The 144,179-nt window shown below is 28.6% G+C and overlaps 1 protein-coding gene across 6 annotated transcripts; it reads left to right on the forward strand.

The window, feature by feature from the left end:
• The first annotated feature begins 6,237 nt into the window (after positions 1-6,237).
• Positions 6,238-76,547, forward strand: LOC147816182 (cofilin/actin-depolymerizing factor homolog). Of its 6 annotated transcripts, none has more exons than XM_087158337.1 (9): positions 6,238-6,481; positions 8,407-8,509; positions 10,461-10,559; positions 40,894-41,026; positions 43,426-43,528; positions 45,480-45,578; positions 64,814-64,930; positions 71,457-71,695; positions 75,606-76,547. In XM_087158337.1, exons 8-9 carry the CDS (start codon positions 71,649-71,651, stop codon positions 75,763-75,765), a joined length of 207 nt encoding a protein of 68 aa, XP_087014463.1. In that variant the 5' UTR covers positions 6,238-6,481; positions 8,407-8,509; positions 10,461-10,559; positions 40,894-41,026; positions 43,426-43,528; positions 45,480-45,578; positions 64,814-64,930; positions 71,457-71,648; the 3' UTR covers positions 75,766-76,547. The 6 variants fall into 6 exon arrangements, with proteins under 6 accessions (XP_087014463.1, XP_087014466.1, XP_087014462.1 ...); XM_087158340.1 differs by having other exon boundaries at positions 71,475-71,695; XM_087158336.1 differs by lacking the exon at positions 40,894-41,026.
• Positions 76,548-144,179: the final 67,632 nt, after the last annotated feature.

Raw genomic sequence — 144,179 nt, forward strand, 5'->3', positions numbered from 1 at the left:
GCTATGTAGTAGCACGAACGTCGTATAAGCGTGGTCCAACGGCTAAGACCATGCGCAAGTGACTTACGATTGGAGCGTGGGGGACCGGGTTCGAACCTCGGCTGTGGTCAATTTTTCTTTTTTTTTTCTTTCTGTTTATTTTGCATTATATTATTTATTTAACGTGTTTATCGGTGTTTTAAATGATTCTATATATAAAAAATATTTTTTTCTGTTCGGGAAAATTCAAATAATGCTTAAAAACTGGAAAAATCCCGGAAAAGTAGTTAGTTTAAATTATATTATTTTTCTAAACTTGTTTTACGAAATTTTCACGACAGTTTAGCATAGCAAAGGTGCTCTATGTATAAAACTAATTGTCTTTCTTTGCTGAAGAACGCACAATGGATTAAAAAATTAAATAAAATAAATTGGCGGGAAAAAGGCTCAAATTTCAAGACCGCCTAACTCCCTTGAATATTAAGCTATAATTTTCAAACTCAGACAAAAAATAGGCCTCTATGAACCAAACCACCCTACTTAAGTAAATATTTATAGATAGATTAGGGAGGTCGCAGCCACCCCTCATGTCTTTTGTTTAACTAACGGGGAGAGGGTAATTAAAGCAAAGTTGTAGCACGAACGTCGTATAAGCGTGGTCCAACGGCTAAGACCATGCGCTAGTGACTTACGATTGGAGCGTGGGGGACCGGGTTCGAACCTCGGCTGTGGTCAATTTTTAAATTTTTTTTTATTTGTTTATTTTGCATTATATTATTTATTTAACGTGTTTATCGATGTTTTAAGGGATTCTATATCTAAAAAATATTTTTTTCTGTTCGGGAAAATTCAAATAATGCTTCAAAACTGGAAAAAATCCGGAAAAGTAGTTTGTTGAAATTATACTGTTTTTCTAAACTTGTTTTACGATATTTTCACGACAGTTTAGCATAGCAAAGGTGTTCTATGTATAAAACCAATTGTCTTTCTTTGCAGAAGAACGCACAATGGATTAAAAAATTAAATAAAATAAATTGGCGGGAAAAAGGCTCAAATTTCAAGACCACCTAACTCCCTTGAATATTAAGCTATAATTTTCAAACTCGGAATGGAAGTAGGCCTCTATGAACCAAACCACCCTACTTAAGTAAATATTTATAGATAGATTAGGGAGGTCGCAGTCATCCCTCATGTCTTTTGTTTAACTAACGGGGAGAGGGTAATTAAAGCTATGTAGTAGCGCGAACGTTGTATAAGCGTTGTCCTACAGCTAAGACCATGCTCTAGTGACTTACGATTGGAGCGTGGGGGACCGGTTTCGAATCTCGGCTGTGGTCAATTTTTAAATTTTTTTTTCTTTTGTTTATTTTGCATTATATTATTTATTTAACGTGTTTATCGATGTTTTAAGGGATTCTATATATAAAAAATATTTTTTTCTGTTCGGGAAAATTCAAATAATGCTTAAAAACTGGAAAAAATCCGGAAAAGTAGATTGTTTAAATTATATTATTTTTCTAAACTTGTTTTACGATATTTTCACGACAGTTTAGCATAGCAAAGGTGTTCTATGTATAAAACCAATTGTCCTTCTTTGCAGAAGAGCGCACAATGGATTAAAAAATTAAATAAAATAAATTGGCGGGAAAAAGGCTCAAATTTCAAGACCGCCTAACTCCCTTGAATATTAAGCTATAATTTTCAAACTCAGACAAAAAGTAGGCCTCTATGAACCAAACCACCCTACTTAAGTAAATATTTATAGATAGATTAGGGAGGTCGCAGTCACCCCTCATGTCTTTTGTTTAACTAACGGGGAGAGGGTAATTAAAGCAAAGTTGTAGCACGAACGTCGTATAAGCGTGGTCCATCGGCTAAGACCATGCGCAAGTGACTTACGATTGGAGCGTGGGGGACCGGGTTCGAACCTCGGCTGTGGTCAATTTTTAAATTTTTTTTTATTTGTTTATTTTGCAATATATTATTTATTTAACGTGTTTATCGATGTTTTAAGGGATTCTATATCTAAAAAATATTTTTTTTCTGTTCGGGAAAATTCAAATAATGCTTCAAAACTGGAAAAAATCCGGAAAAGTAGTTTGTTGAAATTATACTGTTTTTCTAAACTTGTTTTACGATATTTTCACGACAGTTTAGCATAGCAAATGTGTTCTATGTATAAAACCAATTGTCTTTCTTTGCAGAAGAACGCACAATGGATTAAAAAATTAAATAAAATAAATTGGCGGGAAAAAGGCTCAAATTTCAAGACCACCTAACTCCCTTGAATATTAAGCTATAATTTTCAAACTCGGAATGGAAGTAGGCCTCTATGAACCAAACCACCCTACTTAAGTAAATATTTATAGATAGATTAGGGAGGTCGCAGTCATCCCTCATGTCTTTTGTTTAACTAACGGGGAGAGGGTAATTAAAGCTATGTAGTAGCGCGAACGTTGTATAAGCGTTGTCCTACAGCTAAGACCATGCTCTAGTGACTTACTATTGGAGCGTGGGGGACCGGTTTCGAATCTCGGCTGTGGTCAATTTTTAAATTTTTTTTTCTTTTGTTTATTTTGCATTATATTATTTATTTAACGTGTTTATCGATGTTTTAAGGGATTCTATATATAAAAAATATTTTTTTCTGTTCGGGAAAATTCAAATAATGCTTAAAAACTGGAAAAAATCCGGAAAAGTAGTTTGTTTAAATTATATTATTTTTCTAAACTTGTTTTACGATATTTTCACGGCAGTTTAGCATAGCAAAGGTGTTCTATGTATAAAACCAATTGTCCTTCTTTGCAGAAGAGCGCACAATGGATTAAAAAATTAAATAAAATAAATTGGCGGGAAAAAGGCTCAAATTTCAAGACCGCCTAATTCCCTTGAATATTAAGCTATAATTTTCAAACTCAGACAAAAAGTAGGCCTCTATGAACCAAACCACCCTACTTAAGTAAATATTTATAGATAGATTAGGGAGGTCGCAGTCACCCCTCATGTCTTTTGTTTAACTAACGGGGAGAGGGTAATTAAAGCAATGTTGTAGCACGAACGTCGTATAACCGTGGTCCAACGGCTAAGACCATGCGCTAGTGACTTACGATTGGAGCGTGGGGGACCGGGTTCGAACCTCGGCTGTGGTCAATTTTTAATTTTTTTTTATTTGTTTATTTTGCATTATATTATTTATTTAACGTGTTTATCGATGTTTTAAGGGATTCTATATATAAAAAATATTTTTTTCTGTTCGGGAAAATTCAAATAATGCTTAAAAACTGGAAAAAATCCGGAAAAGTAGATTGTTTAAATTATATTATTTTTCTAAACTTGTTTTACGATATTTTCACGACAGTTTAGCATAGCAAAGGTGTTCTATGTATAAAACCAATTGTCCTTCTTTGCAGAAGAGCGCACAATGGATTAAAAAATTAAATAAAATAAATTGGCGGGAAAAAGGCTCAAATTTCAAGACCGCCTAACTCCCTTGAATATTAAGCTATAATTTTCAAACTCAGACAAAAAGTAGGCCTCTATGAACCAAACCACCCTACATAAGTAAATATTTATAGATAGATTAGGGAGGTCGCAGTCACCCCTCATGTCTTTTGTTTAACTAACGGGGAGAGGGTAATTAAAGCAAAGTTGTAGCACGAACGTCGTATAAGCGTGGTCCATCGGCTAAGACCATGCGCAAGTGACTTACGATTGGAGCGTGGGGGACCGGGTTCGAACCTCGGCTGTGGTCAATTTTTAAATTTTTTTTTATTTGTTTATTTTGCATTATATTATTTATTTAACGTGTTTATCGATGTTTTAAGGGATTCTATATCTAAAAAATATTTTTTTTCTGTTCGGGAAAATTCAAATAATGCTTCAAAACTGGAAAAAATCCGGAAAAGTAGTTTGTTGAAATTATACTGTTTTTCTAAACTTGTTTTACGATATTTTCACGACAGTTTAGCATAGCAAATGTGTTCTATGTATAAAACCAATTGTCTTTCTTTGCAGAAGAACGCACAATGGATTAAAAAATTAAATAAAATAAATTGCCGGGAAAAAGGCTCAAATTTCAAGACCACCTAACTCCCTTGAATATTAAGCTATAATTTTCAAACTCGGAATGGAAGTAGGCCTCTATGAACCAAACCACCCTACTTAAGTAAATATTTATAGATAGATTAGGGAGGTCGCAGTCATCCCTCATGTCTTTTGTTTAACTAACGGGGAGAGGGTAATTAAAGCTATGTAGTAGCGCGAACGTTGTATAAGCGTGGTCCAACGGCTAAGACCATGCGCTAGTGACTTATGATTGGAGCGTGGGGAGCGGGTTCGAACCTCGGCTGTGGTCAATTTTTAAATTTTTTTCTTCTTTTGTTTATTTTGCATTATGTTATTTATTTAACGTGTTTATCGATGTTTTAAGGGTTTCTATAAATAAAAAATATTTTTTTCTGTTCGGTAAAATTCAAATAATGCTTAAAAACTGCAAAAAACCCGGAAAAGTAGTTTGTTTAAATTATATTATTTTTCTAAACTCGTTTTACGATATTTTCACGACAGTTTAGCATAGCAAAGGTGTTCTATGTATAAAACCAATTGTCTTTCTTTGCAGAAGAACGCACAATGGATTAAAAAATTAAATAAAATAAATTGGTGGGAAAAAGGCTCAAATTTCAAGACCGCCTAACTCCCTTGAATATTAAGCTATAATTTTCAAACTCGGAATGGAAGTAGGCCTCTATGAACCAAACCACCCTACTTAAGTAAATATTTATAGATAGATTAGGGAGGTCGCAGTCACCCCTCATGTCTTTTGTTTAACTAACGGGGAGAGGGTAATTAAAGCTCCTCAGTAGCACGAACGTCGTATAAGCGTGGTCCAACGGCTACGACCATGCGCTAGTGACTTACGATTGGAGCGTGGGGGACCGGGTTCGAACCTCGGCTGTCGTAAATTTTAAAAATTTTTTTCTTCTTTTGTTTATTTTGCATTATATTATTTATTTAACGTGTTTATCGATGTTTTAAGGGATTCTATGTATAAAAAATATTTTTTTCTGTTTGGGAAAATTCAAATAATGCTTAAAAACTGGAAAAAACCCGGAAAAGTAATTTGTTTAAAATATATTATTTTTCTAAACTTGTTTTACGATATTTTCACGACAGTTTAGCATAGCAAAAGTTTTCTATGTATAAAACCAATTGTCTTTCTTTGCAGAAGAACGCACAATGGATTAAAAAATTAAATAAAATAAATTGGCGGGAAAAAGGCTCAAATTTCAAGACCGCCTAACTCCCTTGAATATTAAGCTATAATTTTCAACTCGGAATGGAAGTAGGCCTCTAAGAACCAAATCACCCTACTTAAGTAAATATTTATAGATAGATTAGGGAGGTCGCAGTCACCCCTCATGTCTTTTGTTTAACTAACGGGGAGAGGGTAATTAATGCTATGCAGTAGCACGAACGTCGTATAAGCGTGGTCCAACGGCTAAGACCAGGCGCTAGTGACTTACGATTGGAGCGTGGGGGACCGGGTTCGAGCCTCGGCTGTGGTCAATTTTTAAATTTTTTTTTCTTTTGTTTATTTTGCATTATATCATTTGTTTAACGTGTTTATCGATGTTTTAAGGGATTCTATATATAAAAAATATTTTTTTCTGTTCGGGAATATTCAAATAATGCTTAAAAACTGGAAAAAACCCGGAAAAGTAGTTTGTTTAAATTATATTATTCTTCTAAACTTGTTTTACGATATTTTCACGACAGTTTAGCATAGCAAATGTGTTCTATGTATAAAACCAATTGTCTTTCTTTGCAGAAGAACGTACAATGGATTAAAAAATTATTTAAAACGTAATAATTTACGTCATTTTCTTTAATCTTTAGGTCAGCGAAATCTCCCTACTATATTCCAAACCACCTTATTTCGATAGGGCTGTCAAAAAGCACGCGAACCTATGATCCCAACCAGTGTCATGGAAACATCTAACCCCCTCTCCAAAAGGTCCAAACTGTGATGGCAAGTCTGAAAAACTTTTAAATACATATTTTCGCTGCCTCTTTTAGTACTTTTCTATACCCAAGTGTTTTGTTTTAGCCTTTCCCGCTAAAAGATTTCATTTACCAGGTTACGCTTCAAATCTCTGTCTCCCATTCGCGAATTTTTCCTAAACAGTGAGAATGTCCCTTGACGTTAAACAACGGGTGAGCCAGTTGCTTTAGGTCAGGCTGATCATGTAATTTAAAATTAAAGAACTCATGTAACAGAAATAGAAGGTCAGAAACGTCTTAATCAAAACAAATAGTATACAAATTTGGCAAAAAATTTAATTTTTTGTTTTTTCAATAAGCTTCGAGAATTGAGATTAAAATGTTCTATTTTTAAAAGACTAAGAAGAATAGACCTCATTTAAGAACTCCTTAGACTGCACCAAAACTATTGCTGATCAGTTATGAGATTTATCTATTTATATCATGATAACATCATATGCAGGTTTGAGTTTTTGTATTTTGAAATAAAAACAGTTAATTTTAGAAGTAAATCATCTTTATAAATAAAACAACAAAAACAATTAAATTACTAAAATCAACTCTTAAATATATAACATTTATGTATAGTTTTTATGTTTTGTAAATGTATTTGATTTTAACGAATCTTTCTCAAGGTCAAAGGAAAGGAAAAAGACCCTTAATACTTTTTATATTTTCTTTTTAATATAGGATGCAAGGGAAGACAATATTTGTTCAATATATGTCAACAAATAGTTCACAGCCAGTAGTACACAAATATTTATTTCAAAATTTTTAAGAAATTTATTTATAATTTTTAAAATAAATGTTTATTTTACTTTATCTATTTACCTATATTTTTCTTATTTCAAAATTTTTTTTTTGAGTGTTTAAATTAGTATATTTTTATAAAAAATACTCAGAACTTTGAAAATTTTTTTAAAAGTTTTTAAATATTTTTCATAAAACTTTTTTTCAACTTTTTAGTACTTATTAGTTATTTCTTAGTGTGATCTATAATGTCATTTCATTTTTAATATATAACTGTGTTTGTTTCAGTTTTTTTCCCTTTTAATATTATGAAATGAAAAAAAGGTATTGTAGCTTTTTTTTATTATATGTATTTGACGCAATTTTTCGCAACTTTAATTTGTCTCATATGACAGGGAAAACTGTTCTTTTCTGATAAATTAGATATAGAATTTTTCTTAAATTTATTTTTCTATTTCGATCCTTATGAAACATACACTTAATTGTAAAACTTATACTTAACATTTTAATTTTATTTATTTACTTTTAGTTTTTCTTTTCTTGATATTTATAATGCATATCATTATTATTAAAAAGATTTTATTTTTCATATATTATGCACACACAAAGCCACCAGAACATCATAGTGGCCCCACTCTCTTTCTTTTTGTTATCCAGCACAAAACTTGTTGAGAATAACCAAGAAAACCTTTCAGGGGCCTCAAACTAAATAGCACATTTAAATTCAGTGCCACATAATGTAATTGATATTAAGATTTTACGCTACACACAGTGCCATGTCCTTATTAGTGTGTGAAAAATTAATCATTAGATCTGAAGTTATTCAGTTTTTTATTTGTTTTTTGTAAATGTTTTTCTTATTTGCAATTGCCTAAAAAACTGCATTATATTTTCTGAGACTACTAGCTTTCAGGAATTAGGTATTAAGTCTTTTTTTTTTCTTATCTAAGTGCATTAATGTGTGGATACATGCACACATTTTATACAACTCCCAACACTGTTTCTTCTAGATTAGCAATTTTGTAGTATGAGTGATGAATAAAAATGTCATGATGAATAAAAGCGAAAGAAATCACAATTATTTGCTAAAAATTATAGTTTGTATTTTAAAAAGTAAAATAAAAATCACCTAAAATTTCCTAGAGTTAAAAAATTTATTGTAAGACATCCCACAAAGTCAAATTGTTTTTTTTTTACTTTAAAGTTCATTAATATTTTTAATCATTAAATTGTTTCATTAATAACTGTTTTAATAATATGCCAATTTGTTCTAAGTTAAAACTTGCCAGCCATTTTTCAATAATAAAAAAAATTAATTTTAAAGTGTGTCATCAATAATTTCTACAGGAATTTGTAACTAACTTCCTAGAAAATTTTTACGAATATCTTTACGAAATCTTATGTTCCAATTTTGTTTTATAGTATTTGTGGCAATGATACTTTTTTATGCTAATATGCTTGATTTGATACTATATCAATATTCTCAAACCAATTAATATTGCACCTTAGTATGTGAAAATCTGTTCACCAGATTACACAATTATTCACAGTCTTCTTTTTGTGCATTCTCCATAGTCTTTATGCTAATATATTCTTTTACTGAATTGTTATTAAATTGTTAGTATGAATTTTTTACAGACTTATTCTGAAGCTTTGTGTGATTTTTGGAAAACTTTGTTTAAGCTAAATGAAAGAAGAAAAGAAAACAACATAATTGTTCATTCTAATCCAGTTATCAAAGGTATTAATTCCCTTATTATTTTAAATATTATAACGGGAGAGTAGGGGGGAAACTGGGTACCTTGATTGTGTCAAAATTAATTTTGTTTTTCAGTGGGCAAACTCTGAATTACACGTCACTTGTCAAATAGATGCACCTATCATATTGTTGGTGATTAATTCAATGCATCTGTATAGATAAACTTGTTTTTCTGTATCAACTTTAATGTTCTTTTGTTTTTAAATCTAGCGTTATTACAATTATTTTTAGTACAGCTTAATAAACGTAATTACTAACGATTCATAACAAACAATAAGGTTCATTAGTATCACTCTTCAGTAGAACCTTTACTCTTGGGGGTTAGACAGGGTAACACCCAATCTTTCCCTAGGCTGAGACCATGAAAGCTAGAAAACATTGAAGGAAGAAAATAACTGCATTCAAGATTGAACAAAAGTTTCATGGAACAAAGTTTATTGCTTCTATTTTCATATTTTGTGTAGTTTTTGAAGACAGCAGAATTGTAGTTTATGCTTTGATATAAAAAATTCTCTGCAATTTTCTTTTAAAAAAATGCTATAGTTTTCGTAATGAATTTTGGTCAGACCCCTAGATGTTTTGTCCCCCTCCCTTGAGTACAGTCTTGACTACATCACATGTAAATTGCCTGCATAATTTCAGTAAATTTCCTTATAAAATGGAAATGTCTGCTACTTTTTCATTGAAATTCTAGCTTTTCTAAATTTCCCATAGAGTTAGCATTTATTCCTGGTCTTATTAATGGGGTGATTTGACTTTTTCTAGAAAAAAATAATTTATAACAAAAGTTATATATGTGTGACTTTTCATGACTGTTGTCTTGTACAAAACTAAACAAGGGATATCTGACAGCTTCTATGTTGAGCAGATCAACTCCAACACCCTTTAAATCTTAGCTAAACGATCTTTCCCCACTTTTCCTTACATCTGAGAATGAAAGACTATGATGTTGAACTAAATTTATGTATTATCTTTTTAATTATCCTTTTTTTTAATAAACTTTTATAATTTAATAATATATCACTGCCATGTATATTTTTTCCATAAAATTTTAATTCTCTATTTTGGTTGTGTTTTGTGGATAAATTTACAAATTAAGTCATTGAAATGTAACATCACAAAATTACTTATGTATGATCTTTTGTGATGACTACTTGTTGTCATTCTATAATCTGGTCACTATAAAGCAAAGATGGCAAACCTACGACACTCGTGGCACTAGGTTTTCAGATGTAATGGTGGTACACAACAAGTATACTATAAATTACTTTATTTGCTTACATTTACTGCAAAACGTTTTTAAAAAATCTCTAAGACTGACAACAAAGGTAGATTCAGAAACGAGCATTATTGTGTGCATAAGTTAATATGCATTTATTTTATGATCTTTTGTCTATTTTAACTAGAATTCTTAAAATTTATATCTGAATGTGCTTTAAAAAATCACAAGTTCTCTGAGTTGTTACAGGAAATAGAATCTCAATAGGACAAACTTTTTACGTTGTATACAGTTTCTTCTCAAATTTGAGGAACTTTTAGATGAAATTTGATTTTTCATACCAAAAAAAGAATTTACTTAATTTATGGGTTCAATTTAACTGTGTGATTTCATGTTTTTTTTACATTTGCAGCACTATCAACAGATTTAAATTAGAAATTGAGAAGAAAAGTTTAAACTGAAAATATGTTGTTTGAGATCCCTGAAGTGCAAACTTGATATATATTCCTGAAAAGAATAGCGAGTTTCGCTGATTTATCTTCTAAAGGCAGAAAAATATTTTTAAGAGCTGTTTGGATATTACAAAATTCTGATGAAATATTATCAAAGCTATTTTCTATTTTCTCTATTTTGTAAATTTTAGAAAACATAACAGTTTTGCTTTAAGATCTCCCTTTGCTAAAATGAATGATCATAAAATGTCACTTTTTTTAGTGGTTTGATATTTCGGAAAGGAAACTGACAGAATAGTCTTGGTAAAGCATTAGAAGAACTTGAGAATGCAGATTTGAGGAATTGAACACAAAAAATAGGGTAATTTAATCCTTAGAAAATTGAACATTTTCATACTTGTTTTTAATGTGATATTATATATTTATTTATAATGTAATATAAATGCATTTTGAAATGTAATAAGTGCATTAAGTTCTTAAATTGAATTGAACAAAATTTTTTTAGAAACTGGAAGAAAATAAAGGCAGATTAAAATAATATTTTCAGTTGTATTGATGAGTAGTATATGGGGGGGGGGGGGGGGGCTACAGGACACTTTGCCCCTTCCTCATATACTACTATTAATTTCCTATTTTTATATTAAGAAAACTTAAAATATACCTATATTTTGCATTTTTATATGAAATATTAAACAAAATCAGCATATTTAAAAATTCTTATTTTTTATATTAATAATTTTTATTTTATTAATAATCCTGTATTTTATATGACTTTAGTAATCAAAATTCTTATTTTTATAGTAATAATCCCTCATTTTTTTATGACTTTAGTAATAATCCCTTATTAATAAAATTTAAAATATCGTTTTTTATTTTACATGCAAATCATAATCGTAATATTTATTTTTACCTTTAAAATCAAAAATATATTTTCCACTATTAATTTTTCTTATAGCTTTATCAGATAATTCCCCTTGACATTTCGAGAGATAAAAATCTTTCTCATCATTGTCTACTTCTAATCTAGCTACAATAGAGTCACCGTATTTTGTATTTATTTTTCTCAGCGATATTAAATTATATTTACCTATCTCGAGTTCATTTAATTTGTATGTTTCAGGAAATCGTTTGAGGTCATTGAATTCTTCCATTTATTTAGAAACATTTTTTGCAATATAATTTCTGTAATACATACACTTGTATGACGAACATCCAGGTCCTAAAATTTTAGTACATTTAGGTACATCAATGTCAATAGATGGTATATTCAATTCATCTAATATCTCTTTTTCTAAAATACCTCCTTTATAAGCAAATGTACCACCATATAGTTGATATAGGTTATTTATATAATTTTTTACGTCTTGATGATTTATCCATAAACTATTCTTATTTCTATTAAATCTTAATCCGTGTACTTCTGAAGTGCATTTACGTACAATCTTCAATTCTTGATCATTCAATTCACAATTGGGTGTAAATACGCCAATATATTCACCGATTGGTAAATTTAAATGAACCCATCCTATCTCTCTTACAATCTTACGATTGGGAAAAATAAATCCCTGAATGTTTAGGATGACTGTAATCTTATCCATTTATTAAGAAACATTTTTTAAAAGCCAAAAGGCACAGTATCATAATTATCTAAAAGTCTACGTTTATCGTATCCAAAGGTATAACATTTATTTGTTTTAATACTTGAAATATTTCTATTTTTTTCGATTTTAAACTGATTGATTTCTACATCTAAACAATCTGTTTCACCTGTTATTATTTTAGTCCTATTATCAAAGTCTAATATGGTTTCACTCTGATAAGACATTTTAAATTCTTTTACTTTTCCATGTACAGATTTATCATTTAACTTATACCCATAATCTTTAAAGGCTCCAGCTATCCAAGATGTAATATATTTATCATTTCCCAATTCATCAGTCCATTCTCCTAACATGCATCCCGTTTCAATTTTATTGGTACCGTCGTCTATATATACTACACTATCTGTATCATAATAAAGTACTTTATCTCCTAATATATCTAACATTTCATATAATCTAATTCTGACAGAACTAATTGTAAAAGCAGCTATATATACATTAGTATTGAAGTTATTTTTTTCAAATTTATCTTTCATTTTATAACTCATTTCCACACAATCGTTGTTTAAAAAATTCATATTCAAATCCTTAATAGTATCATTTAGAATAATTCTATAAAAATCTTCAATTTCCATCACATATTCAGTTTGCTTCATATTATTTCTTTGGCCAAACTTAACCCATAAAGAATTTAAACATATTTTAGCTATGAATCTCAAACCTGGATTTTCTTCAATTTTATCTAATTTAATATTTAATTTTTCCTTAACTACTTTTCTATACTCTTCTTCATTTTTGAAATTATTTTTCCACTTATCACAAGTTTCTAATTTTATTTTTAAAAACATCTTGACATATTTTCTAAATAGTTTATTCGATTTATTTTTGAAATTCCACACTTCATAAATATTCAATATTTTATATCCTTTTTTAACAGCTAATCTGATCTCATCGGTAGCCCAAGTTCCAATAATGCATCAATCACAATCATCGTGTTTACATTCCGAATTTCTTATTTCATGACACATTTCGCATTTCTTCTTTTCTAAAGTTGTTTTGAAATGATTGCATTTTATTGTTTCAGAGCAAATTCTGCATAGTGAAAATATTAATTTTTCTGCTGTATAAGGTAATACTGGATGATATAATTTTCTGGGTGGAAGTATTTTACATTTTATCAATCCATACCAATTTTCATTGTATTTTTTAGGATTAAATACTTTGATAGGATGACCTTTTGGATAGTTATCAAAATAATTTTCAGTAGGATATAAAGAACATACGTCAATATATCTGCCTTTTTCATTACTTTTCATTTCATATTTTAATTTGGTAGGTTCACATCTTCCACCATAAAAAGCATCTCTAGGATTTAAAGGTTCTATAAAATCTCTCTTCCATTCCTTTTTCATGTATTGTTTCATATCCTTATTATTATCAAAATCACACTCCCAGATATTTACCAATTCATAACCTGCTTTAATTATTTTTTATTGATCTTCTTAGTTTGTTTATATAAATCTTCCATAAGCATTTGATTAACAGTGTTTACTTGTGTTCTAGTGGAACATTTGTTACATCCATGCCAGAAACATCCATTAAATTGAAATACTGTATTTTTATAAAATCCATCTACCTTATAATATTTTTCACCTAATTGGAATTTTTTCTCTCCTCCATTCAAAGCATGACGTATATTAATATTTTCCTTTTTTGATATGTAATCTAACCAAGCTATTGATTTTTTACTGTACTGATCTTTTTGAATGACATTTTCATCAATAGCTATTGTATTTTCTTTCAAGAATTTATCTCTGTAAATGGCCATACATAGACCAGCTAAAGTTACATATTTAAACGGATCTACATTCACAGCTTCTAAGAATAATCTTCTTAATTCTAAACAACCTTTTCTTAAAATATCTATATCAGATCTGCAGTATTTTATAAATTCCTTTTGGAAATCAAAGGTTTCATGTTTAATGGAATCATACCATTTATCAAATTTTTTCCTGTCTTCATCAATCATATAATTATATCCATAGTAATATTTATCTGGATATTTACCAATATAATTTTGATTCTTTTGTTTGTTGAATAAATGAGGAAAATAACCCTTGGCCAGTTCGTTTAAATTGAATGTTTTTGGAAATTTCTTGAGTGCACACATTGTAAAATTAATAGAATCAATAAACCTTATATTATACTCATCAGCTTTCATATATGCTAACTTATTTCCTTGATAAATTGTGGATATTTTTATATGTTTTTTAAAACAATACTTAGCTAAAAATTGAAAATCAAATCCTTTTCCATAATGAGCTATAACTGTATATCCAATTCGTTCCTCTCTAAATAACCATTCACAAAAATCGTTTTCATTTTTAAATTCTGTTTCGTTTCCATGAAAATCATGACATATAACTAGATTCACTTCATGAATTCCTGTATCTTGCTTGGTTTCAACATAAAAAAATAAGTATTTTTCTGTATAATCCGATTTACATAGCGTACACCATTGTTTTTTAATACATTTATTTTTTGCACAATTATCTTTACATACACCTCCTTTACTTTTTTCATGAAACACTCATGACCTTTAGTGACCCACTCCCAACAATTATTATAACGATATTCACCACATATATGTTTACCAGGGTCTCTTTCAAATCTTTTAATATTTCTTTTACATTTTAAACATTTCCATAAAACTTTACAAACACTAGGTTTCTTTGGAAATTCTTTTTTATGATTATCAAAACAATCTTCTCCTTTAAATTTACGGTTACATTTTTTACAAAATATTTCCTCTCCTTCACAATCAGATTCTTTAACAAAACACCTATCACATTTTAAAGGGCATTTATGTTGATCTGAACGTTTATAGCCCACTTTACAATAATTACAATACTTATTCTTACCTAAAAATCCTGTCATTGATGTAATGACATTGAAATGATTTCTATTCTTATATATAAAAAAAATACATGTTGATTTATAATCACCATTATATATAATTTCATTACCATTTTCTCTGCAAACTATATTGATCTGAATGTCTAGAAAATTTTCAAATATTTTAACTTCTTCTAAACTGCACACTTCTAAAGGAATTTTGCATATATCATGTAATTTTATAGCTAATGTTTTTTGTAAAACACACCCTTTTTTAATATAAATTATATCATTGCTTGATAATTTTTCAGTACATAATTTATCACTTAACAGTTCAGGATTTTGGATAGCTAAAACTGTTACAATTGATCTAGCCAAACATATATTATCATAATTTTTTATTTGACAAATGCTTTTCTTTTTTGCTGGATCTGTTTCAGAACACATTTTTAAAGCCTTGTGTCTACCACTGTGAGGTAATTCGATGACATTAAAATCAAATATACACTCTGTTATATCAAGTTCTTTATATTCAATTTGGTTGAATAATTTATCAATGTATTCATTAAAAGCAGTTTTAGTTGACATCATTTTATCATGAAAAGGTACATTTAATTTGGGATTATGTATAATTACATCTACTTTTCCTATAATATTTCCAATAGCCCTTTTAAATATATTTCTTAAAATATTATAGTATTGTTCAGGTAAAATTTTAGATCCTACCACTCTATATTGTTTTCTATAAACTTCATATTTTTTAATATATTGACCTCTGAATTCAATAATTTTATAATCTGGTTTAAAGAAATTGTTAAGATTTACCTCTACTTTTACCTTATCTTTTATTTTTTGAGGCCTATACAAAGCATTTAAATTAGTTTCAGTTAAAATATTTTTTTCTGCTTTCGGTATAAATTTACCATCTTTATATTTTAAATTATAAGAATCAAAAACTTTTTTTAATTCATTTCTTTGCTTAGGATATTTATTAAATAGTTTAAGTTTTGCTTTCCATATAATAAGAAGCATCTAATCCTAAATAATCTGATAAAACAGATTTATAATTTCCTGTACTTTTGATATATGAAACTGTTGATTCAATGATATTTGATTTTAATCTCTTATCAGTCAGGACAGGAATTTTAAGTTTAGTTATCAATTCTCTTAGTTTTTTAATACTGAAAGTTGAGAGTACATTACTCAAGTGTTTGAACTCCTTTGCCATGTTACTCATTTATAAGGAAGAAAATTTATAAATACTTATTATCCAATTCTTTCATACGTTTTATATGAAAATTACTTTTAAAATGCCGTTCTTTATGTGAATAAGTATAATTTTCTCCACATTTGCATTCATAATATGTATATTTTCTTTTGAGATCACAATTTATACATCTTTTAAATAAATATTTTTTAAATTTGTAAAATTCGTCAGCTGATTTCAAAGTCTTACAATCACAACAAAATTTCTCTTCCATTTATTAGAAAACGTTTTTTTAAATATTTTCTGCAGTTAAATCTCATAGTCTTTAAGAAACGAATTCCAAATTTCATCATAAATGTTTTGATTTTTAGGACTACGTAACTTAATATTGTTAGAAATATTATAATATTCACATGTCTTTTTCATAAAAGATTTATAATTTAAACTCTTTTTAAAATACATATAATCTAAAAATTTTAAAAACATTTCATCTGCTTCAACTGTAAAAACCAAGTTCAATTTTCTTTTTAACTTTTAAAAAAAACTAATTCTAGATGTGTATCTCTGTTTTAAAAAAATATCAAAATCATTTGAATCATAATAATATTTTTCTTCTTCCTTATCAAATGTAATTTTTAAATTTGAAAGGCTATTCCTTTTAATCTGATTAAATATTTCTCAATAATGACTTTCCATTTATTTACATAATAATAATTAAAACATTTTGAAACTTATCAGAGTGATGAAAATCGAAGAAACTTTTTTCATGCCACTTTGCGGTAAAAATTGACCGCTTCGTGGGATTCTGACCGGAGAGTGGTGTGATTTTTTTATCTGATAATAATCTTCTTTATAAGCCACGTTGCTGAAAACATCTTTAGTTACGAAAAAAAAATGGCAGGTCAAAGTTATGCCTCCAATGTCCATGCTCCTTCATCGTCAGAATTTATAAAAATTATGCAGGATATTCTTACTGAAACTACTGGTTCTTCTTTAAAAGATATTTGTTAGGAGAAAGATAAATTTTATTATTTGGTGATTTTAAAAATACTGGATAGAGTATTTAAATAAACAAAAACTGGTAAAATTTTATATTAATAATTGAAAAAATAACATATGAAATTAGAGATTATAAATGGATATAGATAATAAGATTAATTTATAAAAATGTTTTGTAATAAAATGACTTCTTTAAAAGATATTTGTTATGAGCAAATTAAAGATAGTTATTATTATGGATTGTTTGGAGATTTTAAATTGATAATAGATAAAAATACTGGATATTTCAATGCTTCTAAGCTATGTAAATCAGGAGGTAAAAGATTTAAAAAGTGGTTAGAAAATAAAGAATCTAAAGAGTTAATTTTATATTTAGCTAAAATCCTAGAAGGCCCGAATTCGGGCCCTCTAGAAAATTCATTATTTTATGAAATTAAAGGTAGAAATGCAACTGAATTAAAATATAATGGGACTTATGTTTCTAAGGATTTAATTACAAATATAGCTTGTTGGATTTCACCTGAATTTTCTAAAAAAGTAAACGATGTTGTAATTAATTATTATGCTAATGAATTTAATGAAAAATATAAAAATGATAATGATAAACTTCAAAAGAAATTAGATATAATAAAAATTAAAATGAATGACTTAAAAATAAAAATGAAAAATATAAAGAAGACGTAGCACCTAAAACATCTCAACCTAGAAAATTAAACATGTTTACAATAATAGAAAATAATAAAAATGATTCTGATTATCATTATTATGTTATTAGATGTCAAAGAGGTTTATATAATAAAACTATACGAGATTTAAAATTTAGATATCCTAATTTAAAAATAGCTCATGAAATTCAATATAATCCGAATGCTATTAATTTATTTAACAGAGTAAAAGAAAATATTTCTTATATAGAAACTAAATTTAATCATTTAAAATTAAAAGATTATGATATGGAGAGATTTAAAAATGATATAAACAAATTAATTCCGAAATTAGATTAGACGATCAACTTAGTTCTTCCAACTTAGACTATATCACTTTTATTTATCCAACTATTTGACTAACACTTTATTACCTTTCTTTCTTATTATTTTTTCAATTTTAAATATTTCTTCAGTATATTTAACCAATTCTTTTTCATAATAAGTTCCTTTTATTTCTTTTCCATTTAAATCTTTCCCTCTGTAAGTTATAGGATCTGTTTTCAAAGCTACAGATATTATAAAAATTTCTTCTGTAAATGTAGGGTGATAAGCTCTCGATAACCTCTCTTCCATTTTTAGAAGTTACTTCATGAGCATCTTTAGTATTTGTAAAATTTTTACATTTTAGACAATATATAGCTCCCATACCGAATGTTCTTTTAGCTTTGATAATAGATTTAACAATTCCTCTTTCTATTCTTTCACAAATGGTAGGATTTGGAATTGCATCTAACTCATTTATCATATTTGTATCACATACTTCATTTCTGGTTTTTGTATCTTTGTTTTTAAATAACAAACATCGTGTCTGTATGCAGCTTCATCTACTTTATTTATAGGTTTTGACCATTCTTTATATGTTAAATCATCATTCAATCTCTTTTTTCCTCGTAGTAATTGGGTTCCAGGACCTGTAAAACTATGACCTGGTAAATGCATTTCAAAGGGTAAATTGTTAATAGCTTTATTAATTACACCCTTTCCTGTTTTACACTTGCAACTCTTTTTATTACACATTTATTTAGATGTAAATATTATTTGTTGACATACTTGTAACCACTTAATTGAGACTTCTTTATACATCTTTCTATAGGAAAATATTGTAAATTTTGAATATATTCAACTTCCCTCATATATACTTCTTGTTCAGTCACATTGTTTGATTTCAACAAATTTAATAGTTGTTTATAGAACTTAAAGGCTTGTTTATATTCACTTTTTTTAGCTGAAATTTTCAAAGATCTATCTATTATTTCAAGTACACCAGCTGTTAAACTCAAGGCTGATAAGGGTAGAAAAACGAAACTTATTAAGCCAGAAGCACTAAATAAGAACTTTCCTACTGATAACGATAAACTCAATTCATTCATCAATTGATAAGATTTCCTGTATATATAAATTCTTTTTTCAAGATATTCTTCCATTTATATAGGATGAAAGGTTTCATCTCGATATCTCATTTCAGGATTCACTAAATCCAACATTAAAAATCATATGGTTTTACGTTGTACTTTCTATACATTTTATTAAATTCTTCTTTAGTTAATCGACCATCTATTTCTCTTATTATTTGTCGAATTTCTTTTTGTTTCATCTCAAAAGGTATAAAGTAGTCACTATTACTTCTTATTGTTATAGGTATTTTATAATAATACTGACTTAAATAAATAATAGAAGCATTTTTCTTTCTTCCTCAAATAAAAAATTCTTCAATAGAATGTTGATCTTTTTCACAGATACAATCATCAAATACAACTAAATTCATATAGGAAGGATCCAAGTCATCAACAGTAATAAAATCCTCTAGTTTGAAAGAAAACAAAACTTGATCTTTTTTAAATTTCTTATATTCTTTCAAAACTTCTTTTTTATTCTTTAAGCCTTTACATTTTTGAATATTTTCTAATTCTACATCGTCAAATTGAGTATATTTTTCTTGTAATTTTACGTATTTAGATTCACATATATCTTTTGCACACACGTAAAGTCTGTCAAAGTGTAAATAGTCATATATTAAATTAACTAATAAATTTGATTTTCCGCACTTCGAGGGACCATTTATAATTAATCTAAAAGTATGAATAGGTAGTAAAGGATGTTGATTTGGATCTTGAAATTCATTAGGTTCATTATAATCTCTTATTATAATTTTAGGATACATTTATTTCCTATAAAATTTTACTGCGAGTAGAAAATAATCTACTGCGAGTAAAAACTATTATTAAAATAAAAATTTCTTTAATATATTATTTTTTTAAATAATTTATTCTTTTAATGGTTCATATAGCGATACTCGTGTATTATGACAAATTTCAGCAAGAAGTATACAAACTATCCTTTCTTTGTTTGAATTATAAAATTCTTCTGGTAGTATATTGTTTTTATTTTTTATTAAGAGACAGAAATCTATTTTAGAAACAAATTCTATTACAAAATCTTTATCAATATCTTGATATTGTATAATATAATCCCAATTTACATAATCTTGAAATCTTCTTATAAGGTTCATTGATAATTTTTGATATCTAGATGCAACATTCATATTTAAACTTTCATAATACTTTTCTATAAATTTTAAATCCAATCATTGGAATCTTGATATTTCATACCAAGTCACTTTATCTAAATGTCTCTCAATAAAACAGATAGATAAGGTTTGATATCTACATATTTTTTCCCAATCTACATCAGAGGCATGTTTTTCAATAAAAGGTTCATTGAGTTTTTGATATTGAGAAATAATATACCAATCATCTGGTTGTGCATGCTGTTCTATTAACCTTTCAGACAATTCAGAATATTGAAACACATATTCCCATTTTAAATAATCTGCTAAACTTATAATTACATCTTCTGAAAGTTTCTTTCTATAAAAGTCATCCCAATTTATTTCATTTGCCATTTATTAAGAAGAAAATTTTATCTTTTCAATGTGTAAATAAGGCTTTAATTTACAGCCTCCTCCTGTTAGCACTGATAATGTCAAAACTTCATTTAACTTTCCATACGCAAACATAGTTATTGCATCTTCATTAACATTTATCTCTTTATCAAGAAGTACTTCTTTCACTTTTTCTAAACGTATTTTAGGCTTTTCCCCTACTTTATCACAGGCTAAAAAAATTTTAATTTTCATATACATGTTTTGTGATAATTTTAAGTTTGAATCTAAAAGTTTTGAAGTAGTTCTGTGAATTCAAAAGTCTTGTAACCCACACCTGTAAACTGAACAAGTCTATCTGTGGTTGCGCAAAAAGTTTTATTATCAACGTAATATTTATTAGCAACGTCGGTATAATTTGTGGGCCATTTTACACTCGATATTCTTTGGTTGTGAGCATAATAACTTCTATTCATTTTATCCCACAGTATACAATAATAATCAAGATGTTTTTTGGTAACAGCATCGCCTTCTTTTTCAGGTTCTTTTACATTTGATATGATTTTATTTTTAGCATCAAAATTATTTTCATTGTGTATTAAACTTTTGTCTTTTAATTCATCAACATATTTTTTAGTTGAAGCATCATTGCCCTCTAGAGGAATTGCTATATTTCTAATACATTTATGTTTAGCATTAAAATAACCGTTATTACGAATCAAACACTTATTTTTTAAATCATCTACATATTTTTTAGTTGAAGAATCATTATCTTCTTGAGGATGTAAAACATTTTTTATAAGTTTACTTTCCATATCATAATTACCATCATTCGTTAATTTAAATCCTACACCTGGTGGTCCTAAAGGTCCTTTTATTTCATCATCGTAAAGTGGATAATAAGCAGCCATTTATTGTGATTCAGTTTTCAGAGTTTTAATAATTTTTATATCTTGAGTTGACATATTCAAGGAGCATTTGTTTCTTTCTTTCAAAATAAAGTAAAAAACATAATTTTTAGTAGTATTATTTCTCAATCTCCAATTGAATTCAATCATTAAATTACTTAAGTTGGTATAATTTTCATGGTTTGTCAAGTTAAAACGAATTATAGGATACTTACTGAAATTTGAATAGTTTATCATACAACCTGTTTCAGAATTTATATTATTCATTCCTGATTCTAAAAGAGCATAATATAATCGATTATAATCATTTTTATTAAAGTCCATCATATAACTTACTGTGGGAACTTTAATGTTATTAATCATTAACCAACGTTCTATCATATCCAAGTGATCAAACATCATGTTATTTTGATTCATGTTTTCATTTCTTTCATCATATTCAGGAATGACATATAAACTCAAAACTTCATCAGATGTAGCCGGAATAGAATGAGACCCACTGGTATTTTTATAAAATACATTTGATTTGATAATGTTATAATGATCCCAATTTATTTCTATAGGAGTATTTGATAATTTTAATTCATTGAATGTTACAGATGCTGAATTTTTAAATCTAACATAAGGTAACCAAAGTGATAAATCTTCAACAAAGACCTTAAAATCTGGATTTTGAATATCTGTATACAGCATGTTTTTACTTTCATTTCTTTGAATTTCTATTTTAACTTGGAAACCTGTCATTACTTTTTTATATTCGTTAAGGAAATCAAATATATATTTTAAAGGAATCCATATTTTTACGGTTTGACTATTTTTAGTAAATTTGCATCTTTTTGAAAATCCTTCATTAAAACTTTCATTTAGTTTAAGGTTTTGAAAAAAATCTGTTATTTTGGTAGTGTCTACCAGAGTTCCATTGTATTTCAAATCCTTTCTATCTGCAGAATCAGCTGTATCTACATAAAAGAACATGTTGGTAGCTTCTGATGTTGAGTAATCAGGGGTGAAGTGTATCATCCCTAATACTTGATTCATAATGGCTTTATAATTTATAGTGGATTGAACTTCAGTATTTCCTATAGTCAACGTGTTTGAATTTACGAGACCTTCTCCATTCACTAGGGTAACATTTTCATTACTTATTGCACCCCCATCTCCTTTTACAATTTTTAATTCTTGTTGCAGATATCCTGCAGAATATAAAATATTAACATTTGTATCATTGATAAGGAAATTAAATGTAGCATTTTCATGAAGATTATTTCTATCTCTATTTTCACTTTTTATTTCCCTATATTCAAAACTTTCAACGTCGTTATTATAATAATAACTAGTGTCTTTCAAATCGTAAATTTTATCCATTTATTTAGGAATAAAAATTTTCAATCCAGCACCAAGTTTCTTATTTTTGGAAAATATTTCATTAAATTTTTCTCTCACAAATTCTTTAGATTTTTCTTCTACAACTGGACTTATAAAGTCTGAAAAGAAGCCTCTTCCTTGTATTTTTTTACTCTTTCTGTACAATCTATGTTTATTAATTTATTTAGCAATAAATTTGTACTGTACTTCTTGTTTATTTAAATCAATTAGTTCACCTCTATGATTTGTAATTCTCATTCTAATTCGATTTATAGAATCAGATTTAACGGGAAAAAATATCAGTTTATCAAAATCTTTAAAATATAAACTTCCAGGTGGATTTGAAGATGTGAAAGAATAAATGACTTGAGATTGAAACTGATTTATATAAGCACCATCCACTATATCACAGTGAATATAAATATTATCATTACCATTAGCTATATCAGCAATAAATTTACCTTCTTGCTCTTCCTCTTCATATATTTTAGGTTCGAATCCTAAAATTTTGTACAATTCAGTTTTAGTTAAATCAATTTTATAATTCTTTTTAAGTTTAATACTAAATCTTTGTCTTTCTTCGATTATTCCAAATAATATAGGTGGATCATTTCCAAAGAATTTGACCATATATCGATTCAAACCTCTTATATTGTAATGACCATTTGGAATAATAAAATCTTCCCATTTGGCTCCGTCAAAGTATGAAAATTTATTGTTTTTCTCCGTAATATTATTCCATGAAATATACATTGAAAAAGACTTAAGAGCTATCTCTGTAAAATGAAAAGGTCTCGAATACTCAATGGTGAAATCTTCAGATTTATTTACGTTTTTTGAATCTAAAATAATATACTTCATTTATAAAGAACAATTTTTTCATTATAATCACTAGGCTCTTGTGTAAATGAATATAAGACATCGATAGGAGATTTATTTTTATTTCTTTCAGTTATATATTTCATGCAGTAAAAACCACATTTTACAGAACTGGGGCTTTGTAAGACATTATTGTTATAACGTATTTCTTTTTTTGAAGTATTTAAATAATTTTGTATATTTTTAGGAAGAAAATCATTTTTTATTTTTATAGTGTTATATTCATATTCTCCAAAAGGATCAAAGTATTCTATAAAAGAGTATTTAGGATCGTTATAATAACAAACCCAATGAGTGCCAGGACCTGTAGAAATATCTAAAATACCGTTTTCAAATTTTTTAATTTGTTTTGGTAATAAATCTGAAGTAAACACACCTCTGAAACCTTTTTCACCTTTCATGTTATTTTCAATCATTTCGTTGAATATTCCCAGAGTTGATAGACTCCCTTTCCACAAGGTTTTTTTTTTTTTTTACCTGATCCAGAAATTTTGTCCAACACTTTCTTAGTACCCCAACCAGCTGCTTCTAATGCTAAAGTAGAAAGTAAAGGCACGAAAAATGGTTAAAACACTCCAATCTTTTTCAGTTGAGTCTTTGATATTTTAATTCTTTTACTTTTATCAATTTGGTTAATTAGCGTAACTGTTAAATGTAAATCAAAGTTGGGTGTTTTACTTTTATCTATTTGTAAACTAACTTCTTCACCACTTTTATAAGCTGATTTCAATTTAGAAATCTGACTTTCGCTCAAGTATACTTTTTTTACAATCATTTATTTACTAAGAAATTTCTTATAGTATTCCTTTACCTGATCGTTTGTCATAGTTCCCTCTCTTAATAGTGAATCCAACAAATCAACAGTTTTATTATAAAATTTTTTACTTTTAGAACCTTTACAAATTTTATCTGTCAAATCAGCTAAAATTTTCAATTTATCTTCTAAACCTTTTCCTGTGTAATATCTACCTTTTTAATAGCTGATAAAGCATCTATATATATTTTCATCATACTCATCTTATTATCAGCAATGTCAATCTTTTTTTGATATTCAACTTTCTTTTCTTTAGTTGCAAAATTTTTTTTTTTACTTTCATTTCCTTTCTCTCTTTTAAATTTATCTCTGTATTCTTTTGCCCTATAAATAACTTCATCAGTTTTATTCCACATTATTGAAGGTAATTCAAATTCTAATTCTTCTAGAACAGTTTTATCCACATCTCTGTCTATATCTATTTTTAAAAACATACTTCTTGCATTATTCAGTATAATCTTCCTCTGACTGATTCTCTATCTGTGGTAAAGTTTTATTGAAGTCATTCATAGTTAAAGATAAATCATCGACAGCATTTTTTATACCTATCAAATGTTGTTGTCTAGATGTTTTTAGTTTTTCCATTTGATGAAGTACAGGTTCGTGAAATTCTGCCAATGATTTCTGTATTCCTATATCTACTTCTAATTTCATTTCATTATTTTTTCGAATTTCTGCTTGTAATTTAACCAACTTTATATCATTTTTCAATTGCTCTACCAACTTTTTATTTCTCTCTTCCCGCCTAACTCCCTTGAATATTAAGCTATAATTTTCAAACTCGGAATGGAAGTTGGCCTTTATGAACCAAACCACCCTACTTAAGTAAATATTTGTAGATAGATTAGGGAGGTCGCAGTCACCCCTCATGTCTATTGTTTAACTAACGGGGAGAGGGTAATTAAAGCTATGTAGTAGCACGAACGTCGTATAAGCGTTTTCCAACGGCTAAGACCATGCGCTAGTGACTTACGATTGGAGCGTGGGGGACCGGGTTCGAACCTCGGCTGTGGTCAATTTTTAATTTTTTTTCCTTTTGTTTATTTTGCATTATATTATTTATTTAACGTTTTTATCGATGTTCTAAGGGATTCTATATATAAAAAATATTTTTTTCTCTTCGGGAAAATTCAAATAATGCTTAAAAACTGGAAAAATTCCGGAAAAGTAGTCTGTTTAAATTATATTATTTTTCTAAACTTGTTTTACGATATTTTCACGACAGTTTAGCATAGCAAAGGTGTTCTATTTATAAAACCAATTGTCCTTCTTTGCAGAAGAACGCACAATGGATTAAAAAATTAAATAAAATAAATTGGCGGGAAAAAGGCTCAAATTTCAAGACCGCCTAACTCCCTTGAATATTAAGCTATAATTTTCAAACTCGGAATGGAAGTAGGCCTCTATGAACCAAACCATCCTACTTAAGTAAATAATTTTAGATAGATTAGGGAGGTCGCAGTCACCCCTCATGTCTTTTGTTTAACTAACGGGGAGAGGGTAATTAAAGCTATGTAGTAGCACGAACGTCGTCGTATAAGCGTGGTCCAACGGCTAAGACCATGCGCTAGTGACTTACGATTGGAGCGTGGGGGACCGGGTTCGAACCTCGGCTGTGGTCAATTTTTAATTTTTTTTTCTTTTGTTTATTTTGCATTATATTATTTATTTAACGTGTTTATCGGTGTTTTAAGGGATTCTATATATAAAAAATATTTTTTTCTGTTCGGGAAAATTCAAATAATGCTTAAAAACTGGAAAAATCCCGGAAAAGTAGTTTGTTTAAATTATATTATTTTTCTAAACTTGTTTTACGAAATTTTCATGACAGTTTAGCATAGCAAAGGTGTTCTATGTATAAAACTAATTGTCTTTCTTTGCTGAAGAACGTACAATGGATTAAAAAATTAAATAAAATAAATTGGCGTGAAAAAGGCTCAAATTTCAAGATCGCCTAACTCCCTTGAATATTAAGCTATAATTTTCAAACTCGGAATGGAAGTAGGCCTCAAAGAACCAAACAACCCTACTTAAGTAAATATTTATAGATAGATTAGGGAGGTCGCAGTCACCCCTCATGTCTTTTGTTTAACTAACGGGGAGAGGGTAATTAAAGCTATGTAGTAGCACGAATTTCGTATAAGCGTGGTCCAACGGCTAAGTCCATGCGCTAGTGACTTACGATTGGAGCGCGGGGGACCGGGTTCGAACTTCGGCTGTGGCCAATTTTTAAATTTTTTTTCTTTTGTTTATTTTGCATTATATTATTTATTTAACGTGTTTATCGATGTTTTAAGGGATTCTATATATAAAAAATATTTTTTTCTGTTCGGTAAAATTCAAATAATGCTTAAAAACTGGAAAAAAACCCGGAAAAGTAGTTTGTTTAAATTATATTATTCTTCTAAACTTGTTTTACGATGTTTTCAGGACAGTTTAGCATAGCAAAGGTGTTCTATGTATAAAACCAATTGTCTTTCTTTGCAGAAGAACGCACAATGGATTAAAAAATTAAATAAAATAAATTGGCGGGAAAAAGGTTCAAATTTCAAGAACGCCTAACTCCCTTGAATATTAAGCTATAATTTTCAAACTCGGAATGGAAGTAGGCCTCTATGAACCAAACCACCCTACTCAAGTAAATATTTATAGATAGATCAGGGAGGTCGCAGTCACCCCTCATGTCTTTTGTTTAACTAACGGGGAGAGGGTAATTAAAGCTATGTAGTAGCACGAACGTCGTATAAGCGTGGTCCAACGGCTAAGACCATGAGCTAGTGACTTACGATTGGAGCACGGGGGACCGGGTTCGAACCTCGGCTGTGGTCAATTTTTAATTTTTTTTCTTTTGTTTTATTTGCATTATATTATTTATTTAACGTGTTTATCGATGTTTTAAGGGATTCTATATATAAAAAATATTTTTTTCTGTTCGGTAAAATTCAAATAATGCTTAAAAACTGGAAAAAAACCCGGAAAAGTAGTTTGTTTAAATTATATTATTCTTCTAAACTTGTTTTACGATGTTTTCACGACAGTTTAGCATAGCAAAGGTGTTCTATGTATAAAACCAATTGTCTTTCTTTGCAGAAGAACGCACAATGGATTAAAAAATTAAATAAAATAAATTGGCGGGAAAAAGGTTCAAATTTCAAGACCGCCTAACTCCCTTGAATATTAAGCTATAATTTTCAAACTCGGAATGGAAGAAGGCCTCTATGAACCAAACCACCCTACTCAAGTAAATATTTATAGATAGATCAGGGAGGTCGCAGTCACCCCTCATGTCTTTTGTTTAACTAACGGGGAGAGGGTAATTAAAGCTATGTAGTAGCACGAACGTCGTATAAGCGTGGTCCAACGGCTAAGACCATGCGCTAGTGACTTACGATTGGAGCACGGGGGACCGGGTTCGAACCTCGGCTGTTGTCAATTTTTAATTTCTTTTTCTTTTGTTTAATTTGCATTATATTATTTATTTAACGTGTTTATCGATGTTTTAAGGGATTCTATATACAAAAAATATTTTTTTCTGTTCGGTAAAATTCAAATAATGCTTAAAAACTGGAAAAAAACCCGGAAAAGTAGTTTGTTTAAATTATATTATTCTTCTAAACTTGTTTTACGATGTTTTCACGACAGTTTAGCATAGCAAAGGTGTTCTATGTATAAAACCAATTGTCTTTCTTAACAGAAGAACGCACAATGGATTAAAAAATTAAATAAAATAAATTGGCGGGAAAAAGGTTCAAATTTCATGACCGCCTAACTCCCTTGAATATTAAGCTATAATTTTCAAACTCGGAATGGAAGTAGGCCTCTATGAACCAAACCACCCTACTCAAGTAAATATTTATAGATAGATCAGGGAGGTCGCAGTCACCCCTCATGTCTTTTGTTTAACTAACGGGGAGAGGGTAATTAAAGCTATGTAGTAGCACGAACGTCGTATAAGCGTGGTCCAACGGCTAAGACCATGCGCTAGTGACTTACGATTGGAGCACGGGGGACCGGGTTCGAACCTCGGCTGTGGTCAATTTTTAATTTTTTTTTCTTTTGTTTATTTTGCATTATATTATTTATTTAACGTTTTTATCGATGTTCTAAGGGATTCTATATATAAAAAATATTTTTTTCTCTTCGGGAAAATTCAAATAATGCTTAAAAACTGGAAAAATTCCGGAAAAGTAGTTTGTTTAAATTATATTATTTTTCTAAACTTGTTTTACGATATTTTCACGACAGTTTAGCATAGCAAAGGTGTTCTATGTATAAAACCAATTGTCCTTCTCTGCAGAAGAACGCACAATGGATTAAAAAATTAAATAAAATAAATTGGCGGGAAAAAGGCTCAAATTTCAAGACCGCCTAACTCCCTTGAATATTAAGCTATAATTTTCAAACTCGGAATGGAAGTAGGCCTCTATGAACCAAACCATCCCACTTAAGTAAATAATTTTAGATAGATTAGGGAGGTCGCAGTCACCCCTCATGTCTTTTGTTTAACTAACGGGGAGAGGGTAATTAAAGCTATGTAGTAGCACGAACGTCGTATAAGCGTGGTCCAACGGCTAAGACCATGCGCAAGTGACTTACGATTGGAGCGTGGGGGACCGGGTTCGAACCTCGGCTGTGGTCAATTTTTCTTTTTTTTTTCTTTTGTTTATTTTGCATTATATTATTTATTTAACGTGTTTATCGGTGTTTTAAATGATTCTATATATAAAAAATATTTTTTTCTGTTCGGGAAAATTCAAATAATGCTTAAAAACTGGAAAAATCCCGGAAAAGTAGTTAGTTTAAATTATATTATTTTTCTAAACTTGTTTTACGAAATTTTCACGACAGTTTAGCATAGCAAAGGTGCTCTATGTATAAAACTAATTGTCTTTCTTTGCTGAAGAACGCACAATGGATTAAAAAATTAAATAAAATAAATTGGCGGGAAAAAGGCTCAAATTTCAAGACCGCCTAACTCCCTTGAATATTAAGCTATAATTTTCAAACTCAGACAAAAAATAGGCCTCTATGAACCAAACCACCCTACTTAAGTAAATATTTATAGATAGATTAGGGAGGTCGCAGCCACCCCTCATGTCTTTTGTTTAACTAACGGGGAGAGGGTAATTAAAGCAAAGTTGTAGCACGAACGTCGTATAAGCGTGGTCCAACGGCTAAGACCATGCGCTAGTGACTTACGATTGGAGCGTGGGGGACCGGGTTCGAACCTCGGCTGTGGTCAATTTTTAAATTTTTTTTTATTTGTTTATTTTGCATTATATTATTTATTTAACGTGTTTATCGATGTTTTAAGGGATTCTATATCTAAAAAATATTTTTTTCTGTTCGGGAAAATTCAAATAATGCTTCAAAACTGGAAAAAATCCGGAAAAGTAGTTTGTTGAAATTATACTGTTTTTCTAAACTTGTTTTACGATATTTTCACGACAGTTTAGCATAGCAAAGGTGTTCTATGTATAAAACCAATTGTCTTTCTTTGCAGAAGAACGCACAATGGATTAAAAAATTAAATAAAATAAATTGGCGGGAAAAAGGCTCAAATTTCAAGACCACCTAACTCCCTTGAATATTAAGCTATAATTTTCAAACTCGGAATGGAAGTAGGCCTCTATGAACCAAACCACCCTACTCAAGTAAATAATTTTAGATAGATTAGGGAGGTCGCAGTCACCCCTCATGTCTTTTGTTTAACTAACGGGGAGAGGGTAATTAAAGCTATGTAGTAGCACGAACGTCGTCGTATAAGCGTGGTCCAACGGCTAAGACCATGCGCTAGTGACTTACGATTGGAGCGTGGGGGACCGGGTTCGAACCTCGGCTGTGGTCAATTTTTAATTTTTTTTTCTTTTGTTTATTTTGCATTATATTATTTATTTAACGTGTTTATCGGTGTTTTAAGGGATTCTATATATAAAAAATATTTTTTTCTGTTCGGGAAAATTCAAATAATGCTTAAAAACTGGAAAAATCCCGGAAAAGTAGTTTGTTTAAATTATATTATTTTTCTAAACTTGTTTTACGAAATTTTCATGACAGTTTAGCATAGCAAAGGTGTTCTATGTATAAAACTAATTGTCTTTCTTTGCTGAAGAACGTACAATGGATTAAAAAATTAAATAAAATAAATTGGCGTGAAAAAGGCTCAAATTTCAAGATCGCCTAACTCCCTTGAATATTAAGCTATAATTTTCAAACTCGGAATGGAAGTAGGCCTCAAAGAACCAAACAACCCTACTTAAGTAAATATTTATAGATAGATTAGGGAGGTCGCAGTCACCCCTCATGTCTTTTGTTTAACTAACGGGGAGAGGGTAATTAAAGCTATGTAGTAGCACGAATTTCGTATAAGCGTGGTCCAACGGCTAAGTCCATGCGCTAGTGACTTACGATTGGAGCGCGGGGGACCGGGTTCGAACTTCGGCTGTGGCCAATTTTTAAATTTTTTTTCTTTTGTTTATTTTGCATTATATTATTTATTTAACGTGTTTATCGATGTTTTAAGGGATTCTATATATAAAAAATATTTTTTTCTGTTCGGTAAAATTCAAATAATGCTTAAAAACTGGAAAAAAACCCGGAAAAGTAGTTTGTTTAAATTATATTATTCTTCTAAACTTGTTTTACGATGTTTTCAGGACAGTTTAGCATAGCAAAGGTGTTCTATGTATAAAACCAATTGTCTTTCTTTGCAGAAGAACGCACAATGGATTAAAAAATTAAATAAAATAAATTGGCGGGAAAAAGGTTCAAATTTCAAGAACGCCTAACTCCCTTGAATATTAAGCTATAATTTTCAAACTCGGAATGGAAGTAGGCCTCTATGAACCAAACCACCCTACTCAAGTAAATATTTATAGATAGATCAGGGAGGTCGCAGTCACCCCTCATGTCTTTTGTTTAACTAACGGGGAGAGGGTAATTAAAGCTATGTAGTAGCACGAACGTCGTATAAGCGTGGTCCAACGGCTAAGACCATGAGCTAGTGACTTACGATTGGAGCACGGGGGACCGGGTTCGAACCTCGGCTGTGGTCAATTTTTAATTTTTTTTCTTTTGTTTTATTTGCATTATATTATTTATTTAACGTGTTTATCGATGTTTTAAGGGATTCTATATATAAAAAATATTTTTTTCTGTTCGGTAAAATTCAAATAATGCTTAAAAACTGGAAAAAAACCCGGAAAAGTAGTTTGTTTAAATTATATTATTCTTCTAAACTTGTTTTACGATGTTTTCACGACAGTTTAGCATAGCAAAGGTGTTCTATGTATAAAACCAATTGTCTTTCTTTGCAGAAGAACGCACAATGGATTAAAAAATTAAATAAAATAAATTGGCGGGAAAAAGGTTCAAATTTCAAGACCGCCTAACTCCCTTGAATATTAAGCTATAATTTTCAAACTCGGAATGGAAGAAGGCCTCTATGAACCAAACCACCCTACTCAAGTAAATATTTATAGATAGATCAGGGAGGTCGCAGTCACCCCTCATGTCTTTTGTTTAACTAACGGGGAGAGGGTAATTAAAGCTATGTAGTAGCACGAACGTCGTATAAGCGTGGTCCAACGGCTAAGACCATGCGCTAGTGACTTACGATTGGAGCACGGGGGACCGGGTTCGAACCTCGGCTGTTGTCAATTTTTAATTTCTTTTTCTTTTGTTTAATTTGCATTATATTATTTATTTAACGTGTTTATCGATGTTTTAAGGGATTCTATATACAAAAAATATTTTTTTCTGTTCGGTAAAATTCAAATAATGCTTAAAAACTGGAAAAAAACCCGGAAAAGTAGTTTGTTTAAATTATATTATTCTTCTAAACTTGTTTTACGATGTTTTCACGACAGTTTAGCATAGCAAAGGTGTTCTATGTATAAAACCAATTGTCTTTCTTAACAGAAGAACGCACAATGGATTAAAAAATTAAATAAAATAAATTGGCGGGAAAAAGGTTCAAATTTCATGACCGCCTAACTCCCTTGAATATTAAGCTATAATTTTCAAACTCGGAATGGAAGTAGGCCTCTATGAACCAAACCACCCTACTCAAGTAAATATTTATAGATAGATCAGGGAGGTCGCAGTCACCCCTCATGTCTTTTGTTTAACTAACGGGGAGAGGGTAATTAAAGCTATGTAGTAGCACGAACGTCGTATAAGCGTGGTCCAACGGCTAAGACCATGCGCTAGTGACTTACGATTGGAGCACGGGGGACCGGGTTCGAACCTCGGCTGTGGTCAATTTTTAATTTTTTTTTCTTTTGTTTATTTTGCATTATATTATTTATTTAACGTTTTTATCGATGTTCTAAGGGATTCTATATATAAAAAATATTTTTTTCTCTTCGGGAAAATTCAAATAATGCTTAAAAACTGGAAAAATTCCGGAAAAGTAGTTTGTTTAAATTATATTATTTTTCTAAACTTGTTTTACGATATTTTCACGACAGTTTAGCATAGCAAAGGTGTTCTATGTATAAAACCAATTGTCCTTCTCTGCAGAAGAACGCACAATGGATTAAAAAATTAAATAAAATAAATTGGCGGGAAAAAGGCTCAAATTTCAAGACCGCCTAACTCCCTTGAATATTAAGCTATAATTTTCAAACTCGGAATGGAAGTAGGCCTCTATGAACCAAACCATCCCACTTAAGTAAATAATTTTAGATAGATTAGGGAGGTCGCAGTCACCCCTCATGTCTTTTGTTTAACTAACGGGGAGAGGGTAATTAAAGCTATGTAGTAGCACGAACGTCGTATAAGCGTGGTCCAACGGCTAAGACCATGCGCAAGTGACTTACGATTGGAGCGTGGGGGACCGGGTTCGAACCTCGGCTGTGGTCAATTTTTCTTTTTTTTTTCTTTTGTTTATTTTGCATTATATTATTTATTTAACGTGTTTATCGGTGTTTTAAATGATTCTATATATAAAAAATATTTTTTTCTGTTCGGGAAAATTCAAATAATGCTTAAAAACTGGAAAAATCCCGGAAAAGTAGTTAGTTTAAATTATATTATTTTTCTAAACTTGTTTTACGAAATTTTCACGACAGTTTAGCATAGCAAAGGTGCTCTATGTATAAAACTAATTGTCTTTCTTTGCTGAAGAACGCACAATGGATTAAAAAATTAAATAAAATAAATTGGCGGGAAAAAGGCTCAAATTTCAAGACCGCCTAACTCCCTTGAATATTAAGCTATAATTTTCAAACTCAGACAAAAAATAGGCCTCTATGAACCAAACCACCCTACTTAAGTAAATATTTATAGATAGATTAGGGAGGTCGCAGCCACCCCTCATGTCTTTTGTTTAACTAACGGGGAGAGGGTAATTAAAGCAAAGTTGTAGCACGAACGTCGTATAAGCGTGGTCCAACGGCTAAGACCATGCGCTAGTGACTTACGATTGGAGCGTGGGGGACCGGGTTCGAACCTCGGCTGTGGTCAATTTTTAAATTTTTTTTTATTTGTTTATTTTGCATTATATTATTTATTTAACGTGTTTATCGATGTTTTAAGGGATTCTATATCTAAAAAATATTTTTTTCTGTTCGGGAAAATTCAAATAATGCTTCAAAACTGGAAAAAATCCGGAAAAGTAGTTTGTTGAAATTATACTGTTTTTCTAAACTTGTTTTACGATATTTTCACGACAGTTTAGCATAGCAAAGGTGTTCTATGTATAAAACCAATTGTCTTTCTTTGCAGAAGAACGCACAATGGATTAAAAAATTAAATAAAATAAATTGGCGGGAAAAAGGCTCAAATTTCAAGACCACCTAACTCCCTTGAATATTAAGCTATAATTTTCAAACTCGGAATGGAAGTAGGCCTCTATGAACCAAACCACCCTACTCAAGTAAATATTTATAGATAGATCAGGGAGGTCGCAGTCACCCCTCATGTCTTTTGTTTAACTAACGGGGAGAGGGTAATTAAAGCTATGTAGTAGCACGAACGTCGTATAAGCGTGGTCCAACGGCTAAGACCATGAGCTAGTGACTTACGATTGGAGCACGGGGGACCGGGTTCGAACCTCGGCTGTGGTCAATTTTTAATTTTTTTTCTTTTGTTTTATTTGCATTATATTATTTATTTAACTTGTTTATCGATGTTTTAAGGGATTCTATATATAAAAAATATTTTTTTCTGTTCGGTAAAATTCAAATAATGCTTAAAAACTGGAAAAAAACCCGGAAAAGTAGTTTGTTTAAATTATATTATTCTTCTAAACTTGTTTTACGATGTTTTCACGACAGTTTAGCATAGCAAAGGTGTTCTATGTATAAAACCAATTGTCTTTCTTAACAGAAGAACGCACAATGGATTAAAAAATTAAATAAAATAAATTGGCGGGAAAAAGGTTCAAATTTCATGACCGCCTAACTCCCTTGAATATTAAGCTATAATTTTCAAACTCGGAATGGAAGTAGGCCTCTATGAACCAAACCACCCTACTCAAGTAAATATTTATAGATAGATCAGGGAGGTCGCAGTCACCCCTCATGTCTTTTGTTTAACTAACGGGGAGAGGGTAATTAAAGCTATGTAGTAGCACGAACGTCGTATAAGCGTGGTCCAACGGCTAAGACCATGCGCTAATGACTTACGATTGGAGCACGGGGGACCAGGTTCGAACCTCGGCTGTGGTCAATTTTTAATTTTTTTTTCTTTTGTTTATTTTGCATTATATTATTTATTTAACGTTTTTATCGATGTTCTAAGGGATTCTATATATAAAAAATATTTTTTTCTCTTCGGGAAAATTCAAATAATGCTTAAAAACTGGAAAAATTCCGGAAAAGTAGTTTGTTTAAATTATATTATTTTTCTAAACTTGTTTTACGATATTTTCACGACAGTTTAGCATAGCAAAGGTGTTCTATGTATAAAACCAATTGTCCTTCTCTGCAGAAGAACGCACAATGGATTAAAAAATTAAATAAAATAAATTGGCGGGAAAAAGGCTCAAATTTCAAGACCGCCTAACTCCCTTGAATATTAAGCTATAATTTTCAAACTCGGAATGGAAGTAGGCCTCTATGAACCAAACCATCCCACTTAAGTAAATAATTTTAGATAGATTAGGGAGGTCGCAGTCACCCCTCATGTCTTTTGTTTAACTAACGGGGAGAGGGTAATTAAAGCTATGTAGTAGCACGAACGTCGTATAAGCGTGGTCCAACGGCTAAGACCATGCGCAAGTGACTTACGATTGGAGCGTGGGGGACCGGGTTCGAACCTCGGCTGTGGTCAATTTTTCTTTTTTTTTTCTTTCTGTTTATTTTGCATTATATTATTTATTTAACGTGTTTATCGGTGTTTTAAATGATTCTATATATAAAAAATATTTTTTTCTGTTCGGGAAAATTCAAATAATGCTTAAAAACTGGAAAAATCCCGGAAAAGTAGTTAGTTTAAATTATATTATTTTTCTAAACTTGTTTTACGAAATTTTCACGACAGTTTAGCATAGCAAAGGTGCTCTATGTATAAAACTAATTGTCTTTCTTTGCTGAAGAACGCACAATGGATTAAAAAATTAAATAAAATAAATTGGCGGGAAAAAGGCTCAAATTTCAAGACCGCCTAACTCCCTTGAATATTAAGCTATAATTTTCAAACTCAGACAAAAAATAGGCCTCTATGAACCAAACCACCCTACTTAAGTAAATATTTATAGATAGATTAGGGAGGTCGCAGCCACCCCTCATGTCTTTTGTTTAACTAACGGGGAGAGGGTAATTAAAGCAAAGTTGTAGCACGAACGTCGTATAAGCGTGGTCCAACGGCTAAGACCATGCGCTAGTGACTTACGATTGGAGCGTGGGGGACCGGGTTCGAACCTCGGCTGTGGTCAATTTTTAAATTTTTTTTTATTTGTTTATTTTGCATTATATTATTTATTTAACGTGTTTATCGATGTTTTAAGGGATTCTATATCTAAAAAATATTTTTTTCTGTTCGGGAAAATTCAAATAATGCTTCAAAACTGGAAAAAATCCGGAAAAGTAGTTTGTTGAAATTATACTGTTTTTCTAAACTTGTTTTACGATATTTTCACGACAGTTTAGCATAGCAAAGGTGTTCTATGTATAAAACCAATTGTCTTTCTTTGCAGAAGAACGCACAATGGATTAAAAAATTAAATAAAATAAATTGGCGGGAAAAAGGCTCAAATTTCAAGACCACCTAACTCCCTTGAATATTAAGCTATAATTTTCAAACTCGGAATGGAAGTAGGCCTCTATGAACCAAACCACCCTACTTAAGTAAATATTTATAGATAGATTAGGGAGGTCGCAGTCATCCCTCATGTCTTTTGTTTAACTAACGGGGAGAGGGTAATTAAAGCTATGTAGTAGCGCGAACGTTGTATAAGCGTTGTCCTACAGCTAAGACCATGCTCTAGTGACTTACGATTGGAGCGTGGGGGACCGGTTTCGAATCTCGGCTGTGGTCAATTTTTAAATTTTTTTTTCTTTTGTTTATTTTGCATTATATTATTTATTTAACGTGTTTATCGATGTTTTAAGGGATTCTATATATAAAAAATATTTTTTTCTGTTCGGGAAAATTCAAATAATGCTTAAAAACTGGAAAAAATCCGGAAAAGTAGATTGTTTAAATTATATTATTTTTCTAAACTTGTTTTACGATATTTTCACGACAGTTTAGCATAGCAAAGGTGTTCTATGTATAAAACCAATTGTCCTTCTTTGCAGAAGAGCGCACAATGGATTAAAAAATTAAATAAAATAAATTGGCGGGAAAAAGGCTCAAATTTCAAGACCGCCTAACTCCCTTGAATATTAAGCTATAATTTTCAAACTCAGACAAAAAGTAGGCCTCTATGAACCAAACCACCCTACTTAAGTAAATATTTATAGATAGATTAGGGAGGTCGCAGTCACCCCTCATGTCTTTTGTTTAACTAACGGGGAGAGGGTAATTAAAGCAAAGTTGTAGCACGAACGTCGTATAAGCGTGGTCCATCGGCTAAGACCATGCGCAAGTGACTTACGATTGGAGCGTGGGGGACCGGGTTCGAACCTCGGCTGTGGTCAATTTTTAAATTTTTTTTTATTTGTTTATTTTGCAATATATTATTTATTTAACGTGTTTATCGATGTTTTAAGGGATTCTATATCTAAAAAATATTTTTTTTCTGTTCGGGAAAATTCAAATAATGCTTCAAAACTGGAAAAAATCCGGAAAAGTAGTTTGTTGAAATTATACTGTTTTTCTAAACTTGTTTTACGATATTTTCACGACAGTTTAGCATAGCAAATGTGTTCTATGTATAAAACCAATTGTCTTTCTTTGCAGAAGAACGCACAATGGATTAAAAAATTAAATAAAATAAATTGGCGGGAAAAAGGCTCAAATTTCAAGACCACCTAACTCCCTTGAATATTAAGCTATAATTTTCAAACTCGGAATGGAAGTAGGCCTCTATGAACCAAACCACCCTACTTAAGTAAATATTTATAGATAGATTAGGGAGGTCGCAGTCATCCCTCATGTCTTTTGTTTAACTAACGGGGAGAGGGTAATTAAAGCTATGTAGTAGCGCGAACGTTGTATAAGCGTTGTCCTACAGCTAAGACCATGCTCTAGTGACTTACTATTGGAGCGTGGGGGACCGGTTTCGAATCTCGGCTGTGGTCAATTTTTAAATTTTTTTTTCTTTTGTTTATTTTGCATTATATTATTTATTTAACGTGTTTATCGATGTTTTAAGGGATTCTATATATAAAAAATATTTTTTTCTGTTCGGGAAAATTCAAATAATGCTTAAAAACTGGAAAAAATCCGGAAAAGTAGATTGTTTAAATTATATTATTTTTCTAAACTTGTTTTACGATATTTTCACGACAGTTTAGCATAGCAAAGGTGTTCTATGTATAAAACCAATTGTCCTTCTTTGCAGAAGAGCGCACAATGGATTAAAAAATTAAATAAAATAAATTGGCTTGAAAAAGGCTCAAATTTCAAGACCGCCTAACTCCCTTGAATATTAAGCTATAATTTTCAAACTCAGACAAAAAGTAGGCCTCTATGAACCAAACCACCCTACATAAGTAAATATTTATAGATAGATTAGGGAGGTCGCAGTCACCCCTCATGTCTTTTGTTTAACTAACGGGGAGAGGGTAATTAAAGCAAAGTTGTAGCACGAACGTCGTATAAGCGTGGTCCATCGGCTAAGACCATGCGCAAGTGACTTACGATTGGAGCGTGGGGGACCGGGTTCGAACCTCGGCTGTGGTCAATTTTTAAATTTTTTTTTATTTGTTTATTTTGCATTATATTATTTATTTAACGTGTTTATCGATGTTTTAAGGGATTCTATATCTAAAAAATATTTTTTTTCTGTTCGGGAAAATTCAAATAATGCTTCAAAACTGGAAAAAATCCGGAAAAGTAGTTTGTTGAAATTATACTGTTTTTCTAAACTTGTTTTACGATATTTTCACGACAGTTTAGCATAGCAAATGTGTTCTATGTATAAAACCAATTGTCTTTCTTTGCAGAAGAACGCACAATGGATTAAAAAATTAAATAAAATAAATTGCCGGGAAAAAGGCTCAAATTTCAAGACCACCTAACTCCCTTGAATATTAAGCTATAATTTTCAAACTCGGAATGGAAGTAGGCCTCTATGAACCAAACCACCCTACTTAAGTAAATATTTATAGATAGATTAGGGAGGTCGCAGTCATCCCTCATGTCTTTTGTTTAACTAACGGGGAGAGGGTAATTAAAGCTATGTAGTAGCGCGAACGTTGTATAAGCGTGGTCCAACGGCTAAGACCATGCGCTAGTGACTTATGATTGGAGCGTGGGGAGCGGGTTCGAACCTCGGCTGTGGTCAATTTTTAAATTTTTTTCTTCTTTTGTTTATTTTGCATTATGTTATTTATTTAACGTGTTTATCGATGTTTTAAGGGTTTCTATAAATAAAAAATATTTTTTTCTGTTCGGTAAAATTCAAATAATGCTTAAAAACTGCAAAAAACCCGGAAAAGTAGTTTGTTTAAATTATATTATTTTTCTAAACTCGTTTTACGATATTTTCACGACAGTTTAGCATAGCAAAGGTGTTCTATGTATAAAACCAATTGTCTTTCTTTGCAGAAGAACGCACAATGGATTAAAAAATTAAATAAAATAAATTGGTGGGAAAAAGGCTCAAATTTCAAGACCGCCTAACTCCCTTGAATATTAAGCTATAATTTTCAAACTCGGAATGGAAGTAGGCCTCTATGAACCAAACCACCCTACTTAAGTAAATATTTATAGATAGATTAGGGAGGTCGCAGTCACCCCTCATGTCTTTTGTTTAACTAACGGGGAGAGGGTAATTAAAGCTCCTCAGTAGCACGAACGTCGTATAAGCGTGGTCCAACGGCTACGACCATGCGCTAGTGACTTACGATTGGAGCGTGGGGGACCGGGTTCGAACCTCGGCTGTCGTAAATTTTAAAAATTTTTTTCTTCTTTTGTTTATTTTGCATTATATTATTTATTTAACGTGTTTATCGATGTTTTAAGGGATTCTATGTATAAAAAATATTTTTTTCTGTTTGGGAAAATTCAAATAATGCTTAAAAACTGGAAAAAACCCGGAAAAGTAATTTGTTTAAAATATATTATTTTTCTAAACTTGTTTTACGATATTTTCACGACAGTTTAGCATAGCAAAAGTTTTCTATGTATAAAACCAATTGTCTTTCTTTGCAGAAGAACGCACAATGGATTAAAAAATTAAATAAAATAAATTGGCGGGAAAAAGGCTCAAATTTCAAGACCACCTAACTCCCTTGAATATTAAGCTATAATTTTCAACTCGGAATGGAAGTAGGCCTCTAAGAACCAAATCACCCTACTTAAGTAAATATTTATAGATAGATTAGGGAGGTCGCAGTCACCCCTCATGTCTTTTGTTTAACTAACGGGGAGAGGGTAATTAATGCTATGCAGTAGCACGAACGTCGTATAAGCGTGGTCCAACGGCTAAGACCAGGCGCTAGTGACTTACGATTGGAGCGTGGGGGACCGGGTTCGAGCCTCGGCTGTGGTCAATTTTTAAATTTTTTTTTCTTTTGTTTATTTTGCATTATATCATTTGTTTAACGTGTTTATCGATGTTTTAAGGGATTCTATATATAAAAAATATTTTTTTCTGTTCGGGAATATTCAAATAATGCTTAAAAACTGGAAAAAACCCGGAAAAGTAGTTTGTTTAAATTATATTATTCTTCTAAACTTGTTTTACGATATTTTCACGACAGTTTAGCATAGCAAATGTGTTCTATGTATAAAACCAATTGTCTTTCTTTGCAGAAGAACGTACAATGGATTAAAAAATTATTTAAAACGTAATAATTTACGTCATTTTCTTTAATCTTTAGGTCAGCGAAATCTCCCTACTATATTCCAAACCACCTTATTTCGATAGGGCTGTCAAAAAGCACGCGAACCTATGATCCCAACCAGTGTCATGGAAACATCTAACCCCCTCTCCAAAAGGTCCAAACTGTGATGGCAAGTCTGAAAAACTTTTAAATACATATTTTCGCTGCCTCTTTTAGTACTTTTCTATACCCAAGTGTTTTGTTTTAGCCTTTCCCGCTAAAAGATTTCATTTACCAGGTTACGCTTCAAATCTCTGTCTCCCATTCGCGAATTTTTCCTAAACAGTGAGAATGTCCCTTGAGGTTAAACAACGGGTGAGCCAGTTGCTTTAGGTCAGGCTGATCATGTAATTTAAAATTAAAGAACTCATGTAACAGAAATAGAAGGTCAGAAACGTCTTAATCAAAACAAATAGTATACAAATTTGGCAAAAAATTTAATTTTTTGTTTTTTCAATAAGCTTCGAGAATTGAGATTAAAATGTTCTATTTTTAAAAGACTAAGAAGAATAGACCTCATTTAAGAACTCCTTAGACTGCACCAAAACTATTGCTGATCAGTTATGAGATTTATCTATTTATATCATGATAACATCATATGCAGGTTTGAGTTTTTGTATTTTGAAATAAAAACAGTTAATTTTAGAAGTAAATCATCTTTATAAATAAAACAACAAAAACAATTAAATTACTAAAATCAACTCTTAAATATATAACATTTATGTATAGTTTTTATGTTTTGTAAATGTATTTGATTTTAACGAATCTTTCTCAAGGTCAAAGGAAAGGAAAAAGACCCTTAATACTTTTTATATTTTCTTTTTAATATAGGATGCAAGGGAAGACAATATTTGTTCAATATATGTCAACAAATAGTTCACAGCCAGTAGTACACAAATATTTATTTCAAAATTTTTAAGAAATTTATTTATAATTTTTAAAATAAATGTTTATTTTACTTTATCTATTTACCTATATTTTTCTTATTTCAAAATTTTTTTTTTGAGTGTTTAAATTAGTATATTTTTATAAAAAATACTCAGAACTTTGAAAATTTTTTTAAAAGTTTTTAAATATTTTTCATAAAACTTTTTTTCAACTTTTTAGTACTTATTAGTTATTTCTTAGTGTGATCTATAATGTCATTTCATTTTTAATATATAACTGTGTTTGTTTCAGTTTTTTTCCCTTTTAATATTATGAAATGAAAAAAAGGTATTGTAGCTTTTTTTTATTATATGTATTTGACGCAATTTTTCGCAACTTTAATTTGTCTCATATGACAGGGAAAACTGTTCTTTTCTGATAAATTAGATATAGAATTTTTCTTAAATTTATTTTTCTATTTCGATCCTTATGAAACATACACTTAATTGTAAAACTTATACTTAACATTTTAATTTTATTTATTTACTTTTAGTTTTTCTTTTCTTGATATTTATAATGCATATCATTATTATTAAAAAGATTTTATTTTTCATATATTATGCACACACAAAGCCACCAGAACATCATAGTGGCCCCACTCTCTTTCTTTTTGTTATCCAGCACAAAACTTGTTGAGAATAACCAAGAAAACCTTTCAGGGGCCTCAAACTAAATAGCACATTTAAATTCAGTGCCACATAATGTAATTGATATTAAGATTTTACGCTACACACAGTGCCATGTCCTTATTAGTGTGTGAAAAATTAATCATTAGATCTGAAGTTATTCAGTTTTTTATTTGTTTTTTGTAAATGTTTTTCTTATTTGCAATTGCCTAAAAAACTGCATTATATTTTCTGAGACTACTAGCTTTCAGGAATTAGGTATTAAGTCTTTTTTTTTTCTTATCTAAGTGCATTAATGTGTGGATACATGCACACATTTTATACAACTCCCAACACTGTTTCTTCTAGATTAGCAATTTTGTAGTATGAGTGATGAATAAAAATGTCATGATGAATAAAAGCGAAAGAAATCACAATTATTTGCTAAAAATTATAGTTTGTATTTTAAAAAGTAAAATAAAAATCACCTAAAATTTCCTAGAGTTAAAAAATTTATTGTAAGACATCCCACAAAGTCAAATTGTTTTTTTTTTACTTTAAAGTTCATTAATATTTTTAATCATTAAATTGTTTCATTAATAACTGTTTTAATAATATGCCAATTTGTTCTAAGTTAAAACTTGCCAGCCATTTTTCAATAATAAAAAAAATTAATTTTAAAGTGTGTCATCAATAATTTCTACAGGAATTTGTAACTAACTTCCTAGAAAATTTTTACGAATATCTTTACGAAATCTTATGTTCCAATTTTGTTTTATAGTATTTGTGGCAATGATACTTTTTTATGCTAATATGCTTGATTTGATACTATATCAATATTCTCAAACCAATTAATATTGCACCTTAGTATGTGAAAATCTGTTCACCAGATTACACAATTATTCACAGTCTTCTTTTTGTGCATTCTCCATAGTCTTTATGCTAATATATTCTTTTACTGAATTGTTATTAAATTGTTAGTATGAATTTTTTACAGACTTATTCTGAAGCTTTGTGTGATTTTTGGAAAACTTTGTTTAAGCTAAATGAAAGAAGAAAAGAAAACAACATAATTGTTCATTCTAATCCAGTTATCAAAGGTATTAATTCCCTTATTATTTTAAATATTATAACGGGAGAGTAGGGGGGAAACTGGGTACCTTGATTGTGTCAAAATTAATTTTGTTTTTCAGTGGGCAAACTCTGAATTACACGTCACTTGTCAAATAGATGCACCTATCATATTGTTGGTGATTAATTCAATGCATCTGTATAGATAAACTTGTTTTTCTGTATCAACTTTAATGTTCTTTTGTTTTTAAATCTAGCGTTATTACAATTATTTTTAGTACAGCTTAATAAACGTAATTACTAACGATTCATAACAAACAATAAGGTTCATTAGTATCACTCTTCAGTAGAACCTTTACTCTTGGGGGTTAGACAGGGTAACACCCAATCTTTCCCTAGGCTGAGACCATGAAAGCTAGAAAACATTGAAGGAAGAAAATAACTGCATTCAAGATTGAACAAAAGTTTCATGGAACAAAGTTTATTGCTTCTATTTTCATATTTTGTGTAGTTTTTGAAGACAGCAGAATTGTAGTTTATGCTTTGATATAAAAAATTCTCTGCAATTTTCTTTTAAAAAAATGCTATAGTTTTCGTAATGAATTTTGGTCAGACCCCTAGATGTTTTGTCCCCCTCCCTTGAGTACAGTCTTGACTACATCACATGTAAATTGCCTGCATAATTTCAGTAAATTTCCTTATAAAATGGAAATGTCTGCTACTTTTTCATTGAAATTCTAGCTTTTCTAAATTTCCCATAGAGTTAGCATTTATTCCTGGTCTTATTAATGGGGTGATTTGACTTTTTCTAGAAAAAAATAATTTATAACAAAAGTTATATATGTGTGACTTTTCATGACTGTTGTCTTGTACAAAACTAAACAAGGGATATCTGACAGCTTCTATGTTGAGCAGATCAACTCCAACACCCTTTAAATCTTAGCTAAACGATCTTTCCCCACTTTTCCTTACATCTGAGAATGAAAGACTATGATGTTGAACTAAATTTATGTATTATCTTTTTAATTATCCTTTTTTTTAATAAACTTTTATAATTTAATAATATATCACTGCCATGTATATTTTTTCCATAAAATTTTAATTCTCTATTTTGGTTGTGTTTTGTGGATAAATTTACAAATTAAGTCATTGAAATGTAACATCACAAAATTACTTATGTATGATCTTTTGTGATGACTACTTGTTGTCATTCTATAATCTGGTCACTATAAAGCAAAGATGGCAAACCTACGACACTCGTGGCACTAGGTTTTCAGATGTAATGGTGGTACACAACAAGTATACTATAAATTACTTTATTTGCTTACATTTACTGCAAAACGTTTTTAAAAAATCTCTAAGACTGACAACAAAGGTAGATTCAGAAACGAGCATTATTGTGTGCATAAGTTAATATGCATTTATTTTATGATCTTTTGTCTATTTTAACTAGAATTCTTAAAATTTATATCTGAATGTGCTTTAAAAAATCACAAGTTCTCTGAGTTGTTACAGGAAATAGAATCTCAATAGGACAAACTTTTTACGTTGTATACAGTTTCTTCTCAAATTTGAGGAACTTTTAGATGAAATTTGATTTTTCATACCAAAAAAAGAATTTACTTAATTTATGGGTTCAATTTAACTGTGTGATTTCATGTTTTTTTTACATTTGCAGCACTATCAACAGATTTAAATTAGAAATTGAGAAGAAAAGTTTAAACTGAAAATATGTTGTTTGAGATCCCTGAAGTGCAAACTTGATATATATTCCTGAAAAGAATAGCGAGTTTCGCTGATTTATCTTCTAAAGGCAGAAAAATATTTTTAAGAGCTGTTTGGATATTACAAAATTCTGATGAAATATTATCAAAGCTATTTTCTATTTTCTCTATTTTGTAAATTTTAGAAAACATAACAGTTTTGCTTTAAGATCTCCCTTTGCTAAAATGAATGATCATAAAATGTCACTTTTTTTAGTGGTTTGATATTTCGGAAAGGAAACTGACAGAATAGTCTTGGTAAAGCATTAGAAGAACTTGAGAATGCAGATTTGAGGAATTGAACACAAAAAATAGGGTAATTTAATCCTTAGAAAATTGAACATTTTCATACTTGTTTTTAATGTGATATTATATATTTATTTATAATGTAATATAAATGCATTTTGAAATGTAATAAGTGCATTAAGTTCTTAAATTGAATTGAACAAAATTTTTTTAGAAACTGGAAGAAAATAAAGGCAGATTAAAATAATATTTTCAGTTGTATTGATGAGTAGTATATGGGGGGGGGGGCTACAGGACACTTTGCCCCTTCCTCATATACTACTATTAATTTCCTATTTTTATATTAAGAAAACTTAAAATATACCTATATTTTGCATTTTTATATGAAATATTAAACAAAATCAGCATATTTAAAAATTCTTATTTTTTATATTAATAATTTTTATTTTATTAATAATCCTGTATTTTATATGACTTTAGTAATCAAAATTCTTATTTTTATAGTAATAATCCCTCATTTTTTTATGACTTTAGTAATAATCCCTTATTAATAAAATTTAAAATATCGTTTTTTATTTTACATGCAAATCATAATCGTAATATTTATTTTTACCTTTAAAATCAAAAATATATTTTCCACTATTAATTTTTCTTATAGCTTTATCAGATAATTCCCCTTGACATTTCGAGAGATAAAAATCTTTCTCATCATTGTCTACTTCTAATCTAGCTACAATAGAGTCACCGTATTTTGTATTTATTTTTCTCAGCGATATTAAATTATATTTACCTATCTCGAGTTCATTTAATTTGTATGTTTCAGGAAATCGTTTGAGGTCATTGAATTCTTCCATTTATTTAGAAACATTTTTTGCAATATAATTTCTGTAATACATACACTTGTATGACGAACATCCAGGTCCTAAAATTTTAGTACATTTAGGTACATCAATGTCAATAGATGGTATATTCAATTCATCTAATATCTCTTTTTCTAAAATACCTCCTTTATAAGCAAATGTACCACCATATAGTTGATATAGGTTATTTATATAATTTTTTACGTCTTGATGATTTATCCATAAACTATTCTTATTTCTATTAAATCTTAATCCGTGTACTTCTGAAGTGCATTTACGTACAATCTTCAATTCTTGATCATTCAATTCACAATTGGGTGTAAATACGCCAATATATTCACCGATTGGTAAATTTAAATGAACCCATCCTATCTCTCTTACAATCTTACGATTGGGAAAAATAAATCCCTGAATGTTTAGGATGACTGTAATCTTATCCATTTATTAAGAAACATTTTTTAAAAGCCAAAAGGCACAGTATCATAATTATCTAAAAGTCTACGTTTATCGTATCCAAAGGTATAACATTTATTTGTTTTAATACTTGAAATATTTCTATTTTTTTCGATTTTAAACTGATTGATTTCTACATCTAAACAATCTGTTTCACCTGTTATTATTTTAGTCCTATTATCAAAGTCTAATATGGTTTCACTCTGATAAGACATTTTAAATTCTTTTACTTTTCCATGTACAGATTTATCATTTAACTTATACCCATAATCTTTAAAGGCTCCAGCTATCCAAGATGTAATATATTTATCATTTCCCAATTCATCAGTCCATTCTCCTAACATGCATCCCGTTTCAATTTTATTGGTACCGTCGTCTATATATACTACACTATCTGTATCATAATAAAGTACTTTATCTCCTAATATATCTAACATTTCATATAATCTAATTCTGACAGAACTAATTGTAAAAGCAGCTATATATACATTAGTATTGAAGTTATTTTTTTCAAATTTATCTTTCATTTTATAACTCATTTCCACACAATCGTTGTTTAAAAAATTCATATTCAAATCCTTAATAGTATCATTTAGAATAATTCTATAAAAATCTTCAATTTCCATCACATATTCAGTTTGCTTCATATTATTTCTTTGGCCAAACTTAACCCATAAAGAATTTAAACATATTTTAGCTATGAATCTCAAACCTGGATTTTCTTCAATTTTATCTAATTTAATATTTAATTTTTCCTTAACTACTTTTCTATACTCTTCTTCATTTTTGAAATTATTTTTCCACTTATCACAAGTTTCTAATTTTATTTTTAAAAACATCTTGACATATTTTCTAAATAGTTTATTCGATTTATTTTTGAAATTCCACACTTCATAAATATTCAATATTTTATATCCTTTTTTAACAGCTAATCTGATCTCATCGGTAGCCCAAGTTCCAATAATGCATCAATCACAATCATCGTGTTTACATTCCGAATTTCTTATTTCATGACACATTTCGCATTTCTTCTTTTCTAAAGTTGTTTTGAAATGATTGCATTTTATTGTTTCAGAGCAAATTCTGCATAGTGAAAATATTAATTTTTCTGCTGTATAAGGTAATACTGGATGATATAATTTTCTGGGTGGAAGTATTTTACATTTTATCAATCCATACCAATTTTCATTGTATTTTTTAGGATTAAATACTTTGATAGGATGACCTTTTGGATAGTTATCAAAATAATTTTCAGTAGGATATAAAGAACATACGTCAATATATCTGCCTTTTTCATTACTTTTCATTTCATATTTTAATTTGGTAGGTTCACATCTTCCACCATAAAAAGCATCTCTAGGATTTAAAGGTTCTATAAAATCTCTCTTCCATTCCTTTTTCATGTATTGTTTCATATCCTTATTATTATCAAAATCACACTCCCAGATATTTACCAATTCATAACCTGCTTTAATTATTTTTTATTGATCTTCTTAGTTTGTTTATATAAATCTTCCATAAGCATTTGATTAACAGTGTTTACTTGTGTTCTAGTGGAACATTTGTTACATCCATGCCAGAAACATCCATTAAATTGAAATACTGTATTTTTATAAAATCCATCTACCTTATAATATTTTTCACCTAATTGGAATTTTTTCTCTCCTCCATTCAAAGCATGACGTATATTAATATTTTCCTTTTTTGATATGTAATCTAACCAAGCTATTGATTTTTTACTGTACTGATCTTTTTGAATGACATTTTCATCAATAGCTATTGTATTTTCTTTCAAGAATTTATCTCTGTAAATGGCCATACATAGACCAGCTAAAGTTACATATTTAAACGGATCTACATTCACAGCTTCTAAGAATAATCTTCTTAATTCTAAACAACCTTTTCTTAAAATATCTATATCAGATCTGCAGTATTTTATAAATTCCTTTTGGAAATCAAAGGTTTCATGTTTAATGGAATCATACCATTTATCAAATTTTTTCCTGTCTTCATCAATCATATAATTATATCCATAGTAATATTTATCTGGATATTTACCAATATAATTTTGATTCTTTTGTTTGTTGAATAAATGAGGAAAATAACCCTTGGCCAGTTCGTTTAAATTGAATGTTTTTGGAAATTTCTTGAGTGCACACATTGTAAAATTAATAGAATCAATAAACCTTATATTATACTCATCAGCTTTCATATATGCTAACTTATTTCCTTGATAAATTGTGAATATCTTTATATGTTTTTTAAAACAATACTTAGCTAAAAATTGAAAATCAAATCCTTTTCCATAATGAGCTATAACTGTATATCCAATTCGTTCCTCTCTAAATAACCATTCACAAAAATCGTTTTCATTTTTAAATTCTGTTTCGTTTCCATGAAAATCATGACATATAACTAGATTCACTTCCTGTATCTTGCTTGGTTTCAACATAAAAAAATAAGTATTTTTCTGTATAATCCGATTTACATAGCGTACACCATTGTTTTTTAATACATTTATTTTTTGCACAATTATCTTTACATACACCTCCTTTACTTTTTTCATGAAACACTCATGACCTTTAGTGACCCACTCCCAACAATTATTATAACGATATTCACCACATATATGTTTACCAGGGTCTCTTTCAAATCTTTTAATATTTCTTTTACATTTTAAACATTTCCATAAAACTTTACAAACACTAGGTTTCTTTGGAAATTCTTTTTTATGATTATCAAAACAATCTTCTCCTTTAAATTTACGGTTACATTTTTTACAAAATATTTCCTCTCCTTCACAATCAGATTCTTTAACAAAACACCTATCACATTTTAAAGGGCATTTATGTTGATCTGAACGTTTATAGCCCACTTTACAATAATTACAATACTTATTCTTACCTAAAAATCCTGTCATTGATGTAATGACATTGAAATGATTTCTATTCTTATATATATAAAAAAATACATGTTGATTTATAATCACCATTATATATAATTTCATTACCATTTTCTCTGCAAACTATATTGATCTGAATGTCTAGAAAATTTTCAAATATTTTAACTTCTTCTAAACTGCACACTTCTAAAGGAATTTTGCATATATCATGTAATTTTATAGCTAATGTTTTTTGTAAAATACACCCTTTTTTAATATAAATTATATCATTGCTTGATAATTTTTCAGTACATAATTTATCACTTAACAGTTCAGGATTTTGGATAGCTAAAACTGTTACAATTGATCTAGCCAAACATATATTATCATAATTTTTTATTTGACAAATGCTTTTCTTTTTTGCTGGATCTGTTTCAGAACACATTTTTAAAGCCTTGTGTCTACCACTGTGAGGTAATTCGATGACATTAAAATCAAATATACACTCTGTTATATCAAGTTCTTTATATTCAATTTGGTTGAATAATTTATCAATGTATTCATTAAAAGCAGTTTTAGTTGACATCATTTTATCATGAAAAGGTACATTTAATTTGGGATTATGTATAATTACATCTACTTTTCCTATAATATTTCCAATAGCCCTTTTAAATATATTTCTTAAAATATTATAGTATTGTTCAGGTAAAATTTTAGATCCTACCACTCTATATTGTTTTCTATAAACTTCATATTTTTTAATATATTGACCTCTGAATTCAATAATTTTATAATCTGGTTTAAAGAAATTGTTAAGATTTACCTCTACTTTTACCTTATCTTTTATTTTTTGAGGCCTATACAAAGCATTTAAATTAGTTTCAGTTAAAATATTTTTTTCTGCTTTCGGTATAAATTTACCATCTTTATATTTTAAATTATAAGAATCAAAAACTTTTTTTAATTCATTTCTTTGCTTAGGATATTTATTAAATAGTTTAAGTTTTGCTTTCCATATAATAAGAAGCATCTAATCCTAAATAATCTGATAAAACAGATTTATAATTTCCTGTACTTTTGATATATGAAACTGTTGATTTAATGATATTTGATTTTAATCTCTTATCAGTCAGGACAGGAATTTTAAGTTTAGTTATCAATTCTCTTAGTTTTTTAATACTGAAAGTTGAGAGTACATTACTCAAGTGTTTGAACTCCTTTGCCATGTTACTCATTTATAAGGAAGAAAATTTATAAATACTTATTATCCAATTCTTTCATACGTTTTATATGAAAATTACTTTTAAAATGCCGTTCTTTATGTGAATAAGTATAATTTTCTCCACATTTGCATTCATAATATGTATATTTTCTTTTGAGATCACAATTTATACATCTTTTAAATAAATATTTTTTAAATTTGTAAAATTCGTCAGCTGATTTCAAAGTCTTACAATCACAACAAAATTTCTCTTCCATTTATTAGAAAACGTTTTTTTAAATATTTTCTGCAGTTAAATCTCATAGTCTTTAAGAAACGAATTCCAAATTTCATCATAAATGTTTTGATTTTTAGGACTACGTAACTTAATATTGTTAGAAATATTATAATATTCACATGTCTTTTTCATAAAATATTTATAATTTAAACTCTTTTTAAAATACATATAATCTAAAAATTTTAAAAACATTTCATCTGCTTCAACTGTAAAAACCAAGTTCAATTTTCTTTTTAACTTTTAAAAAAAACTAATTCTGGATGTGTATCTCTGTTTTAAAAAAATATCAAAATCATTTGAATCATAATAATATTTTTCTTCTTCCTTATCAAATGTAATTTTTAAATTTGAAAGGCTATTCCTTTTAATCTGATTAAATATTTCTCAATAATGACTTTCCATTTATTTACATAATAATAATTAAAACATTTTGAAACTTATCAGAGTGATGAAAATCGAAGAAACTTTTTTCATGCCACTTTGCGGTAAAAATTGACCGCTTCGTGGGATTCTGACCGGAGAGTGGTGTGATTTTTTTATCTGATAATAATCTTCTTTATAAGCCACGTTGCTGAAAACATCTTTAGTTACGAAAAAAAAATGGCAGGTCAAAGTTATGCCTCCAATGTCCATGCTCCTTCATCGTCAGAATTTATAAAAATTATGCAGGATATTCTTACTGAAACTACTGGTTCTTCTTTAAAAGATATTTGTTAGGAGAAAGATAAATTTTATTATTTGGTGATTTTAAAAATACTGGATAGAGTATTTAAATAAACAAAAACTGGTAAAATTTTATATTAATAATTGAAAAAATAACATATGAAATTAGAGATTATAAATGGATATAGATAATAAGATTAATTTATAAAAATGTTTTGTAATAAAATGACTTCTTTAAAAGATATTTGTTATGAGCAAATTAAAGATAGTTATTATTATGGATTGTTTGGAGATTTTAAATTGATAATAGATAAAAATACTGGATATTTCAATGCTTCTAAGCTATGTAAATCAGGAGGTAAAAGATTTAAAAAGTGGTTAGAAAATAAAGAATCTAAAGAGTTAATTTTATATTTAGCTAAAATCCTAGAAGGCCCGAATTCGGGCCCTCTAGAAAATTCATTATTTTATGAAATTAAAGGTGGAAATGCAACTGAATTAAAATATAATGGGACTTATGTTTCTAAGGATTTAATTACAAATATAGCTTGTTGGATTTCACCTGAATTTTCTAAAAAAGTAAACGATGTTGTAATTAATTATTATGCTAATGAATTTAATGAAAAATATAAAAATGATAATGATAAACTTCAAAAGAAATTAGATATAATAAAAATTAAAATGAATGACTTAAAAATAAAAATGAAAAATATAAAGAAGACGTAGCACGTAAAACATCTCAACCTAGAAAATTAAACATGTTTACAATAATAGAAAATAATAAAAATGATTCTGATTATCATTATTATGTTATTAGATGTCAAAGAGGTTTATATAATAAAACTATACGAGATTTAAAATTTAGATATCCTAATTTAAAAATAGCTCATGAAATTCAATATAATCCGAATGCTATTAATTTATTTAACAGAGTAAAAGAAAATATTTCTTATATAGAAACTAAATTTAATCATTTAAAATTAAAAGATTATGATATGGAGAGATTTAAAAATGATATAAACAAATTAATTCCGAAATTAGATTAGACGATCAACTTAGTTCTTCCAACTTAGACTATATCACTTTTATTTATCCAACTATTTGACTAACTCTTTATTACCTTTCTTTCTTATTATTTTTTCAATTTTAAATATTTCTTCAGTATATTTAACCAATTCTTTTTCATAATAAGTTCCTTTTATTTCTTTTCCATTTAAATCTTTCCCTCTGTAAGTTATAGGATCTGTTTTCAAAGCTACAGATATTATAAAAATTTCTTCTGTAAATGTAGGGTGATAAGCTCTCGATAACCTCTCTTCCATTTTTAGAAGTTACTTCATGAGCATCTTTAGTATTTGTAAAATTTTTACATTTTAGACAATATATAGCTCCCATACCGAATGTTCTTTTAGCTTTGATAATAGATTTAACAATTCCTCTTTCTATTCTTTCACAAATGGTAGGATTTGGAATTGCATCTAACTCATTTATCATATTTGTATCACATACTTCATTTCTAGTTTTTGTATCTTTGTTTTTAAATAACAAACATCGTGTCTGTATGCAGCTTCATCTACTTTATTTATAGGTTTTGACCATTCTTTATATGTTAAATCATCATTCAATCTCTTTTTTCCTCGTAGTAATTGGGTTCCAGGACCTGTAAAACTATGACCTGGTAAATGCATTTCAAAGGGTAAATTGTTAATAGCTTTATTAATTACACCCTTTCCTGTTTTACACTTGCAACTCTTTTTATTACACATTTATTTAGATGTAAATATTATTTGTTGACATACTTGTAACCACTTAATTGAGACTTCTTTATACATCTTTCTATAGGAAAATATTGTAAATTTTGAATATATTCAACTTCCCTCATATATACTTCTTGTTCAGTCACATTGTTTGATTTCAACAAATTTAATAGTTGTTTATAGAACTTAAAGGCTTGTTTATATTCACTTTTTTTAGCTGAAATTTTCAAAGATCTATCTATTATTTCAAGTACACCAGCTGTTAAACTCAAGGCTGATAAGGGTAGAAAAACGAAACTTATTAAGCCAGAAGCACTAAATAAGAACTTTCCTACTGATAACGATAAACTCAATTCATTCATCAATTGATAAGATTTCCTGTATATATAAATTCTTTTTTCAAGATATTCTTCCATTTATATAGGATGAAAGGTTTCATCTCGATATCTCATTTCAGGATTCACTAAATCCAACATTAAAAATCATATGGTTTTACGTTGTACTTTCTATACATTTTATTAAATTCTTCTTTAGTTAATCGACCATCTATTTCTCTTATTATTTGTCGAATTTCTTTTTGTTTCATCTCAAAAGGTATAAAGTAGTCACTATTACTTCTTATTGTTATAGGTATTTTATAATAATACTGACTTAAATAAATAATAGAAGCATTTTTCTTTCTTCCTCAAATAAAAAATTCTTCAATAGAATGTTGATCTTTTTCACAGATACAATCATCAAATACAACTAAATTCATATAGGAAGGATCCAAGTCATCAACAGTAATAAAATCCTCTAGTTTGAAAGAAAACAAAACTTGATCTTTTTTAAATTTCTTATATTCTTTCAAAACTTCTTTTTTATTCTTTAAGCCTTTACATTTTTGAATATTTTCTAATTCTACATCGTCAAATTGAGTATATTTTTCTTGTAATTTTACGTATTTAGATTCACATATATCTTTTGCACACACGTAAAGTCTGTCAAAGTGTAAATAGTCATATATTAAATTAACTAATAAATTTGATTTTCCGCACTTCGAGGGACCATTTATAATTAATCTAAAAGTATGAATAGGTAGTAAAGGATGTTGATTTGGATCTTGAAATTCATTAGGTTCATTATAATCTCTTATTATAATTTTAGGATACATTTATTTCCTATAAAATTTTACTGCGAGTAGAAAATAATCTACTGCGAGTAAAAACTATTATTAAAATAAAAATTTCTTTAATATATTATTTTTTTAAATAATTTATTCTTTTAATGGTTCATATAGCGATACTCGTGTATTATGACAAATTTCAGCAAGAAGTATACAAACTATCCTTTCTTTGTTTGAATTATAAAATTCTTCTGGTAGTATATTGTTTTTATTTTTTATTAAGAGACAGAAATCTATTTTAGAAACAAATTCTATTACAAAATCTTTATCAATATCTTGATATTGTATAATATAATCCCAATTTACATAATCTTGAAATCTTCTTATAAGGTTCATTGATAATTTTTGATATCTAGATGCAACATTCATATTTAAACTTTCATAATACTTTTCTATAAATTTTAAATCCAATCATTGGAATCTTGATATTTCATACCAAGTCACTTTATCTAAATGTCTCTCAATAAAACAGATAGATAAGGTTTGATATCTACATATTTTTTCCCAATCTACATCAGAGGCATGTTTTTCAATAAAAGGTTCATTGAGTTTTTGATATTGAGAAGTAATATACCAATCATCTGGTTGTGCATGCTGTTCTATTAACCTTTCAGACAATTCAGAATATTGAAACACATATTCCCATTTTAAATAATCTGCTAAACTTATAATTACATCTTCTGAAAGTTTCTTTCTATAAAAGTCATCCCAATTTATTTCATTTGCCATTTATTAAGAAGAAAATTTTATCTTTTCAATGTGTAAATAAGGCTTTAATTTACAGCCTCCTCCTGTTAGCACTGATAATGTCAAAACTTCATTTAACTTTCCATACGCAAACATAGTTATTGCATCTTCATTAACATTTATCTCTTTATCAAGAAGTACTTCTTTCACTTTTTCTAAACGTATTTTAGGCTTTTCCCCTACTTTATCACAGGCTAAAAAAATTTTAATTTTCATATACATGTTTTGTGATAATTTTAAGTTTGAATCTAAAAGTTTTGAAGTAGTTCTGTGAATTCAAAAGTCTTGTAACCCACACCTGTAAACTGAACAAGTCTATCTGTGGTTGCGCAAAAAGTTTTATTATCAACGTAATATTTATTAGCAACGTCGGTATAATTTGTGGGCCATTTTACACTCGATATTCTTTGGTTGTGAGCATAATAACTTCTATTCATTTTATCCCACAGTATACAATAATAATCAAGATGTTTTTTGGTAACAGCATCGCCTTCTTTTTCAGGTTCTTTTACATTTGATATGATTTTATTTTTAGCATCAAAATTATTTTCATTGTGTATTAAACTTTTGTCTTTTAATTCATCAACATATTTTTTAGTTGAAGCATCATTGCCCTCTAGAGGAATTGCTATATTTCTAATACATTTATGTTTAGCATTAAAATAACCGTTATTACGAATCAAACACTTATTTTTTAAATCATTTACATATTTTTTAGTTGAAGAATCATTATCTTCTTGAGGATGTAAAACATTTTTTATAAGTTTACTTTCCATATCATAATTACCATCATTCGTTAATTTAAATCCTACACCTGGTGGTCCTAAAGGTCCTTTTATTTCATCATCGTAAAGTGGATAATAAGCAGCCATTTATTGTGATTCAGTTTTCAGAGTTTTAATAATTTTTATATCTTGAGTTGACATATTCAAGGAGCATTTGTTTCTTTCTTTCAAAATAAAGTAAAAAACATAATTTTTAGTAGTATTATTTCTCAATCTCCAATTGAATTCAATCATTAAATTACTTAAGTTGGTATAATTTTCATGGTTTGTCAAGTTAAAACGAATTATAGGATACTTACTGAAATTTGAATAGTTTATCATACAACCTGTTTCAGAATTTATATTATTCATTCCTGATTCTAAAAGAGCATAATATAATCGATTATAATCATTTTTATTAAAGTCCATCATATAACTTACTGTGGGAACTTTAATGTTATTAATCATTAACCAACGTTCTATCATATCCAAGTGATCAAACATCATGTTATTTTGATTCATGTTTTCATTTCTTTCATCATATTCAGGAATGACATATAAACTCAAAACTTCATCAGATGTAGCCGGAATAGAATGAGACCCACTGGTATTTTTATAAAATACATTTGATTTGATAATGTTATAATGATCCCAATTTATTTCTATAGGAGTATTTGATAATTTTAATTCATTGAATGTTACAGATGCTGAATTTTTAAATCTAACATAAGGTAACCAAAGTGATAAATCTTCAACAAAGACCTTAAAATCTGGATTTTGAATATCTGTATACAGCATGTTTTTACTTTCATTTCTTTGAATTTCTATTTTAACTTGGAAACCTGTCATTACTTTTTTATATTCGTTAAGGAAATCAAATATATATTTTAAAGGAATCCATATTTTTACGGTTTGACTATTTTTAGTAAATTTGCATCTTTTTGAAAATCCTTCATTAAAACTTTCATTTAGTTTAAGGTTTTGAAAAAAATCTGTTATTTTGGTAGTGTCTACCAGAGTTCCATTGTATTTCAAATCCTTTCTATCTGCAGAATCAGCTGTATCTACATAAAAGAACATGTTGGTAGCTTCTGATGTTGAGTAATCAGGGGTGAAGTGTATCATCCCTAATACTTGATTCATAATGGCTTTATAATTTATAGTGGATTGAACTTCAGTATTTCCTATAGTCAACGTGTTTGAATTTACGAGACCTCCTCCATTCACTAGGGTAACATTTTCATTACTTATTGCACCCCCATCTCCTTTTACAATTTTTAATTCCTGTTGCAGATATCCTGCAGAATATAAAATATTAGCATTTGTATCATTGATAAAAAAATTATATGTAGCATTTTCATGAAGATTATTTCTATCTCTATTTTCACTTTTTATTTCCCTATATTCAAAACTTTCAACGTCGTTATTATAATAATAACTAGTGTCTTTCAAATCGTAAATTTTATCCATTTATTTAGGAATAAAAATTTTCAATCCAGCACCAAGTTTCTTATTTTTGGAAAATATTTCATTAAATTTTTCTCTCACAAATTCTTTAGATTTTTCTTCTACAACTGGACTTATAAAGTCTGAAAAGAAGCCTCTTCCTTGTATTTTTTTACTCTTTCTGTACAATCTATGTTTATTAATTTATTTAGCAATAAATTTGTACTGTACTTCTTGTTTATTTAAATCAATTAGTTCACCTCTATGATTTGTAATTCTCATTCTAATTCGATTTATAGAATCAGATTTAACGGGAAAAAATATCAGTTTATCAAAATCTTTAAAATATAAACTTCCAGGTGGATTTGAAGATGTGAAAGAATAAATGACTTGAGATTGAAACTGATTTATATAAGCACCATCCACTATATCACAGTGAATATAAATATTATCATTACCATTAGCTATATCAGCAATAAATTTACCTTCTTGCTCTTCCTCTTCATATATTTTAGGTTCGAATCCTAAAATTTTGTACAATTCAGTTTTAGTTAAATCAATTTTATAATTCTTTTTAAGTTTAATACTAAATCTTTGTCTTTCTTCGATTATTCCAAATAATATAGGTGGATCATTTCCAAAGAATTTGACCATATATCGATTCAAACCTCTTATATTGTAATGACCATTTGGAATAATAAAATCTTCCCATTTGGCTCCGTCAAAGTATGAAAATTTATTGTTTTTCTCCGTAATATTATTCCATGAAATATACATTGAAAAAGACTTAAGAGCTATCTCTGTAAAATGAAAAGGTCTCGAATACTCAATGGTGAAATCTTCAGATTTATTTACGTTTTTTGAATCTAAAATAATATACTTCATTTATAAAGAACAATTTTTTCATTATAATCACTAGGCTCTTGTGTAAATGAATATAAGACATCGATAGGAGATTTATTTTTATTTCTTTCAGTTATATATTTCATGCAGTAAAAACCACATTTTACAGAACTGGGGCTTTGTAAGACATTATTGTTATAACGTATTTCTTTTTTTGAAGTATTTAAATAATTTTGTATATTTTTAGGAAGAAAATCATTTTTTATTTTTATAGTGTTATATTCATATTCTCCAAAAGGATCAAAGTATTCTATAAAAGAGTATTTAGGATCGTTATAATAACAAACCCAATGAGTGCCAGGACCTGTAGAAATATCTAAAATACCGTTTTCAAATTTTTTAATTTGTTTTGGTAATAAATCTGAAGTAAACACACCTCTGAAACCTTTTTCACTTTTCATGTTATTTTCAATCATTTCGTTGAATATTCCCAGAGTTGATAGACTCCCTTTCCACAAGGTTTTTTTTTTTTTTTACCTGATCCAGAAATTTTGTCCAACACTTTCTTAGTACCCCAACCAGCTGCTTCTAATGCTAAAGTAGAAAGTAAAGGCACGAAAAATGGTTAAAACACTCCAATCTTTTTCAGTTGAGTCTTTGATATTTTAATTCTTTTACTTTTATCAATTTGGTTAATTAGCGTAACTGTTAAATGTAAATCAAAGTTGGGTGTTTTACTTTTATCTATTTGTAAACTAACTTCTTCACCACTTTTATAAGCTGATTTCAATTTAGAAATCTGACTTTCGCTCAAGTATACTTTTTTTACAATCATTTATTTACTAAGAAATTTCTTATAGTATTCCTTTACCTGATCGTTTGTCATAGTTCCCTCTCTTAATAGTGAATCCAACAAATCAACAGTTTTATTATAAAATTTTTTACTTTTAGAACCTTTACAAATTTTATCTGTCAAATCAGCTAAAATTTTCAATTTATCTTCTAAACCTTTTCCTGTGTAATATCTACCTTTTTAATAGCTGATAAAGCATCTATATATATTTTCATCATACTCATCTTATTATCAGCAATGTCAATCTTTTTTTGATATTCAACTTTCTTTTCTTTAGTTGCAAAATTTTTTTTTTTACTTTCATTTCCTTTCTCTCTTTTAAATTTATCTCTGTATTCTTTTGCCCTATAAATAACTTCATCAGTTTTATTCCACATTATTGAAGGTAATTCAAATTCTAATTCTTCTAGAACAGTTTTATCCACATCTCTGTCTATATCTATTTTTAAAAACATACTTCTTGCATTATTCAGTATAATCTTCCTCTGACTGATTCTCTATCTGTGGTAAAGTTTTATTGAAGTCATTCATAGTTAAAGATAAATCATCGACAGCATTTTTTATACCTATCAAATGTTGTTGTCTAGATGTTTTTAGTTTTTCCATTTGATGAAGTACAGGTTCGTGAAATTCTGCCAATGATTTCTGTATTCCTATATCTACTTCTAATTTCATTTCATTATTTTTTCGAATTTCTGCTTGTAATTTAACCAACTTTATATCATTTTTCAATTGCTCTACCAACTTTTTATTTCTCTCTTCTTCGACTTTATCCATTTATAGGTAGTAAAAATAACTGTAAGGCTTTTTTGCCTAAAAAAGGTATTCTAAAAATGTTTCTTAATAAATGGATAAGATTACAGTGATCCTAAACATTCAGGGATTTATTTTTCCCAATCGTAAGATTGTAAGAGAGATAAGATGGGTTCATTTAAATTTACCAATCGGTGAATATATTGGCGTATTTACACCTAATTGAAATTTTGATTAAAGGATTCAAAATAAAGAAGTTCTATAATTGCAGAAACTCTTTATTATTATTTAATAACAAATGTGTAGTATATTGCACATTTGCAACATCATGAGTATGCTAAACATATTCTGTGGAATCCAATTTGCATGAAAACTATGGAAGCAGCTCTTATTCTTTGTGAGGTAAAACCCACATTTAAAATTCCTAATTGAGACCCGAAGACCATATATTGGACACTAGATGAACATTTTCAAATTCAAAAGGATTGATTCAAACAGGATACATAATGAACAAAACAATTGTTTAATTTACATTCAAATGCATATCATAGGTATTGAAATCAGTGTTATAAATTTACAACTGCATAAAATGAAGGGTTGAAAACTTTAAAATGCTTTCAAATATAATTGAAATAAGCTATGTTAGGCCAGAAACTGTAATTGCCTTATAACTAATAGATAATAAGTTGAGTGTCTGCTGATAGGGACAGCTTTTTGTTCTATCTTACATCAAATACGCTGCAATTTATTGTTAACTAACTGATGATCAGTCAAGATCAGGACATACTTCCTTTATATTCTATTGAAAGTAGAATTTCTTAAAATTTTTGAATTATCATTGATAAAAGTAATGTTAATCTAGAGGGTCTGATTCAGTTGCCATTTCAGCATTCTTGCTCTTAATTCAGACAATGAAAAAATTATTTGAAAATGTTATGAAATTGTAGGTTTGATGAAAAAATCCTTCCATCTCAATTGTTGAAGTGATTGATTGACTTTGACAAGAAAAACTGTTAGAAATTAGATATAATAAATATAAATTCAGTGATGATGAGTATGAAAACATTTGGTAAAAACAAAAAACCCTTTCTTATGTTCAAGTGAGTAGTATATTGATATTTCCATGAAACTATTTATTTTTAGAGAATAATTAAAAGTCAACCACTAAAGGGTTTTCTTAAGGGTACTTGACTTTACATGTTTCAAAAGGATAAACAGAAATTATTGTATTTCTCTTGAAGGTGACGTTGACGAGAACAAGTAAATGAGACATAAATACAATAAGCAGAATTTTATTTAACAACTGCAACTACTTGGAATCTCCCTCTATATTAACCACAAGTAAAGAAAGTATAGTTGTGAAAGAAGTTTTTTTTATAAAAAGAAATCCAAAAATCCTGTCTAAAAGTATATGAAAAATATCCATTTAGATTTTTAATATACATATAATTTTTTATGTAGTAGATAAGCACATTTTGGCAATCTCTGATAATAAATCCACAACTTTCTCAATAAATTGTTTAAAAATTATTCTTACGTTAAAAATATTTTCTTGCATACAAATCTTTTGAAATTGTAATCTTGTTCCCAAACTGTTGAGCTGTAATGTATCTTAATTTTAAGTGAACTGATTGTTCATATTTTAGTGTTTTATCTATAAAGTGCTTACAAAATTCAATTTTTAAGCTCTATTAATTTACTATTTGTATATGAGCCCTGCTAATGTGTCTGGAATATATTTATGCTTTGAAATTAAATCGAGTGTATACCTGGTACCTCTTACTTTCATAAAACTAATATAGTCATATTTGCTTTTTGTAGTAATGATCTTGATGACTTTTTTCTTTTAATCACAATCTTGTTATTTCAAAGGTTCAATATATCACAGATTTTAGATCATAACTGTTATTATAGTTTATTTCAACTGTGTGATGCAATTAATTTTATGATACATCATACATTCATAACTGCAGTTGTATAAATGTATAAGAAGGGTGCAAAAAAGTAATACAAAGTAAATTTGTAGCAACTTTTTGCAACAAACTTTTTTTAGCTAACTTTTTTCAAGCCTTTTGTGTAGTGCTAATTATGCTCTTCTTTTATGTGTACAAATCAACTGTTCTTTGAATGATATTTCAGTCCTCACATACTTGGTGGATCAACTATGTGATTTTTTTCCTCTCTATTTTTTTACATATAATGGACTAATTACTATGCATTCTCCATAATGCTATCTTACCTCTTAGTATAAACTAATTTTTGTCTCTTCAGTAATTTTTTTACTGATACTGAATGATTTTAAAATGAAAAAAATAATAATACGGTTTTTTTATTCCTTCTAATTAAAAGAAATCTTAATTTAGAAAAATATGTAAAATACTTCTAATACACTTTTCCACAATAAGAAACATATATGAGCCATGCAAGCACATTAATTCCTATTGCCATTCTTTCTTTTGGCTTTGAAAGAATTAACAGGTTACTTCAAACTATTTAGTCAATTGCAGTCTGTGCGTTGTATCCTTTTGCTAAGTTACAAACTCACAAATAGATTTTCTATCTACAGAAGAAAAACTCAAAAGTATATTTTAAGTGTTTTATTTTGCTAATTTTGTGTTGTGATTATTTTTATTTTGTGAATTTTTAATTATTTTAAAATTTGTTTGCTGGTTTTAGAAAAAAAACATTTCACACTATTGAAATGGTGTAATTATTAGTTGTTGTATATTATTGAATCGAGATTATATATTATTCATTTCTAAGAATATGTAAAAATAAACATTCATTATGTAACAAATGAAAGTGCTGTCAGAAACTTAAAGACTCATATCAATAAGAATATCTATGCCTTATCAATTCAAAGAAATAAGAAATATTGGTTATTTGTACTTTTTCTTAACTTTGTCATTTGAGTAGTTGAATGATTGTTCTGGTAACTGAATCTTTTTAAATTATTTTAAATACAAAAGGAAAATTTAAGACTACTGTTTTTTATATATTTTTTTTTCTAGTGTATATCATTGAGCAATATTTTAAAAAGGTATTAAATTTGTCAAAATGTATATTCCAACATTGTATTAATTTTTCTAGGCAAAAATTCCTTTAAATGTTTTATTTTTGTAAATTCAATCAAATTAGATTATAGATTTGTGCAAATAATTTTTTTACAACTCATTCAAGTTCTTTGCTAGATTTAATTGTTAGTCAACAATACTATTCACTAAGCTGGCAATATTTAAATATATATTTTTTTTAAATATATATTTTTTTAATTAAAATTACTGTTGTTTAAGTATATTGTACATAGATTGTACAATGTTGTTTTTAGTTAATTTTTTTAAAGAAATTCTTTAATACTGTATTTGAAAGAAAAATCGTGTAATTCTTTGCTTAGGTGATGATAGTTCAATATTATGATTTTTACATTACATTTATCTTTTTGCATCTAGTTTAAAAACTTGTTTAAACAACTACAACCAGCCATTACTGACAGTACGGTTTATTTTATTTACGCTTTGAAATTTACAATATGAGTTAAATATTATAAAATAGTAACCTGAAGAAATACAATAATTTATATACATATTGAAATCAAAAGTTTTTATTTTAATTAATGTTACGAAATTTATCCTTAAAATATGAACTAAATAAAACCTTCTCTAAACTAAATATAACCTAATATAACTAATATAACCTAATATTACCTAATATAACTAAATATAACCTAAATATAACTATAAACTAAATATAACCTAAAAAAAACCTTCACACCATAGTTACCTCTCAAACTAATTCCGAAACAATGATTTACATGATATATAAAACTATAGTATGCTGGTATGATGAGCTTGCTAGGTGAGGCATTGTTTCAGACCTTGCCAGAAGTTCGAGAATGTAAAGTAAGTAAACTTATTTATTTGATTCTTGTACATTTCCATTGTTTTGCAATAATTTGTTTATAATCAATCTTTGAACCAAGTGGAATATTTTTTCTAACTTGTTTCTAAAATTATTTAACAAGAATTAACTTACAAGCTGGAATTGCTGACATGCGTTTTGAATACTTTTATTTTTCCTTTAGATTCTAAAGTGGTTAGTAATTTGATATTTCTTAATTTGAAATATATTCTATGTATTCTTCCTAATTTTTTTTTTTTTTAAATATAATATTTTAATTAATAAAGAACAGTAATTTTTTATATAAGTAATTTTCACAAGATTTTTAAAATAAGAACATTACAGAATCGAACTCAAATAATGTTTTTAGATTTGCTATTCCTTTTTTCTCTTCACTAAGAATGTTCTTTTTATATTGACAACACTTCAATATTTGAAGAAGAAAAAAATTTCAGCTATACAGCTGTAAAGTTTTACATTTATCTAAATTTCTTAATCTCTATGTTTACAGTAAATGTTAGTTAAATTCTAAATAACTGGTAGGTTTTTAGACTCTTATAAAAAAAAAAAGAAAAAAAAAAAAAACATTTGAAATTTTTTTTTTTTTTTTTTTTTTTTTATATGTGTTAAATACATTTTAGAGAGGGATGTGAACATTGCAAATAATAAAATTTTTTAATTGTGTTACATTTGTGTTACTTATCATAATATTAATTACTTGTAGGACTCATCTTCACTGTGTTTCTTCTTGCAATAATTCAACTGCTGGAAAACCTTGATCAACTTGAGTAATCATGAAACAACCTGGGAGAGAATGAAAAATGCTTTGAATACCTCTGCAGTAAGTTCTAAATAATATGAAATTTGTAAATTTCTGTATCACATATGCACTTTAGAAAACAATTGTTCCACAGATAACCTAGATGATGTACAGATTAACTTGAGTAACTTCCTTTTTAAGTACACTTCAATAATTTTCTTTTCAAAATTCATTCAATTACTTTTGCAAAATTGTACTGTATTATTACATACAAAAGCTTCATATACCATTTACTTGTTGCTGAACTTTATTCAGTTCCCCTTACTATCATGCTCAATATTCACTATAATCTGGTACAAAACAATTTTTCAATTGATTATATAGAATTAATTGATCATTAAAGCACACTATTTTGTGCTAGTTTACTTATGCAAATGTTTTAATATTTTACAAATTAATTTGGGTTCTTCCTTAACATTTTATTGAACATTATCTGAATCTAAAAGTCATTCTCAGTCAATTAGGAATTCACCTCATAATTAACTTAATGTTAATATTTTTTATATTAAAATTATAGATTAAATTATACAAATCAATGTCTAGCAATGTAGAAACTTTTAAAACAAGAATTTAGTTACAGTTTTAAATTGCCATTTCTTTGGAAAATGTAATTACTGTTTCCTCACATAAATACTTTAGATACATTAAAAGAATACATTAAGAAAGTAATTACCATAAATCATAAATACATTAAGAAAGTAACTACCTTTTTTCTTATAAATAAATAATATTTTAAAATAACATAGAAAATATTTTAATTGATATTTCATTGAAAAGTAGTTATTTAATTTTTGTATATTTTATGCCTATACAACCAGTAAACCTTTAATAACTTATTATTTATGTTAAAAGGAAATTGATGATGTGTGTCATTTTTAAGTGTTTTGTGTATTATGCACGAGTTTGCTGATCCGCACTGTGTTGGCCACTCAATTCTGTGGTTAATCGACAGTTTACTCTACAGTTAACAAGCATCAACAAGTAACTAAAATTGAAATTGCTAGCTTTTGCTTTGTGTATAAAGTTTTTTTCCTTTTTTTAAAGGAGCCGAATATCTTTTTATTATGTATATAATAATAAAATATTAATAATTAAAATTTTCTAAATTCTTTTGGTGCAAAAGGAAAGAAAAAGAATATGTTAAGCAAACTTCAAATAAAAATTATGAAAACAAAAATAAATTAAGTTTTGAGAAAATATGTTTTTTTTTCAGCTCATAATTTTTTTTAACAAATTTTGTTTTAAATCAAAACTATCTGTGAGACACAAAACAAAGTGTATTCATAAGTTATTTAAACATGTTTAGATAAATTATTTTAACTTGTTCTTTTTATTTTAAAATTTTGTATTATATTTACTGACTATATTCTTATTGTTAAACTATATCATTCTTATTTTAATGTTGTTTGAAATCTAACAAAATAGAAACAACACATGTAATTACATTATTAAATTAAAACATATTAAACACATTAAAAGTTTTTTAAATAATTAAAAAATTACAATCCCTTATTCAGTAATAATTTCCCTCTTAAGTATATTTTAGGTTGGCACAGTAATTAAAAAACAATAGTTTTTCCTATTAGCTGTAAAGCAATTTTTTTTAAAATTAAACTCTTGATATAGTGTATAAAAATAAGTTATTATAGTTTGTACAAATAAATTTTTTTTTTACTCACTTGCAATTTACTGAAAGAAAGCTGGAGGGACAGGAATTACTCTCAATAAAGTAACACATAGAGTTTTTATGATCAAGTGAAACTTATATACCATAAAAGAAATGATACTGCAATTAAACTTTAATATTCTTTAGTGAGAAATGTTATTTGTAACCTAAGACAGGGTACATAGCATTTTTAAAAAGTGCTTAAAGGTGCTTATTTTTGATTTACAGTTTTTAAATGCCCTTAAAAGTGCTTTTTTTATTCGCGGTTTGTAAAAGGTGCTTAATGTTCTTTCTTTTAAAGAAAGATTTTTTCTTTGCCCTATCGATTGTTGTTATAAATTACAAAAAATGCATGATTTTCACAATTTTCTCTGCAATATTTATCAGAAACTAATTATTTTTTCATGATTATATAAAGTTTTAAATTTTTTTATTAATTGTATTGATTTTTTGTTTATAAATTAAGAACTTTAAAAATAGAATTTTTTTATTTTATTACTGCACAAATCATAATTATGATCTTTTCTTAGAAAGTGATTAGAGATATTTTTTGAGTGCTTGAAAAGTACTTAAAAGGTGCTTATTTTTTGTTGAAAAATCTGGCTATGCACGTTTTATCTACTACGTTTAAATAAATGTGTTTATAAAGGCCAAATTACGGGGAAACTTTAAATCTTAGTTTAAGTATTATAAATATCGAATTATTTTTTATTCTACTGCCTTGAAATCATTTTGACTATTTATTTATTCACTGTGATTGTAATTATTGATAAGCTTACTAGTGCTTAAATCTTTATTTAAAAAATTTTAATTAAAGCTAAGGAATTAAAATATTATTTGTCTCCTAAAATCTTAAGTAATATTCTCTCAATGCTTGAAAAATAGACAAAGTAGAATCTTAATTTCAAACTCTGCTTAATTTCTTTTAACATAGTACAATTTTGATATCCTAAATTTCTTAGCAGTACAAGAAAAATAATTAAAATGCTTTAATGTTAAATTTAATATAGTAACTAAGTAATGCCTTGAATATCAAAATAACTTTCTTTTCTTATTATCCATCCTACAAAATGTATATCATACGTATATAAAAAAGTTTTGATTCATGAAAACCATTTATTCAATTAAAATTTGCATCATCACATTCTTGTAAGCTTTTGTTTAATAGTCTTATATAGTTTGCTTTAGAAAAACATGAGATTGGAACTTAAATTTATGAAAATGTTGAATCAATTTTTTTTAACTATGCCCTTTAGGTTGCCCCCTCCCTAATGTTCTGCTCAGGTTTCAGCCACTATTAAAATAATTACTTCTTTTTACTTTTGTATTAAAATAACTACTTCTATTAACTACCACTAAAATAATTACTTCTATTTACTTGAATACATTTTATAAAAAATAGAATATTCTAATGTTTCGATATTTAACAATAAATCATTTTATTAAAAAATGAGCAAATTTTAAGTTAGTGAATTTGTATGATTTAAAATAAGTTCCTCTCAAAAATATTGTTTGCATATATGCATTATATAATGCTTAAAAATTAAATGTTTTATTTTTATCTGATAAAAACTTGGATTATTCTAATATTTTCATTATACAGTTGTTCATATTTGATCTCAAACGTTTAAAAATTGTCCTATGTTCCATTAATAAAGTGTGTTGAAATATAAAAGCTACTGCTGTGTACTTTCTGTTTTTAAATAATTTGGAATATAGAAATAGTGTATTTTATTATTCTTTTTTGAAAAACTTTAATTCATTTAAGTAGAGCAAATTATATGTTTTTTAGTTTACTGTGTGTCTTTTTTAAAATTAGTCTGGCATATGTCTGCTGTTCCAGAAAATCTCCGTATTTTTTCTTTCATTTGTCCTTGGCCCACTACAAAGCCTCTATTGTATCACATATTCTGTTTTTCTATGTTTAAATTTATTTTTTCTCGGGTGCAGTCTATTATTTTCAAGTCAAGATAACCGTTCATATTATTATACATAAAATATTAAGAAAATGTTCCAATATAAAATTATAATAGCTGTGTATTTTACTCTTAAAATAAGCTTATTTTGCCAAAAAGAATGACCTTTAAAAGAAACGAATGTGGTGCAATAATTGGGATTTGTGAGCAGGACCACCAAGTTTTCTTTTCTTTTTTTTTCTCTTAAAGTTTGTTTGAACATTGACTAATCCTACATTTTTATTCGAAAAACTTTTTGTTACACTCCTAAATTTAAATATCCGTATTCAAGCACTAACTTAATTGGATAGTTTTTATTCCGTAATGATTTATGTCAAATATTATAAAACCTTTTAAATGACTGGTTATTTTTATTTTTTCATGTATGTTACATATGTTTAATTGAAGTGTATCAAAATCTGGGGAGTTACTATATAAAGCAATAACTTAATACAGTATATATACGTGGTGCTCAGTAAAGTTCAAGTGCCTGTGCACTCTTTTAACTTTTGTTTTCAAACAGCTGCAGCTTTTTAAAGGTATCTGCAGCTGTTATAGTGTCTATGTATTGTAAAATAGCTATGTACTACATGATTATATTACTTAAAATGCTAACTGGAGATTTGTGTTCCTATTTTGACAGTGGTACGAGATATGAGAAAAAGTAATGATGATGATGATAATAATTTTGAAAAATTTGTGCATTTGAATGAACACAAAAGAAAAGCTCTTTGAGTACTTAAAATGATCACAGTACTGTAAAGATTGCTAAAAAAAATATAGTAAAAACCAAACATCAAAAAAAGATATTATTATAAAGAAATATTATCTTAATAAGTCATAAAAAGTTGCATAATATGTAAGCTGAAAGGTGTGGAGGGAACTTAAACATTATCTAGCAAATTAAGAATGGCTTAATAATTTTTTTATGCCAAATCGAATTGAATTAAAACCTAAATGAATAGGATAAACAATTTAGTAGTTATAAGGGTTATCATGCATAAAAGGTTTAAATATTAGTTAAACCTATTTGCACATAAAAACCCTTATAACTTCCACACTATGAAGCATTCAGAATTCAACAGGGTATTCGATAGCAATGCCTGATGTATATTAATGAATTTTTTTATTTAAATAGTAATTTAAAAGTTTTTACAGGTAAAACTTCCAGTTTTGTATTCTTGGCTCTTTTTTTTTAAATCACATTCAGAATAAAGCAATGTGCAGAATATAATATCTCACATGTTTAAATAGCAATTTTGAACTCACAAATAGGTAAAATTGTAATTTTTATTCTAAATTTTAAAATCTATATTTTGGGTATTTTCTTTTTTGATTTTCAAAACCACTTCTCTAGACTGCTATGCGTTAAAAAGTGTGAATCAAAACTTTAAGCCTTTAAAATTCTTGTCTTCTGCTGAACACATTTTGGACTGTTTGGGTTTCTTTTGAAAATTTTTTTTTCTTTTTTTATTTATTTCATCATTGACTTTTTGAATATCTTCAAATTTTGGTCTAACTCTAGCAACTTGGTTTGGATTTAGAACAACTATTTTAATTATTTATTTTCTTTTGATCATGTTCAATTTAGAGTAAATGTAATATACCAGACAATACCTCACTTGCTCAGGCAGCAATGCCAGATGCTTAAATATTTATAAGTCTAAATTTGCATTGTTTTTTCATTATATCACATCAACTTCTAAACTTTTAGTTCTATTGATTGGGATTCGATTTCTTTTCTTCGATTTAACATGAATGGATTTATCAGAAACAATACCTCCTTTGTCTAGATAGCAAAATTTAAGTTTTGCACTACTCTGACTTCTTCTGTAAATTTAAGATAGTGGCAAAGCTAACTTAAAATATCTGCATTTTGCTTTAAAATACGACTTTTGTAACATTGAACTGGTTTCCTCTAAATGTTTCCATGTTCTTCTATTTTGAAAGAATGTTCCTAGATCCCTAGTTTTGTGATTAAACGAGTAAATATTATGTAAGTACTCATTTTTCCAAACATAAAAGTTATTTTAAATTTCATTAGCTATGGTCTGATTCTGATAATTAATATCATTAGAAAAAGAAATTCTCTCTATATATAAATGAATGTCTGTGTAATACTCTTAGTAATTTCAACTAAAATTATTTAAAATTGCAATTCGAATCAAGTTGTAGTGTAGTAGTCAAACATGCTTGCTAACTCTTATAATATTATGCACCCGCCAAATCTCTTGTTTTTTAACGAAGACTCCTGTATTTTACGACTATCTCCTGTTTACCTGTGTATTCTCAAATTTTTCTGTACTTGTTGCTGAAATCTTTAAAACAAAATCCGTAAAATATCTGCTGATGGCAAAAATACTCAACTGATAGTGTTATTGCCAGTTACTGCAATATGTTTAGTGTTAATAGTTTAAGTACTCCTCAAGGTCAGGGCTAACCTTGGGACGTTTTCGTGATTTTCCTCTCTATGTTACGCAAATGCGGGTAAGTTCCATAAAAAAGTCCGCCTTGAAGGCAAATTTCTCCCAATACTTGATTGATCCAGAAGTTCCCTTGTACTCTGGATTGGGTTCAAAACTACAAGTCTACGGAGTGCAACATTAGTAGCCTTAAACCCAAAATTGGGTCATCTGTTTAACAACGATTTAAAAATAGTTTAAGCCATTATAAATAATAATTTTAAAAAATCTTCTTTAGATTTATAAACATAGTTTTTACTTCCCTAAATGTAAGTGCTTATATTGTTTCCAATTTTGAATTTCTCTTTTTGACTTGCATGTTGTTTCAAAACTTTACTTGTAGCCTAAAATATATCGCTAGTAAAGTCTCCATTATTTTATTTCTCCAATGTTGGCTGGTATGATATTAACTATGAGTGCCTGTCTTTGTTGTATTCTGCTTATTTACTTAGCTTTTTCTTCAGTCTTCCCCTTTTCAACAGACTGATTGGTTCTGAGAGCAAAGAAATTTCAGAAAAATATTCTTTTCTGAAGAGTGAAAATGAAAACAAGGACATAAGATGTTTGAAAGGACTGCATGAGAATAATAGTGAGATTCAAGACGTAAGAAATCCTGGGTTTGCATCCAGCATAATAGAAATAATTCTAGCAAAGGAATGTCTATTGAAAAATCAACTGTTATCATTCAGCAAGCTTGGAGACAGTAAGTTGTCTAAGTGATAAAAACTCTATATAATTTCCTTCAGAGATACATTTTTTTTAAAAATTAAATTACAAAATGTACCTTATTCTTATATTTTTTCAATTATGCCTATTATTTTTCAAAATATACCTGATTCTTTTTCAATTACTTTGACACTTGACTACCTTTTATAGTGGTATCTTTTTCAGTATTTTACATTTTTGAAATGCTCAATTAATTATACATAGCTGCCAACTCTACTGGATTTTGCCAGTTTCTCCTGGTCTACAGGTTTAATAAAAATTCTCCAGGTTTTTGTATATTTTAGAAAATTCCCTAAAATATAGTAAGTTTCCTTAAAAAAAATCCCTATTGAAATAGATTTTTTGTATAGATAATTACTTGAATATTTAAATAAATATTACTAATAAATAAAGAAGTGAACCTCATTTATAGAAATCGGTTCAAAACTTTTTTTGTTCTAAAATGTTCAATTTATTTTCATTCAAATCTCTCTTCTTAAACTAATTAAAAAAATCTTTTAACTATCTTTGATGAATTAAATACCTATTATTATTCGAAATTATGAGTAAACATAATACATAACATTTCAGGTATGTTTAATGTCAATCATAACTGGAAAATGTTGCAGTTTATCTATTTTGATAACTATAAAAATCCATAAAATTCCCTATGTGTAAAATATTTAGTTCATTGTGCAACAATTATCATGAAATGTATATTATTTCGTAAAAATTTCTATCCATGTTGGCAGCTATGATTTATATATAAGTTACAAATGATTTCAAAATTGGTAGAATAGTTCTTAAGAAAACTATTTAGCTGATAGCTCTTAAATTTTGTATTTCGGCATTTAATATAAAACAGTTTAAAATTATGTAAAAATCTCTATGCCTTACAACTTAAACTTTTTTCAACTTTAAATAAAATAATAATTAAAATATTATTTTATTTAAATAATAAATTTTATTTAATTAAAATATATTAGCATATAAGCGTATTATTTTATTTAATTAAAATAATAGATTTATAACCAAAAACTAAGAAAGTAAAATTTTTCAGCAATGAAAAATATTTCATATTTTTAACCTGTTATAGTACTTTATATGTTATGATAGTTACAGTACGCTTACATTCTAGTCTATGCAGCTCAGCACCAATCGAAGAAGTGGTTTCGAATTTGGGTCTTATTCTGACAACGCTAAAAAATTGGAGTACAAAGGAACTCATAAATTTTTTTTTTTTATTCTATGCTTCATTAAAAAAACCTAAAATGTTAATGAAAATTGATTTTACATCTAATAAGATTGAAGAGTTTTATTTTTACAAAATTATACTTATACTTTCAATGAATAAATAAATTAACAAATCTCAATTTTAGAGATTTTTATTTATAATTTTATATTCTTCCACAAAATCTAAGTTTTGATCGTAATTGTCAAAACAATTCAAGAACATGAAATGCCAAAATTATTCAAGAACATGATCGATCACTTGTAATTTTATATGTATGTTTATTAATAAATATTTCCTATTCATAATAGCGAATAATTATCCTTACACCAAAATTTTGGATTTTTGACATGACTTTTAAAACTCTTTGAAATCATCAATTGCCAAACTTATAAAACCTGAGTTTCTTCCAAATTGTTTTTTTCTTCTGGAGTTTTTACCACTGTCCGTCCATGGTTATAACTGTGACCCTCTGGTTAAGATGAACAATACCCTGTTCTTTAAAATTTAGTCTCTTAAATTTATAAGAAATCGAATCAATTTTTCATTTTGTCTGATGCCAGTGTTATCTGATGCCAATGTTAAATTTTTATAATTTTTAATTATAAAATTTTTTAAATGTCTTAATGTTTGTAGAATCAGTTACCAGATTGGATGAGATTTTTTAATTTTGAAGTGAGACTAAACTTAAATATTTTATCGAATATTTTATTTTTGCCTGTTGTGAAGAAAATTTATAAGTGTCTTAAACCTTAAAAAAATATGTTAATAAATTGTACTGAATTATAAGCCATCTATTTGCATCTTGTCTCTGTCTAGATACTGAATTTTTTTTAATTTAAATTGCTGTTTCTAAGGAATTTTCTAACCTATTTAAATTTTTATCTAATTTGGAACATTTTTCTAATCTAATTAAAGTAACACTAAAAATATACATGCATCATATTTCAATATATCTGAAACAGTTATTTACATATTCAATTAAATGTGATTTACACATGTTTATGAACAACTTACCCATGAAAATTATATTGATTTAATAAATGCATGAAGTTTATTTTTTTAGTTAAATATATTGATTTTAAAAAGTTGAGAAATTTGATTTGAGACTCAATCGAGACTTGAGAATTTAAGTTTGAGACTGTCAAAAATAACCTTTGATCTCCAAAAATTACAAATTTGGCATCCCTGTAACTAAATGTTGTGTAGGGCAAGGAACTTTAACCTTTCAGAGAAGGTCAAATTGGGCAACAATCTATATTATATAAAACGCTAATACGTACGTATGTATCAATAAAACCGATGATATTTCTTTTCTCGCGCTGGCAACAGTTTTCATTTTTAATTGATTGGATTCGGCACGCAAAAGCACGTAGTGAGCATCATATGGCTGATCTATATCATATAAAACGCTAATACGTTTTAATTGATAGGCTTCGGCGCGCAAGAGCACGTAGTGAGCATATCATATGTCTAATCGGGTGAATTCTCACAAAATTATCTTCATCGAAGCCGATGCTTTACATCTGGCGTTCAGTACTATTTCATATTGTTTTACAACACATGGTTTTAGCCCTCTGGTGGGAAAGACTTTAAAACAAAACTTACAAAATTTACTTTTCTCAATAACTGAAATTTAGAATAGTGTGATTAAGAAAAATATGTGAACTGTTTGCAATTTCAAATTAATATTGAAATGCACAGGTTTAGAATTTTCTACAGTGAAAAGTTTTCGGAACTTCAGTGTTCAAAAAAGTATACAAAAGCTAGACGTTAAGAACGTATCCAATGCGCGAGCAAAGTGAGAATCGGATGGCGAAGTAATTCGAAATGAACTGCGAAAGCAGTTCCGGGGGTTGGCGAGCGCCAGCGAGCAGGGGGCGAAGCCTCCTAGTTTAAAATATCTTGCTAATGAAAACCAGGGATCTGTAAACCCTTCCTGGGGGAATAAAAGAGAAAGAAAGACTGTTCGAAACGAACTAAGTTTCCCTAAGTTGAAATTCCAAATGTAGTATTCTAAGAAAATATTTCTACTTATGCAAACATCCTGTGCACATTCTTATTGATATTAAATGATAATTTTTTTTTTTTTTTGTAAATGAATAGTTGATCAATTTATATTTATTCATAAAATTAATTAATAGAATATTATGCAAATAAAAATTAATTTCTGGCAATTTTTTAAATAAAATATTATAAATTTAAGAATTATTTAAGTTTACTAATGCGTAACACATGAAAAGTGATGCATGACTAAGTTGTGTTTAAAATTTGTCAATTGAAATTTTTCAAAATGTGAGTGATTTTGTTTCCACTATTCGTCCGAAATGAATATTCTGCGTAGAGCAGTATAGGCTAAATACCAAATAATTATGTTGCATATCTAATTTAGTGGCAGCAATTGTTGAGCATAATCTTGTATCTATTTACAATTTAAAAAAACTTCTTGAAAAGGTTTATCTTCCTTGAAAGTAAGGGGCCCTCAAATCACAAGGGGTCTCATTCAGCCCCTAGTATGTAACATGTGCATTCTACTTGAAATTCATCCAGCTTTAGTTAAGGTGAAAAGATCAGTATCTCTGTAATTTTTCTGCTCTAGTCATTGTCTTGTTATAAAATTAAAAAATTTATTACTTTGCCTAATATTTTTTACTAAATTCTGACAATTTTGTTTTAGGTGTCCTGAAAGTGCCAAGGTCAAACAAAAGATGTTATGCTCTAGTAGTTACGATGCTTTGAAGGAAGCTCTAGTTGGTGTATACAAATATGTCCAAGCTTGTGACTTTGAAGAGGCCAGTCAAGAAGCAATTGAGGATCATTTCAGAAAAGGTAAATAGGACACTTGCTTGTGTATCAGCGATCTTTATGGTACCGGAGGAGCAACTTATGAAGTGTCTTCTCGGCACTTTAAAACGATCCCTCTTCCATTGCTTCTGTTTATTTTTTTCAAAAAAAGATGCCAGACTGGGATGGTCAGTGTAAACATCTTAAAATTACAGAAATATCTGGGAAGTGCTTGTAGAGCATCTTTATATTTGCTTTTTATGCTGATTAATATTTACATGTGAAACATGTAGAGAAGTTCCTTTTTTTATATACCTATATATCATTTTCTTAATTGTAATTGGCAGTCATAAGGAAATCGCATGATTCTACAACTGTTTTGAAAAGGAAAAATTATTTAAATGTTTGTATCGCTCAACATGAGATTTTTTTTTTAAAATTCTACGATTGAAAGGGATTAGTCAATCTGTTATTTCACTTGGTACTTTTGATGTGCAAGCACTTCCAGTGTCTCTTAAATAATATATGTCATATCGTTTACTTGTGTTTTTCATATGACTGTATTTGTATGTAAGCACCAAAAAACAAAATAAAATAATTTGATTTTTTTTTCAATGAAATTATGTGATCATAAATTGTGAAATTATATATCTGTAAGCATCTATCTGATAACTTTTCTCTTATACTACAATATCTTTATAAATTGTAACGAACCTAACCAAATTAATCTTGACTTTTTTTTCATTCCATCTGAAAATTTTGTAATTTCTTGCTAGAATGACTAGATTCTTTCATAATTTTGTTGAAAGTAAAATAAAAATTTTTTTCATTAACATTTCTGCCTCTTTAACTTGGTTTTTTATTTTGTTGGAAAGTTCATTTGCATTTATTGACTAGAATGCTAGATGTAAGTTGTAGTTTAAGTTATTCATGTTCTTTAGTAAAATTAAAACACTTGAAATTCACTAAAAGTTGAATTAAATTAGAAAAGGACTATTAAAATCTTGTTTAAAAATTAACCTGATTTTTATAGTTATTTGATAGAAGTTTTTAAACAAAAAACTAACACTTGTTTTAGCAACTAAATTTTTCTTCTAACATTTTTGGAAATACAGTGGACTGCTGATTAGATTTTTTATGAAATCAGAAATTTTTAATTTTGAAAATCAACTAGACTGCTTAACTTAACTTGAAGTAATTATTATCTGAATTATTGCATTTATTTGTCAAAGTGGTCAAATTTATTTCCTTTTTTAAAAACTAAAAATAGTTATAGCATATTAATCTTCTATAATCTGTTCCTCAATTTAGGTAAATCAATTTTCAAAATACAATACAAACTTTTTTTTGTAACAAAAAGTTATCTTTAAGACTTCTGAAAAAGGTAAGATTTTTGTAGCACATAAAAATTAAAAAGAAAAAATTGTTTTTTTCTCTTATACTCGCAAAACTAACAAAATTGGAAAATGATATTTCATTGAAATAAAAGTGGGTACACTTTAACCAGATACTTCCTTCCTCCACTACATATGTTTACCTTTGTAATGCTAAATTTGTTAATACTTATTTACAGACGAAAATTAATTGCATGCAGAGTTGTTGGTAAAGCTATTTTTAATGCAAACTGATGGCACAGCAGGGAATTTTTATCTATCTATTTGTAAATGGATTTATGTTAACTGTTCAACTTAATTCCTGACATTGTCCTGTTGCCTCTTTTTTTTTCTTAATTCCAATGTGACCACTCTGAATGAATACATTTTCATTGCTTGAATGACTAATGAAAACTACAAAACAGTGCTTTGTAGAATTAGTGTCAAACTTTTTGCATTTGAGTAAATTAGGCTCCGCCCAGGCCCATGTTGCTTCGGAACCCCATGATTGCTTCATAATTTGTTTCTTCAAGCAGACTCTTTCATCAAGAATAAAAATATTTATGTATTAATTCATAATTGGTTCCTCAGATTTATTTTTTGATTCTATGTTGGGTAATAAAAAAAAGCCCTATTTAAACTACAGCATTAGTACTCTGATAAAGTTTCTGGTACATACTACAAATGTTTGCGCCCTTGGTCACCCGGCTCCATTATCATTAACTTGTTTGTATTTAATTCCGTCACACAATCTGAGATGTGCTCATGCTGCCTTTTTTTTTAAATTTATTTATTTTTATTTTTTTATTCACGAACAAAATGATTCCTCGTGCACCACTGAAAAAGTACAACACGAGGCTTACAGACGTAAGTATGGTAGCAAACAATGTAGGATATTTAAACAGAAATACATAAAGGCTAAAAGAATACTAAAAGGGCATGTAAAATTTAGAAAAGAAAAATAATAATAAAAATAAAAACATTTACAAAAAGGATGAGAAAAATTGAAATAGTACACAAAACGAAGTGATTTATAAATTTGCATGAAAAACTGAATTTGCAGAAAAGTTTAAAGATGGTTCCCACAAAAGTGCGAAGAGGGGGGAGGAAATTTAATATTGAGCGACTTTAAGGCAATTATTAAGTTTTTTTCTATTTTTCTCAAAATGTGAACATTTTACAATGAAATGCTTGATGTTTTGTGTTCCTCCAATATTGCAATCACACAAATCACTGGAACTTAAGACGAATCTTCTCAAATATGCCTTGAAGTTGCCGTGTCCAGTGAGAAATTGCGTCACATGAAAGTTGCAATTCCTGCTGCCTTGAGGTTAGTTGTGCACATACTTATGAAGGATCAAGTTTATGTACTCCTGATGCCTATTACTGTCGCTGTGACGGCCTTCGATAAAAACAAGCTTTAGAATCTATGGAGTGTGATTTATGGTAAAGGCAATTTAAAACGAAAGTATTTATTTAGAAATAAATATAAAAAAGACATTCTGATTTTCAGACAGTTAGGACAACTGATATTTATGCGCATTAGATTCAAATTATTTAAAAAATTGTCAAATACAAATAAAAATTTTAACACAAGACACTAAATGTTGCTTTTGGATTATGTAACTAAAAATGTAAATTTTTTTTTAAAAATAAAAAGCATTACTAGAGAATAAAAAATTATAATGTTTAATAAATTCTTATTTAGATAATTAAATTCAATAATATTTAGGTCCCATGGAATAGAATCGATTTTATTGTTTAATTTCATTCGAAGCCCTTGATTTGAAGTTTCCAAGGATTTCTTCTAAATTTGACTGAAGGAACAATCGGTATTTTACGATATCACTGAATATTTACATTTTTGGCCGGGTATGTACGGGTAAAAAATGCATGTCATTCTTACGTCGGGCGATTTAATTTTCGAGCCGTGCTCATAACAGTATTTTGCAAACACAATTTTAGTTTTACGGTTTCATATGTAAGGTGTGTACTACATTAATAAATATAAATTTTAAAAGACTAAAAATAAGCTACCCTAGGGGAAAAAATGTTGAATAAACATAACCCTTATCACTATAAAAAAGAAAAAAAAAATGTTTGAAATTGAAATTATAGGAACACTAAAACATTTTTCACTCCATTCTTTAATTTAATTCTAACATTTGGATTGATAAGGAATAGTTTAGATTGAATTATGAATGTTCATACCCTTTTAATTCTCCCTTAAGTATAAATGATAGTATGGCAATGAATTTCTCTCATAAAAGCATTAACTTTAAAAGAGTTTAATATGAAAAAATTATTTTTTTTGGCGATATTTATTATATTCAGAGCTGATTATGCTCCGGAAAAAATCCGGTTTTTTCTCTAACAGTGATTCGGAAACTTCCGGAAATCGAAGGTTCAAACGTTTCAAAAAGTCATTGATCACAGAAGTTTCCGGAAATCAAATTTTCAAAGGTGGAACTTTAAAAACAGTTTGTTTTATTTGTTTGTAAGGGAAAGCCAGATACTTTATAAGCTTATATTCATGACTAATAAAAATTTTTTTTATCAGTAAATAGTTATTATAATCATAAACTCAAGAAAGAAAGACATATTTGTAAATTTTAATTACTTCTCCAGGTCATCATAGGTATGTGTAAATGGTATAGGTATGTGTCAAATTTTAAATATATTTTAAGTAAACTAAGAAATATTGAGAAAAAGGAAAAAAACCTTGTTTAAATTTCTTTCTAATTTTTCAATTTAAACTTCTTTTTTTTTAACTCAAGAAATTTTCCGGAATTTTGATTTGGGCTCACAATCACCCCTGTTAAAAAGGGAAGGATTTTATTTCTTTCTTATCATCTGCAGAGTTATTCGTTCTGTAATTATTATTTATTCTCTGTTTAGTTTTGATTTAACTTCTGAATTCAAAACATCTATTAACTAATATTTTATCCAGATAAAATTAGTAAGTATACTGTTAAAAATGGCTGATTAAAAAGAGTAACTATAAATTTGTAAAATAAGATTATGTTTTATTACTAGACATTAATGTAGTTAATGCAACTTAAATAAATTATTTTTCTGTAATCTTAAAATAAAAATATTTCACCTTCAGAGACATGCAATTCCTTTAAAAAACAAAAGGAGCAAATTTCTAAAGGGACTTTTTTTTCTTCTAAGGAGTGTTAAAATTCAAATTTTAAATTAAACAAATGATCTTGTTTTGAAAAACCTAACTTTACATTCCAGAAAAAGGGTGCATTACCTAAGTATGAGTAATCCCTTTTTATCTTTTTAAAAAAACAGAACAAAATTTGCTCTTTAGAACAGCTGCTTTCACCAACAGCCACGAGTTTACATGGAACAAAGATACCCAAAAAGCTTCTTGAAGCAGACGATTATTAAGTCAATAATTTAAAATATCTTTCGCTTTTTATAAGTGACCTTTTATCTTTGATGAATCCAAACTAAGTACTGATGGCAAATTAAGTAAAAACAAAAAAAAAAATGAATATATAAATAATAATAATTGAGAGAAGATTTGAATAGAAATTATGTAATGGGATAGCGGATGTAATAATCTTAAAGTTTTGTTGAGTTATTAAAATATACGAGGAGCACCCAGAAAATAAGTTTCCCTAATTTATAAAAAAAAAAAAGAACTCACAGTGTCAGGAACATATTTATTGGCAACAAATACAGCAATGTTTCAGCTGTTTTTCAACATAGCCACCACCAGAATTGAGACACTTATCGTATCGTGGGATCAACTTTTGTATCCCTCTGTCGCCTGTGAATGGAGCCAGCGTGTGACAGACGTCTTCAGTTCTTGGTCGTTGTCAAAACGCTCACTGGAGGACAGGAATTTCTTGATGTGCAAGAAAACGTTAAAATTGCTGGGAGCAAAATCAGGGCAGTAGGGTGGATGATCAAGCAACTCCCAGCCAAATTCCGTCAAAACAGCTGCTGTGCGTCGTGCCGTATGTGGACAAGCATTGTCATGGAGGAGCGCAACACCTGCAGTAAGCATTCCACGACTCTTGTTTTGAATGGCACGTCAGCAAATGGCAAATGTATACCGAGCAGTGGCACTTAATCTTAGAAAAACATCAGTGTACGGTATACCGGGCAAATGTATATCGGACAGTGGCACTTAACCTTAAGTGGCTCGGTATACCCTACACTGATGTTTTTTTAAGGTTAAGTGCCACTGCCCGGTATACCCTACACTGATGTTTTTTTAAGGTCAAGTGCCATTGCCCGGTATATATTTGCCCGATACTTGGTGTATACCGGGCAGTGGCACTTAACCTTAAAAAAACATCAGTGTAGGGTATACCGGGAAAATGTAAATGTATGGCCCGATACTCCAAACACTGATGTTTCTTCTGATCTTTCGTCAGTAAGTATTAAAATATCGAATAAATGCAATTATATCCACGAATAAATTCATATAAAATCGAATGTAATAAATATTTCGGACATTCACCAAAGCGACTATGTGATTGTTGACATTCACCGGTGAAAGTCAGACATAAGGGTATTTAGCAAATATTTGTATTTGCGCAAAATATTGAGGGGGCACATGCCCCTCCCCACTCGCTACGCCTATGCTAATAATTTTGGAACTAATTGTTAAATGTTATTTTTCTTTTATTCCATCGTATTTCTTGTACATCCTAATTTAAAGTTTCTTAGTCTTAAAGTTTTTGAAACAAAATATAACGCTAAGTTGAACACCTAAAACAACAGCGGTGACACTTAATGATTTATCAATCTAGAGAGATAAAAATAAAGTTTAAAACTGGAAATGAGGAAAGCATTCTAAAAAAGGAAAGTATTTTCGCTCTGAAATCATTGCCTCATATATTTGTGAAATAAAACTAATCAAATCACTACTATTATCTAATTGCATTCCTAGCAATGTTTAGTAAGTTATATAGAGTGCAAGCTAGGTTTATATCTATAATGAAGAAGAAGTACCATTTTTTTTAAATTCAAAAAGTCAATTAAATTAATCCTCTCGCTTAACAATTCAACTTGCTGATGAGGGGGGATTAGAAAATTGTAACCTTTTAAGTAGACGAATTCAATAAATAAAAAAATAATTTTTTTCAAATCGGGAGCCAATTATGCCGCCAATTGGCGAGCTCATACGGTTCATATAATTATTTGAATTTGACATAAGCGTTTTAATGACGCAACAAGCTATTTCATTATTTCAACTTTTCTTCAGGTTTAAGTCAAGAAAACAATTAAATCGGTTGTCTTTATTAAAGATAAGATTCGTTAACTTTTTATTATTCCCTTTTGTTTAGGTTTTAATGTTTTGTTTAAGTGACTTAGATTTTAAATTCTTTCGAATTCGTCACTTTATAAATCTAGGCACAACTACGCAGTGTTAAAGGTTTAGCATTCTTCGTAAGACGAGGTAAATTAACTGATTTTAAATATTGTTTGATTTGTTTTTAAAGCTAAAAATCAATTTATTCAGATTGGGTTTTTATATCGTTAACATTTACCGCATTTATTTAACTTTAAATTAAATTGAATTTGTTTACAAATTTTGAATTTTCAAATATTGTTTGAACTGATCCTAAATTATAAATAAAGAAAAAGTGCAAAAATTTCTGTAAGAAATGTGCATATACCTGCAATTAATAGTTCGGAAAGTAATTTTTATTTGTCATTTCACAAATGCCATTGTTTGAAAGTTCTGGTAGTGTTTGTATAATTTACTTTTTAGGTAAATTGAAGTTTTTCAAAAATATTTTTTTCGCATTTTTGAGTTAACTTTGAAATATGTAGCTTAGAAAAAAGTAAAAATCGCATTTTCTTCTATTCTTGAAATTCTATTTCTTTTTGGTCATTTTTCTGCAAATACAATATATTTTTTGTCGTATTAAACCACATTTTGTAAACAAAAGTAAATATTCGAAATTTTCAAATAAAATGTGTTAATTCAATTTTTGCATTGATTTTAATCAAAATGAACAAAAAACTTTAAATGTAGTTTTTAAAAATAGTTTCCGTCAGATAATTAATTTATGTTTCCTTTACAGTATTTTTGTTTCTTTCACATTTCTTATTTTAGTATCGATTAAAAAAATTCTTTTTTTTCATATTTGGGAGAAAAAATCTTTAATTATTTTACTGTACTTGGATAAAAACTTCTGACTTTATGACAGACATGTAAAACTCAGTGTGTCAAATTGAAAGTTTTAAATGTTACAATAGGCTGAATTTCCAAAATAAATAAAATGGAATAAAGCCAAAAATAATATTTTTTTTCTTTCTAAATGTTTGGGCTGTTGGTAAAGTAGTATGGAGTAGAGTTTGGGAAAATGAAGCATCTAGGTGATTCGAATCAGTAGAATTAGTTCACGTTGGTGATTTAAATAACTGATTCGAATCAGTGAATAATTCGAATCATTGAATCAGTGCCAAACTCCAGTGTGGTGGTTACTACTACCATCTGCCTTTGGATATAAATTGTTTTAGTCAAGCTGAATGTCCTCAAATCATTAAATATGAATCCTAGTCCGTCGCCAATAACCCATTGGTATAGCTCTTTTGAGGCATTTATTTTCAAGCCAAATGATGTCCAATTTGTGCTTAAAATATAAGAGCTCCGAATTTACGATGCAATTTTAGGACTGTAAACAAAATAAGTATAAATTTTGGAACGTGTTCAAAATAAGTTTTGTATTAAAATACCTAAAAAGCAAATAAGTAATACCTAAAAAGCAAAATATTTAATTAGTTAAATAGTGAAATTATATGTTTCAGATGAAGTTTGAGCTCTCTAGTCTATCGAAAAGTGGTTAAAATTTCTACTAACGATATTTGGGAATAAAATGGCGACACAATTTGTGTGTAGTCATCATGAAACGATTAGAACTTGCATTGTCATCATGCACAAAATTTTGAGAACTCTAGCTAGTATAAAAGTGATGGAAATTTCGATCGCAAGATTCCAACATTACATGCTGGAAAGCGAGTTAATAAATACGAAGGGAAAAAGTGATCAAGGCAAGAAACAAATAAATAATAAAGTTACGATAAATGTAGAGTTTAGTGCTGCGAGAGCCGGAAAATACTACTTTCATTCAAACAAAAATCAAAATATATCTATGTTCTTGAAATTTTAACTTTAGACCTTCAAAATACTCTTATAAACTATGCCAAATTTGTTTAAATCATCTTCATGCAATCCCTTTGCTGTAAAAAATGGTTAATCAAAATATGTAGGTAACAGGTTCGACTTTCTTAAAAAAAAGATCTAATAAAAGTTAAGCTAACGATTAGGTAAGTCGCATATAAATCTTTAATTTTAAATTAATATACTTAAATGTATATTTGTTTTAAAACAACTTCACATTTTTTCCGCTTTTTTGAAAGCGCAAAGTAGTTTATAGCTAAAATTTGTTTAGATAAACTGGTAATTTTAGAATATAACATCAAATAGAGTGTCGGTGCTGCCATCTAGTGTGACAAAAACTAGAAGTCCAAATTAACATGACCAACGGTATCTCACCCATTGTAGTGGTCCTGAAATAGTGGATACCACCTCTGGAGAACGCACTAGGTCTGCTCATCGGCAAGACCGATTGTGCAGCTCTTTGGAAATAATAATAATAAAAAAAAAAAAGAATATGACATCAACTTTTCTTTTTAGGTATCTGACAGGGCGAAAATCGGCAATTAGGATTTAAAAAAAAAAAAAAAAAAAAGATTTTATTTTGTTATTCATATTTTAATTTAGTTCAAGAGCTTTCCCAAACCTTTAAAATTTTAATCTCCGACTTTTGGAAATGGAGTATTTTTTTTTTTTTTGTATGTTGTCTGGTGAAACCGAAACTAAGATGTGTTTCGTTTTTCTTTGAGTATTAGACTCTTTATTTATTTGAATAAATTATATATTTAAAAGAAAATTCATTTTCAGAAAGAAAGACTTTATTTCGGATTTTTAATTGTTGTGTTGTCAGAATATTTTTACGTCTTAAATTTTCGGGAGAATGCTGATTTTGAAAAAAATTCTTTACGCTAATACACATTAGAAAAAAGAAGTTTATTAAAGAATTCTTTGAAATTTTAAACGTAAATTTTGTATAATTTTAGCGTTTTTTTTTTAAACTAAAAGCTGTTTCATTTTTTTTGAAACTTTGTTTTTAGTTCAAAACATAGGTAATCACATTATTATTGATTTGTAAAAAAATATTTTGAAATTTATGCATTACAATTTGTTGTAGAGCTGTTAGCGTGACATGAAAAATTTGTAGTTTTTAAGGTCAAACTTGCCCCTATTTTAAAAATTATTTTACAAAGTTTTAAACTTTAAATTTATAATTTTAAGACCTCTTTGCTTACCAAACATAAAATTAAAATTTTAACTAATCCTTTTTAAAAAATAAATAAATTCGAAACCATCCGAATACCTTAAATTTAAATCTGAATAGTTATAAAAAGTTTTTCTCGCATACTCAATATAAAAAAAGAGTATATTTAATATTTGACTTTTGAGGATACATACAATGTGCTATTTAAAATACCTAGAATAATATTAATACAAAAAATAAATTTTGAGGTAGTTTACAGGGTTGCCCTTTCAAAAGTATAAAGATGAAGTAATTTAAAATAGAATACTAGAAATACATCTTTCTTCGCTAATATTTTTGAAATTCCTTTTTCAAGTTCTCCCTTCGTTATTTTGTTTGTACTATTAAACTTGTTCTTTTCTTCGAAAAAAAAAATATTTGCAATCAATTTATTGCTGTTTTACTATAAAAAGATATAGTTGGGTTAATTAACTGAAGTAGCCAAAAGAGAGAAAAAAAAAGTTACTGAATGTTTAGTTTTTCCTTTCTTTCCAATTAGTATTTTAGACAACGATCACATTGTTCGTTATTGGTCCTCTACAAGATGCATACGGAATCGTTCAGATATTTACTTTTTAAAATTCTTAACATTTGTTTTATTTGCAATACTGTAATATAAGGAAAATATTTTTCAAGACAAACTCGTTATTATTTTTATTCATGTGTCAAAAATCGATCCACATATTTCGCACTGAGACTGTTCAATTTTATTACTTTTGTTTTATTGTAGTTGTCAATTTGAAAATGCTATTTTACATATTAATAAGAAGTAAAATGACATTATTTTAATTAAGGGAGCTCACTAGCAGCCCTGTTAACTTTTGTTCTTTATAATTGTTTTAATGTAATACATACCATTGTGCAATGGTCGGAAACCGGTTTCGTTATTAATGCATATAGTGTTCTGCCCCAAAAGTAATGAGACTATAATATTTTATGGTCACCCATCGCACGGAAAGTGTACATAAGTTGTACGGTTTCTAAGTACGAAGCGCTTGTTGGGTGGAATTGATGGATGGAACGTTAGGTTGGGATTGATAGATGATGGAACGTTGGATTGGGATTGAGGGAAGAACTGGGTGGATTTGATGCTGGGCAGACTTATAAGAGGACGCTATAATGCTGGAGAAACATTTTATGGTAAATTCTGTTTTACTTACATTATTAATTTTATGCATGGATAGTTAGGATAAATTAGGAGTATAACTTGCAGTTTCAAGTGCCGAAATGTTTTTTTTTCTTTCGAAATATCAAAATAGGAATTATGGCAGAATTTACTCGCCTACTGCGTAATCCTGAATAATTATTCTCACAGAATTTGTTTGCATTTTGATTTTTTTTTTTAAATTTCAGCGTTGATACTTTGACTCATAGTTTATCTGAATTCTTTTTCTATACTATAAATTTTAAATTACCGACGCAAATGAAACAGAATTTTTAACCCTCTTGTGGATAAAATGTGATTTAGTTCGAACTTAGGAATGATCAGGATCTCACAGTTGCTGAAGACTTAAGACTTTTTGTTTGTCTCGCACGATTCAAGACAAAAAAAAAATCAACGTTACGCCAACAAGTTCTGCACCAAGTTTCAGCAACTTCTGTGTGGACATATTCAGGTTGTTTACAGAGATGGTATCCTGTCTCGTTCTTTAGTTTTAAGTAGCATATTACGACCAAATGTGATCTGGATCACACGGAAAATAAGAAACACTCCAGTATACACAAAAAAAAAAAAAACAGACGAAAATGTGAAGCGGGTATAAATTACTTTGAACTCATAACAGGGCTCATTGCTGATGAAGTAAGGCTTTGAGGAATAACACTCATCGAATCATTCTTGGCATCAAGCATCATTTCTCGCTGTTGGTGAAGAAAGATATGGTAACTCTTCTGCCTGATATGTATTGCCCAATTGTTTTTAAATATCTAGCCAGTCTTATTACTTTTGAGATAGTATGCTGTAAGAAAAAAAAAGATCCAAATGTATTAACTGAGTTTTATAGAAATGAAAGATGCAGCAGAAATATGAAAAATACAGTTTTTGACAAAAAACCAAACTTGCGGTATAGAAAAAAAATTATCAGCTATAATAAATATGAAGTGATTATAAAAGTACATATAAAATTACACGCGGTCACGCTTTGCAATCGGTTTACGACATCCTGACAATTAGAAATTACCTTCAAATAACAAAGTATTAAATTATGTCATGTCAAAAAACCAACCTTTCTTACAAATTACCTTCAAATAACAAAGTATTAAATTATACATTTCTCGAAAATAATGACGTTTATCTCTATGTTGAATCTCTAGTCCAACGTCCAACTCAAAAGACCCAAGTACTGAGACTAACTCCTCTTTGAGGAAGTATTTGGTGAAACTAACGAGCATTTGAATTGCTTAGATGGAAATGTAGGGCTTATTACTTCTCCAGTGTGCCAAACACCAAAGTAATTTAATTCTTCAACTGATTCCCAATGAGAAATTTTTGTCAGCATTTGTGCTTTTACCAATAATCTAAATAATCTTCACTTATTCCAGTTACCGCTTAATTGTATCGACCAGAAATTTTCCTAGTTGCCAGTATAATGAAATTTAGTTGCGAAATTTTTAATCAATTTGTTTAACATTTTGGAACACTTTTTTGATGCCAATTTGGGCATCAAATTCTCTCTACTGTGTAGACATGAATGATTTAAAAAGAAACATGCTCACTGTTAACTTGGACAACGAGGCAGGGCCGGATTAACCCATAGGCACACTAGGCACGTGCCTAGGGCCTACGAAATTCAGGGGCCTACGAAAAACTAGGGAGAAAAAAGTTTGTTGACAAAAATAATTTAGCTTTAAAAACAAGTGTATTTTGCACAAAATTATGAAGATACAAATGTAAGTATAATATTTTTCGGTAATAAATTATTTTGCAGAATCTTATGATCTAATATATTACTTTTTTGTGATTTTTGGATTCAACGAAATCTTGTATTATGCTGTCGAATTCCAAACTACGCAAAATGTCGTATTCAATAGACATAAGTGCGAGCGATGCCAAACGATCTTGATTCATTGTTGAACGCAAATAATTTTTTATCAATTTTAATCTGGAGAAAGATCTTTCTCCTTCTGCATTTGATCCAAGAATCGACAAATATATTCTTAATGCAATGTGAACGTTAGGAAACAAGTTTATCTTTAATTTGAGCCTTCAACATTTCTTGTGCAGATTTATGTTCATATAAATTTGAAAATAGTAAAAATTCATCTACGAAGTTTTTCTCTAAATCGGATGAGTAAATTTTCACCAAATTTTGCGCTTTTAGTTTAATCTCAGATTCTGACAAATTTTTGTGTAATTTCCTTGTAATTCGGGTTCGATAAAACATCGATTAATGACACTTTTTGATCGATCCAGAAAACTGGGAAATTCAGACATCTGGGATAGCGATGGTCCCGAGCATCCCAGATAATTGGTTCTCTACTGTATAAATATTTCTTGTAATTAATCTCACTATCAATTTCACTGTTTTCTTTGCTGGTTTGTTGTTGTATTGTTGACGTGAAGTGTTTACATAGTTATCGATCGAACTAATCATAATGGTATTATCGATATCAACTGCAATATCGGCAGTATGTCGGTATTGCAGATAAAGTTCAATAAACAAATTCGTAAATTAATATCCATATTAATAAAAATGTAAAAAAGAAAATATGCAAGAAAATTTTAGCATATATTTTGAAAAGAGGGGAGGAGTGGGGGAAGGAGGGGAGGGCCCAAAAACGGTTATTCCTAGGGCCTACGAAAGGTATAATCCGACTCTGCAACGAGGTCATTTGTTATATAGTTTCCCTCTTAAAGCAAAATGGTGGTATAATCTTTTTGTATTATTAATAAAAGGTTTTCTGTTATTCGTTTCATGACAAGCGTAAGAAAATGCAGAAAAAAGGTTAGTTGAGGTTGTTTACTCTTTAGACTGTCGTATCTTCCTCCCGTGAGCTTCAGTTTATATTTAAAAAGAAAAAAAAAATGCTTTTGCAGGTGCATACTAGGGAAATATGTAAAGTCGGTTATTTGTAAACATTGCACAATGGTGTTCATGTTTTTATAAGGTTGTTTTTAAAGTATTGAGCCTTTTCCGAACACAGTTTTAATTTCGCAAATCTCAGACTGCGACTAGACATGTTTAACAGTAATTAATAACCGACTGTTGCGTCTGATAAATGCGTCCGAAATATTCATATTTTTATCACCAGACGCAAGCATGGAGAAAATATTACTCATAATTACGCCAAATTTTACAATTTTATTCTTAAAATGGCTGCTAATGCTGCGGCACTATTTGGAGTGGTGTATTACTGTCAGTCTACCATCTTAAAAAAGCAATTTTGGGTCATAGAATGGCATGAATCAATTTTATTTTATAACCGTCGTTGAACAGCCGACCCAATTTTGGGTTGTAAGACTACCACTGTTCAATTCTGTTGCCTTTTAATTTTGAACCCAACCCAGAACACAAAAGAAGTCCTGGATCAAGTATTGGGAGAAATTTACTTTCGTGGAGGAATATTTGATGAAACTAACCCTCATTAGCGTTGCCATGGCTGGGATGGCTAGAACACTCTAAACCGTGATCCATCTACCACAGCTGGGTGCGAAATTCAAATCGAACAGTCATTGCTGGGATTCAAACCCGGGTCACCTCATAGGAAGGAAAGCGCTCTATCTCCAGCTCCACCACGATCCTGATATATTTAAAATCGAGGTTATGTAAAAACTGGAATTGAAGGAGCGTTGGCAAATCAAAACTTCGGACTAAAGAAGATTATTCAGCCACTCCAAAGTGGTCCGAACATCTGTCAACTTATATAATTCGGTATTGTTAGATCAAGAAAAGGTTTCTATTTTTCAGAATGAGTTAGGAAGTCATTTCCTGTGAAAGAATATTTTTTGACTGTTTTTGCTATGTTGTGTATCCATTAGAATTTAGTAGAAACATTGAAGTTGTTACACGTTACTGTGTTAAAGAGTGATTGTAATTAATAATTTTCTGTATAGAGATTGAACTGGTAAACTTTGAGCTTCCTAAGGCTTCGTCTTCAATCATATGTTTTGACTATTCACTTTTACTGATCATCTAGCCTAGGGGGCGAAGTTTTTACAGCTCGAAATTCATGATAATTTTAAGAGAGTAAGTTTTGTCTTTCAAACTGCCATGGTTTCCCCTGAGTTTGCTGTTGACAAATATGGTGAGCAAGAGTTTTAAAAAAGATTATTAAAACATGCGCAAAGGATGTACATCTCAAAAAGACTGAAATCTATGTTATTAGATGTGATGAACATGTTTTTAGCATCTTGGGTTTTCCTCACAAAGAAAAAGAATTCTTGAATTTGGGATGGAAATCATGAAGCTGTGGAAATTGAATCCAAATATCTTTTATGATTGAGTGAAGATTGTGCTGTCAGAGTGGGTAGAATCCTAGTTCACTTCACGAACGTAGACTCAGAATCTGGAGAAGTTTGACAATTGTTAATTTGATGTATCTTAATTTGAGATTTTGAAGGACAAAAAAACGCAATTGTTTCATTTTATTGCAAGTGTTATTCATTTTCACGAAATGGCCAAAAGGAGTGTAGCGTCACTCGAGATTCGACAGCTCGCCGATCTCGAGAGCTTAAATTCTTCATGAGCTATGTGTCTAACAACAATAGGAGTTTCAATTGCTTGGCTACAATAGCAGAACTGTAATTGCTAATGGTAATTCATCTTTCGCAGTTTCAACAACTTTCCGACAAGCTAGAGGACGGAAATTTTCAGCCGAAACTCTGCTGTATAGTATGGCAAGTGTCCATAGTTTTCCTGATGGCTACAAAAAAGATTCATCGCTTGTCAAATCAATTGCTATTTAACATATTGACCATTTTTTTAAACATAAACTGACAGACACATCTAAAAAATTATTTACACTAGCGAGCTTAGTAATTAAATCAAGGATAAATATCTGGATTTTCCAACTTTAGGAGAGAAGATTTAAGAATTTTTCATACAGAACCTCTCGTTACCGTTGAAGAAATGTTGTTGTTACTTATGCCACTTGCCAGTTAGCAAGCCTGTTTGAAATAGTGATTTTTTCAAGACAAAGGGTGCGTTTCTTGTTTTTTTTTCAGTGGCGCCATCTATGGCCAAGAATATTACTTTAGCCACCCACTCGTCACAGCCTGTCTTACAGGTAGAACCCAATCATACTCCATTCATTCATCCACACAGCGTAATTTTGACCAGAACCAGGAAACGATCAATCTCTAATTCCCCCAGAGGTATTGATTTGTTATGAGCACTTGGGGGACATTGTGACCCCGACAGATTTAGCCTGCACCAGTCACTACTTAATACACGGGGATTTTTTGGTCGGTCGGATTTGAACTCTTATTATCGTGTACACGTGTCCGACGTCCTACTAACCAGGCTATTCCGCCATGAAAGAATGATTAATAACGACCATTACAAGGAAGTAATGACAAAAAGCATGAAAGCCAGAGTTAAAAAGTTTTCCATTCAAAGATGTAATTTTTAAAAAAGAATAATTTCACCATAATTTCAAAAAATGAAATGCTTTGTCAAAAATGTGGTTGACTAAAAACGACCTTAAACCTCCTCGGATCTTAATAGATGGAAAATCTAGGGCTATCCCATGAGGAAACACTCGAAAAGACTGGTTGCAGAACAAAAAATAACATTCTTCGATTCAAGTATAATATTTGAGTTTCGTAAACTGTATAAGTCCCCTAGAATCTAGGACAAAGCGTGAAAATTTGGTTCTGTAGTCTAAGGGAAGACATTAACTACTAAGAACAAAATGTATTTATATTTCCAATAAATTGCTATTTTTCAAAATGTGTTTGATTCAATTCGTAAGCTCGCTACTTAAATAAAAAAATAACAATCATGTTTCTCAAGTGAATTTAAAGGTAGAAGAGAGTGTTATTTTTGTTCCACCTGCAATTAAAAATGTAGAGAGTATCACTTCTATCACCATTAAAACTTCATGCCTGACAAGACTGTTGCAACCTACATTTTGCTTTTATAGGTGTGTCAAAAATAAACTTTTTTAAGTCTAGTTGAGAAACAAGTGTTTAAAACTTTTATATTCTTTTTAATATAATAAGCGTCTCTAGGTTACGTGATTTTTCCACTCTCCATACCTTTCCACCTTCTGGTACCAGGATAACGGAAAATTTTGTATTCTCCCTATGATTTCAGTAACAAGTGGGACAAAGCAAGATTTGCCTATACCATGGGAACGGAAAGTAACAAAGTGCGGTGGATGGTGAAGTCACATAACCTTGACTGTTGCTTTTAAAGTTTTTTTCTTACATAACTTTCAAGGGCTCAATATTTTAAAGACAACCCAATATCTTTGTATTCTTATATTTATTGCAAAACTTTTAAAATGTTTAAGTAGACTAATATATTTTATATAATTTTGATTAAAATTATTTTTAAATTGTATAAATGAATATTGAAGAAAATGATTGAAATTTGTATGTGTTTATACATTTCAAGTTCAAGTGGTTTTTTTTAATTTTCCTCCTTTCACATTCTTGTTATGTTTTTTAGTGTTTGAAATCATGAAATTTAAAAGATTGCCTATTTCAAAGCACGCGGGAATGTTCATGTGTACCTTAGTATTCTTAGAAATATTGTTCCTATCAAATAACTATACATCGTCATGTAAGGGGAAGAGCGTTTTTTTATGGTTGTAACACGGTTTAACTAAGGTTCTTAATCCCTTTTGCGGTGCGTATTAAACTCTCAAGTCCAAAAAAGAAAAAATAATAATTTGATATACACGTAGAATATATATAAAAAATTGCGCCCCGAAATTGGTTTTTATTTAAAATTTTATTAGTGTTCTTAAACCTTTTTAAAGGTTTTAATCAATTTTTTTTTAAAGAAACGTTTTTAAAATAACCTCAAAACTAATTTACCACAATTTTTAAAACATTTTATCAAAGCATAATACTCTTTGATACGCACCGATTCTAATATACTTATTATATTACGCAAATAAGGGAAAGAAATTGATAATTATTATCAGCAGTAATTGGAGATGTCTTAATATTTAAATAAGCTTTCATATTAACATTATCTAGTTTTTTTCCAATCATTACATAATTTGATAGCGTTAAATATTTTAACTGGTTGATGATGATGAAATGGTAATAATAGAGAAAAGATAAGATTTGTTCAAATTCACTGGGCATCTAACTTAATAAAAATTTTCGCTTCCAAGTGAAATAGAGTAAATTACTAATATAAATGAGCCATATTGGCTACTTTTTGTATTTTATATACTAATACATACATAATATTATTTATGCATTATTACATAGTTATGATATGCACATTTCTAACACGAAAAACGTTAATAGATCTGCATCAATCATTGTTTTTTAATTGTTCAGCATTTTAAGTTAATTTGTTAGGCGTTTTTGTGTGTGTTTGGAAAAAAATAAGTTCACTTTAACTAATAAAAAATTTTAAATTTATTAATGTTTGAGTTTTTATACTCAATATTTTTAGAAATTTTACTGTTGTCCAGTGTCAGTAAAAAGTTGAAAAAGTAAGAAGGGGTTAAGAATCAATGAAGTGTTTGAAGTTTTGAGTAAAATGGAAGGGTTTACTATGAAACAATGGCAAGCCATGAAAAAAATAGAAATCAAGTTTCAAAAATATTTAAAAAAAGTTATCCGTAAGACCCCTCTACATCTAGATTTTTAAATTAATATTTTCGTATTTATAACTATACTCAGTAAAAATAAGTTTAAAAAAATTCAATGAAATTGCTTTGCCTTTTAAAAATGTTTTTTTGTATTGATTGTGCAAGTTTAAAAATTGAAGAGCAAACATTTGTGGCTTGTAATAAAATTTCGAAATAAGCTCTACAAATATTATCTATCACGCTGACGCAACTCATAAGTTAATTTTCTAAAAGACTTAACCTTATAAGTTTCGTTGCAAATACAGGACATGGCATAATTTTACCATGTAGTGGATAACGTTGTTTGAAGTTTGCCTTCTGAGAGTGCTACTTCCTGTTTCTTTTTTTTTTCCGAAATAAGCTAAAGTTTTCTTTTGACTTCTGTTAAATATAATACGAATTAAATAACGTAACTTATCCTTTGTATCCCTTGAGTCTGGTGGCAGAAACTTTGCATCACTGCAGATAATTTTTTCTTCCTCAAGATTTTTTAAAAGGCTAGATAGCATAAAAAATTGTTGAGAGGAGATGGAGAAAAAAATTATTTTCTATTCCAGAACTTATTCAATTACTTATTTTTTTTGATAATCTAGATTTATATAAATTGAAAAAATTTAATGATTTTCTAAAATTCCTAAAAAATTTTCTTTAAAATTTTGGAAAACAATGATTATTTAAATGGAAAGAATAATTTAAAAAAATAATCCATTTCTCAAAACTTTTTTTGGTTACCGACCATGTACAATTAATTTTTAACATAAAATTTGTATCTTCGTTATACACAGATGCAAATTTTGCCGCTATACACTTGTTAGATTACTTATACACAGTTGAAAATTTTGCTGCCATACACTTGTCAGACTAAGCATAGTTTTTCCGATATTAGTCTCCGTCTAACTCTTGTAGGATAACAGAAATTTGAATTTATAAAGATAGTGATGCAGATTGGCTTCGCAATTTCTGCTACCAGGTCTTTAAGTGTATTATCACTAATTAAGTGTTCTAAAACGGCAGATGGCTCAAGTTTATTATCAACAAATTGTGTTCGCAACAATTCTAGAGCTTTAGTTGGGAGGGCATAGGGTAACTGAAGTGAGGCTGCAGAGAATCTGTACTAAAGCTGAATGGTTGAGGCCATTTAAGTAATTCTTATGGCTTTGGAATTAAATTTAAATGTATTCCAAGAAATGCAATCATTTTATTATTGTTATTCAGATATTCAAGATTGTTTTCTCGATGTCCTTGTTGTAGTGGGCAATTACTCCTTTCAGCAAATAATATACTGTTTTTATAACTGTCGTGACAGTCATTCATGATTGTTAGATTAAATTTTGCAATTCAGCCAGTGTCATTTATGCTAATTATGAAAAAGACGTGATGTGACGGTATTAAAAACATATTTTGCCTACATGAATAGCTTTTTTGGTTTTAATTTTTTCCTATTTAAAAAGTTACACAAATTCTGTGTTGTTTGAACTCTTAAACCTATGCTGAATTTGGAAACTATTCAGCATTAAGAGAAAAAGTCTCGCCAATTTTTTTTTAAATAATAACTTTCTACATAAAGACTAAGTTTTTGTTCTTTTTAAAGTACAGATAATTTTTTTACGGTTATTGAGCATGGATAGTTTAAAATTATAGCTTTGTGTCAAACTTAAAGCATACAAACTATGGCTTTTTGTTTTCTTGGCGAAACAGTGTCGAACAATCATAATACTTACAATTTTCAAACTGAAATTATTGTCGTCTTCCCATTTCCTCTAGTCGCATTCTCTGCTTGGCATGCTTCTTGGCACCATTATTGTGCATAATTCTGTAAGCTTAATTCAAAACTTAATCTTTTTTTCAATGGCAATTTTGAGGTAAGAATAAAAGTGGTAGTTACGGACGAGTCTTTAAATCCAATTTATGAAAACGGTGCAATATCCTAAGTAATGTTGTTTAACCCCTTAACAATCGGTTAATTTTCAAGAAAACGGTCATGAAAGTGCCATTTTTTATTAGTGCTATTTGATTAGGGCTGACATCTAGTTTAAAATAAACTATCTACAATTACCTTAAAAATATCCTGGTACTGCCATCTGGTGTGTAAAATGAGAAATAAAATGTTTTCCGGGCAAAAGAAATGAATTAGTTTTATTCTCATTGGCACGTTGCTACTGAACACTCCAGTCCGGAAATATCACGGGAGCGAGAAATAGAGGGCGAAACCTCACCCCGTCATTTTCACGGGAGCGAGAAGGACGGGGTTAAGGTAAGAATGAAAGTGGTAGTTACGGAGGAGTCTTTAAATAAAATCTCTGAAAACAGTGCAATATCCTAAGTAATGTTCTTTAACTGAGTTTCTTCGCTAGCTAATTAGCAAAAAAAAAAAAAACTTTTTATCAGAATTCAAGTGAATCCTTGTAAATTAGTTGAATTTGTTCTGTGTGTTAGACATGCTTTATCTATAGTAATCAAATTAAACTTAACTAGATGAGTGATGTAAAAGGTTCCTAGAGAAAAAAAAGACTTAATATAAAGATGTTCGTTTTGTAAATTAGTTGAATTTGTTCTGTGTGTTAGACATGCCTTATCTATAGTAATCAAATTAAACTTAACTAGATGAGTGATGTAAAAGGTTCCTAGAGAAAAAAAAGACTTAATATAAAGATGTTCGTTTTGTAAATTAGTTGAATTTGTTCTGTGTGTTAGACACGCCTTATCTATAGTAATCAAATTAAATTTAACTAGATGAGTGATGTAAAAGGTTCCTAGAGAAAAAAAAAGACTTAATATAAAGATGTTAGTTTTGTAAATTAGTTGAATTTGTTCTGTGTATTAGACATGCCTTATCTATAGTAATCAAATTAAACTTAACTAGATGAGTGATGTAAAAGGTTCCAAGAGAAAAAAAAAGACTTAATATAAAGATATTCGGTTTGTAAATTAGCTGAATTTGTTCTGTGTGTTAGACATGCCTTATCTATAATAATCAAAGTAAACTTAACTAGATGATTGAGGTTTCTAGAGAAAAGAAATAGACTTAATATAAAGATGTTCGTTTTGTAGTTCTGTTAGTTTTAACATTTGCACAAAATATTAAAACTGTGAGACTGGGGAATGGCGCAACCATCTGTGCTTTTGTATTTCGGTATTAGAACAATTGAAGTTCTCTCATACACATGCAACATAAAATGGAGCTATTTATTTCGTTGTAAAATTCTAAAATCATCTTCGGCAAACTGCAACGATCAGTTGTTTTTGAAGAAATAATTCTGAATGCTATTTATCAACAAATATTTTTCTTTCTTAAATCGGAGGTCATATCTTAGTTTCCTACTTGCTATAATGTTTGTAATTAAAAGCATAATAGCTGTTAAGTTTGCTATGATAAATGAGTATACACAACATACAGTGAGAGTACCAAAACTTTAATATTTTAATTTATTATATATTCCAAGTGTGCCAGTTAACAAATTTATTTTTATATTTATTTTAGACAAGCGTTCTCATTTTTGAAAAGAAATTTAGTAAATATTTATATCAGGGTTGGTAAGTTTTAATCGCGATTTCATCCGTCATGTCAAAATCAATTATTGCTTCAGTTTTCGACAAGTGTCAAAGCCCCGAAATTTTGGTGTAAACCTAATTATAGGAAGTATTTATAAATAGACATACATATAAAATTACAAGTGTTCAATCAATTATGCTATTGAATTATTTTGTCATTAAACTCTTTGTTTTGACAATTTGCAGTCAGAAAGTTAAATAAAATATCTAAAATTACAATTTATCTAATCTGTTAATTTGTTTAATCATTGAAAATATAAATACAAAAACAATAGTCTTATAAAAAAAAAACTCAACAATCATTTTATTCATTATATGTATTATCAATTTTCATTTACTACCATTTTAAATCCTTTTCCTGAAGCATACGATTACAAAAAAGGAGTTTTTAAGCCCTCTGTATTCTAAGTTCATTTTTCAGTTTTGTATGAATAAGACCGAAATTCGAAACAATTTTTTGGCTGCCTAGACTGCAATATATAGAACTATTATAACAAAATAAAACAGCATGTGACTAGGAAATTTATTCTAATAACTGTACTAAATATTAGTAGTAATTTTATTTAATCCTTGAGTTGTTTAATTGGAAAAATTATTAACTCATTTAAACAAACATTAACATAACATAAACAAACATTTTTGTTAATTATAATTAAGTGATCGGAGAAAATTCAATTTGGTTCTGAAAATTCTTGGAGAAAATACTCAGTCTAATATTCCTTGTGAGCGAAATTCCTTTTTGGATAAAAACTTCTCCAAAAATTTTAGCTTTTCTTTTGCACAATAACTTTTTCAAAATGGTTTTAGAAAATAAAGTTTCTATATCAAAATAGTTGTTTTGTATAGAAAGTTTATGTAGAAAAAGTTTGATTTTATACAATTTTTGAATAAACGAGGATATGTATTATAAAATTATAGAAATTAAAGCATGTTGAAATAGTAGTAATTTATCAAATTAAAAAAAGTTCCACTTTTATTAACTTAATGAATTCAAACTAATAAATACACAAATTAATATACGTTTCTTTTTTATTAACAAGAAAAAGTATTGCGGAGCCACGCATTTTTTAAACTAAAATCTAAGTAAGAATTTTTGAGACCAAAAATTTCTTCCTGGCTGCCTAATTTTTCTCCAAAATCTCATTAATCGATCAGCCAAATTCTGCTCCCCCAAATATAATTAATAATAAATATTGAGAATCAATAAAAAATTTTAATAATAGATAGTATCAGATAATTGGCGAAAACTCTAATTTGTTATTCTAAAAAATATGCTTAAATTGTAACATAAAAAAATTTAAATCACCTATCAAGATTAATGATAAATAAAAACTCATATCTATTACCAGTAATATAAACTGAATAGTTATAATATGGGTCTTAAAGTATTAAGAGTACATTTAGAAGCACCAACTAATACTTATAATAATTTTGGCTAAATGTTTTGCATGAGATATATATACTATAAATCATAATTATTGTTGTATATAATGCAAGTATTGTGCATGATTTGATATCTAACAAATTGTCTAAAATTCCTAAAAAGAGACTTTACTTAGGTTTTTGACGGATTTCGTCAGTTTTTGACGCATCTTGTCAAACACTTGTGTTTGAAGTTTAACACCCAACTCTGATTTGTATATACAGGAATAGATTGTATCCTGTTTACTGGATAAATGTTAAATTTGAAGTGCCGAAATAATTTGTTCATGGAATACTCAAGGATTTTTAAAATATCACTGGATCATCGTATCATTGTTTCTATCAATGGAGACTAATAATTCTGTAGCACATACCATTTTGACGCAGGAAAATTATGTATATATATTTTCCTATCTAAAATGCATTTTATGAAGATGTTAAATGGATATAAAACGATGAGCAACCCTTTTAACGTTACTAACATTATTTTTTATTTAAAAAGAAAGCCGTTTCGTCAAAACATATTTTCCAACGCAACTTTTTTTTTTTTGCGTAAAAGTTAAATTTTTCTTCGACTCGTCAACTAATTCTGTAAAAGTGACGATAAGTTCAATTCCTTTATGGCAATTAGTTGTGCATTTTTATTTAATTCATATTATTTTTAATTTTACACAATGGTTTGAATTCTCAATTAGCCAATTTTGTAAAACTTCTTCAAAACATAAACCTGTTTGTTTGGTTTTATTTTTACTAGGAAAAGATGCTTAAAATAGGATCAGAATATCTTTCTTGGTTTATTAGGGAGGGGCATGACTTGAAAAAAAAAATCCCTTTGGGATGAAGCGACCGTGGTTGTGCTCACCCCTTGAGATAATAAAGCGCACTAGCTAGCGAGGTCAGTGAAAACAGCCCTGAGGTCTGCGTCCAAACTGACAGAATAGTTAAGAATCTAATTAAAAATGCAATTTATTGCAATTTGAAAACAGATAAAATAATTAAAAAAAATTCAATTATAAGACTACATTTTTTAACAAATTTAGCAAATTATTTTTAACAAATTTTTCAAAACAAATTTAATCTTCCTGAAATCAAAATCCTTCTGTTTTAATATTATAAAACGATAAAATTCACGCGTGTTGTTTGATAATAATATAATGTTTTCATTATTTAGCTTTGGGCAGACTCACTAAATATTTTTAAAATTCCTGACATGCCGTCTCCGAGAGGAGAATTTGCTTGAGCAAATTTTGCTCCCTTAAGAATATGAAGTAGGCTCTTTTTCCATCTATCTTGTCAAACAATGAAGCCCTATCAAAGTTCCTCGGGTTTGTAAAAAAATCGCATTGCAAAATAAGATAATAAAATAAACTATAATCAATATCAAAAACGAAACCATGTAAAGATATTCCGTTTTGCCCTGGCGAGTTCATAAAGGTGCAATTTTTTTTTTTATCATGGATGTAATTTTGAATGAGAGTCTATTTTGAATGTATTTTTAGAGCTACTAAAAGGCAGTCTCGTTCTGTTCTAAAATAATATTAAAATAAAATGAAATTCACACGCGGTGTTTTTTGATATGAGAGATACGTGCTATATTGTTTACTTCATTGCTTTGGCCGGACTCGCGAAATTTTATTCTTAAAAGTCCAAACCTCATTCTTAAAAGTCCTGACAAAGACATTTGATAATTCCATGAATTAGACGCGACTATAGTTTCCCCGCCAACCTCAAAAATCAGAAACAGCTGGACAACTCAGCACAACTTCCCACAGTGTTACCAGGTGCCGATAACCGTTTACCTACAGATAGCGTTGTAAAATCCCCTAAAAATTTAAAGAAAACCCCAAAATTTTTAACTTAATGTATAAGTATTAAAAAATAGTACAAAAGTTAAATAATGTACAGAAAACGTTGCTTTAATACTTTTTAATATTTTATTATCAACAAATTAATAATGTGCTGCTAATTAAAAAAAAGGATGAACAATTGTACTAGTAATTTACTTTTAAACTGCTTTTCGTGTTCCCAATCTTTCTTGTACTTTTGTGCGTACTTCTTTTTTTCTTTATCCTTTTGCATTATTTTTAAACCATGCGCATTAAAATATTTTAAATAATTTGAATTCAAATTCACCAAACGTACAGGTTGATCGAGCAAAGTAATAACTTACTACATTTAACAAAGGAGTTAAGTTCTAAAATTAAATCTTAATCTTTTTGTTTTGGTTTAACATATTGATTTTCAAATTACCATCTCACACATTCAGTTATAAAATTTGATATTAGAACGTAACCAAAATGAAACTAGTAAAATTCGCAAATAACCCTAAAACAAACCCCTAAAAACATATTCCCCTAAAGTACCCACTGAAGATAAAAAAAAAAACCCCTAAATTTAGGGGGGAAACCCCTAATCTGGCAACACTGACTTCCCATGTTAAAGTCGAAATTTACCACAGGAAAATATCGACAATATCTTTAAACGAAAGAAAAATGTGTCTAGAATTAAAACACAAAGGTATTAAAAAATATTAAAATTTCCGAAAACGAAATGGTCAGTTTAGTTAAAATCCGTTTAACTTAAAAAATTTTGATCCTCCAACTGGACTGTGAATTCAGAAGCGTATTAGAGAGTGTGATTCAGAATGACTTAACTTAAAATCTTTTGTTGATTTAAACTTACATACATGTCCCTATTTTCAAATTATTTGAAATTATTTCCATCATTTCATAATTTGATTATTAAGAGAGGCGATTTACTTGTTAATCTGGTTCAGAAACATCCGCTAAATGGGTGTGCCATTATTTTGCTATCTGGGTCGTTTTTCACCGACATGTTAGGCTTAGCAAAGGCCGACAGCAATCCAAAACTATTGGCTAATGGATCGTCCTTGGTTAAAATTAACTCTCTATTTCCTTAATAAAGTTTTTGCTTGTTTGTAGTACTTATAATAACTTTATTTCATTTATTGTATTTTTAAGTTATTTAATATTTCTTGAATTACAGTAATAAGTTTACTTAAGAGAACAAAAAATTTAAAAGGTTCATTTCTCCCGAGAGAATCAATAGAAAATTAGTTTTATTGTAGAAAATTATATTGTTTTAGTGATCTAGTTCGGTAAAGTTTTTAACCATAGCTTTTATTTCCATGACTCATTGGCTATTTACGACAGTTTACGTTTGTTCTTAGCATAACCACCTTAAGTGTTTTCCTAAAAAATGCATTAACTTTATGCAGTGCTTGCTAATTGTATAGTAATAAAATAAGCTAATTATAATTAAAATTGTAGTAAATTAATGTCATCATAATATACGTCGTTTTTAAAATCGGATTTTTTTTTTTGTTTGTTAAATGCAATATTATGGCAACAATACTCTTGCAGGAAAGAGTATAGATTGTGATTAACTTAATCGTTCTTTTATCCTAGTGAATCAAATCCTGAAATATTTGAAAAGTGTTTAAAGGTTCTTTTTTTCATTGGGGAATTGTAAAAAATGCTTAATTTTCTTGAGATTTTTCTTTGTTGTCATTAACAAAACATGATTTTCGCAATTTTCCCTTTTGCATTTTGTTTATTTTATGCTTACGAATAAAGAATATGCATAAAGAGTATGCAATAGAAAGAAAAATCCCTATTACGAGTATGCTTATCCTAATTCTGAGTTTTTTTTTTGTTGCTTTTTTTTAAATTTTTTTTATAAAGGAAGTGATAAAAATTTTCGAGTGCTTAAAAAGTTCTTATTTTTTGTTGAAAAACTTGGTTACGCACCCTAGATTTCAAAAATCATTCTATCAAGATATATTAATTTTAAGAAAAACTTAAAAAATTAAAGAGAGAAAAAATTGTCTCTTGTTTTTCCATTGTTCAAAGAATTATTAACTCTTGTTATTGGTTTCCTTTTGGAGTACAAGTAAGATTATAAAAAAGTAATAAGGTTTTGTTTAACATAATTTTTCCATAAAGGCTATTGATGAAATAATTAATTATATAAACAAGATTTTTTATTACTTAAATTTTTTTTGTGATCTGTGCTACAGATCACAAAATATAAAAATATATTTTCTCAACTTTGCAGTCGTTTTTCAATGTTTAACGAATTTAAGTAAATCATATCATTGTTCTCCTTATGGATTTTCCTCAGTCATGTTTAAGTCTGGAAAATTTTTCTTATTAAATAAATTTTTCTAGCAACGATTTTATTTTTTATTGTACAATATTGAATGATTTTTTTAAAAGTTATCAATTGTTTAAAATTAATTTGAAATAAGTAATGTTGCCTAGTTTGAATTGTGTGTTTTGAAAACAATTGTTATTTTAAAACTCGTAAATCTTAAGATATGATTGAAACAATAAAATTTTTCGAAATTTTGAAAGCAAGAAAAACATTTAACATTAACATCTCGACTTTGCAAAACTTCCGATAGTCCAATGAATGAATGAATACTTAAATATTTCCTTTTAAAATCGACCAAACAAATTTCAAGATTACCAAATAATAGAAAATCTAGATACACTGTTCCATAAAATGGCTAACATATCTAAAAGATATCGAAGTTTTAATATTTTTAAATGAGTGATTTTAAAGATGTGTGAGAGATGAAAATTGGAATATAACATTTTTTTAAGAGTTAATATAGTCCATTTATTATTTGAAATCATTAATGATTCATGACAAAAAACAAAAAAATCATCCTTCCCACATAACACTGATTTTTTTTTCTTCAAATCAATACAACAATAGCTTTCTAGCTTATATTTGAAAATTCTGAATAGAAACAGGGGTTATTTTAGGAGCAGTTAAGGTTCGTTAAATCGTCACAAAATTCTTAAAAAATTGTTCACAAAGTAATTTTTTGCGAAAATAAACTCTTCGCAAAATTTATTTTTTAAAAAAGCAGAACTAATGTCTTCAACTCATAATTTTAAAACTAAATCTTAAAATTCATGGTTTTTATTTTTTTCTCTCACAGAAACAAGACTTTTCAAAAAGTCTGAAAAATCCCTGATGAACAATCCCATTTGAAATTTTTCTTTTCTTTTATGTTTATGTGTCATTACGACACCAAAGTAATCTGGAGATATTTCCCCTATTTTTTTTGATGGATTTCCCCTATTTTTGAGTGAAACTCTCATTTGTTATCTACCATTTGACTTCCCTAACTTCAATACGTTGTTTAAATACCGTTTAATTTGGCGTTGTACGGCCACTTTCGGCTCTCGTGATGAATTATACAGTAAGTTGTACAATGAATTAGTACACGATTTGTCTCAGATATTCCTTTGAAAAAACATATTTAGAGAAGAAAATTGAAACTTTGCTAAAAACAAAAACGATCTTTCGAAGGTGCATGCTAAACACCAGGGCCGTTTAGTGTATAATAATTTCTTTAGATGAAATAAAATCTAATAAAAAAAAATTCTTACTAAGCAGGAATTAATGAAATTAAACTTCGTGAATTAATGAAAAAAATTTAAAACCAGAAGTGTTTTTATAGCGCAGAACATAAATATCAGATCTTGTTTATTCCGATAACAGATTTTCATTATTTGATTCTATTTGGAGTAGTAACTCAGCCATGCGATTATAAAAGCATACTGTTGCTTTTTTTTAAAATTAATTACACGACAATTTGTTTTGAGTTAAGTTTAAAATAGAATCCAGTAATAAAGGTTTTCTTATCTTGTGCATAAATTTGAATTGTTACATTAATTATTAAAGGAAAAATTAATGTATTTCAATTAATTTTCTTAAGCTATTCCTGTTCATCCTATTAAAATTTCAATGTTTGCATAAAACTGATTTTAAATATTTGTATATGCTTAAAATTAATATCAATTGTAAAATTTCGGAATTTTACTTAATTTTCTTTAAGGATTTTTTTTTGTTGCTATTTTAAAGTGCTGTAAAATCCATCATCGCTTTATGCTTGTCGCCAAACTGTTGCCAACGCCGAAATGACTTAATTTACAATGAAGTCAGAAATTGGCGTAGATAATACATAAACTTACAACGAAAAAAAAAAGCAGTGGCCTATAAAAACTCACCAATCACCATATAATAAAATTGCGAACTTTAACATCTCTAATGTCTCCAAATCTACCATGCAAATTTTACTAGGATTAAGCCTTAAGTGTAATTAATTTACTTAAATTATAGAAAACTCTTTTATTCCCTATTTGTTTTTACTAAGTGTCCCATACTCTAAATTCGTAAGTAAAAATAAACTGTCGGGAAATCATTGCATGTGATTAAAATTTAGTTTCTTGTTTATATATTTTCCACTCTTAAGAGCCGTTAAATTTTACATTTAGTTTTTTTATTGTTGATGATTTAGGGTATATTGCTCAAAAAGGCATAAAAATGCAGTATAAAAATTTTTCAACTTGTTTAAGAATACGTGATTAAAACTATTAAAATGAATGAATTATCCAATAAAACGCTGCAAATAATACGTTGCTTCACACTTGCTCAAAAACAATAAATCGCATGAAATTTCTGAATTGAAATTAATTTCGATAAGTCGTGAAAGAATAAAGGGTTAAAAAAATTCTTTTTTGATTCTATATTTAAAAATTATTAATTTCAAAGCAAAGTTATGACCAAAAATATTAGGCGTTAGAATTGAATTATAAATATGCTCATTAGTTCACGTGGAATTTATTAAACAGAATAAAACAATATAAATATTAAAATTTTTAAAAAATAATAATAATAATAAAAACGTATGCAATTTTCCTTTATAAATGCGCAGTTCGAGAGTTAATTTGCTTGTGCCCATGTAAAACGTTGGTTTATTCCATTTAAGAACTATATATACTATTATAAAATTATTACTTATTTATTAAATGCTTTAGAACACATCAATTTGTTTAAAAATTTTTACTCACACCGATTTTTTTTTTAACTTTTGGGTACAAAAAATAAAATTGTATTAAAAATTATGGGAAGAAGCTAACAATTTATTTTGGAAACTTATCGACAACAACTACTTTTCTGAAATATTTTTAATAAGGAATTATAAATTTTAATATTAGTAATTATTTCTTGTTTAGTGATATTTTTTTTATCACCAAAATTTGGGTGATATTTTAATTTTAAAAACCAAAAAGGCTCAATAAGAAATCTCGCTGTACAACATACATAGTATGTTGAAAATATATTTTCGGTATGAGATAATAATTAATAAGATTAAGTCACTAATAAATTTTTTTTTAAAAAAAATCTAGTTTTAAAAAGTAAAAAATTCTGTCAACAAGACTTTTCACCATAACGTATACATATAGAAAAGGATATCGCCTTGATAATTTCTTTTACTTATGAAGAAAAAAATGGAAAGAATGCACTATTAAATTTGAAAATTAAAATAAAACTACTTTTCAGTATGAAAGAAAACAAAAAATTCAGCGTTTAGCAAATTTGTTTAAATTCTTGTAAAGAATAGGAGAAAATACACTATAAAACGCAAAATGTAATAATTCAAATAGTTTCGAATGCAAAATCACTCTCATACAATTTTAAAATCACAAAATGAACACTTAAATTTACAAGATTTCGGAAATTGGCATTTTGCTTTGGATTCTCGCCACGCAAGATTACATTTGGCGATAAAAATGTCAATTTTTTTTATCTTTACTGTTGTAATTTCACAGCCAATTTTCAGGCTAGGGTTTTCTATCAGAATACCTGCAAAATTCTAAGATTTTAGCTTGGGAGCTTTTCCTTGTGAGTTGAATAACAGAAAACGCAAATGTTTCTAGAAAGCAAATTTTCTATAGTGGTTGAAACAAAGAAAAAAAACTATATTAGTTCTCAAGAGTGCATGAATATTTTAGTAAGATTTTCTCAAAAATCATTTTCTGCCACAGTGTTATTTGTTCATGGGTGGAGATGAGGTAGCGCGGTTTTTATTGGGGTATTATTTAGTAAGAAAAATACCAAAATATAAACGTGAAGAAATGTTTTTTTTTGGATCACTCAGAAAATGTACAAAAATTCCTCTTAGATAATAAAAGTTTAAATTATATGTTCCAGGCTGTTAGAAGGTTTTAAATACCAAATTATTTGGTTTTATTTAGATTTAAATTATAGGGTTTAATTCTAGGTAGAATGATTGAATAGAACTGATAATTTATAGAACGCATTGATGTTTCGAATCTTGCAAGCTTTTATTTTGAAAATAATAGGTGAATGTGATAAAATGTACAAAAATTCTTTAGATAATAAAAGTGTAAATTATATGTTACAGGCTGTAAAAAGTTTTTTAAACACTAATTTATTTGCTTTTATTTAGATTTAAATTATAGGGTTTGATTACTGTTAGAATTATTAAAAAAACTGATAATTTACAGAACCCATTGGTGTTTCGAACAATACACTCTTTTATTTTAAAAATAATAGATGAATGTGATAAAATGTACAAAAGTTCCTTTTAGAAAATTAAAGCGTGAATGATATGTTCCAGGTTGTAAAAAATTTTAAAATACCAATTTAATTGGTTTTATTATGATTGAAATTATAGGATTTCATTCCAGGTTGAATGATTAAAAAGAACTGATAGAACCCATTGATGTTTTGAATCATGCTGTCTTTTATTTTAAAAGTAATGAATAAATGTGATGAATGACCGAAATTCTTTCTTTCTCATTGTAAATTATAAGTTTGGAAAAATTTATTTGGCATTATTTTTTTATAGTAGCTAAAAACTTAGTTATCAAATGTTATCATGTAGTTGAACAGCCAGAAAAGTTTTCTTAAGCTGTTTAATTAGAAAACTTTATATTTTAGAGGTTCTATATCATTTTGTTTCTATAATTTTGTCATTGGGTTTCCATGAGCAAACACCTAAGGGAAAATGTGTACTTTTATTATTAATTAATCTTAATTGTTATTAACTTAATTTCACCAATCTTAATACAATAATTGTTTATTTTGGTTAGTAATTTGTTTTAAATTAAAATACTTATAATCAATGTTGAAATAATATTGAGAAATTTTCAAAATTTTTAATTAATTCAAAATTATTATCTCCCTTCAAATTGCTTTTAAAACTTTCTTTCGGGGATATAGCATTTTAAAGAGGCATTCGAAATAAATTATCAATTTTTTAGTATGCAAATATTATCGTTTTCTTTTGATATAACAAATAGTTTTGAATAAAAAAAATTCGAAAGATTTTTTACAAAAAATACAATAATATAGTAATAACATAATAATATAGTAATAATAACATAATAACATTCTTTTATTTATTATTTCAAAATAACAACGTACAACAAAAAAATTAAACAATTATAATTAAATTAAAATGTAGTTCTTCCTCAATTATTCACTCTTGTAGACAAGTGATAAAAAATGTAACAGTTTTACAAACAATTAAGAAATTTTTTTAGTGTTGGTGACTTGAGTGTGTTCAAATTGTTTCGGCTTAACACGTGACCTTTTGTGTAACAATATTCTAATTGTTAAGAAACGCAAAAAAAAAAAAAAAAAAAAAAAACATTTTAACAAATTGAATTGCACTTGTTTAAAGCGGGTTTCGAATGTCGTTAATACACTTTTTAAGTGATTGAGTTGCTTTTGTTAATTGACTTGACAAATTGTTATAATGCAAAAGAATCAAAATACAGTATTATTTTAAGAAGATTTTATCTTTAATCGATTTTCTTATTCAATATTTTTCAAGACTATGAATTAGCAGCCATGAGTTTAAAACAAGAATATGAAAAAGAAATCGTATACTGCAATGTCTTCCATATTTAAACTGATCGTAATGTGTATTTCTGAGATTTGATTTAATAAAACAAAGGAATTTACTCTTTATACTCATTAGTTTTACAATATTGAGAATCTACTTGTTGGCCGTAATGTGTACTTTTGCGATTCATGTTTGGTAAAACAAAGGTAAATTTACTTTATACGCATTGATTTTACAATAAGACGAATCTCGTCCTTAGCCGCGATTTAGTTAATACCTCTACTGCATTCACATTTTTAAATTAATTACAAAACTCGACTTTTTTTTTAGTGTGAATGAGTTTGGAACTAATCGTTAGTAGGAAGATTACCAAGTACAATTTCCGATAGCACTAGTATATGCTTTATATATTCTATATTATAAATTTTAAAAACTCGTTAAATTGAATACTTTTATCATTAACATAATCCATATTGCATTGTTCATATTATGCATATTATTTAGTTCATATAATGCAAGCAACTACTACTCGTGATCAAAGGTGACATTCTTATTATCTGGCTTATTTGGGCTGTTGCAACTCAATTATTATTTTTTTACTGTAACAATTTCAATGTGTAAAAGTATGTTTACTATAACATTCGAATATATTATGCGATATTTAATACATATCCGTGTATACGAATTAGATAGGCCCTTAAATTTAAATTATGTAAATTACTGTTATTGCTTTGCGTTGCACATTCCGAAATTATATCTGTAAATTACTAGATATTGACGTCGAAAATTGCAATTTACTTAATTTGAAACAATTCAGCCAAAAGCAAACGGTAATTATTATTTTTATATTATAAATCTTACGACATCAAACAAATGTTGCAGTCAATATTAAAATAGACAATTTTGTAAATATATTCTTAAGAATTTGTAAACTTCAGAAATTTTTTTTATTAAAGTCGTGCAGATTTCAAATCCAGGCTCTTGATTACAAGAAGTCCCCCTCTTGAATTAAAACATTAAGTTTTAAATAGTTTTTTAGGAATCCTCTTAAATTCTTTAATTGTATTTTAGACATTTAATGAATTTCCGAGTAATTGAAATTTTTTTTGCTTGTGAAATCATTAACTTTGTTTTACAAAATAAGTCGGCATTTCTTTTCCTATTCCATTAAAAAACTTTTATCTATAAACAAATGTTTAAAATTTTTTATCGAAACTAATGCAAAAGCAAATAAGTTTAAATTAAATATCATTTATAATGTAATATTACACATGCCTGTATTAGGTATGTGTGTAAAAATGTTTTACAAAATTCATATTTCAGTACAAATGTTTAAAAATGTTTTTTTTTTCACTAAAAGTTAAAAAAATTACCGTATTTATCGCGTGTGTTTAAATGAGAGCTTAAAAACAACCCATCAAATAGTACTTAAAAAACAATCAAACAAATTAAAATACTTTAATTCACGCATAAAACTTACTGATTTTATAAACAATTCACATCATAGTATGTGTTTTCTAAAATAAATCTTGTTTGCAATCACATTGTAAATGAGATCTCTCTTATTAATCTAATTATGAACATTTCTGGGAGACGATATATATCGTTCTTAGCGATGAATGCGTTAATTTCAAAAATTTTTTTAGTTTCCTTTATGTAATTTTTTCCTAGATAATATTTTTTTTAATCTTGTTTTAATGCCTTAAGCGCCACGCCTTTCTAAGGTGACTTACAACTGAACTTTTTTTTTTCTAGTCACGTCACCGTAGACTGGCGTTGTAAAATGTAATAGACAACAAAAAAATTCGCATTCTTTTAACCGATTATTAAAAATTTATTTCAAATTTACTTAATTTTTATGTATTACAAGTCAATTTTTTATTCATTTCATTCTGTTAGTAGTGCACTTGTAAATAAGCGCGCGCGGTCAGACGGAGATTCCCTTAAATATACCTGTGGCGCTTAGCGTGTTAAAAAAGAATCGAACTTTTATTTGCATAGAAAAAAACTTAAATGTCTGATTTGTAGATGTAGCAAAACTTTACTCATAATATAAAGATTGAAATTTTTAAATGCGATAGATGTATATACAGTACCTTCATTTGATGCTTAATATTTGTCTACATTTTTTATGAACTCTCTTTATGGGTGAATAAATTTTCAAATAATTCATCTTTATCAATTAATGTAAACTTATTTTGGTGAATTACTAAAATAAAGAATGTGTATTCTTGTGCTCAAAAATCGACAGCTTATTGGAGCTTGGATATTCTCTAAAAGTAAACTGTTTCGAAAATGTTAATAAATACGAAGAAGTTTCTTAAATTATAATACCCAAGCTGACGAAGAATGCTGAGAGTTCCAAAATTTTAAAGGTAATGAAATACTAAGGTATGAAAGATTAAAATTTTTTATGTGAATTAAATCAATTATTCTAAATTAAGTCTTTGTCTTCTATCTAGTCGTAAAATGTATAAATACTAAAAAGAAATTATTTTAAAACAAGTAAATAAAAAATAAAGATATAAAAAGAAAAAAAATGAAGGAAGATTAAACAAATGAATAAATAAATGAAAACAATAATTTTAATATCTGGAACTAGTGAAGGACATTAGTTTATCTTCCTATACTTTATATTCATCTTCAAGTATATATATATATATTAATTAGATTATGCTTTCTCATATTTCATTTGAAATTTTTTTAAAAAGTTAATTAGATTATTTTACTTTTTATCTCATTAAACTATCAATTCTATCAAAAAATTATTGAACTTGCATTTTACTTAGATTCTTGAGCACAAATATCTGATGTATTACTGTGTACTAATGCAGTTTGTCTGAAATATATATTTGAGTTTTTATGGTTTAAATCATTAAAAATATTGATCCTGTTCTCTCATATTATGATTGGAATACACTTGTGATTTTCTTTGCAAGATTGAGAGCCCCCATCCTTTTATGAACATAACGTCAAAGACTTCAAAGTAGTACTATAAGTTTTCGTGGCAAAAGAAAATCTTCGCCGTTAATAAAAGAAAGAAATAGAAGTATAAATGTGTTGAAATGAAAAAAAACCCCAATAGTTTATAATTTGATGACAAGTTAGTGCGAGATATAAGACATAGTGCACGCGACACTTGTTACAAGACTGACTGTGGATGTAGCATTGTCTCGAATTAGTGAATAAAAAAAAATTCACAAAAACTGTAACTGAATCTGGATATTGATATAGGAGTTAGTGCACACAACACTTCTTCTAAGGCTGACTGTGGAAGAAGAATCTCTCTAAATCTGGTTAATTAAAAAAAAAAAAAAAAAAAAAAGGACACAAACTAGATTTTTGAGCTATTGATGTTAATAAGTGCACGCATAACCTACGAGACTTGGATGAAGCATCCTCCTGAATGTGGTGAATGAAAAAAAAAAAACTGACTGTGGAAGAAGAATTATTCTAAATCTGGTTAATTAAAAAAAAAAAACAGGACCCAAACTAGATTTTTGAGCTATTGATGTTAATAAGTGCACGCCTTCCTACGAGACCTGGATGAAGCATCCTCCTGAATGTGGTGAATGAAAAAAAAAAACTGACTGTGGAAGAAGAATTGCTCTAAATCTGGTTAATTAAAAAAAAAAAAAAAAAAAACAGGACCCAAACTAGATTTTTGAGCTATTGATGTTAATAAGTGCACGCCTTCCTACGAGACCTGGATGAAGCATCCTCCTGAATGTGGTGAATGAAAAAAAAAACTGACTGTGGAAGAAGAATCGCTCTAAATCTGGTTAATTAAAAAAAAAAAAACCGGACCCAAACTAGATTTTTGAGCTATTGATGTTAATAAGTGCAAGCAAAACTTCCTCCGAGACTTGGATGAAGCATCCTCCTGAATGTGGTGAATGAAAAAAAAAAACTGACTGTGGAAGAAGAATCGCTCTAAATCTGGTTAATTAAAAAAAAAAAAAAACAGGACCCAAACTAGATTTTTGAGCTATTGATGTTAATAAGTGCACGCCTTCCTACGAGACCTGGATGAAGCATCCTCCTGAATGTGGTGAAAGAAAAAAAAAAAAACTGACTGTGGAAGAAGAATTGCTCTAAATCTGGTTAATTAAAAAAAAAAAAAAAAAAAAACAGGACCCAAACTAGATTTTTGATCTATTGATGTTAATAAGTGCACGCCTTCCTACGAGACCTGGATGAAGCATCCTCCTGAATGTGGTGAATGAAAAAAAAAAAACTGACTGTGGAAGAAGAATTGCTCTAAATCTGGTTAATTAAAAAAAAAAAAAACTGGACCCAAACTAGATTTTTGAGCTATTGATGTTAATAAGTGCACGCCTTCCTACGAGACCTGGATTAAGCTACCTCCTGAATGTGGTGAATGAAAAAAAAAACTGACTGTGGAAGAAGAATTGCTCTAAATCTGGTTAATTAAAAAAAAAAAAAAAAACAGGACCCAAACTAGATTTTTGAGCTATTGATGTTAATAAGTGCACGCCTTCCTACGAGACCTGGATGAAGCATCCTCCTGAATGTGGTGAATGAAAAAAAAAAAACTGACTGTGGAAGAAGAATTGCTCTAAATCTGGTTAATTAAAAAAAAAAAAAGCAGGACCCAAACTAGATTTTTGAGCTATTGATGTTAATAAGTGCACGCCTTCCTACGAGACCTGGATGAAGCATCCTCCTGAATGTGGTGAATGAAAAAAAAAACTGACTGTGGAAGAAGAATTGCTCTAAATCTGGTTAATTAAAAAAAAAAAAAAAAACAGGACCCAAACTAGATTTTTGAGCTATTGATGTTAATAAGTGCACGCCTTCCTACGAGACCTGGATGAAGCATCCTCCTGAATGTGGTGAATGAAAAAAAAAACTGACTGTGGAAGAATTGCTCTAAATCTGGTTCATTAAAAAAAAAAAAAACAGGACCCAAACTAGATTCTTGAGCTATTTATGTTAATAAGTGCAAGCAAAACTTCCTACGAGACTTGGATGAAGCATCCTCCTGAATGTGGTGAATGAAAAAAAAAACTGACTGTGGAAGAAGAATCGCTCTAAATCTGGTTAATTAAAAAAAAAAAAAACAGGACCCAAACTAGATTTTTGAGCTATTGATGTTAATAAGTGCACGCCTTCCTACGAGACCTGGATGAAACATCCTCCTGAATGTGGTGAATGAAAAAAAAAACTGACTGTGGAAGAATTGCTCTAAATCTGGTTCATTAAAAAAAAAAAAAAACAGGACCCAAACTAGATTTTTGAGCTATTGATGTTAATAAGTGCAAGCAAAACTTCCTCCGAGACTTGGATGAAGCATCTTCCTGAATGTGGTGAATGAAAAAAAAAACTGACTGTGGAAGAAGAATCGCTCTAAATCTGGTTAATTAAAAAAAAAAAACAGGACCCAAACTAGATTTTTGAGCTATTGATGTTAATAAGTGCACGCCTTCCTACGAGACCTCGATGAAGCATCCTCCTGAATGTGGTGAATGAAAAAAAAAAAAAAAACTGACTGTGGAAGAATTGCTCTAAATCTGGTTAATTAAAAAAAAAAAAAAAACAGGACCCAAACTAGATTTTTGAGCTATTGATGTTAATATGTGCACGCCTTCCTACGAGACCTGGATGAAGCATCCTCCTGAATGTGGTGAATGAAAAAAAAAAACTGACTGTGGAAGAAGAATTGCTCTAAATCTGGTTAATTAAAAAAAAAAAAAAACAGGACCCAAACTAGATTTTTGAGCTATTGATGTTAATAAGTGCAAGCCTTCCTACGAGACCTGGATGAAGCATCCTCCTGAATGTGGTGAATGAAAAAAAAAAACTGACTGTGGAAGAAGAATTGCTCTAAATCTGGTTAATTAAAAAAAAAAAAAAACGGACCCAAACTAGATTTTTGAGCTATTGACGTTAATAAGTGCACGCCTTCCTACGAGACCTGGATGAAGCATCCTCCTGAATGTGGTGAATGAAAAAAAAAACTGACTGTGGAAGAAGAATCGCTCTAAATCTGGTTAATTAAAAAAAACAAAACAGGACCCAAACTAGATTTTTGAGCTATTGATGTTAATAAGTGCACGCCTTCCTACGAGACCTGGATGAAGCATCCTCCTGAATGTGGTGAATGAAAAAAAAAACTGACTGTGGAAGAAGAATTGCTCTAAATCTGGTTAATTAAAAAAAAACAAAAAAAAAGCAGGACCCAAACTAGATTTTTGAGCTATTGATGTTAATAAGTGCACGCCTTCCTACGAGACCTGGATGAAGCATCCTCCTGAATGTGGTGAATGAAAAAAAAACTGACTGTGGAAGAAGAATTGCTCTAAATCTGGTTAATTAAAAAAAAAAAAACACCGGACCCAAACTAGATTTTTGAGCTATTGATGTTAATCAGTGCACGCCTTCCTACGAGACCTGGATGAAGCATCCTCCTGAATGTGGTGAATGAAAAAAAAAACTGACTGTGGAAGAAGAATTGCTCTAAATCTGGTAAATTAAAAAAAAAAAAAAAACAGGACAAAAACTAGATTTTTGAGCTATTGATGTTAATAAGTGCAGGCCTTCCTACGAGACCTGGATGAAGCATCCTCCTGAATGTGGTGAATGAAAAAAAAAACTGACTGTGGAAGACGAATTCCTCTAAATCTGGTTAATTAAAAAAAAAAAAAAAAACAGGACCCAAACTAGATTTTTGAGCTATTGATGTTAATAAGTGCACGCCTTCCTACGAGACCTGGATGAAGCATCCTCCTGAATGTGGTGAATGAAAAAAAAAACTGACTGTGGAAGAAGAATTGCTCTAAATCTGGTTAATTAAAAAAAAAAAAAACAGGACCTAAACTAGATTTTTGAGCTATTAATGTTAATAAGTGCACGCCTTCCTACGAGACCTGGATGAAGCATCCTCCTGAATGTGGTGAATGAAAAAAAAAACTGACTGTGGAAGAAGAATTGCTCTAAATCTGGTTAATTAAAAAAAAAAAAAAAAAAAACAGGACCCAAACTAGATTTTTGAGCTATTAATGTTAATAAGTGCACGCCTTCCCACGAGACCTGGATGAAGCATCCTCCTGAATGTGGTGAATGAAAAAAAAAAAAACTGACTGAGGAAGACGAATTGCTCTAAATCTGGTTAATTAAAAAAAAAAAAAAAAACAGGACCCAAACTAGATTTTTGAGCTATTGATGTTAATAAGTGCACGCCTTCCTACGAGACCTGGATGAAGCATCCTCCTGAATGTGGTGAATGAAAAAAAAAAAAAAAACTGACTGTGGAAGAAGAATCGCTCTAAATCTGGTTAATTAAAAAAAAAACAAAAAAAAAACAGGACATAAACTAGATTTTTGAGCTATTGATGTTAATAAGTGCACGCCTTCCTGCGAGACCTGGATGAAGCATCCTCCTGAATGTGGTGAATGAAAAAAAAAAACTGACTGTGGAAGAAGAATTGCTCTAAATCTGGTTAATTAAAAAAAAAAACAGGACCCAAACTAGATTTTTGAGCTATTAATGTTAATAAGTGCACGCCTTCCTACGAGACCTGGATGAAGCATCCTCCTGAATGTGGTGAATGAAAAAAAAAAAAAACTGACTGTGGAAGAAGAATCGCTCTAAATCTGGTGAATTAAAAAAAAAACAGGACCCAAACTAGATTTTTGAGCTATTGATGTTAATAAGTGCACGCCTTCCTACGAGACCTGGATGAAGCATCCTCCTGAATGTGGTGAATGAAAAAAAAAAGGGCTGACTGTGGAAGAATAATCGCTCTAAATCTGGTTAACTAAGAAAAAAAGCAGGACCCAAACTAGATTTTTAAACTATTGATGTTAATAAGTGCACGCAAAGCTTCCTACGAGACTTGGATGAAGCATCCTCCTGAATGTGGTGAATGAAAAAAAAAAAGGCTGACTGTGAAAGAAGAATCGCTCTAAATCTGGTTAAAATTGCAAAGTTTCGAAAATTTATGTATATTTAAGAAAAAATTTCTTTTTATATTATATTTTAATTGTTTTAAATTAGCTGTTCAGAAAATACTAGTTACATTTAAATACTTATTACATTTTACTTAATTTACTTTTTAATCATAAAAATTATGTTAGTTTATGCACTTTTTTAATTTCTCGAGTAGTTTTATTATTAGATAATAATAACTGTATGTTATAACGAATAGCTCTTTCGAAATTGTCATTTTGACGTAAATTTTCTGAGTTAATTTAAATGTGCTAAAAACTAATTATATTTTTTATAATGTTATTTTTGTGCACTTTTCATAAGATTTCATTTGGGCGCAATGCTGACCACTTAACCACAATCGTGTCATTGGTCACGATGTTGTGGGGCCTTAATCTCAATGATTTTCCTGATTCACAAAGGGGTGTCTAAAGAATATTTTAAGAGCTTTAAATTTTAAGTGCTAAAATTTTTTTTTTAGTTATTAATAATTCGTTCTTGTTGTAACTCTGGTATTGTCTTTGATATGATAATTGATTGTGTATTTGTGTAAAATTATCTCATGTTTTAAACCTGCAGTTTGCAAAAAAAAAAAAAAAAAAAAAAAAAATATAATAATAATAAAAAGAAAAGAAAAAAATATTGAAGAAAAAAAAACAGTATAAGAAATAAAAAATAATAAAAAAAAAAAAAAGAAAAAAAACATGAAACAAAATAAAACGAAAAATATTTGAAAAAAAATAGAGAAAAAAAATAGAAAAATATTGAAAAAAAAAAGATTTAAAGAAAAAGTTAAAGCAAACTGTTTGGTCAGTGTTTTTATTGCTACATATCTTTTGCTTGTATTTTATATTTAAAAATGTTGCAAAATAACTTGGTGCTTGATTTCATTTTGAAGGTACTGTATTAAGTTAAAACGCGTAGAGAATAGAATTTCATTTTCAATCACTTATATATTCATAAAATTAATGTATGTTAATCTTATTAAATTTCTTTTAATTGAGCTAGCATATAAATTTTTTTATTTTTAATAATATCACTTTTTGTACTGAAATATATTTCGCATAGGAAAAAACGAACATATTTTTCAAGATATCAAACTATGTAGCTTAAAACATAGTTATGCTCTTGCATTAGGTTTGTGCATAAAATTTTTCAACTTTGATAAATAGATAGATCTCTTAGAAATGAAAGTAAAATTCTTAACTTTTAAATAAAAAAAGTATCTAAACTACTTTTCAAGATATTAAGAGGATACTTTTAAAAAAAGTTAATTTAAAATGTGTCATTTGCACTACCCAATCATTTAAAAAAATAATAATGCATACTCATTTAACTAAATTTCATAAATATTAGTATTTTAATTATTTTTAATTAGTATTTTTTGCAGGCATTCGTGGCTTTCAAAGTCAGCACCAATTCAGACTTCTTATTGATTTGTTTTTCGAATATATACGCATTAAGATTCATTTGACTATCGTTGATTAAAATTCATAATCTTGTGAGAGCTACTTTTTTTGTGAATTTTTTTTCTTGAATTTAATTTGAATCTGCTGAAAAGTCAGTTATAGCATCACTAATTCTAATATGTCTCTTTAGCTTTTCATTCTATTCTATTCGATTATTCTAATTTGTTTATTCTAGTTTGTTTATTGAATTTTGGGATACGAATCGATTGATTGTATAATAATCTTTTTATCAATTTTTAGTACTTCATTCTATCCGTAATTCTTAAACTGTTCAGTTTAAAGAGTAGATTTGAATCATTTTATTCAAAAATAATAACCTGATTCAGTTCTTGATTTAAATTCACTTAATAAGCGTATTTATCTGATTTGAAATTTCTTATAAAGGCTCATTTTACCTAATTTTTAACTCAAGACCAAATAAATTGCGAGTAGTGATGAATGTTAAAATTGATCATGAGTAGTGGATATTTTGTAGATAATGCATTTCTGTTCAATTTCAGTACGTTAACAAAACGATATTTAAAATTTTATTTTAAGTTAAAAGTATTTTCCGTAATCTAACATTAAAAAGTTTAATTAGCACCATTATTTAGAACTTTTTATAGTTTGAAATTATTTCGAATCCTTTTTCTAACTCAAAAATATGCACGATTCATTATTGTATGCGTGATAAAAACAGTTGAAATTTTTAGCACCGTTGTTTTAATTGGAAAAAATATTTTAAAATTTGACAACTAATTGTTTGGTTTCATCGAAAAAATAAATAAATAAGGAAAAGTTAATTAGAATCATATTTTGGTGAAAAAAGTAGTTTGAAAGCATGTTTTGTCCACTAAAAATATTTTAAAAATACCTTCTAAGAGTAAATTTTTTTGTTTTATATTAAAAATTTGGGTGATTTAATAGAATTTATTGCTTAAGAATTTTGTAAAATGTTTTGACGGAATGTAACGTTAATAACTAATTTAGTGAACAAGGGAGTCAAAAAGCGTACATTCTCTCTCTCTAAAAAAAATAATTCAATAAAAAAAACTGTTAACCCCTTAATATCGCATAATTTTGAAAAAGGTCATAAGTGACTATTTTGTATTCAAGAAAATCATATGAAGACTTTCGGGTAAATTTTTTGAAATAAGTTCAAAAATCTAGTTTATAATAAGCTATTTCAAACGCACTACAAATCTGTACAATACAATAGATTACATTCTATAACTTAAAGCAACAGTTTCCTAAATTTGTCTAAAGCAACAGATGATATTAATTGGATAATTCAGTTGAATTTAAATTGCACTACTAAAAGATATATCTAAAGATAAAGCATGAAAACTGATGTTCCTCACGCTACTGTAATTTGTGATTGTTATAGGTTCGAAATTTTAATAAATAAAAATTCGAAATATCTAAAATGTATCAGTGTCTGCATGGCTAATATATATTTATCATGTGTGTACAGTCACCAATGCTAAAAAATGCCGTAAATTTTTTTAAATTTTTTTTTTCTGCAAATTACTTGATGTAAAAATAATAACACGAAAAAAAAACAATAAATAAAATAAATCAATAGATAAGAAAAATTTAACGTTATGGTTTATTCACTAAGCTAAATACTGCTAAAAATATTTTTTTTTTACTAATGACTTGATGTAAATATAATTGCACACACAAAAAAAAGGAAAATAAATAAATAAGAAAATTTTAATATTATGTTTTATTCACTAAACTAATTGCTTATTAAAATTTGTACCACTGAAGCACGAAATGAAATTGGAAAAAGAAATTTTATCCAAATGAAAGCAATTTTCAATAGTGAAATAATGACGTCATATATCCAACATACAATCTTTGCAATCAGATTATTAAACCCTCTAAAAATGCGAAACATCTTGGAATTATTATTACCTCTTATCTCCTTTGTAATAAGGATATTTCTAACGTCACCAGCAAAGCTGCTAATGGTGAATACTATAGATCTTAAACTACATTTTTCGCATGAAGGCATAATACTTGCGCATTCAAATAAATCAGCATTCACAATTTCTGCACATCGAAAATGTAAACATCTTTATCTACAAACATTGCGAAAAATTTTATGATAAGGCTGTACAACCAGCAATTTTAGCCACTTACTTGACGTGATATATATTTTATAACTAATTTAGTCCTCTTACCGCTCATTTTCTATCGGCGAGCCTGCCTTATAACCAATTTTTATTTCATTTATATTGTACAGTCACAGATTTCACAATTCAATGATCTTTCTGTATGCGAGAAACTCTTAGGTTAGGTATGGGGGGACCAAGTCATTGATCCTTCGGTATGCGAGAAACCCTTAGGTTAGGTAACAGGGGCCAATTTATTGATCCTTCGGTCTGCTAGAAACCCTTAGGGTAGGTATCGGGAGACCAATTTATTGATTACTTTACAGTTACGAATAACGTTGAAACGAGTTGTACTATCGAAACACCTGGGTTCATTTTACTTAACTTTAATTAAGTTCTGTTTCAATTTACATAACTATAAGTGACTTTAAATTTTTATTTTTAAATTTAATTCAAATTTTATTTTGTTTTATATTAAAAAAATATTTATTAATTTTTTTAATATTTTTTTATCAGATTTATAGACTCATTTTTACTAGGTGGATAGAAGTAAAACAATCAATAAGGAGTTAAAACTTAAAAAAAATTTCCTGAAAATGTTAGAAGTTGATTTTTAAGCGCTATAAGTCAGTTTATTTTAATCTCTTTCAGAGATTGCTCTATTTAAAATATAATAATTTTCGCTTTTTTAATGTTTATCCTCTATTTGTGGAACAAAAGGTTGAAGTAAGTAGCCTAATCAGGTGGTGGTGATCAATAATTATTAATATTTTATTTCATTAAAAGTAATAATAAGGGGATTTTTTAATAATAGATTGTAAAGTTAATATTTCTAAATAATTGTTAGTTTTGAAATAGCATTACTTTTGATATAGTTGTAACTCTTTGTTTCGTAGCAGTTTGAAATCTCGAAAAAAAATATTGTAAAAATTTGTTAATCATTTATAGAAGAGTTAATTGTTAGTATTAGACATTTAATTTCCAAAATGTTTAACCTCGCGCTGAAATTACTTCCCGATTTTGCAATGTTCTTTGCGAGAAATAGGGCTTTGTGGCAGAAAATGTTTTTTAGATTTTAAGCATTAAAATGGAGATTTAACATCCCGCACTTTCACACATGTTCTCCGGACAGCGCTGTTAACACATAATAATGTCGGTTCTCTACAGAGCATGCGCAGAACCTACGTCTGTGATCTTGCTAAATGTTACAAGGAAGCTCAAAATCTCTAAAGTAAAGACTATCCCAGTTTAAAAGGTAAAGAAATATTCATTAGTAATTATTATGTTTCTTATTATTATGAGGATCACATTCGTAACTAAAAACTTAAAATTTTAATTAAATACATTCGTAAAATCTAAAAGCAAAAATATAATTCTCAGTAGTTACCATACGAAGTTTTAAATTTATTAAATATTTCGTTCTAACATTTTTATAATGAGAAGACTTTTCGCAGTTTTTTCATAGAACAGTTAATATAGATATTGACCTAGAACTTACAGGTTCTATTGCTTGACATTTTATATAGAACCAACTAAGAAGTTTTGGTACAAATGGTTATATTTATTAATCCAACCATTATCATCCATTACATTTAGCATTGCAAGACGAGAAATTTCAAAAAAGAATGATTTTAACAGAGTTTTAAGCAATGATTAATTTATAACTAGACACAAATTTATGTTCAATGTCTAATCAGGACTCTTAGCTGTCTAAATAAGATTACAGAAGTGGTGCCAACGAATAAGATTACTTTTTGAATATTTATTTTTAATTACAAATTAACTATTTACTTAAATTTATAAGGATTCTTGCTAAACTTCAAGCATTTTAAAAGTTGTAATTAGTATGTAAATATGCATTTTATAACTGTTTGATAATAATAACTCCATAAAATTACGATGAACAGGAATATCTTGATTAAATATAAATTTTAAAACGTTACTTATTACCACTTATTTTATTTTAATTCTAAAGAGCGTTCATATTGTTTTAGTTTAGTTAAATGTATAGTCGCGAAAAATTTTACAAAAATGAAGAAAAAAAAGTTTATTGTTAATAAAAAATTAGTTTTCTCATTGTTAATTTAAATATTTTCGCTGGTGGTGTCGAGGCATGACTCCTTGAAACTTAGAAGCGGAAAATGGATTTAATAAAAATACTATTAACATTTAACAATGCTTAAAAGTAAAATTCTTCTGAAAAACTTACGCAAAAATCATACTAGTGTTTTTTTAAAATATTGTAAAGCTCTTTCATCCATTGCACCATTTATTACCACATTATTTTTTTAAAATAAATGCTTTAAAAATTCTTTCTCCACACTTTTTGCTTTGTTTAATATCTCTGTACCAACTTTTAATACATAAATTAGTTTAATTCAAATTTACGAAAACCTTAAGTTTTATAACAAATTATAATTTTTTTTAAATATTAATCGCTATTAAAAAACAATTGTTATAAATTGTCCTTGTTAAAGCTACTTCACAATACTATATTTTTAGCACTTTTTCAAACTGAAACATTAACTTTTAATACACTTTTCAACATACAAACGCTTTTTAATAATTTTTATATTTGAAAGACTGCCCGGCCCGCTACTGTTAGATGGAACATGTAATAAAAGTTATAATTTAATATTTAGGTCAATTTTTCAATGTATTTTTAAAACATTTCTGAGCAATTTTCCTTGAAATATATTAAAAATCAACAAATAAAAGAATTATGTTCGTCTTTTTATAATGGTTTTTAAATAAAAATGTTTACTGTTAGCTTAAATTGGCAATTTTGTTTTATAAGTTTTGTTTTGAAATTTTAAATAAAATATATTAATTATTTTTTATATTGGTCAGATTACATGGACTATTATTCTAAATATATTTTCAATTAAATGTGATGCCATTCTATTATATAGTTCAATATTGTAGGGCCTTTTAAACTGGACTAAAATAAAAAAATTTTAGTATTAAAAAACTTATGTTTCATTTAAGTTATTGGAAACTATTATTCCAAATACAGCTAATGTTTATTGTAATTTGATTTATTTACGCAAATTGATTTCCTTAAATTGAGAACTTAAACGTCATTCGCTTTTGTAACTGTATTATCTATCAATCTAATTTTAACTTAAGGTACTATCAATGTTATGTATTTATTTCTTAAATAACTTTTCTAAAAAAAAGAAATAATTATTATGATGATGCTTTTTTAAAAAAATAAATTAGCTGAGTTTATTTGGGTTTATAATTAAGAAATATTTAAGAACCCTAGCTATGGTCTGTCGGTATTTCAATTAACTTTTCAGCATTTTAAGCCATTTATAAACTAATCACATCGCCAAAAGGGAAGCCAATATCAATTTTACTTAACCAATCCTAACTACCTTTACCAATACAAGTTTACTTAAGTTAAATAAGTGAATTTTGATATTTAAATCAATAAAAACTGAAATATTAATTAAAACTATTAAGTTCTATTTTAAGTCACTTATTCTCAAGAAAATGCTAATATGTAATTTTTAATTCTCTGTAGCCCATTCTTTAACAAGCACTCAGTTTGCTCAATTATGAAAATGGTAAAATTCAAAACTTTTGAACTGACATTTCAAAATAATATTTTGCAGCCTTTTTCTTGTTTTTTCTTTTTGAAAATAAAAAGACTTTTCTTACTGCAAAAGGAAACCAATACAGTGAATATAAATGTTTATTCAATTCATGTGTTTACATGATATAAATTGTTGAAATTGAAATTAGACTTCAAATAAGAACCTTCATTTTAGTATGTATTTCCGCTTCCGTAAATTTAATTTCAAAAACTAAGTGTATGAAGGAATGGTATATAATTGTTTGTTGTGAATGAGAAATTAATGAACTGTCTATATTAAATTCATTTAGCTGCAGATTACATCTTTTGATTCAATTTTTTTCTTAGAAGTTTTAATTTTTATACAAAATTTTTATGTAAATATTTCCCAACTGAAGTCAAATATTCGTTTACATTTTCATTAAAAAAGGTTAGTCCCTAATAGATATTTTATTTTATAACCGTCGTTGAACAGCCGACCCATTTTTGGGTTACGACTACTAACTCAGTAGCCTTGTAATTTTGAACCAATCCAGAAGACAAGGAAACTCCTGGATCAGTACCCCTAGAGGTATTGATTTGTTATGGGAACATGGAGGACTTTGCGACTCGACTGATTTGACGTGCATCAGTCACCCTTTACTACACGGGGGTTTTTCGCCCGGCGGGGATCGAATCCACGAACTCTCGGACATGGGCCTAGTGCCCTACCAACCTGACTATCCCAGCCTCCAAATAGATATTGAATTGAGTGTGTTGTATGTTGCCAGTATTGTTTTTAATACTTTTAAAATCGTTAAAACTAACGGTTGTTTGAGATTATCCCGTCACCGTCGACCATTTTCGCCAACCCCCGATGTTATCGCCAAAGGTATCTTTTGCGCCAAAAACCTGCAAATTTTATCATATGGTTAAATTCAAGAATAATTCGATGTGTAATAATTAAAAGAAAAAAAGTTTTTACTTTGATTTTATTCTTTTTATTACATATTTTTACGTTTACATTTTATTAATATTATTATTTGATAAGTTTAATGTGATTAAGTCGGCGGAATATACCAAGCTAACTAATATTGTAATTTTATTTGCGGTTTTAAAAAAAATTCCTTTTTTTTGAATTCGTGAATTGTGTTTTCGTGAATTTTAAAAGTTTTTTTAGTGTAATTTATAATTAAAATTTGATGGCAACTTGTAAATGCAAGAATTTTAAAATAATACCCACGGTATAAACTTTTGTAATAAAATAAATACAAAATTCATTAAATAGCCAATGAGTTTTAAATTGTTTTTCCCCAGAATGCATTGCAAAAATATCTTATTTCTAATCATAGCGTCCCCCCGTTTATTTTGAATCTTTTCGCTACAGCTACAGGATAGTTTAATTTTCAGGTATTTCTGCTCTTAAAATATCTAACAATCTTTCAAATTATAAAGAAACATGTTAACTGTCTTTTTTTCATGGATTTATTGTTTTTAAAATAGTTATAATGTATATGTTATTAATTAAATTGTAAATTAATAAATACATTTTTTCATTTTGAGAAAGTACTTAAAAAGTTAATATAAGGAAAAAATATGCAGTTTTAAATTAAGAATTGTTTTAAAAAGTAATCACAAATAAGAAGGTATGCGCAATCGTATTCCAATTAAAATGTATTTGTTTTAAAGAATACTTTTTGTCGTCGACCAAACGATAAATTCTTCCCCCTCCCCATGTTTTTTGTCAATGAATCAGTTCAAGGTATAATCATCCAACAATTGTTGCAGAAAATTTTTTCTCAGAACAATAACGTATTGTTTATGAAAATAAATTTATTATAAAATTTAATAGATAAAATTGTTGCTGAAATTGGGAAATATATCTGATTTTATCTCCTATATTTTAAAACTCTTCAATGATATAGTGATATAGTATAACCACCTGCACTCGGCTGACAGCGATCGTGTAGGTTGCAAACACCAATTTTTTAAGATTTTGTTTTATTTTATTTATTTTTGAAAAAATCTCATAAATAAGATTTAAAACTTTTACTTTTTTTTTAAACGCTACAGAGAAATTTAAATCTATTTAAAAGAGTAATAATAATTTCGATATTTTATTCTTTAAATAACTATATACACTGGTTATCATAAATTAAGGAAAATTCACAAAAATCGCGATAACTCAAGAAATTACACATGGAATTTTATGAAACTTACCCACAATATACAACACATAGTAAGGTATTAAACAACATAAAAAGAAATTATCAGACATTAATAGTAGTATAGAAATTAGCACATGTATAAAATAAACAAATTGGAAGTATCGGTTTGCAATAGAAAAAGTACCTTTAATATGGAATATGATTGCCTCTAGAAGCAATACAGCACAAACAGCGATGTGTGATGCTTTCAATTATGCGGTCTATCAGTTCAATAGGAAGTGAGAGCCATTGCTCTTGTAAAGCAGTTGCAAGCGTGGCAAGGGTCTGAGGGGGCGGATTGATGGCAGATACACGCCTCCCTAGAGCATCCCAAACGTGCTCGATAGGATTCAAGTCCGGGGATCGAGCTGGCCACTCCATGCGAGTAATTGTTTCCTGTTGAAGATAATCATCAACAATGCGAGCTCTGTGTGGTCTTGCATTATCGTCCTGTAACAGGAAGCAATCACCAATTGCCCCGGCATATGGGCGCACATAAGCATCAAGGATGTTGTCTCGATAAACCTGAGCATTCACGGTTCCCCTTGGAAAGACATGGAGGTATGTGCGCCCTCCTAAGGATATGCCTCCCCAAACACAGACACTGCCTCTTCCGTATGCATCTCTTTCACGGATGTTTGATGGATGATAACGGGTCCCAGGTTCTCTCCATATCAAATAACGTCTACTGTCACTTTCTAGACTAAACCTGGACTCATCCGTAAAGAGAACAGGCCTCCATTGATCTGACGTCCAGTGGACATGTTGTCGGGCCCACTGCAAACGGTCTCTCCTATGGCGTGATGTGAGCGGCACGCAAATGGCTGGTCGTCTCGCATACAGACCACCTTCGTGGAGCCTTCTGCGCACAGTTGACGTTGACACCAACCTTCCGGTGGCTGCAGCAAGAGAGGATCTAAGATGTGTCGGAGTAGCGGTTCTATTCCTGCGTGCACTTAATGTCAAATATCGGTCATCGGCACTGGTCGTAACAGTTGGCCGTCCTTGACTGAACCTCCTAGATGCCGAATCTGTGGTTTGAAATTGCCTCCAAAGTCTATGAACCACAGATGGACTCACATTTAGCCATCTGGCCACTTCTGATTGACTCTGCCCTGCCTCTAGTCTCCCGATGGCTCTCCATCGTAGTTCTTCAGGCAAATGATGCCTAGAGGTCATTATTACGAATTGGCTATCTCAGATTTTCAATGTCGCAATCACAGTAAAATTTGTGTGCTTTCTCTCAAACTTGGACTTTTATGCTCCAGGCAGATGACGTAAGCCGAGTGCAGCGCCACTAATTTGCATATTGCAATTTTACTCAGCTACTCTTAGTGGACAACATATGCAAATTTTGCACGGTTTGGCTTACTTTTGAAAGAGTTATCGCTATTTTTGTGATTTTTCCTTAATTTATGATAACCAGTGTATTTAAAAGAGTATTAATAATACTGATTAATCTATATTTAAATTAATCTATGTTTAAATTAATTAATAAATAAATTTAATTTAAATTGTGCAAGGGAGAAAAAACAGAAAACAGCGTCTCTGAAAGTAATCAGAAATGAGTGTTTGTTTGACATATAGTGGAAACCTTGGAGCAGGAATCGAAGCTGTAAGCATTCTTGCTTTAACAGAATTTTATAAAAGTTTTTGTTTAAAATTCATGTTTTGTTCATTTTTTTACACTAATTTGAGCTTATTGTGGTAGTTGTTTATTCTCATGAAATTTTCGAAATCTTTAGATTATCAACAACAGAAAATCATCTTATTTTACATTTAATTCAAGCTTTGCTTGAATAAATTTAAATATCTGCTTTTCTTAATTCGCTAAAAGATATTTTAAATAAAAATCAACTCTAGCTTAAAGAGACGCTTTTTCTGTACAATGAAATATAACATCATTAAAACGAGATTTGAAAATAATTATTATTTATGAAATGCATCGAGATTATTAATTATGAAATGCATTGAGAGAGAAATAAGCATACGTTTTCTTGATTTAAGAAAAATGCTAGAGTAATCCACATTTAATTTGTTTTTATTTTTATATTTATTTTTAAAGAATAGTTTGCAGACGTCTTGACATTTTCAGAATATTTTTGCTAACTACTGACCTCAGTTTCTTTTAAAAGATTGCAACTTTTGTACTTTTCGTAATTTTTTTTAAAAATTCCTTAATAAGTAATTTTTTTAAATAAAATATTCAAACAGTATCACTCGGTCAAAAAGTTTTTTAAAGGTCGTTAAGGGTTGCTCATTGTATAAAATAATGAAACGTTTTCGCGCTAAGTGGAAATTTTTTTTCCATATAGACTAATTCATTCCTGACACTTGACAATTTTATCTGGCTTTGGAGATGGTGGTATTTTTTTTAAAAAATTGTTTGAAAAGTAATGTTTTTAAATTAAATATTCAAACAATATAACTCGGTCAAACACTTTTTGTAAAGGTTATTAAGGGTTGCTCATTGTATAAAATAATGAAAGGTTTTCGCGCAGAAAACATTTTTCAACATAGACCAATTCATTCCCGACACTTGCCTATTTTATCTGGCTTTGGAGATGGTGGTATTTTTTTTTTAAAAATTGTTTGAAAAGTAATGTTTTTAAATTAAATATTCAAACAATATAACTCGGTCAAACAATTTTTGTAAAGATTATTAAGGGTTGCTCATTGTATAAAATAATGAAAGGTTTTCGCGCAGAAAACATTTTTCAACATAGACCAATTCATTCCTGACACTTGCCTATTTTATCTGGCTTTGGAGATGGTGGTATTTTTTTTTTAAAAATTGTTTGAAAAGTAATGTTTTTAAATTAAATATTCAAACAATATAACTCGGTCAAACAATTTTTGTAAAGATTATTAAGGGTTGCTCATTGTATAAAATAATGAAAGGTTTTCGCGCAGAAAACATTTTTCAACATAGACCAATTCATTCCCGACACTTGCCTATTTTATCTGGCTTTGGAGATGGTGGTATTTTTTTTTAAAAATTGTTTGAAAAGTAATGTTTTTAAATTAAATATTCAAACAATATAACTCGGTCAAACAATTTTTGTAAAGATTATTAAGGGTTGCTCATTGTATAAAATAATGAAAGGTTTTCGCGCAGAAAACATTTTTCAACATAGACCAATTCATTCCTGACACTTGCCTATTTTATCTGGCTTTAGAGATGGTGAAATTTTTTTTTAAAAAATTGTTTGAAAAGTAATGTTTTTAAATGAAATATTCAAACAATATCACTCGGTCAAAAATGTTTTGTAAAGATTATTAAGGGTTGCTCATTATTTAAAATAATAAAAGGTTTTCGAGCAAAGTGGAAAGCATTTTGATTTTCAACTTTGACCAATTCATTCGTGACAATTGCCAATATTTTTCTGTCTATTGGAGATAGATGGTGGTGCCCATAATTTAAGAATAAAATTTATGTCTAATGTTAGTGTCAATGATTATTTATTTTCCTTTTTTATAAGAGTTCATTTTATTGATAACTCTTATTGTTTAAGAAAAGTTTAATATTTAAAATTATGTGAGTTAAAGGCTTTTAATGGAATAAGCGCATTTTCATGTAAAATTGAGTAGAGAAAAAAATTGAAATATTTAAAAGTAGCACCTAGAAATGTAACACCTAGACGTTTATGGCACTAGATATCGTATGTTTGCGTAGGTAAGCTAGTTTCTATTTGGAGTTAGAATAGAATATTCTGGTTTTTGATTACCATATGCTTCACATTCAATCCAATCAAATCAGATCCCTCAATACTTTTGACAAATCGGTGAACAAACAAGAAAAATTAAACTTGGCTTTCCCACTGATCTTTGTTTAATCCAGTGGTGGCCAAACAGAAGTTTCTGAGCTTACTGTCCATACTATGAACTATTAAACAAGATAACTACACACTATTTTTTTTTTAATCTTACATTTGTATTCGGCTGCTAGGTAAAGGAATAAAGGTTAGCCAACCGGAGTGTTAACGCGATCTATACAAAATAATCCCGCGAGCCTATATTAGCATGTAATCGACATTTTAGCGACGCTGATTTTATCAAACTAAACTCATTTAATTGTACACTATACTCTCGATATATCAAAGTTGAAGGCATGCTAAAAAATTTCGAAATTTCGAGTTTTCGAAATGACAAAGTTGAGGGCCAAATTTGTTCTAAAAAGTAAAAAAAAATATTCTTAAATAGCATTATAAAACAAAGTGTTACGGTATATCAGAATAAGTACTAATAAAGATAATTGTATAATAGTTGACAATAAGTCTAAATGCAGCAATGATAACTTTATTTTTAAAAGCAATACAAAAATAATTATGCATTAAATATGAAAGAATTCGTTTATAATGAACTTACATTAATGGAATTTATTAAAAAGAACTCTGTCATCGTGGCTTGTCGACATCGTTTTCGAAATTGTTCATCAATTTTTTTCTTCGAAAAATAGCTGCTAGTCATCGCTTTTCATGTTCTCGGAGAATTTCATGAAACGTTTTAATGTATTGAAGTATTTGAGTATTTTTTCTTGGGACGCTGTGAGTTGTTCGAAAAAATTCATTTTTTACTTCGAAAAATATTCGACATAACAAGATTTTGATAAGAAACTCTTCGACATAGGAATTGAAATTGATTGAATTGATTGGCTAAGGAAAACAATTTTCTAGTTGACATATAACAAGGATTTTGAGATATCATTCGAGAGTAAACCGTATAAAGAAAAATCTTCAGTATTTTAGTGAAATTATAAAAATTGGACTGATTTATAAAATAAGAAATGGAACTTAAATGCAAGTAACATGCTTTGATATGACCTCTTTTTAAAAGTGTTCGCTTTTTTTAATTTTTTTTTCTTTATTAATAATAACAATATTTTTAGGATTCGATTGTAACGGTTCCAGAAGCGTATACTATTGGGCCAAGCACGAATGCAGCGTGTACATTTTTGGATAATTTAAATTGTTGTTACAAAGCAAAATGAAATTTGCTTGCTTTCAAAAAGTGTTTGGAATAACTCATTTGAGTTGTTATAAAGCCGTATTACTAATTTTAAAATTAGTTTTATCATTTAAAATCATATGCAGTTTTTTAGTTTTTTAGATCTAAATCCTGAAAGACACGCATTTTATCAGATAAGTTAAAAAATCTTAGTTTTATCTCTAATTGCTGTTCACTGCTTAAATTATTATATTTTCTGATATACTTTAGTTAGTTATTATATACTAAATACTCAGCCTGCGATATTGAAAATGTCTTGGATAATTTGAAAACGTATTATAAAAATGAATGAAATATATATCTTGAAGTTGCTGGGATTATTAAATATCAGGCATGTCTAACTTTTTTTCTGTTTAAGTTAATCATTGATGATTAATCAAAGAGCAAACGTACTTGGCTCGTAATTTAAATTACATTGAGATATCATTTCAACATACACAATGAAGCTATCTTATAATAAAATAGTTGTAAGTCATTAGCTATTAGCTTTGTAATAGTTTCGTGCCTAAAAACTAAAAAAAAAAAAAATTAATTAAAGAATTGGATGAAGCAAGTCGTTTAAAACATAATTGAAAAGAAAATTCATGCATTTTTTTCAACGAACTGTTAAAAAACGAATTAAATTTTTCTTCAAAAAATTTCTATTTAATAACATTTTCTTATTTATGATTTACCTGGTCTATTTTTATGGGGCACCATTAACAACTAATCGTCAGTTCTTAATTCGATCTGCTAACTGGGATTCACTTGTCTATTTGAAATTAAACGAGCTGTTAGATTTTGAATTACCTCAATTCAAAATATTTAGAATTTTTTACTTTTTTTAATTGTAATTAACTGAAAAGTGCCAGATAACTCATTTGCGAAAACTAATATGGAAAATGTATGCGAAAATAACTGATAGTATATAAAAATATTTTTTCCTCTCTATATATGAAAAAACTAATTATATTCCTGGTTTAGATTTTAATTTAAATATTTGTATTTTTGAAAATATTTGGCCTATTTCTTCTAAACAACTAAAGTAAATTGTTTATGCTATAATTATTTTAATTTATTGTAGTTTGACTTATTAGGCGTGCTCGTCATTGATATCGAAACTACCATTTTTAATTCTGAAGTTTTTAAAGATATGAATAGAATATTTTGTAAAATATCGACATTTTTTCGATATTTTTCCGTGGATTGGAGTACCCAGAAGACCATTAACCTATCAAAGTACACATAAGAAATGATGAAGTTGACCTTCAGCAGCGATTTTCTTAAGAATAAGATTAAAATCTTAAAAAGCGAAAAGCAAGATTTAACAGAAGTTTCGTCAGTGGTCGGAACTACTTTATTTTAGTTAACTGCAACTAATTTATTAGAAATGTTAACTTAAACTGTAATTGTTAAAATGTGATACCTAACTACTTTCGAAATGTATTCACTCCTTTTCTACTTTTATGAGAGGAATTTTGATGGAGTTATTAACTACAAACACTACAAACTACGAAAACAAGTAGTGACTACAGTATAATTTGTCCATATAAAGAACTCCCTTCGCCACGAAGTCTAAAGCCGTCTTCTGCTATGGAAACAAGAAATAACGCATTTCAATTAGGGGGGCTTCTTTCCCCCCTTGATACCCCTTCTCGCCGACCTGAGCCAAAACCTGTCTTATATTATGACCTAACTTGAAATAGTTAAAGCTTGTAACAATAATCACCGCCACTACTCCATACGAAGGCTAGGGGAGTTCTTTACATAGTTAAACTATATTTTCGGCATCTGTTGTGCGTTAGTTCCGACCACTGAGTTGCGGCGATGCAAGAAATATTTTGAAATTCGTATTGTTGCCAAGCGTTAGAATCAGAACGTCTCATGTAGAATTTTAGCTTATTTCGAATGTCCACGCAAAAAATGAGAAAATTTTACTCAAGATTTCGAACATGATGTGAAAGAGTGCCCTTGGGGGAAAAAACCCCGCTTTTTCTACAATGAATGACGTTGTATAGTACCTCGATGCTTTCTAATTATCTAAGGTAGAATATAATTTGAATTCAAAGTACACATGGACTTTTTTCTTCCTTTCCGGGCAATTTAGCTTTTAAAATTCATGTTTTTCGTTTGCAAAAGGAATAAATAAAATTAAATCAAGAAGTAATGACAATTTCATGTTTTCGCAGAAATAAAAAACGAAGATTGAGTGTATCAGCTACCAGGTGTATGTTTGAAGTAACTTGAAAGTTGATATATCCACTATTGCCTCATTAACTAGATTGTCAAAAGAAAAAAAAATCCGTCCAAACATACTATTTTAAGAGGACATCATTAAGGAACAGTGCAATTTTTGCTGTCAAAGGAATCGTACACCATAGACTGATGGAGTGGTGGGATCAGTGCGAATCCCTTTGACAACAATCCCGCAGTGGACTGATCGTAAAGACACGGTTCCCAGTAGAACACCAAGTCAAGTATCAGTGACTGCGGTCAGTAAACGGGTGGGTGACCGCTTTGATCAGCCTACGTATAGGGACCGAGGGTTAAACTGTTCTATCGTAAAGTGCTCGACTTCGCTCACGGGTCGTCGAGCTACCAAGGCAGAGGACTTATTCCCTCTGCAGAGGATCAAAGGTGCGATGAAATGTCTTCGGATGTGGGAATGTTTCCCCACACCGTTCCCAGGTTGGTGAGACGTAAATAAAGTACCTACCTACCCACCCTTCGACAACAATACATCTCCTTGATGGGATCTTTGAAGTAGCATTCATGCGTATGATTTTCGTCACTTTATTGAATGGGGTTTGATATATAACCCCATTTTATTGCCACTCCAATCAATACATAGGAAACACACACCCAGTCTTTGTTTTTACTGGCGAAAACATTAAATTGTTATACTTCTTGATTAGCAATCGTATTAATATGATTTTTTTTATTGGGTAGGTTAATTTTTTAATGTTTATATTTCTGATATTAAAGTAATTACTTCCTCTTGTATGTGTTTTTTTCTTTACCTTTATTACCATTGCCTGGTTTTTTTTCTTCCTTCCTTGGTATGTTTTTTTTCTTTCAATTTTTGTTTTTGTTATTGTATACTAACTTTGTTTTTTACTATGCTTGAACTTTCATGAGAATGTATAATTAGTGTGGTGCCTTTTCTTAAAATTTGATTTAAAAACTCATTTTGTTGAATATGTTGATTGTAAATGTTTGTTAATTTTAATGAATTTTTGATATTTTGAGCATGAATTCGAAAATTCGAATATTTTTAAGTAATATCACGATTTTTTATTATTAACGAAATGTGAGCTTGTGATAAAATCCATGCTCATTGAGTTTCTATTATTTCTGTTACTATTTTAAGCCAAACTTAAGTCATAAAATGAACCCGAGTTGTTTTAGTCCAAATCAAAAGTACTTCGCCATTTCGCCTCCGTAATAGCTACTGAATAGAATCAGTCTAATCAAATATTATTATCCCCCAGGGGGTTTGCTATAGCTCTACAATGCAGTTAATTTCTACTAAAATCTATTTTTGGAATTTCCTACCAAATTAGAGGCTGCATTTTTAGAGATTAGAAAAAGATTAAATAAAATTAAAAAAAAATTTCTAAAATTAAACTTTAAAAAAATTACCAATTTCTTAGAAGCTTTTTACATAAAATAAAACTGATAATGTCCACCAAATATGCATTGTATAGTTTAGCAAATACGGGCCTCACGCACCCGGGTGCCCCAGTGACGCCCATCTTGGATTGTGTTCGTAAATAGCGTTAGTAATTTTAAAATTCCGACTTACTAAATTTCTCGTATCTTCAAGTTTTTAATTTGTAACAACTGAACAAAATTTTGCAGTGGAATAAAATTTGGCAGAATTTTGTTATTAAAACTTCTTATTTTTTTTAATACGTTAGGGGGAAGTATATTTCCCACCTACTTTAATGCTCTTTCAATATCTATAGGAAGCTATTTCTCCATATTTGGCCATTTTTCTGATAACTTTAAAAATAAAAAGAATACCAATACAGAGTTTTGTACCACATAATTGTGGTTAACAGTAAAGATTTGCGTAGGGTCAAGAAGAGAGGCCAACACTGGAGAGCTTTTTTCTCTTGTGCGTTATGCGCTCGTTCATTTCATCGGTTCTCATTTAATTTAGTTACAAGCGCAAAATTTATAAATTCGGTTATTAATAAGCACAAAAGTCGAGTTAATAGGCAAATCTGTACAGTACCATGCACCAAAAAAAATTTAAAAAAAAAAGATCTTAAAAACCGATTGATTTTAGCTAAAGGAATTTCTTTTCATAAATAAATCTTAATCCCAAAAATATTTTAACATAATATTATTATAAAAAAAATTGCGCTATAAAGGATTAAATAAACTTTTCAATATTTCGGGGTGGTGTAAAAACTCAACCAATATAAAACATATTCTCAATTTTCAGAAATTCTTACCTGAAATTTCCATTTTCCAGTAAATCTGAGCAATAACACAAGAATCAAGATGGGCGGTATGCCGTTTCCTAACGCGATATTTAAGAATTGATTTTAGTTTTTTTTAACATCTACTCGGAGTTCGCTATGTCTTCATTATTGTATTATAATGTAAATGTTATTGGATTAAAAAAATGAGAAAAAAGCATCTTGATTTCTCTACGAGAAAAACATGCATTCTGAATATCCGATAGGGTGAATATTTCGATTACCCAATTTTAGGTACTTTAACACAGAATAAAACAATTACTTTGTTTTGTCATTTTTCGAATAGATATTAAAATAATAAAAATAAAGGTATGTGTAATATTTTAGCACACTTTTGGTTGCTTTATATCCTGGAACTTTCTATTTTATAACTGTTATATATAAATGATTAATGTATGGAAAAACAAATGCTCTGTTCGGAAAAACTTTAATCAAAAATTTGTTTAGTAATTCATTATTTTTACATTTAACATTGAGTTTCTTTAATAGTAAAATTATTCTTTTGATGAATATAAAGAGTTTTTAATTGTAATGACCATAGTATTCAGTTTGAGCTCTGTTTTTTTGTTTTAGTTTAAAAAATACATCTTTCTAATCTGTTTAGAATCAAAGTAATTTGTTTTTCCTATTGTTATATTTGTATTTACGATTTTAATTATCTTTTTATACTTTACAAAAAATTGTAGAAATTTACAAAAATTAAGGAAAATAATGCCAAAATTTGCATAGTAATACATTGGTTTTTCCGAAGTGGAAAGTTTTAGTGTTTTTAGTTTACTCATTTAAAAAATTTGGAAGTGACATTTTAATGAAGTTGTTGCTGTTAATTTTATTGGAAGGAATCAAAATACACTTCTACATATTGCTATTTCTACATATTACTATTTCTACATATTACTACTTCTACATATACACAAAACATATTAGATTCAGTTATAAATAGCTTCCTATTGGTTAAATCATAATGCTTACTATTGAATTGAGGCATAAATGTTAACTCTTATGAGTCAAATTCATAGTTAATTATGAAATTAAGTCGGTTGACCATTAAATTGTTCCTTAACTGTTAATTTTTAAATTTTGCCATAATTGTTAACTATTAAATAGTGTCATAACTGCTAACCATTTGATTGAATTACAAATAATTTCTGATGCTTCGTTTAGCTCACTATTAGGCTTGTAGAGAACTGTTGACTTAAATCTATTCAAAAGACTCAAAACTTGTTTAAAGAAAGAAAGTTAGACATTTTTGTGTTTTATTAACCAATGGAATTGATGTTAGACTATTTAAATCGATTCTAATATGTTTTTCTGACAATGACAATCCTCTCATAATTTAGGATATAAATTATGTTAATAGTTTTATCTAATTTGCATGTTTCAGTGCATTTTAATGCTTTTCTAATGCGTTTATTTAGTGTATTTTTAATGTATTTTCAATGTCGAAGTTAGCAGGTTAATTGAAATTTGAAGCAATATTTATTCATAAGCTAAGCACAAGCTTTGCTTATTTTTTATTGTCATGACTTGTTGTATTTTTTCTTAAGGCATAATGTTATGTCTTATCTGTTTTTTTCGAACATTTTCACTCTAAAATATCTAGTTCCATTTTTTTATGATCCTTAAGGCAGAGGGTTGTCATAACAGTCAGCCAAATATTGCAAATTTCATTGTGAATAAATTTTTATTCTTTGGTTTTTTTCAAGGAATACTGATTTATAATAAAGAGAATGTAAAAAATTGTAATTAAGTAATGAATAGAAAACTATCATTTTATTTGTGGGCTGAGATATTTACTCACCATTTTATAATATTTATTGTAGGTTTCTTGGTTCTTGGGGCTTTTGTTGCTTAGGACGTTAGTAACTTCCTCAGAAAGCATAACCATCTTACCAAATTATAAGATGATCGACTTAATATTAAACACAAAATTTGGACATATCAAAATAATCTTTGAAATAGGAAGACATTAAAGCTTCTTAAATTTCCCTTTTCTATTCAATTTATTTTCTATTAATACTATTCTATTCTCTAAGACTATTTTATTCTTTCCATATTATTGTATCTATTATATTCTATCTAATGTTTTAAAATATAAAAAATTGACAAATAAATTTTGAAAGAATAAAATAATGCTTGCTGCTTTCTAAGAGTCAAATAATACTCCCATGAAAACAAGACTAAGGGAACTAACGTTCATTATAACATGAAACTTTCTATATTTAGTATTCTTAAAGTTATGGTTTATAATATTCAATATGTGTTTATAATTGGGGAAATTAAAGCTAGTGCTATTTCTTCTTTGCAATATCTGCTTTTCAAAAATAGAATGTTTCAATTATACATTAATTTCCTGAAGAGTTGAGGGAGCAAGGCTGTAAGAGTAGTTTAAAAGTATAAATATTTTTTAATGCATAGCCTTGTTTCTTTCAATAAATTTAGCTCTATTTTATGAAATAAACTCAAAAATAAATTTAACATCATGTATAAAGCGAGAAAATGTTTCCAAAATTTGTAAAAAGGGATATTTTTCGGATGTTTATCTTATCATGCTGTTTGCTTGGAAAGTCAGAACGTTGAGTCAATTTTTATCATTTAATTTACAATTATTTAAGATATCTTCTAAAAGTAAAATAGGAAATTTTTTTTTCAAAATAGAATATTGAAACAGTAAAAATGCATAATGGGGCTAATAAGAAATTTCGAAACATTCTATTTTCTATGTATTTATATATATTATTTTACAACGTTAGTTAATTTTCTTTATTGAAAGGAAACGTTCAATTTTCTCCTTAACTGTTATTTATTATAGATAAAAAATTGCAATCATGGTGTGGTTCTTGGTTTGTGATTTCAATGTATAAGCTAAGATTCTGTTTATTCCTGGATTTAAAACTATTATTTCTCTGGAAGTTTGGATTGCAAAGTGAATTTTTTTTAATGTTCAGAAAATTTCCATTGATATTGTGAACATCTATTACATGTTTACATTCCTACATTTAAAATTCTGCTTCAATGTACAATTTAGATTTAATAAGTGTGAAACTGAATATTTTACCTGGAGATATATTATAATACTTATGTGTTTTCATAAATAGAAAGTGTCCAGGAAACTTCATAGTTAGCAAAGCATTCAACTGAAAGGTTTTAAATCAGCCATGGACTAATAAAATAGGAAAAGGCAGCAGCAATCCCCCCCCACCACTTTTCAAATATCTCTTAAAAAGTTGCATTGCTCTTAAGGAAAGAATCGTGTGTAATGTTAGTATACATACGGTACAATTTGTATACCTTACAATTCAAAATTTCTTCGACTATTGATAAATAAAATATTAAAAAGTAAGTAATTGTTATAAAAAATTACTATAATTATAAAGATTGCATGGAATTATCTTTTGCACACAAATATAAAATTCGTTTATCCAAAGTTTTTTCAATTCTCTTAAAGATCTCTTGAGATGTGGCGAAATAAGCAAAAAGTAAAATTATCATTAAGGAATTCAAGCTTACTACAGCTCTCCTGACCAAACTATAGGGATCTTGTCCCAGATCGCTGGCAAACCCTTTCATTTTGAGGATCAGGAATCCAAATCTGGCGAAATAAGAAGTATCTTTATTCAGATAAAGTACGTTTTATGACAGATTTCGTGACTTAAAATAGTGTACTAACTAATCAACAGATTTGAGGTCACCACTTCGAATCATTAAGATTGAGTCCTAGTATGTGAAAATCTGATCATTAAGGATTAAAAGTTATTCATACATATTCTTCTTCACTCCGAATTGGAGCATAGGGCTTCTATCGCAGCTTTCCATCTCACTCTATTTGTGGCCAGATATTTTTCCTATCTTCATGTCTTTCCTATTGTTTTCCATTCGTTTACAATCGTCCTGCGCCAAGTACTTCTAGGTTTTCCTCTTTTTCTATTGCCTTGAGAGTTCCAAACAAAAACTTGTTTTATTTTAAAGTTTTCAGGTTTACATAGAACATGACAAATCCATTTTCATTTACGTTTTTCAATTTGCAGATCAATCGGTTTCTGGTTTGCTTTTCTAAAAGTTTCTGCATTGCAAATTTTATGAAACCACTTGATGCGCAAGATTCTTCGTAAACAGTAGTTGTTAATAAATACTTGCAATTTTTTTCACGTTATTTTTATTGCAGTGCTATGTCTTAGATCCATATAATAGAGGACTTTCATCCACTTCAGAGAGATGGATGAAAGTTATTCAGGGTGTTTCGTTTTTTTTCCTATCGTACTGGATATTCTGTAATAACCGCTCTTTATACATAATTATGAAATCCTTGTCAAAAATGAAATAAAAAGTAAGTACATTAGGGTACGTGAATTAATATTTAAGCGAGTAATCATTAAAAATGTTATCGAAGTGTAAAAAATCAGTAGTGTTCATCCATGATGACCTGATAAAACTTAAAAGTCGGTTTGATTTCCTGATGAAACTTATTTCATCGTCTTTTAACTTCTGTTTCTTCCAATATTGAACCAAACTTTTATTTTCAAACCCACCTTCGTGAGTAGTGATTTTATTTTCGTCTTTTTCCTGCTTTAAATAACAGATTTTAACCTTAATCGACTACTGTGGAAATATGAACCTTGTTGAAACATGCAAGCACTAGCAATTTTTTTTTTCTTCGACGAACGCATTTTTTGTATGAACGCAAATGGCAGAATACGGGCATTAATGGTTTAAGTAATCTATTAAAAACATTTGCTTCCTACAATTGTGAAAGAAATATTTAGTTGTTTTTACCTTCTTATTATTCCTTACACACAATTTAACAAATTTCGTTAAGACTGAATAGTAATTCAATAAAGTAATGTAAACATTAAAAAAAATATGTATTGAAAAACGGCACATTGAGGAAATTTTTTTTCAATAATTGAGAAGCAAAATAACCACGTAGTTTCTAAATATTTTCAGTTATGTTTCAGCTTTCACATGCCTGCATAAACATTTTTCAATAAAATAATCGTCTATCATATTAAAGTGGTGATTGAATTTTTTTTTGTGAAATTTACTACTAAATTTTAGAGTGTTCATAAACAATTGTATAAGTACCGTAATTAATGTACAAGAAATAAATTTACGGTTTGACCTTTTCAATTTATTTTTACTATTTTTAAATCCAATATATTGTCCAAATCCATGAAAAATAAATTCGTCCATGTCAAATATGGAGGTAATTATCTGTCACATGACGTGTTAATGGCTACTATTACCAACCCCCGTAAAGCAGTCTCCCTATGTTATTAGTTTATGAAAAAACCCAGGTGAATGCATTGCTAACTTAATATATATGCGATAAATTCTCTTCTATGGATATCCTGAATGTATATGAATTACGAATGTGAGCTACTCCAAAGTTTGGGCGTTGGATTTGTTAACTTCGAATTTTCAATTCATGCTCTAAAAGAACACGCATTAAGTTGAGAATGCTTTTTATGATTTCAACATCGAAACGTTTAATTTCTAATCAGCTAAGTTCACTTTTTTCAAAACTTTTTTTTGTCTCTTTTGTCACAAATTTTTTTAATTGATCTAGTTTTAAAGTACATGTTTTAATGGTCAAATTTTAAAGAAAGGCTGAAATTTTTTTTAAAAGAATGAGTGAATGAAGAATGTATGATTAATGCATAATTGTTGTTAGAATTTTTAACTGTTTTAGGTTTCTCTAAATTTCAAAACTAATTTTTTCTAATAAATTTTTTTTTCATAATAAATTTTTTATTACAATTAAAATTCACATTTTTTAATTGCTAAATTTATGATAAATTTCTGACTATCACAAGCTATACCGGTGATAGTCATGTGTCTACTTACACAGAAAAGGTTTTGCAATAAATATTTTTATAAATACTTTTTCACTTAATTGTTAATATCAACGTACGACTAATGGTTTTTTTTCCAGGTGAAATTAATAAATATCTTAGAATTTTTTAGTTCAGTTTATGGAAGTGCTGTTAACCTCGTGTTGCGTGTAATACTGAATGAGGGTTATAAAGGAGCGCAACCAATCAATCTTTAGAAAATTCACCAACTTAACCTTTGCTGAATCAATATCAAATGTTCGTGGAATTAATTGGGTAAGTTTGATAATCACATTCCAACATACTATCATGTATTAATCGAATTTCGTTAAAAGCTGTAATATTATATCTTTTTTTTAATTAATTGGTTACCGTAGCAAAACAAAATCGTTGTTTTAAAATAATTCAGTTATTATTTTTCATTTATTCTATCTTCACAGCAGATGAACTTAAACGAAAATTTCCGAAAACAATAGATCATTTAACCTTTTATTGCATACTAGTGGGCTGTGCGCACTGCTTGCTAACGCTCGCCAACCCCCGAAAATTGCTACGCAATCTTATATGGTTTGCTTCGCAAACCAAGCTCGCTTCGCTCTCTACTAACTTAGGTACATTGCAAATGCACAAAATTCTAAGAATTCAAAACAATCATTCAAATCCAAAAAAAACTTTTTTTTTTAAAAAAATTTCATCTTTTTAGTAAATACTAAGTCATTAAAATAAATTTGAATTCAAATAAATGACATGTAATTCGTTAAACCTATTAGAAATGTGTTATAGTATAATTCGTAATATAAATCAAAAATCGTCAAATAAATTCGTAATATATAAATTCGTGAAAAAAAGCTCTTTCGACAAAATACTAAAATAGACAAAATACTATCGAACAAAGACTACTCACTTCTGCCTAGCTTAATAGTATGAGATTGCCGCAGCTGATGATCTCTGATTATTTCAGTTTCCGTTTTTAAAAGAGCTATATGTTGAGCCACCTCAACTAGATTTGGCATGTGACATTTTTAGCGGCAATCATTGGTCGATTCGCCGTGTAAGAGAAATAGTAGCGTAAACAAATACTGAATTATATAATATTTCTGAATTCTGAACTGAAATTATATATTATTTCTTTAATAAAGTGACAGTGAAAAAGCAATGTGATTTAATATTGTTTCTTATTTAGCTAGCACCTAACGCATGAATATGTAACTAATAGTTATTTATATCTGTCTATGCTGCGGAGAGAATAATTTGGCGCCACTGGAAAACAAGAAGAATCGCACCCCCTCTGCCTAAGCAGGCATGCGTCAACAACAACAGAAAATTTTTTAAAATCATATTTATAGTTGTTAAATTAAACAAAGCATAAGTATTCATGGATGCATTTTACTATTGCTAGAAAAAATTCTCCGGCAACAACGATAAGATTGGCAAAAATGCATAAGTAAAAAATATATGATTTGCTACAATATTGTGAATTTACGTTTACATTAGAAAGAATATTTTAATGGTGGTTTCAAATGTGTGTTGCAGAACTGAGAATTTATAAGGAATTTGCTTCAGTAATTGTAACAACATGAAATGATTACATTAGGGAAAGATATTTTTGAAATGATCTCTTATATGGAAAATTGTTTTATAGTAGAAAAAAATGCGTGTAAATTTAATCGAATTTTTTGGAAATTAAATGAAAGAATTCAATTACAGGCTGAAATAAATAACAAAAAAATTAATTTCGCCGATTTTTCGATCGATTTTTTCCCTTAGGAAAAAATAAATTTTAAAAGACGCAATAAATTTATTTCAAAAATGCTTTAATTATATACGAAGTACTAATGTAATTTTGTTTTAACTATTTAACGTACGTAGCAAAATATTTATATTAAATTTACAACTTTATAGCTATAATCGAAGTGTTTTTAAATTGAATGTATTCTTCTAGAGGGACGAAATATAAAAATATATTTTCCATCTCATTAAAATTAATTATTTTCTTTAAGTTTTGAGTTATCTCTTCTTCTAGTTGTATATACAGGATGGAATATCCAATCATAACAAAAACTTTTTTTTTTTTCAGGACATGAACCGTATTGCAGTGATGGACAAGTAAGATTTTTATATTCTAACGAGAAAAGTTGATATCTAAACATTTTTATCGTTGATAATGGTGGATTATTATCTATAAAAGGTGAGTTTATATAATCGATGTATGGTAAGCATTCTCTCCCAAATATAGGGAATACGAAGCTCGATGTAAGATTGTATTTAATAACATCTTGGAATAAGTATTTCTTTGGTGCTCGTTTTCCATCATTCCCATGATGTCCGTTTTCCATTGTTTCATTGTTGCTTGTTTTCTATTGTTTCTTTGCTGCTTGTTTTTCATTTTTTCCTTGGTGCTTTTTTCCATCAATTTCTTGGTCCTCGTTTTCCATTATTTTTATGGTGCTCGTTTTTCATCGTTTCCTTGGTCCCCGTTTTCCATCGTTTCCTTGGTGCTCATTTTCCATCGTTTTTATGGTACTCGTTTTTCATAATTTTTCGCTTGATTTCCATTGTTTCCATGGTGCTTGTTTTCTGTTGTTTCCTTGGTGCTTGTGTTCTGTTGTTTCCATGGTGCATGTTTTCCATTGTTTCCATGGTGCATGTTTTCCATCGTTTCCTTGGTGCATGTTTTCCATCGTTTCCTTGGTGCTTGATTT

The sequence above is a fragment of the Parasteatoda tepidariorum genome, chromosome 2, assembly GCF_982258835.1.
Source record: "Parasteatoda tepidariorum strain Cologne lab strain chromosome 2, Ptep-v5.0, whole genome shotgun sequence".
NCBI lineage: Eukaryota > Metazoa > Arthropoda > Arachnida > Araneae > Theridiidae > Parasteatoda > Parasteatoda tepidariorum.

What these genes read in the sequence shown, in the direction of transcription:
- LOC147816182 (XM_087158337.1), top strand. Translation starts at nt 71,649, where the DNA reads ATGTCTATTGAAAAATCAACTGTTATCATTCAGCAAGCTTGGAGACA. An exon ending in ATTCAGCAAGCTTGGAGACA is followed by an intron (nt 71,696 to 75,605) that starts GTAAGTTGTCTA and finishes ATTTTGTTTTAG; the next exon opens with GTGTCCTGAAAGTGCCAAGG.